General features: G+C 40.0%; 4 protein-coding genes and 1 long non-coding RNA gene across 6 annotated transcripts in view; 1 reads left to right on the top strand and 4 right to left on the bottom strand.

The window, feature by feature from the left end:
• Positions 1-2031: 2031 nt before the first annotated feature.
• On the bottom strand, positions 2032-68918 carry xpr1a (xenotropic and polytropic retrovirus receptor 1a). Its single transcript, XM_030083813.1, has 15 exons — positions 68502-68918; positions 63061-63112; positions 20381-20482; positions 17709-17929; positions 17446-17595; positions 17246-17329; positions 15871-15952; positions 15571-15758; positions 15045-15224; positions 12229-12397; positions 10838-11038; positions 4355-4521; positions 4117-4256; positions 3680-3904; positions 2032-2221 (listed from the first exon to the last, which is right to left on the bottom strand). The coding sequence occupies exons 1-15, from the start codon at positions 68568-68570 to the stop codon at positions 2164-2166; spliced, it is 2088 nt and encodes a 695-aa protein (XP_029939673.1). The 5' UTR covers positions 68571-68918; the 3' UTR covers positions 2032-2163.
• Positions 34759-52293, bottom strand: LOC115382142 (uncharacterized). Its single transcript, XR_003930499.1, has 3 exons — positions 52281-52293; positions 50213-50215; positions 34759-34895 (listed from the first exon to the last, which is right to left on the bottom strand). It is a non-coding gene; the product is annotated as an uncharacterized LOC115382142 (long non-coding RNA).
• A 1891-nt stretch (positions 68919-70809) lies between the features above and the next one.
• acbd6 (acyl-CoA binding domain containing 6) lies at positions 70810-105548 on the top strand. 2 transcript variants are annotated; one of them, XM_030083322.1, is made up of 10 exons: positions 70810-70868; positions 70967-71046; positions 71149-71276; positions 71747-71811; positions 73554-73650; positions 77260-77333; positions 81243-81348; positions 84841-84930; positions 101842-101872; positions 104610-105548. In XM_030083322.1, the coding sequence occupies exons 2-10, from the start codon at positions 70998-71000 to the stop codon at positions 104762-104764; spliced, it is 795 nt and encodes a 264-aa protein (XP_029939182.1). In that variant the 5' UTR covers positions 70810-70868; positions 70967-70997; the 3' UTR covers positions 104765-105548. The 2 variants fall into 2 exon arrangements, with proteins under 2 accessions (XP_029939182.1, XP_029939181.1); XM_030083321.1 differs by having other exon boundaries at positions 70825-70868; positions 70967-71276.
• A 9399-nt stretch (positions 105549-114947) lies between these two features.
• On the bottom strand, positions 114948-124478 carry lhx4 (LIM homeobox 4). The gene is made up of 6 exons (XM_030084018.1): positions 124224-124478; positions 120482-120653; positions 118900-119102; positions 118178-118332; positions 117160-117331; positions 114948-116329 (listed from the first exon to the last, which is right to left on the bottom strand). Exons 1-6 carry the CDS (start codon positions 124300-124302, stop codon positions 115941-115943), a joined length of 1170 nt encoding a protein of 389 aa, XP_029939878.1. The 5' UTR covers positions 124303-124478; the 3' UTR covers positions 114948-115940.
• A 10069-nt stretch (positions 124479-134547) lies between these two features.
• qsox1 (quiescin Q6 sulfhydryl oxidase 1) overlaps positions 134548-144179 on the bottom strand; it is a 32792-nt gene continuing 23160 nt past the window's right edge. Inside the window, exons 12-13 of the mRNA XM_030083530.1 lie at positions 137469-137630; positions 134548-137353 (exon numbers count right to left, since the gene is read on the bottom strand). Of these exons, the coding sequence (XP_029939390.1) occupies positions 136530-137353; positions 137469-137630 (986 nt within the window). The 3' untranslated portion in view covers positions 134548-136529. The remainder of the gene's footprint in view (positions 137354-137468; positions 137631-144179) is intronic.

The following is a 144179-nucleotide window of genomic DNA, read 5'->3' on the forward strand; positions in this document are numbered from 1 at the left end:
ATTCACATTAACATGGAAAGCAGTATTTATAAAAGTGGAAAAGATTTGGCAGACTACTACAGAACACAAGAGCAATTTTCCTGAAGAGAAATATGGTCAGAACTAATCTAGTAGTACATTTTTGAAGTACATTGGTTCTAATAAGTGTAACAACATGCCTATTTATAATACACCTTTGTTATTTAAAAACTGTCTGATAAAAACATTCAAAAAAACACATTCAGATTTAGCATAAAAGGTACTGAAAGGTTCACTTATATTAGTTTGATGGAACAAAAAATAATTATAATCCAGGGTTTAAGATTTTCACTTTTAAAGAGCCATGAATGACTTCAGGTTGACCAAATTTGACCACTGCCAAGTACTTACATGGTTACAGAAGCAGATCATTGTCTTTACTGTAGCTGTCGTTCTTCTTCTCTTCAAACGGATACAGACCAAACTATCATTTCTTAAGCAACTTTAAATGGCACGTAAAAAAAAAAAAAAAAAACTAAACAAAAAAACAAACAAACTGCAGAGCAGATGGTTGGGGTATCTAGAAATTTCTGTGATACACTTGTTTAAAGGGTAAAACAACAATGATGCAAGTTACATTTTGGAGAACTATTGCATACCACTGGAATAATGCTTCTGTTTTTACCGCTTGGGTGGAGTTTTGTGGGGTATTCAGATTCAGTTTTTGACTTTTAAATCACATCACAAACAAAAAAAAACTTTCCATCTAAAGGCTTTTTTTGGATTTGGTTTTCTTGATGTAAATTCTGGGTACAATGGCAGTATTGATTCAGTACTGATTCAATTCTACGTTGAAATCCACTGACATTAACGCTCATAATTAAAAATGAAATGCTATTCACGCAGGTGACACTGCTTGATGAAAAACCAGCCTACTAATACAGTCAAGCATTTCCAGTCTTAAAATAAATGTTGGGTTCTGGTTCTTTTGGCTCTTTTTAGGCAGGTTTCACAAACAGAGCAAATCTAGCCACAGTCACATTCAAGGAAATTCTGCTTTGGTAAGTTCTGAAAAAAAAAAAAAAAAAAAAAGCAGTTCATGTACATTTGCGTTAGTGTAGAGGGTAAATTCATCGATTTCTACAGTAATTTCAGTGTGGTTATATCTCATTGGGAACTTTTTTTTTAATGTGGCACATGTTAAACCAAGAAAAACATTCAAAAAGTTATCAAATACATTATCAATCACTGAGAGGATGCTCAAACTAGTCTGATGTGTACACATGTAAACAACACATGTACAATTAAAACAGAGTGATAATGCACATCAAAATACACTGAATATATTACAAACCAGAAATCAAAACACCCCATATTTTTGTGTACATTTTACCCTTTGCATTGAGGGTATTAAATGCACTTTTCCTGCAAGTGCCTCTAAGGTTGTGATTGTACACTGTTGTTAATACGACACAAAAAAAAAAAAACAACAAAAAAAGAAGTATAAAAAGAATCAACGAGTTAAAATCTGTTGATTTGCTCTGATATGCTGTGACGTCAGTAGAGTCCAGAGTATTTAGTCATTTCATTGGCTTTGTTTTCTCCCTGTTGATCCTAATGGAGTTAGAAAGGCGTGTGAACAGTCGTCTGTAGCCGACCTATGTAGCTCCTCCAAAAGAAATCCAGAATATATTAAAAGAAAGAAACCAAAATATCTCAAAGTAAACAACATATAATAAGGAAGTCCGTTTGAAGGAGGAAGAGGATAATCCCCAGGCAGTGTGGTCATATCTTGACAGTTTTGTGCAGAAGATTTCACTTGATGTCCATCTGTTTTCTGACTTTGTGGCATTAGTGCTAGTCTCAGCTGTTACCATATCACACTGTTTGTGCTTCAGCCGATTTCTCCTTGTGTGTGTGTGTATGTGTGTTTGTGTGTGTGTGTGTTTCTCTGTATTATAAGGGATGAGTTTTCTATACTTATAAAGACCACCAGATATAATCATAATGATATAGAGATGAGGTAAGTTCTAGAAATGTGAGGACAGCCCTCACTGATTTCAGGGTTTATTTTTTACATCTACACATATGACTACGACAGAAAAAGATTGAGGTTGGGTGTTAGTGAATGAGGTCCTTATAAGTATATTGTGTATGTGTGTGTGCGTGTGTGCATGTGTGTGTATATTTGTTGACACTGCAGACTCAGCTGAAGGCCTCATCATCCGTATCTTCAATGAGCACCTTTGTGTCCTTCTTCGATCTGGGGGGGAAAAATATTAAAAAATACATTAATTTATAAACAAATTCCTAATCTACATTAAAGCAGTTTCATCTATTAAATTGTCATTTTATTCAAATGCAATTTAATATTCAATTGGACATTAAATCACATTTCATTTACGTGTGGAATTAGAGGCAGTAAATTTAAAAATGATCTTTGCGAAAGTATAGTTTCTTGAGTGAAAGTGATAGAGAAATACTACTTTAGTGTCTTTAAAAAAAGTAAAGTAAAGAAAAATTCAATCCTTTCTGTACAGAGTTTGCATGTTCTTTCTGTGCGTGTGGATTTCCTCCCACAGTCCAAAAACATGCATGTAAGGCTAACCGGTGACTCTGAATTGCCCCTCAGTGTGAATGTGAGTTTCTGTGGTTTTCCATCTCTTTGTTTGTCCTGTGATGGACTGGAGGACTGGACACCTGACCAGAACCAGTCCAGCTCGTAGCCGAGGTTGACTCCAGCCACCCTGAACACGATAAAGTGGTGTAGAAAATGGAAGTAATTTCTATATTTTCACCTTCCTGAAAGGATCAGGAGGATGTTTCAGCTTCCTTCCTACCCTTCAACTCAAAACACTAATAATAAATATTTATAAAAATCCTTAATTAATTATATTACACAATAAAATCAATGACAATCTTTACTCAGGAGGGTCAGATGAGGGCTCCTAAAGGTGCTTAAAGTATCACAGCAAAACGTTTCAGTGGTTTCAGCTTAAACTTGAAGTTTTTTTCTCTTTGGTCTGCTGTCTGTACCTTTGTTCACCCATTTTGCTTGTAATGTCACTCTCAGCAGGCTCCTTTTCAGCACCGACGTCTCCTTCTCTGCTCTGTCTTGGTAAGTTACTTTTCTGTATTTTTCACATCTCTGGTGAATGATGAACACTGATAAACTCACACTTAGGAATCGTCTTGAGTCAGGTAAAGTTAAAAAGACAGACATGTTGCAAATGACCTAAAAATCCTAATGAGTGCTCCTACTTTAAAACCTGGGTTAAAATTAAAGTCATATGCATGTAGTTCAAAGCACAGATGTCAGTGTGAAAAATTTAGACCTTAGAAGTAAAATGTCTTTGGAAAAATTATTTTCTAAATTAAGTTATTTAAGTTCTTATGTTATAGAAACCATCTTCTTTCTGCTTGTGTCCTCTAATCCACTGTCCATGGCTGAAGTTACGTCACCTCAACATCTTCATTTTGTTTCTTTCTTTATTTCCACCACTTCTCTGTGTTTTATGAATGTTGTAAAATAATATGAAAACAGTTCATTTGTATGATTTCTATCAGACGTTGAGATGTGATGATTTGACAGTTTTTTCTTTCTTTTGGTGGTTTGCACTTCAGTTTCTCTTGAGTCTTAGAAATCTTAGGAGCTCAAACTTCAGTCAGAAGGGTCCAGTAGTGCTGGAGGTCGACATGAACTGCATGCATGGTTCCTTACTGTGATGACGACAGCAGAGGACGTCGAAGCGAGAGGCTGTAGGATCTTTTCCAGGTCTTCTTCCCGGAGCGATTCCGGACACCATCTTCCTGGTCCATCATCTGCTCCAGCAGCGTCTGATCATCCGCGTTTAGTGGCGCCACAGAGATATCCCTCACCGCACGGAACTCACCACAGTTATTCAGGTGTTCATTCTCCAGACGGAAGAAATTCCACACAAAGCGCCTGCAGAGTGAAGGTGAAGAGGGCGTTACACACTGGTATGAGTCTGTGGGATGTTCCTCATACAGATTTTACAAAAAGGTCATTGTCAAGTTTTCAAGATATTTCATGTGATCTTTTCATGATAATCTACTTTCATTTTTATTACTTTGGCTCACTGGTTTCAATCATCCCTGCCTCACTTTGAAAACACTTCTCATGTTATTGAAACCCACCTGAAGACCTCTAGAGGAGCCAGCACCGTGGCCACAATGTCACCCACAGAGTGGATCTTCGTCATGGTTGTCAGAGAGATTTGAATCGTCCAGGCAAAACGCAGGATCACGTCTTCTATGATGGCACAGTAGTAGTAGGCCTGGACAGAGAAGTGGCAGGATGAGTGTGTGTGTGTGTGTGTGTGTGAGAGAGAGAGAGAGAGACAGAGAAATCGTCATGGGACCTCTTTCAGTGTACCTTGTGCGGATAAACAATTTCCTCTCTGAGAAAGGTGTTTTCTCCTGCTGCAGAGTCAAACAGACCCCAGTCCATTCGCAGATCCCAGATCAGTGTGTACAGAGAGCTGATGGTCGAGAACACGATGAGCAGGTAGAAAAACATGTCAGCGTCCGTATGTCCTTGCTCTGAAATAGAACACAAACAACAGCTGAACTAAAATATTTGCATTCAATGATATATTGTTGCGTGATATGAAGAGTCACAACTTGTTGATGTTGATTAAAGGAGATGTAAATGCACAGTCCTGCAAAGCTCACTGCAAAGTTCACATTAATGCTTGCCCACTAGAGGGCGCCCGACTGTCATCAGTACCCCTGCATTGATTTATCTCATTGACATCCGGAGGCAAGCTTTTATTGTTTCCCACTTCCATCATGTCACCACTATGAGCTTCCAACTGCCAACAAAGAATAATAAAAAAACAACAACAACAAGAACTAAAAACCACATTGTCTCATGTCATGTCTACAGAAGAAGAATTGTGTAGAGAAATTTCTGTACATGAATGAGTTTCAGAGTTTCAGGTTTCCTACCTTATGGAATAGTAGCATGAATATCTACATTTTTGATTTAGCATTTCCAAAATAAATTTGGATTTATTTTTTATTTATTTATTTTTTTTTAGTTTGAGTGGAAGTGTTGATTTTTCTACATCATTCTGTCTCCCCAACATCAAGCCTGAATTCTGTGTAATGGTCCATAAATGAACAATAAAAGTACATTTTCATTTCATACTGTGAGTCCGCTGCAGCGCAAGTTTATTGAAAAAAAGCCCACCACCCCCCCAACACCACCAAAGACAGATAAGAATAGATGAACTGGTCATAAAATTACAGATTATTTCTCCTTCTTAAATACGTGCTTATCCAATGATAATTGCAACCGTAGCTGGAAATATAATAAACAATGGAAACCCTGGTAAGTTTTAAAATATGACAGCTTTGTTAATATGAAATCTTTCTAATTTATTGGTTCTACAATCAATGTCTGAGAGCAGTTAAATGCCAACTGTGTCTGTCTGTTCAAATGTTTCATATGCCAGTGTTCATGCTCTCTCACAGTATCTGAGCATCCTTTGAGCAGCACCATGTGGCGGAGCTTCCTACCTGCAGTTCTGTGGTGACATGAATTTTAGTCTGGAATTACATTACCCTCCACTGCTTGACATCATGAAACAGTTGCAGAGCATCTTATTTGCTGCAGTTAATTATAAACTGGTTTAATCTTTTGTTGACATAATACTGGAGCGGCGGGTCTGACTAACAACACGCCTGCTGTAATGAAGATAATAATTATTTTTGGATGTTCCCTAAACTAATGTGCAGGCTGCACGAACAGTCTCTAAGTGTGTGTACAATTGTCTGATTTGCTGTATAATGTCACCGTGTGATTAGCTGAGCCCAGCAGTGCCGGTATGTCTGTCTGTGAGCTTTGTGGATGTGATTTGCTTGTTGCTCGGTGGGTGCTGATGTCTAAATCAGCACCCGGTGGCCTCTCCGAGTGACTCACACAGACAACAGCCACCAGACAGAGATCGCGTTTGCTCCCATTTGTCATAGTCACCGCTCCTTCCTGTTACCAGCCAACGAGACGCCGGGGATTTAAAGTGGGGACTTCTCTAACAGAGAATTACTGCTCCGCTGCTCTGTTAACTGCTGTGTCCATTGTGCTATTTGCTGCTTCAGCTGAGCGATGGGATGGAAGTGGTCCCTACGGCCACACTGAGATCTCCCAGCTGTAGATTAAACTTAGTCCTAGACAACAGACTCTTTTTACGGCAGAATATCCACTGATGTAATTTCCTCAGCTAGTAAAGTGTGGAGGTACATAACCCTTCAGTTTCTATGAAGGCTGATGCTTTCTTACAGCGCACTGCGCCATTAAGAGGGTCAGCCTGGTGGGATGGATATTGATTGCATGCTCAGGACAGGGAAACGGTGGCCACTGTCTGCCGTCACACTCACTCAGTCTCTATTTGCCTGTCACACATGCGCAAACATACAGTTTTTTTTTTTTTATTGCAGCTCTCGTTGCACCCACGAGGTTAAAAATTCTTAAAGATAGAGCACTGCTGAGGGTGTATTTTATGCAACAGGCTCGCTCCCCACTTAAGGACACATTTCCAAAACAGAAATGATCAGCCTCCTACTGTTAGGGTGATCGCTCATCTGTTTCCATGGTAACCAATGCATAAACGAGATGATTAGGAATCCTGGTGTGTCCAGCAGACAAATTGTTTGAATGATCTATAACCCTATAGAGCGTCTGATAGCTCATTCTTTCTTTGTAAGGCTTTTCTGTCTCTCTCTCTCTCTCTCTCTCTCTCTCTCTCTCTCTCTCTCTCTCTCCCTCTCTCTCTCTCTCTCTCTCACACTTGCCAAAAACATCTTTCACAGGTGAAAATATTTTCTGTTTAATAAATCTAACTCAAAGTAGTTTGTATCTTTTTTAACATTTCTAATTCAGAGAAGAGGCGGAGGTTCACCAGGGGCTCGACTTGCAGCGATCCCACAATCTGAGGTTGCCAGGTGCCATGACTTGCTGGAGTAAAAACAAAATTATGGCACCTTGAACCTGTTTAACATTTGTTTAGTGATGTTTCATGACGATAGATCAAGCCTACCAGCCGTTGTCACAGTTTATAGCAACTAAAGTCATTGTTGAACAAAACATTGAACAAAAGTGAAATGTTTTCCTGCATGTGTAGCTTTTTTGTTTTCAGGATCATGTCAACATATAGCATGCAAATGAAATTGGTATTATCATCTCCTTTGTTGCATTTCATATTTTTCATACGTCACTCTGCACTGCAACAAAGTATTTCTAAAGTCTTGTTTCTATGCAAAACAGGACACGTTTGCCTAAAATGTAGGATTCTGATGAAGTGTAACACAGCTTCTGAAAGACAATTTTCAACTTGTTTCTTCATAATTGAAAATTCCCTGAACAAAGAGGCTTTTAATTTGCAAATGTGCATCATTTCCACATTTGGGGAGAGAAAATTTCACTGGGTCTCCATGAACACCGAACAAAGGCCTCAAAAACAATTATTTCTGCAGAAGGAAGCTTGATATTTCCACAAAAAGCAACTTGGTCAAAAACTGCTCTCACTGTCTATGAGGCTAAATTGGTGGTTTCACCTCTCACCCAGGCATCTATATAAGACTTTGTGAAGATATAAGATTTGTCAAACAGACGTACTATAGGGCGTCTTGAAATCCTTTTATTATTTATTTGTAATGAATTAAAAAATCTGCTTCAAATGAATCATATCTGACTAAAATCCTATTGTTTTAATATTTTTAATATTTTTGTCTACAAATGACATACATACATGTATCTCGTAAGAATTTTTCATTATTTTTTTCTGTGGGTGTTTAATTTCATGTGTTCATGTTAATGGCAGCAGTCTGTTTGGCTTCAGCAGGGTCAATTAGAGTTCAAGCAGTCAGAGTGATTTGACCAGAAACTGAGTCCTTTATCTTTACTGGGTGATGTGTTTGACTGAGGGTGTGTCGGTGTGTGCGAGTAGCAATTGCTCTCCTGGTAATGACCGAGGGGTCAGTACATGAAATGATGTTATAAAAGCAGTCAGCTCTGGGCTCATCTTTATTCCAGTACAGTCCAGCAGACATGCTGTTCAGCCCCCGGCTGGTAATTACATATTTTCCCTCTCTTTTCTCCTCTTAAACCTTTTGGTTTTACCACCCCCCTGTAGAGTTCTATCAGATCTAAATTTACTGCGATCTGATTCGATTCATTTCCACCTTTCCACCACCACATTCAACCTCTCACAGAAACCTGCAGGAGTAACACTCCTCTGTAGTCCGGGTTTGTTAAGCTGCTTTCAAAGGGTCTGATGTTGGAGTCACAGATAGATGCCTTTGAACACATATTCACCAACTTGACATTAGATCATGTATTTTATATTTGGCATAGAGTTTTCAGGCATTATGTGTTTTTAAAAAAGGTAATATATAGTATATACGTACTATAAGCAGTAACAAAATCTGATTTGATTTATCCTTAGATATTTGCTTTTACGTGTTAAAGATTTTCAGCTAAAGCTGTGAAAAAAGTTATATATGTGTATATATATATATCTCCATATATACATACATACATACATATATGTATATGTATGTGTGTGTATATATATATATATATATATATATATATATATATATATATATATATATATATATATATATATACATATATATAATTAAGATTATTTGTTAATTAACCATGAGCATCGCCAGTTTTCAAACGACGTACGTCTGCTACCATTTTATTTCCACCAAGCAACAGTCTGCTTTCTGTCTTTGTCTGCAAACCTGATAAAGGTCTGGAGTTTAAGTAAGCAGTAAGTATGTAACTCTCCCACATCTACAACCACTGTACATAAAGTCAAGCCTGCATCGATCTTGAGTCATGAATCTGCCTTACAAAGAGGTCTCCCACTGAATCTTTCAAGGTTTAGGAACTTGGGCTAAACCAGGCAACATTCGATCATCCCTTGGGTTTCAGGCCTCAGAGCGGCTGCTGAGGCTACATTTTCATCAGTATCCAATCAGTTATTCGCTGCACAGCACCAAGTCTTCCTCTGAGGGAAGAAATAGGCTCCATTTGTTGCACCACATTAAAATGATTCCACCCCAATTCGATTCTAAATCCCAGACAGAAACCACAGAACAATGAAAAACCCACATTATTTTCCTCCCCGGTTTGACCCACATATTCCAGAGAGCAGACTTGTGCCTCAGATTTTACAGATTTAGATCAGTAAATGGAAGCTCTGGAAAATGAATACTACTCACTCCACGATGGAGGAGTCCACAATTTATTTGTTGCATTTATGGTTTAGGCATTTTTCTTTCCCGGAGCTCAGTGTCGGCAGTTCCAGGAATCGGTGAGGCACTGAGGTCACACTGAAGCCGTCAGGACCGTGATCAGGCTGGCAATGAGGGTGACACATCCACTCGCAGACACTGGGACCTTTGCCAGATGTTGACTGACACTTGAAGCACCTTTAACAGCTGGACCCAGCAGGGTGAACACGACACCCACCTGCTGTCTTTCCTGGCAGGTCTGCAAGGTAATTCAGGTGGACTTGGCATAATCTGTCCCGTCTGCGCAAACGCCGCTGCAAACATCACACATTTGTGCTATGTTGTTTAAGTGTCACTGCCACTGTGGTTTAAGGATATCCTGATAACGATGGCGCTAATTATTAGTCACAGACCTAAACAATAGTGTGACAACCCTTTCTGTTACAGATGCACTACAGGCTATTTACTTAACCATGCCCTCAGTAATGTCTGTGTCTTCCCACTCTGCTCTTTCACTTAACCAACGATCCGTCTCGGCCTCCATTATCATGCAGGATGAAAGACATCTTCATACAGAATAACACATGAAGAGAGGCCATTAGTTGAAGGGTACAAAGACTTCAGACCAGAGGAGGACGGAGGATATAGTTTTAAGGACAAGTTCCTTTCTGTCCAACGGAAGGAAAAAGCAGCCCTGTCTGTGTCTCTGTCTCTCTTCCTGATTCATTCTGAAATCACTGGCAGCCAGCTGAGGAGGCAACTGTATTGATTTGGATTTATATCATTAAAGGATAAAGTCAAGACGAGAAATAACATTTAGCTGTTTAAAAGGTTGCAGATGAAGTTTCATGGCTGGCATTTTGCAGCAAAATGAATATATTTTCCAGGAAAATGCCAGTTAGGGCTTTAATACCTGAGTGACAGCAGAAGAAGAAATGGGCTTTGAAATAAACCATGTGAACAAATATCTGTGACTGAGGAGGCATGGCAAAACGGGAGGCTTTAATGCCGGGGTGCTGTCTTTGAACATGAGCTCCTTTGTGATATGGCTTCTGAATCAGAAGAATTTCAAGCTAATTGCAGAGTCGTCAGAGGGAGAGTGACTTGACTATTAATGTGGACCAAATTCATTTTGGTAAGCTTTCTTTTTCTCTGTCAAGATCTTGTTTCTATTAAAATTAGTGACTTTCCTCTATCTGCCGTTTCCCTAACCTGATGATTTCCACACGGTCTTGTTTATACACAGCTGGGCTAGACAAACCTTTCTCTTTCCCATTATAGAGCTGCAGGCACTGACAAGCAAACCAAGGCCAACTCCTAGCATTTGCACTCAAGGTCACCTCTGCTTTCTGAGCACACACGGCTCAACACAAAAGGCTCAAAACCCAGTGTATTGACATGCTCTTGAAACACAGCTACACCAATATTGTAGCCGTAGCTGGGTGATTTTCAGCTACAGACAGACTCCTTCAATTCTCTTGTGGGCTTTTGTGCATGCCAAAGCTGAATATCATAGCGTGGCAGTAACAGACGACTTGCTGTTGTAGCTGATCAAACTGTGCGACTTGTAAAATAAATAAAACGAATGCATGTGTGTCCTGTGTCCTACCTCGGTGAGTGGCGTAGAGGGCAGCGAAGGTGACCACAAAGAAAGTGGTGGAATATTTCCCAGCATTCACAAGGTGCGGGAAGGCTCTCTTGGTGTCACGGTAACGCCTCAAGCACTGGATGAAGCGAAGCCAGGCGGGCAGACACTGGATGATGGCTCGCAGACCGTATGAGTAGCTGTGACACACAAAGTCACCGGAATCTGCAATAAAATGAAGTTAAATGAATTAAAACAGACTTCTATCTGCTCTCCCTATTCACGGGATTGTCTTTAGTTATAACCCTTTCATGCTCCTCATTAAGTCTGAAAGCTTATCAGTATGAGAATCACATGGTGACCTCTGTGTGGTCGAACATTTACATCTCATTAGCCCCTATTAATTGGCTGCAGTGGAGGCCGAGGCTTGACTGTCAGTGGAGTGGCCGCAATTACCATCTTACCTGCATCCAATTCTTTTTCCATAAAAGCTCTGTCAGCTTAGTCCAGCTTAGTTTCTTATGATCAGGTGAAATACAAGCACTGTGACGGCTGATTCAACCCAAAACTGGAGACGGGTCAATGAAAGTGTTGCTTACATAAGCAGTTTTGTAATTAGGTGTACGAATATGTTCAGGAATGTTACTACAGAGTGGGCAAGTTTACTGCATATATAACTGATTGTCAATTACATTATTGTCGTTAATTTGAAGTGCGGTAAAATCCCTCTGAAGAAAAGTACAAAACAAACAAAATCATTAAATCATAACTGAAGTCCATCAGAAAAAATGAGATAAATATATCAGTGGGTTATTAAAGTTACTGCATGATAAATAATTGTTTGCTAAATACCTCAACTTAACAGTGCGATTATCATTGTACTAGATTGAGAACGTTATTTCAAAAGGGGCACAATACAAGAAATAAAGGAAATGCAGTTGAAAGGTGCTGACGACCATCAAACCTGACACCAGATGTACTCAAAGGAACAAGAGCAGGTTAATAAAACAGCTGAAGGCAACCATTCACACTTCACACTCCTTTTCACATGAAATTTTGATGTAGCTATATACTACTACTTTATTCAACATACCTTCATGCTGTGTCTGTTTCATATTTTCCTTTCTATTTTTCCCTTCAAATTTTCTTCATCAACGCTATATGGGGCTTCTACTGATTCTACAGGTATTACTAAGAATACATTTCCAGTAAAGACTGACCAGTATGTACTTCTTCAGACTAAAAATGCTGAGCAAAATATTGTCAGATAAAATTATTTCCAGTACAGATGGTATTCTGAGAAAATTATAAGAAAAACAAAACCCCCTTTTTTTTTTTTTTAATGTAAACAGAACAGGAGAAATACAGGATCTAATTTCAGACAACTCTGATCAGAAATACAGCTATTGGCTTACTTTTGATCTGGGGTATCAGGCCTTTTCTGTTGGTCCACTGCAGCTCAAAAATGTAAAAGCAGATGAGATACTCTAGGTCCATCAGAACAAACACCAGAGAGTTGAGCTGATCAGCCAGCCAAAAGTCCGCAAACTCCACCCGGTGAAACGGAGCCGTGAACACACGAAACTGGAAAACAAGATAGGAGAAGTGGAAGGTGAGAAAAGAGAAATGGATAATAGCCAATGCAACTGGGGATACAACAGTTAGTCAAATATGAGCTGGCAATGAACTTATGACAACAACAAGGACCTCAAATGTCATTCTGAATTCACATTGCGAGCTGCATTAGCTTAAAATTGTTGCCTGAGCTGATATTTGCAAAGCAGGGAACATCCTCCATTAATAATCTCTACCATGCAAAGGGATGGAGTCTACCTTATCAGGGGGCCACAGGACGCCCTAATGAGTCACGCCTTGTGTACATAAATCTGTTCATTTCTGTGATACGTATTGTTGGTGTACAATACAAACACATATGAACAAACCAGGCATTGTGTGTCCTGCATCTCTGGCTTCGAGTGTGATTCTAAATGTGGCAGGAGCTCAGTTATTGACCATGCTTTGTAAAGTGATACAACACTGCATGGCTCTTTCCATTCGCCCCCCCAGGCCACATCTGACATTCAGAAGGGACTGTAACCATTTCTCTGTGCACACTCTCCCTCCCTGCAAATGTCAGGGAATATTGATCTCTTTTTGTTGTTGTGTTTTTACATGTATCAGTTCATTGCATACTTCTCTTCACCTGTCAATCAAAGTCAGTATTGATCGAATGGCCATCTCACTCAAATCCACTCTGAGGATGTCTCAAGGCTAAGCCTGCTTTTCTCAAGACGGGAGGGTTTCATTTCATGAGCAAACACTGGTAATCCAGGTGCTGGCTCTGCAGTTTGTCCAATAAGAAATTCTTCATGTTCTATCGGATGTTTGGTGTCAGAAGAAATTAACACACCATAACAGCATGGACGTGAGGAAAATAAATGATTCACTCATATTGCTTATGGTATTAAAAACCTTCTCGAAAAACCACATATACACAATAGTGCATGTTTGACATTTATGACAAATCTGCAGATCATATCTCCTCCAATTTTGCTATGAATGTGCAGGACGAGGAGCGTGCAGGAGCGGTGAAGGAAAGGGCTAGAACATGAGGAGGGTTCTGCAACTCCTGGGGGAGTGGCAATGAGGAACCAGGAGGAAGAAGGCTGGGGGGTGGGGGGGGGGGGGGGGGGGGGGGGGGGGGGTTGAGAAGGAGGGAAGGGACATAGGAGCTCAGGGCATCAGCATACTGATAGATCTATGCCTGTAATGATTGCACAGTCACAGCCTCCACCTCCCCTGAGACGAGCTGCATTCTATTATCCCTCAACCCTCTGCCCTGTGTCTCTCTCTCTCTCTCTCTCTCTCTCACACACACACACACACACACACACACACACACACACACACACACACACACACACACACACACACACACACACACACACACACACACACACGGTGTAGCTTAGACAAAGAACAGACTAACACAGGACAGTTTTGTAAACATGAAGCTGCAGATGGATATCTAAATTGTACCTGAATACATTGTGAAAGATGCGTTTGCGCACATGCACGCACACACGCATACACATCAACGACAGTAAAACACAGTAAGCTATACACACAGCTCTGAAAAACAAGCTCATATATAATTAACAGTTCTTTGTCTTCAATTGAAGATTCAGGATTTGGGGTCAAAATGCTGAAGTAACACAAGTAGAGAATAGAAAAAGTGACTCTGTAGCCAATAAATAATTCCTTAACAACTACGACTACAACTACATCTACAACTACAGCTTTCTCTGAGTGTACTTCATCTTGAATGGCAATATTAGAGGTGCTTTGCCATTTTAATTCATCATTTTTATTGCAGCACTTTGTACTTTCGCACATGAGGCTGCATGATTTGTTCTGAAATGAGGGCAAAGGTAATAGCAAATTTTGGATGTTAATCAAATTACTAAATTGTCCTAAATCTGAAAAATATTCAGTCAAGATCACTGCTGTTGTGGAATTTTGTGAAACAGAGCCAAAAATTAAGAGACAAGGCTTTAATGCTAGACAGGGAGGTTTTATTTTAGGTGTGCAAAGGATATAGAAAAGTCAGCTGATTGAGAGCAAAGCTACCTGCTCTGCCATGGCTTCAGTCAACCCAGTTTATATAGACAATAGCCACCAGGATAACATCTGTTGTTACTCAGATCAGAGTTTCTGGCTCCTCTCAACCTAAGTCAAAACAGTGAGACATTCTCAGTGTCTCAGAGAACTTGTAGTCAAAATATTCCACATTAATTACTGTCTGCCCAGATTCAAATATGTGGTGAAACCTACTTTTTCAAAGTTGTCATTAAAAAAGCACAGCTTTCCGAGTAAAATCACAGCAACAGCATTACAGATCTTGACCTTTAAGCAACAATAACCCATCCTTTGTACTAAAAAACAAACTACAGTGCTGAGCATTCGCTGAGCAAGGCATAAAAAAAGGGATAGGATAGCTATGCATATGCTGTAAGATGTTAATATTAAACCTAATATTTAAACAGAAAGCTTAACCTTATGGTATTTATAGTCCACAAAGCAAGTAGATATCTAAAGCCATCTCTCTCTTATACTTTGATTTGACTTTTATTCAGTTAAACAAACACTAAGAAAGTACAAGTGGAGACACAAACATCACAACCATGCAACAAAAAAATAAATAAATAAATGATTTGATAAATGGACCCACCAGCAGTTTAAGAAGCCAGAATCGAGATTTGTAGTAGCATGTCTTGAAGGGGTTGATGAGGAAGAGCACCATGAAACCATAAAGGATGAGGGGGTTGATCTGCATGGGGAGGTAGGTATAATCTGAATAGAGACAGGACAGGATGCTGAGACACCACAGCACACCCAGGAAACCAGCAACCTGGAGAGAGGAGAGGAGAAGGAAACAAAGGAAACTGGCATGAGAGGAGAACTTATCCCGACACACCAAAATCAACAAGGTAATCAGAATAATGAAGTGCACAATGATGAGCTGTTTGGTAGGTAGCTGTTTTCTAGGGTACAAATAACAGACTGTGGACATGAGGAGGGTGTTGCTGTGAGAAATGTTATTTGGCACAGAAATGGAGTCCTTGATTCTGGATTATCCATGTGAGTTAACAATCTAACTTTGAAGTATCAATATGTCGGAAAAAAACAGTTTGTCCTTCATTTCCAGAGGATGCAAGCTTCTTGTCTAGCAGCAGAAACATTTGTGCTTGTCGGACCTCAAACAGGTGTTGATGTGAGAGGTTGTTGCGGGGATTGATCTCGAAGATGAGGACATGGTTGACTCCAGCCTGTCTCCAACCATATGTGTTGATGCCCAACAGGAAGAGGAACTGGATCAATAGGAAGCCTCCCCGATAGATCCGCACCAGAGGCCACATGTTTTCATAGCGGATAAACACAGCACCTGATAAAACCACAAAGGATTAATGAGTGCTGCTCATTATCTCCCAGGCCCCCCTCACCTAATAAAGAAAAGAAAAAGACAACGTATGAACAAAAGCTTTCATGTGTCTTACCGGCGAGAACAGAGGCAATGGCTAGAATGACAAAGAAGCCGCAGTAGAGTCCCACTCGGAAGGTTGTCCAGGCCAACGCAGGCTGAAACAGGAAGACATGAATACAGGTCAATACAGCCATGAAAACTGGCACGAACTCTGTATGCCGTGAGCGGTTTGCGAAGAAAGAATCAAGGGATGTTTCAGATAGGGTGTTTCTTTGTCTTATGTCTTTTTTTCTGTGACTGTCCTTTCACAAAATCAGGGTAGAATTCAAAATGAATTTTCACTGTATCAACATAATTACAACTGAAAGATAAATCAATGTGAAATGAACTTATTAAATAAATGGCAGTGAACAACTCTAAGCATAACAGGTCCTGTGTTTCCAGGCAAATATACAAGGAAGGACCTACCTATAGATTACAGCACACATCAACAAAAAGTCATTTAATATTCTTTCACGTATAAGTAAATTAAAAAAAGTTCAAAATTATTACGACATTTGCAACTGTGTGTAGTCTGAGACTGCGTGGTATATCCTTTACTCTTGATTCTTAAGCATTTGCAGCTCTAAATTAAAACAAACCACAAAACTTTTGTGAATATGACTGGCTGTTGTTTGGTCTGCTGGTAAAGTAGCTTTACTCACTGATAGAGGTGATATGTTTTATCTCATGCAATATAGACTATCCAGCAGTTGGTGTGGCGTGTCGACCATCAATGGGCAAAACCTCTACTCCCCTGTAAACATCACCCCCTGACTATAATATGCAGATATTCACGCACTTCGTCACGTCTGACGAACAACAGCACACAAACAGTAGCAATGTCACTTCTTTCTCTCTGTTACTGATAAGTAAAGTTATCATGCATGTGCATGCAGGGAAAACTGAGAGCTCACACATCACACAATTTAAGTCAAACATGACAGTAATTAATGCTGTAATTACGGTAGATATAACATCAGGGGGTAAAGTGCCAGTAGCCTCAATTATTTCTGAGAGATATCCTCCCTGTTCAACATGGAAAAGGCACTTATAAAATCAATACTAAAGGCTCCAATGGGTTCTTCTCTTCCCGTCTTAATCTCTTTCTCACGACAGAGCTCTCGCTTTTTATTTTTATCATGTATTCATGGTTAACAAAATACACAATGTTATATTAATAAATGTATAAATTATCTTTGATTGGAAATTAACAGGCTGATAAGGAGGCTTAACTCACAGAAAAAAAACACATAATAGAAAATAAGCAACTTTCTCTTTCAGTTTAGATCCTTCTTATCTGCTTCGTATTCTGCTGGAGGTAAGAAGTCTGATTTGTGAGATGTGAGGAATAACACAGATATCCATGTATCTAATGGATTTCCAATGAAATCAGCTGCTCTTCTGACCTGAGCTGCCCCCAGTGGAGGAACTCTCAACCTCTTCATGGCCTTCTGACGGTCTCCTCCCTCCAGCTCCGTGGTCACCAGGGTCTAAACGCAGGAAAAATATTTACTCACATGCTTTGATTTCGATCTTATTTTCCACAGCTTGGTTTTATCACAGTGTCTCACAATGGGTTTCTGTTTGTGTGAATATGAGCGGGCACCTCTGTCTCGGAGATGAGCTGTGTGATTTTCTTGCAGGTGTAAAACGGCGCCACCTCCACATGAGCCACACGCCAGTCGGCCCCACGGGAGGTGTCCAGGATCTTGTCATGCTTCTTCAGGATCTTACGGAAGCCAGTGAAGTTCAGGTTCTGCAGAAGACGTCAGAGAAACTGCTTTTCAACTTTGGGACCAGAATATAATGGTTGGATGAAAACAGCTGCCAAAACGTCAGCGCGATTCCAGAGTGAGTCGTGAGGAGAACCTGGTAGTTCTGGAGCAGAATGAGGCTGAGGTAGAACTCGCTGAAGGCTAACTTCAGGTCCTTGATGTTGTGGTGTTTGCAGCGCTCCTCCTGTGACAGGTGGAACATTGTTTTGCGTTTCCGCAAGCCAGGAGGAGCGTTGCTCTCACGCTGAGCATCCAACGACGACTGCAGCTCATTCTGCAGTGTGGCAGACCTTCTCTGGGCTTCAGCCAGCTTTTCTATGGATACAAAGAAGACACAAGTGTGTCTAAGTGCTTTCTCACTATAGAGCACTCACTGTAATATAAAACTTCAGAGTGCTGGGGATCTTTCAATCCTTTAAAGCAAGTGCAAAAAAACACACAAAGGCAACATAAAGGAATCTTAAAATATCCAAAACTACATGTTTTCACCACTGTTAGCTTAAAAAGTCTTTCATTTGGATAAATGTCTTCTTAGATTTCTGTAAAACTCTGCAAGCTAAAGAGCACACTGGTGTACTGTATTACTTTCTAAAAGTGTGTGCATATTTTTAAAAACTAGAACTAGTCGCGCCTGAAAACAGACTGCTCAATCATGACTTACCATTGTTTATCTCCTATTTTATTTTGAGCTAAATATATTAATCAGGCAAATTGAGTGGAAGGAAGAGATGCTTTCACCAGAGCACCACTGCAAGACACACCAGTATCAGCACTGATCTAAACGCTCAGCAGAACAACTTGATCTTAGTTACTATATTATTGTCATCAGTGTTCTACTTTTAGAAGGAAAAATACAGGAATACACACACTTGCAGAAAAACAAAACACTAAATGCTTTGTTATTGAGGGACCAGTTAAAATTTTAAAAACGTTGCATAAATATTAATTCTACACAGCAATACTGAAGCCTTCTTAAACTATTGACACGATACTTTAAAAACTACCAAATGAAAGGTATTGTTGTTGCTAACTAATAAATTCATTTTGAGAGGAATTTGAAAGTTCAGCAAAGTTATAAGTTGTGCCATAACAATGGAAGGATGGAAGGAAATCTAAAACATAAAGGAATTTTAACAATCCGCCTCACATTGATAACCCTTATCTTGCAAGGAGGTAAGGGTTTCTACAATGTGAAGCAAGCAGCTATAGTGGATGACCATTTAAAAAAGTCCCCTCCTCTTCTTGGCTTCCAGGAAGCTGACGGATGGAGACTGCCAGGCTGAACTGACATGTAAATGGTGCTTTCTGAGGAACCATTATCTGGGTCAAACATGGGTTAATACGCCCGGAGAAACAGAATGAGAGAGGAGGGGAGGGAATCACTCAGGGTCTCGGCAGTAACCTGCATTTCATTAACTTCTCCTGCAGTTCTGCCTACTTTGTTGGCAGAGATTAGCTCCGTTCTGCTGCTGATCCATTTTCCCACACTAATCAGTGGTCATCTCTGTTCAGTCAAGTAACGATAAACGCCATGGACATTCTCGTCACTTGTTTCTCAGTGCTGAGTTTATTTTCTGTCCTGCTGTTTCCTGGGAATCTCTCATTCAGGCCCATTAAAAATAAAGTGCCAGTTAGAGGTCTGGATGCCAAACTACCACATGAGCAGAAGATTTTATTTAATTATACAAGTCTTTAGAATTAAGAAGCTACTTAGTAGATTCATATCTGTGTGCTTATGCACTTTTTACCAATTGTATTATACTTTGGCTTTTAACTAGTTCTGAAACTGAAAGTGTTTCTTTTATGTGAAATTCCTGCTTTTAACTCAGTGGAGGAGGAGAAAATGTGAAATGGACAGACACTGTCATTTCCCACTAGAGCTATGTGCCTGACAACACACCTGATTTGATTTGGTGCGATCCACCTCCCAGTCTGGCAGTGCAGGAACTTGAGCTGTTCTTCTTAGGCTAAACCGAAGAAGGCAGCTATTGTGGTGCCGAAGACTCACTGGTGACTTTCACACTTCGCTGCTTGAGCACACCTTGACACACATTCTCCAGATGTCACACTGACTGCCTCACGGGGATGCCACAGCTCCTCTCTGACATCTAAATTCATAAAGATTCTCCTCTCTGTCATTACAATGCTCCACTGAACACATGACGACGTGTGAAAAAGTCAAGACTCAGGACTGTCAGCTGCACAAGATGTAGATGGAGTCTAAGGTCCAGAGTGCGGCGGCACGACAGAAGACATGGCTGAACGCTTCACCTGTGTGGACCTGATGAACCTTAAAAAGACATTTGGAGGGATACATTTTCACCGTTTTGGGTTTATTCAAGTTTCATGGCATACTTTTTCTTCTTCCTCGGGTCTCAGAAACTAATTGCAGAGCAAAGCAGCAGAATGGCTTTGAAAGGTCAAACACCCCTTTTAGAGAGAGATACAGAGGATGAGAGCCATGAGGAGGCAAGCAGACTTACGTAAGCCAGATCAACTTTTATCTACATCCTGACTGGCTTTTTTTAAGACCACTCACTGACACACACACACACACACCTGCACACACACACATTTGATAAAGCTAAATAGATTACTGCAATATTGCTTTGGTTTATTATCACAGTTCCTCTCAATTCACTACCATCAAATAATTGCACAGTAACTGCTTCTGTTATCCAATATAAAACTGCATCCCTTATTAGACTTTGGTGTTATATATCCAATATCATTATGACTTGAAGGGCGACAGAAGTAATTAAATACCTGAATAGAATGTGTTGATTTTCAGGAGCTCTTTCTCGCATGTCTGGAAAAACCTCTCCTCAAACTTAGCGTAGTATCTCTTCACTGTGTCTTCATCTGTGACTGGAGAGAAAAGAAAAGGAAAGAGAATTAGCATTAAAGTACGTTTATTCATTATCCTTGAATCAAGGTGAAGATAAAGCATATAACAATTATGAATCCGACATTGTTTGAAGCCATTTTCTATCGGTGTGACTGACACAAAGGAAAAATCAATTTAAAAAAAATTTAGCATATTCCTTTAAGGTTCATCTGCACCATCCAAACAGACATCCATTCAGTGATACAATTAGATCAGCAGCCTCCTCCTGTCTCTCCTCTGTCTGACAAAACCCTGCATGCCTTTTTCAGGACCAGTCAATTCAATCAGCATTGATGCACTGTCTCAAATGAAACTCTGCCTCATTCACAGCATGTTACCTAACACCTGACAGAGCTCAAAACGCAGCCAATGGCCTCGAGCTGCCTGGACGCACTGACCGAGACACACAGCGAGCCTCTCAGCCGTGTGCACACAAACACTAACAGTACACTCAACACTGCCACTTGTCAGTTCAGAAAAATGTAGACAATCACTGATTGTTAAAAAAAAAGTAGTAGTGAAATAATGACAGTTTCATATTTTTTTTAAAACATTGTATTTTTTTCATATATTTTTCAAAATATTTGTAATTTTCATTAGTCGTTTTGTGTCATAATGTTACAAGCATATGAATTTCAAATAATGATGTTCAAGATGTTCATTCTAAGAAGTATAAAGCAAGGTGTGTGTTTTAGTGCTTCATAAATATTAGCTATTATATTAAGTAAGCCTGGACAGCAAAAACTGGTAGGCAGAGACTCTCAACAGTAATAAAAAAGAGAAGCCTCAGGCAACAGTCAAGTCAATATCACTGCTTTTTTCACACAGACGCGCCTGTACACACATCGGTTCGAAGCAGGGGACGATGAAAACAGTAATGAAAAGGTGAGAAAACGTTCAATAGAGGTTTTAAAGTCAAACAGCTGTTCAACAGAAACAGGCCAAATACAGACTTCACATACTAAAAGATGACTGATTGTAAGTTAATTAAAGTACGCTATGATGATAAAAACACCGAATGGCTGAAATTATATCAACAGACAGATCCACTGTAACATAGAGAAGGAAAAGCATACCCATCCCCTGCAAGTTTATCATATAAGTACACATAAGTGCAATATAATAACTACAGCTGATTTGGTTCTATGGAGACATTACTGTGTTAAAATGACCATTTTTAAAGGGACTGAAACAAGTAAAACAGCTGCTATGCAGTCTTACATTCTGAGCATAGTATCAAGAATGTGTTTTGCCCAGAACATGTTTACAAGATAGGATGATATGAAGCGGCTATAAAAACGTTCTTAAATTTGTGACTGAGAAGGTGGCTGACATTACGTTTACAGGTATGAAACAACAATAACTTGAGATAAGGATCCTGCTATTGTGAGAAAAGACGAATAAAAGAGTGAGGGAAATAGTTTATGAAGGAACCATACTGCGGGGAACACTAAAGCTACAGAAACACCATCTTCAGCTAAACAGAGACCATAGCAGAGACAGAAAAGGAAGCACATTGATTTCTTTTTGCCCTGTAGTTCAGCTGCAGTCACAACTCTTTCAGCTTCACAGCCAGACTCAGCTGCCTCAGCACACAGTCTGAGGGGCTCACACAGCTGCAGATAAACAGATGGATGGATGGATGGACGGATGCATGCTTCAACAGCTCACTGCTGCCCTGCTAGCTCGAGCAGATGAGCTGAAGGACTGAGTGTCTGTCAGGCCAGAGTCCTGAGACACCATGGCTAACGGTCCATTACACTGCTTCAGTCTGACCTGCGAGTGAGGAGCTAACTGAGCTGTAATGCAATTCAAAGTAAAAGGTTATGCTGCTAATGAACACTGTGTATAGGAGGAAACACATGAAGTGAGAAGGCAAGCGCCTCAGGTAGTAAAATGCAAATTAGTCTTAGAATATCTTTAATACAAAACTACTTTAGCTAGATTGTAAATTAGTACAAATAAGTATGTCTTCATAAGAAGCAACTTGCTTCAAACGATTGAGGATTCCAGAAAATGCCCTTTAAATTAACTGAATTTCAGTATAATTGCATATAACATAAAGACAAATGATAGGAAGAACACACTTTTGCTTTGACAAATGTTATTTTAGATCAGGAATGGGCACCTTTGATCACAGGTTTTTTTTGTTTGTTTGTTTTTTTTTTTTGCTTTTTTTGTCATTTTGGAAATTATCTTGCAATGTGGTAAAAGGGGGCTGCACTAAATTTCATGTCCAGAGAGTTTTTTTTTTTTTTTTTGTGAAAATATAAAGGGGTTTCCAAAAAATTGGAACACAATGGTAGAATTTTTAATCTCACAATTCACTTCCAACAGTGAATCTGATTTGGTATACTTCAGATTTATCACACATTAAACGTCTTGGTGATGGGTGGCACAGCAGGATAGTGGTTATAGCGCTTGCCTCAAAATGAAAAAGTCTCCAGTTTGGGTCCCTGGTCGAGGGCTTTTATAATTACCTGTGTGGTGTTTCCATGTTTTCCCTGTGCATGTCAGGATTTCCACTGACTGTTTCCTCTTACATATTGATGAATGGAAGTCATAACAATTAAAATTCTGTATTTAGCGATATCACAATTTTTTTTGACATCAGATATTTTTTCATTCCATTTTTATAAGCAGAGGCCATTGTGGTACTAATTCTGAGCCTGGTTCTACAAGGTTTCTTCCTGTTAAAAGGGGTTTTTTTCCTTTCCACAGTCGATTATGCTTGCTCATGTGGAACTGTTGGGTTTTCTCTGTAAAAGTGTCTAAAAAAAGGACCATGTTGTAATTGGCACTTCATATATAAAGCTGAATTGAATTGAATTGAATTAATTTAAAGAAAAATGTTGAGCTTAGATGTTTTGAATGTGGAAAAACAACCACACAGACAAAACAACTTTTTTAATAATATTCAGATTTTTCTGAGATGTGCTGGTATATTTTGCTGAATTTTTCCCCACTGGAACGATGACTAACAGAATGAGTGTGTTGGTGTGAGTGGAGCCGTGCAGCATCAAAGTGCAGATGTGAGGGAAGTATTCAGATACAAGAGGGGTTATGAATTGACCCCGTACATCTGTTGCTTTGTTTCCTTCTGACTTGATGTACCGAGAAGCACAATCAGTCAGTGTAGGTGTGTAACGGCACAGAGAGCACCACACACTTCACGTTGATGTATCTATGATGTGTAGCTGTGAGTTCATGTTTGAGTTCATGTTCACAGCTGCAACTGAAACAATTGTCTTCACAACATCGCACTGTAACCAAGGCTTAACTGAGGCCCGAACCACGATTAGACAGATAAAAATAATTTACACCTCATAGGTACATTGTCTCATTCTCTCCTTATCCACCCGTATAATAAACTGAGCTGCACTGCAATGAAACCTAATTACAGAAACACCTTGCCTTCATAAAACCACTGCAGCATGTGGTGTATCTTTGATTGAATCAGAGGTGTCAGTGTTCATGTAAATCTGTCAGTGCCTCTGTCAGCTGAACAGTATGACTTCTCATTATCTCTCTCCGAGGTGGAGGATAACAGAGGTGGCTCTCCAGAGTCCAACAGCTTCCACTGACTGTTTAAGAAAGTTTGGACATTACAGAAAAAGAAAGTCAGAATAATAGGACAAGACAAAGAAGCTGTGACACCCAACTATGCATCTTCTTCATTTTTCGTCCCTTCAGGGGACACTGCACCCTCCCCCCTGCTGGGAAGCTCTAACTTATTGCTTATTTTGTTGATTTTCTACGTAAGTGCTGTAATCTACTCTGAAGCACCTGTCGTGTGCTCGCTTCCCTGGTAGCCTGTCATTTCCCACATTTACTTCAGTATATTGGATTTAAACACGCTGGGCTGTTGTCTGTGAAGGGCTGTGTGCTGATTCACTTGTCATTCTATTTAAACTGTGTGCCACGTGCAAGCTTTTCCCACAAAGATCTGTCTTTTGATTAAAGACATTTAGGGTTAGCCAGTAATAGATGTTTACATGTCTGACTGAGCAGCACAGAGAATTTATAGCAGGGCTTCCCATTTTGTTCACAGATTAATAACTGCTATTTATCAAGGATCTAATTTATGTAAACCTACAGAGAAATCAATATAGAGTGATTAGGTTTTAGAACATTTAACAGCTGTAAATTACAGCTATGAGATGAGAGACTGTAGCACGAATCACCGATTCAAGTGAAGGTGCAGATGTATTTATATTTGTAGACTTTTAATAGTGGACCAAATGAAAACAGTTTCATGTCCCAATAGAATATTAACCATCTGGCATTCACTTTATTTTAAGCTTACACAACCCAAAGCGATGTTGGGCTGGTATTAATGGATTAATAAGTAAATGGTCAAATGATTGCAAGCACATTTTGTGACTGAACACTCATTGCAACAGCTACATCCAAAACTGGCAGAATTTTTTTTTTGTTGCCATTTCTGAGTTCAAGATAATAAAACAGACTTGTGTACAAAATACTATGACAACAGCAGATCCAGCCCAGAATGTAGCCCTCATTGTGTTGATTTAGTTTTTTTCAGACAAAGAATTGTGCTTGTAGCTAGAAAAACAACTCTTGACCGGCAGTATTCCCAGGACAGTTTGTAGTCGGCAGCCCCCTCTCTACACTAACCCCTTCTTCTGTAGATTGTATAAATAAATGATGAGACAGCTTCCCAAGAACCCAACACTCACCCCCGAAACCCCGCACACACAAACACACACATACAGGCACGCACAGACACACACTTGCGTACACACGTGCAAACCCCACCCCCAACTTCTTATATTCCCACACAAACATTCTGTGGCCCCATAAATCCTTCATGGAGACCCTCTGTTGACCATAAGATGGATTTACAGGGAACAACATCCAACACGAGCACACGCATGTCACACCACCAAAATACGTCTGGTATTTCTTTTAAATATAAGAGCGCTAGATTTTTTTATTTTGCTGTGACAATCCACTTCCATCTTCTCTCACCTGAGCAGAAGTTTATTTGTGGCCAATAGAAAGGATGAAAATACATATTTATCATTGCATCGCATGCCAGAAAACAACAGGGGACAATATATATACAACAATCCTCTGAAACAAAAATACCGAACTAGAGTCATGGATCTCTATACATGGAGACATTCACAAATTACAAGCCCTTGTTTTTAAGCTCCATTTGTCCCCTATAATGACAACACACTGTGCAATATAAACTATGTAGTGATGGTATTATCTTCAGGGGAGCTGGGGAAGCCATTACATTATGATTGTGTCTGTGCTAGCAGCACTCTTATCTCCTCTTTGCAAGCGCACAGGTATAAATCATGAACAAAAGAAAAAGACAAACTGAGCTATAAAAGAAAATGGGATTGACTTAACTCTGGGACAATAATGATGATCTGCAGAGACAAAAAGAGTGAGAGTGTACAGAGGCAACTTTAACATCCTCCAGCCTCAGACTTTAAGGAAGGAAACACAACACAAATACCAGCCAGACAACCCCCCACCCCCGCCTCCACCCCGCCCATTCCTTCATCTCGCCTTTTTTCTCACTTATTCCCATTCAGCCCTCCAGCCACAATTAATTCCACCAATCATCTCTCTCATCGAAGCCAGGGGAACATTAAGAATGCACACTCACTGGGTTAGCCTGCCAACCTGGGAGGACCGGAGGCAGGATGAGGAACTACTGTAGCTCCCGATCCATTGTGTACTATTTATACAGCCAGACTGCAAGCTAAGCAGCTCCTAAAAACACAGTCCGTCCAGTACTGAGCGTGATATGTAAGCGAGAGAAGCACAGTCAGTGTATTCAGATAAGTGTTAATATCTTTGACAGTGATCGAGAGAACAAGATGGAGTGAGGGGCACAAGTGATGGGCAACTCAGCAGCCACCAAGCGAATCCTTGATGAGAGGAAGACGAGAAAATGCAAGATGCCAGATGGGGTGTGAGATGATCCTAAGAACCGGAGGGAAAAGAGACAACATCCAAATTCGCTGGAGAATGCTATGAAATGAAACCGCGGAGGGAGGACGAAAAAGAATAAGACTAAGTGAGGGGGGAATTATGAAAGAAACTACAGAAGGAAAGCCTGAAATTTGAGAATGGAGAAAGTTTCACACATATCTTAGTATCTTTGAAAAGGTTTTCACTCCATGATATAACATTACATGTAGAAGATGGGATATTTAGGAGATTGCCTTGTCTCGTGGATCTGTCCAAGGTACTGAAATCAAACAAAGATAGATGAATTCCACAGACAACATTTACACATGGGGCACTACCACATTGTGTCTTATTGTCTGAATCTGACACAGTGCCAAGCTATTCATCCATCTATGCTCTATTCAGTCAGACTGTGACTGCAGAGAGCTGGATTGCAGTCACAGCTAACTTTGAACAAATAAACATTGAGAACTGGTCACCACTCAGTCACAGAGCTAACAAGAAAAACAGCAATAACTGTTCTCATTTCCATCTATGGCCAATTTAAACCCACCAATAAACTCAGCACGGTTTTTGGACTGTGGAGGATTTCCAGAGAAAACCCACACTGACACACAGAGAACCCAGAGACGTCATCAGTGTGAATAGAAATAACAAGTCCAAGTTCCAGTTGAGAAATTAAAAAATCTAACTAAAATCATCCTTCAGTTGGTCTGTTAGATTAGAGGAAAAGCCTAAAAGAAAGGTTCCGCTCCCGGCATGTACACATGAAAACATGTAATGAGACTGAAATGAGACTGCTTTCAAAGTTGACTTGTTTATTTGAAAAAAAAAAAAATACATATTTCAAAGTTATCATACAAACTCAGTAAGTGGGACTACAAGGAAAAGGAAACGGTTCGCTGTATATCAATTAAGTGTGTCTCTGAAAAGATACATCCTGATGGAGCCGACTGATGGAAGTCCACTAACAGGCAAACTTTCTGTAAACCACATGAAATGGGTCATGCTTACGGTTACACATGCCTTTATTGATTTGGACATAATCCTTCCAGGAAAAGGAAAAAATAACAAGAGAATCAAAAGTACTTATATAAGTGTGAGGAGCATTTGTGAATAAAGTTTGCTTTTTCATTCACTGTTGCTCTTTTCTTTTAACTGCAAAACACAGAAATGCACATTTGGGTCAGTATAATAAAAATGGCATTATCAGGGGGAGAGATGAATAGGCATGGATGGTAGAGCAGGGAAGATAGAATCAGAAAAGGTAGAAGGCAGGATAAGTTATATTTCATCCAGAGGCAAGAAACAGCAACAGATGCATCCAACTGAGCAAACAAGCAGTCTGCAGGAAGTGTTGTTATAGACCAGGGGGTTGATGGAAAAGTTAATTACTGCAGCTCTTATTTCCTCAGAAGCCACTAAAAAAGAAAAAAGGGAGGTCGTGCTTTATAATCTGAGAATTTTTTTTTCTCTTTTATTTCCCATTTTTATCAGTTCCCACTCGTTTTTAATCTCTCCTTTTTTCTCTGTCTGTTCTCATTTTACAAAGCTGCTGCTGTGAAATGTTATCTCTCGCAGTCAGAGCCAGGAAAAGTTTCTGGTCTCTTTCGCTTCCTCTCAGAGTTCTCCACACTTATGTCCTTTGAAATTGATAGAAAAAAAAGGAAATATTTGGTAAGTCCGCTGTAGGAACACTGAACTAAAATGAAGCCTACATGAATCTTTTGGTTTGGGATAAATCATCTCGTCTGATCAAACCTTGTTTTGATTATGAAGTTTTAAATCTTATTGAGTCTGTGCAATCTCAGGCTAAGCTTCTTCAATCACACATTTCTATAGTCTGCCATAATGCACAGGTTTTCAGTTCAGTGGCAGTTCAATAAAGGATATAGATAACTATCAGAGGTTTGCTATGCAAACTCACGCACACTACATTTCTCACAGCATTAATTGAAGCAAATCTACTCTCAAAGAGCAGATCTGATTTCAGGAGATTTTTCAAAAGTGAACCATCACTGTGAAGTTAGTGGTGAGGATGAGTGTAGAATATATAAACACTGAAAATCTACAATGTGATTCACAAGTGAAAAAAGAGGGAGTTGCAGTTTGCTTTAGCACAAAGACACAGGATTTTTATTGTTTTGTGACTAATTTTATGCTATTGATTGTTATTTATACTGTCATCTCTTTTCACATGCAGTGATTTGATTTCACATTATCAGAAAAATTTTCTATCTCTGATATTTACTAGCTATTCATTAAAACCCACTTATAACTACTGCAAATATAAACTCAATTCCTGAATCATTTCATCTTAAACATGACTGATATAGTTCAGTGGGACATCCACATGCCAACCAAACAATGAGTCACTCCTCTACAAACACTAAACCACAATTCCGTGTCAGACTGAGAACAGCATAATAAATTCACACATTAATTACATCTGACACCAAAGGCCACAGTGGTGCTGCAATTTCAAAATGTGTGCCTGTATGTGTGATTACTGGGATTTCCTCCATTATCTTCCATTAGAGAACCGGTGTGTAACCAGCTCGAGTGCACTGCACACGTCCACGTGTTTATAGACCAGGGTTTGATATCCATTTCCTCTGACACATCTGGTGTTTGCTTGTTAAAGCAATTGAAGGATTTAACATAAAAGGCACAAATGAAATGGGCAGCTGTGGCTCACGTGGGACAAAGGGCCATCATGGTTTGATTGCCGTTCCGTATGCCATTGAGCAAGACACTGTGTGGTGGTTTAAACTGTTGAATCAGCATGAAAAATCTTGGTGTGAACCTGCTGGCTGACGAGCTTTTCTGGCCCTTGTTTACTTTTGCTTCCTACAACTATCAAAACACATTACGAGAGTGGTAGGTGACGCAGCTTCAGGTTAGTTTGACCACAGTAAAGTCTTTAGGAGCAGCACAAAAATGCCTCTCAGATTTAATGAACACAATTAAATGCATACCGTATATATGAGCCTGTTCTTAATATAAAGCGAAGGTTGTATACAGCATAATCTAATTGAAAAAGTGCCGGAGAATTGGCCAAATGAAAATGGAGACTATTGTGGTGAGAAAGGGTGACGGGTGGCGGTGGGCGTGGCTGAGAAAGGGGGTGGAGGGCAGTGAACGTCATCATCGTAGTGTGAATTTACAGCACAAGCCATGTACTGAGGAAAAATTGTGATATTTGCTTTGGTTTCAGTAAATGTGTGTTTTGCTACTGCATCAGGTTTTTTTTTTTTTTTTTTTTATGTATTCCACAGCATTTCAGCAATTTATTCATTTCACCAAAATGAGAGGTCACGAGTTGTTCTTCTCATCCACTGACCATTTAACATATTTTTTCATGCTCCCAATCTTTCTTTTCTGTTCAACATTTAAACAAAATACACTTCACAGTATGAATACTCTGTGGATCCAGTACAAATCTTCTTTAGATTAGTGTCTAATAGCTTAGCCCTATTAGTCAAGGCTGGTCGGCATAGTCATGGATCATCAAGATACCAATAAGGTTTATTTTCTTTCTACAATGTTATGCACACTTGATTTATATTACATATGTCTAATCAAAAGAGGAGAGAATGCATCAGAGACGGCTGACTGTGATGCTGATGTCTCATTTATTATTGCTCTGCTGAATAAAGAAAGACAACTGGAATCTCTATAATCTTTTGTTTAACGACTATGTCTTGGTTGCCTTGCTTGTCAGTTCATCACTTCTCCTTCATTCCTTCTTCAGGCAGAAAATATGTTTGCCACCTAACTCACCTCCCTTTCTTTCAGCAGTTTCTCCCCTGACCACCTTTCCTCCTCACTGAGCTTGTTCTACTGATCCATATGCAGCCAAGTGGAAGGAAGAAATGGGGGGGGGGGGGGGGGGGGGCAGACTCACCACATTCATGTGAAAAAATAAATAAATAACAGGGAGAAAGGCCATCAAGGGAAACAGCACCTGTGCTGTTTGCTGCCGCAGTGAATATCAGCAGTGATTCTCTGAAGAAATGTGACAGGCTGCTCTATAAGAAACATATCATACAATGAAAGCATTGCTTTTTTTTTTTGTATCGCAGTGATTTACTTTTTAATAGCAACACAGTCATTTTCATAGTGGTGTTCTTACATGACTAACATTTAATTGATTGATTGATTGTTGTGAGTAACTTTTAAGCCTTAAAACTGATCTGCCCAATCCAAAAATACGATGCTATTGATACCAGAAAAAAAAAAAGAAAAAAAAAAAACACAGCCAGAGCTGCAACTTAATTTGCTGGGAACACAAAAGAAATACATGTTCTTTTTAGCTTGTCAAACAAATCAATCATCTGTAAAACATGCAATGCAAATCCACCCTGTCATTGGTAGCACAATTACACTTAAAGAAGGTATTGGGCAAATAATTTGTTCAACCATATGGGCTCATTACATTGTGAAAACAACGTCGTATGATTCCAAAATTTAGTTGTCTTCTCTTATTCATTTTCTTAATTTGTATTACATGCACTGTTCTTGTGTATCTAATCAATATTAAAGGATGTGTGAGAAAGCTCCGTCTGAACTGCAGAGCAAAGTGGTGTCCTAGTTTTTCATGACCTTACATCATCTACATCGACTTCATTGTGATCTGGTTGGCCTGAAATTACACTGAATCCATCCAGAGTGTCATAAGACAGGGGAGAAGGTCTCTGGTCAATCTAACTGGTGAAATGTGCTAAAAATATTACTGGTATTAATTTCTGGAGATGCAAACAGCAACAATAAAGCATCTGCATTTCAATGTAAAATTGAAATTAAGGCAAGGCTGTTGTGAAGCAGAGCACAAATCATTGTGAAAACTGCAGCAACGCTTCCAGCATCTGTTATTGAAAATGGTCAGTGCTGATGGATGCAATCAGGAAATTAAGTGTCCTGTTCTGTATCTGAAGCACCGTCTGCTCAGGATTACCAGGACAGGCTTATACTTAATATTGTAAGACAAAAAAAAAAAAAAACCGGCAACATGCTATATTAAAAAGGCTTGGGGGAAAAAAAACAGTGACTGAAATAGACATAAAGGAAAAATCTAGACTATTAATAGAAAACAGGAATTTTTACTGCTAGTGTCTACCTGAAATACATTCAGATAGATAGATTTTGAAAAATTATATGCTAATGATAGCACTAGCAGTGAGAAATTGAAAAAAAAAAAAAAAAAAAAGCTTTATTCAAATGCTCCACTTGGAGCCAAAATGGCCCTCTGGAGCCCAGTTGCTTTTTGACAGCTATAATGATACACAGTCGCGTGAGGTGGAAGAAAATTGCTATTCCATTTCAGCATCTTGTGTGTGCTTGCACGCTTGTACGAGTATTGGTGTGCACTATAAATGCACCAATAGACTTTCATGAGTTTGAGGGAAGGCATGTGTCCTGTCCCATTTTGGAGAGCTGGTTGCCTTCAAGCAACGTAGTTACTGACATCTCCCTCTTTGCTGTCTTGGATGCTGTAGCCATTAGCAACCAACTCTGGGAGTTAGCCTCTCCTCTTTTGCTGCCAATTGCTTTCACATCACTGCGTGGCTGTGTGTATGCATGTCAATGAGCAGGTGTTATTTTGTGTGTGTGTGTGCGTGAGCGCACGCGAGTTAGTCAGTGATATGGCTATGTGGTAGCAGGATGATAGAGAGTATCTGTGTTGATTACCAGATGAAATGCAGCCTCACTTTCAGTTATTTATTCTCAATTTATTGTTGTGTTAAGATAAATGTTCCAGACGGTGCAATGGCAGAATACCAAGACGAAGACATGCGCGCATGCATGCAAGCACATTTCGCAGCAGCCACGCCGGACATGATGCTACACTGCAGAAGTAAGCAGTCAGCATAAAATAATCAATAGGTGTTGATTAGGCCCACTCAGTACCTTTGTATTGCATGGCAAGCAACAGACCTTTTTCTGTGCGCCTGGCAATCAATATCACAAACTCTGATTAGGCTGCGCTGCACATCTCACTGAGCAGAGGGAAAACGGCAGCATGCACCAAGTGATTGTAAAATGAGACTGAAGAAAGCGTTCAGTCATGACGGATGGCAAAATAATGCAATATTGTAGGACTAGCTTTCCAAAACACAAAATTAATTGAATGAATGCCCATAAAAGGCATCAAAAGAGTGTGTTATAGAGGAGGACCAATAATTATGCATGTTTTCAGTTCAAGGCTTGGCAAAACATCAAAAAAGAATTCCACATTACACAGCTGCACAATTATTCTTACACAAGAGAAGTAGGTTTTGGTGTGTTTAGAGAACAGAAAAGTTGACAACACAAAAAAAATGTTTTGAGAATCTGTTAGTATCTGTATTACTGACAACTTTTTACTTAAAAAAAAAATCAATAAAATGAATTGGTGTTGAGCTGTAAGAGGATGCTTTTAAAAAGAAAATGGTCTTGAGCTTTGTTGAAACTTGGTGAGTCTGAGCTCGAGAGGCAGAGAGTTCCATAATCTTGAAGACCTTATTGCAAAAGCTCGGTCACCATGCGAGCTCTGTGGGTGACCAGCAGAGCGCCGTCTGCAGAGCTCAGTGGTCAGAAGAGTACATATATCTGTCTAGAAGATCTGAAATGTAAGGGGGAGCTCGGCTGTGAAGTGTTTTAAAAGCCAGTAACAGAATTTTGAAATGTATATATATAACTGAACTGGAAGAAAGTGCGAGGATGCAAGGACAAGGGGGGATGCGTTCAAATTTCTTGATTCCAGTAACAAAGCAGGTGGCATCAAGACTAACTTTAAAAAATAACACAAAGACAACCTTTTCCGTAATCACCAATGCATTTCAAGGATGACAGATGTTCAAAGGCAAAAGTCATGTAAAACACCAAATGAGATAAAATAGGGGGTCACATCGTGACGTTACTACTGTGGGCCTCTGAGCAGCTCCCAGTGAACCCTGTGGCAGTCTGCTGCTCATACTGTTGTAGTTCAGGTTAAGCATGAAAAGGATGGGTTAAATGCAGAGAAAGAATTTCCCCACGGGGATTAATAAAGTATGCTTTCTTCTTTTATTGTTAACACTCTTTCTTCAGAGTGAAAGGATCCTCAGTTTGAATGTAGTCGGGGCTTTTCTGTGTGCAACCTGCATGTTTTTTGCTTTGTGTATGTGAGTTTCCTCCCACAGTCCAAAAACATGCATTTGAGGTTACCTGGTCACTAAACTCCCTGGAGGTGTCATTGCCAAAAAGTGTGTGTGACTGTCTCGCTATGTGTTTGCGGTGTGATAAAATGGTGAAATGTCTGGGAATTTCCCTGCTTTCACAAACAAGCTCACAGAAGTAGTCCCAAACTTACAACTAAAACCAGGGCTAGAAGAAAAATAAATACAACAAACTCCTTTTCAAGACAAGACAAGCCAAATATGCTTGATTGAGGAATCGATCATTGTGGCAAGTCAGAACAGGAAGGGCTAAAATCTCCACAGTGGACGGCACATTGGTGCAGGACCAAACAGTGATGCTGCCCGCTTATTTTGCCTACGCACCCCAGCAACATGAACACTGCCATTCACACAGGTTATTTTGGCATACTGTGGAGCAGGACTGGTCCTGAGGTCTTGAAAAAAGATTTTCCTTGCTAATGGAGAAAGCGAGAGACGGTCAGTCACAACATGTTTTCATTTCATTCCCGATTCCATCACTGGCAAAAGGAATTTAATCTTTTTCTCATTCACCTTTTCGCCCTGAATACATGGCTGACTTCAGCATGCTTCTCCGGTGGGATAAAGTTTATCGAAAACTTCAGCATCTTTTGGACTTTTAAGGACTGCTTCACACATGACCGGTTCATTCTACTGGATCCAGACCAATTGATGCCAACATAGGTCACGCCCTCAGGATAATTCACTCAAACAGGAGCTTGATGAAAGGCACCATGGACAACAGTGCAAACAGGGAGACTGTCTTTCTCTCCCTTTTTGTGTGATTCTCTGCTCCAGATCATCCAGGAAATGACAATGATGTCTCTGTCCCTGTCCAGAGTCCAGAAAACCCCACCCCCACCTTAACCTCACGTGTGAATTAGCGACACTGAAGCTTGGTCAGATAGAGGAGATTAAAATACCAAAGGTCAAAGGCAGAATCCATCAAAGGAGCAAGAAATGAGAAAGACCCCATGCAAAATCATCAAAACGCAGTTCATCGGTGTAGATGTATATTAAAGGCAGGCTAAATATTTAATGCTTTTATGGCACAAGACAATTACTTCAATGTTTTTCAGTCTTGATTTAGGCACACCTACAGCACAGAAACAACACTTATTACTGGCACTCCATTAAATTGGTTTAAATGTTACTTGCAAGATAGGAATTATTTTGTGTACATATGTAATTATGAAAATCAATTGTGGGGTTGCTCAAGGCTCCATCCTTGGGTCTCTCTTATTTAACACCTACATGCTCCCTCTGGCTAAGACCATGGAACGTTACAACATCGATCATAGTTATACATATGACATACAATTCTATACATCAGTGACTTCGAATGACCACAGCCCCCTTACACCTGCTTAGTAAGTGCAGAAATTAAATTAAAGAGTCAGAACCCAGAACCCAGAAAACCCAGAAAAAAAAAAAAAAAAACTGAGGTAAATATTTTCAACCCCAAAGAGGAAAGGTTGGAAGTCAGCACTCATTTTAACTCCATGTCACCCTTTACAACAAATCAAGACAGAAATCTGTGTGCAATTATGGACTCGGCCCTGAAATTCAAGTCACATCAAGACAATTACAAAATGAGCTAACAATCATCTGAAAAACAGGGCTAACTGATTTCTGGGCTAACAAGATTCAAACAAAGTTGTTCGTGTATTTATTTTCATTAAGGTGACAAAGAGGGTGGAGCACATCATATCTGAGCTTCAACCAATCTTTTAGTTGTTTTCATCGAACTAGGATCTGTTTTTGTTCTGCACCCAAATTTAAAATGACGAAAGTGTTTCAAAAATGCTTAAGCATCATCAGATGAAGGAAAAATCCTCCGAAGCACACCAGAAACAACAAAGGGTGGAACGCTTCATTCCCCCTGACAATTTTCGAAACGTAAGCGTTATGCTCACACTTTATATAGCTGAGTCAACAATTCAGGCACTTCTTTTACATTGAGAAAATCTTATGGATTAAATTTTCATCATATTGCATTCAGTTTGTATTGACCAGATGTAAATTTGCTCTGCAGGGCAACTCTAAAATAAACTTAAATGAGATCACATACGTAGAATAAATCATGTTTTAAGAAGCCATAGCACAATGACCTCAATGAATTTCATTTCATGTTATGATAAAAAATATTGAACTGTCCACAGGTGTAGAAATAATGATCATTATCATGAGGCATTTGGTTCATATCTCAGGTGAAATGTCAGAAAAAGCACACATATTCAATACAGATACATCTACATGCATAAAGACGGATCTACAACAATTATCAACACCAAGAATTCTACCCTTTTGTTACCATAGGCGTAAGTCATGTGATAAATCACAGGAGTGTGTCCACAGGGATCTAAGAATACCTGTGAGACGCTGGTGGGTGGAAGAGGGAGGGAGAGAGGTCGTATATTACAACTGCATTACTTGCTGGCGCGTGTGTTTAATCAGGCCAGTAATATAAGCAGGGTGGGCTGATGGAGGAAGGTCCTCTGGGAGCTGCAACTCTTTGTGTCTCTCAACCCCCAATGGACAAAGACAACCTCCACTTGTCAACCCCATCATTACGATATAATTCCCCCTAATACTTCAATTCCCACACCGCCACCTTTTCCCCTCAAAAGTCAAAATTATAAATGTAACAAATAAATCTTCAAATATTGAAAATTTGTAAGACTTTCATGTAAGCCGTATCACATCCACAGACACACATGTACCCCACTACTTTGGCTGAGTGGCTTTCCCATCGAGCAGTATGACCCCTTAACAGATGACGGATTTGACAGATAGGGCCCTTGCCGCTGCTGGGAGCCACAGCCAACCTGATGGGTTATTCATTACAGCAGGCTTCAACTGTCCTTTAAGGGCCCTAAAATGCCACAGAGGAAAGCTGTGCTCAACACAAACAACCTTTATTGTGATGGATGTAGCACCATTAGCCCACAGGTCCACAGGTATTATGCATGGTATCTGGTTGGTAATCTCATTCCAGGGGAATATAATTAATTAGACTTAATTATTTAATCACTCACTCAGCAGAGACATCTCCATTCATATATTTAATCAGTATTTATGCAACTACACTGTCGTAATGTAAGATGTAAATTTTCAACATATCTCATTTTAGCTTTTCCCATAATACACCCAATTAATTGCACCATTAAAACATCACTTTCAGTCAGCAGCACTTTGTTTATTCACAAATCACATAATTATTAATAATGTTGAGGAAAAAAGGAATTTATTGGAAATTTTTAACAACAAATTCAAATTCAATATTTGAATACATTCTGACACCAGAACAGACGATTCCATCGAAACGGCAACACGTCTTCTTTACTCTCTGCGGGCTAACTAGAAAGTGAATACGACTCTCCACTTCAGGGCAAACATCAGCTAATATTTTACTAACTCTGACAGTCACTGTGGAGTTTCATTTGTTTCACCACTAAGGTGGGTGTGACGGTGCCACATGCTGCTGTAATATCAGAAACGTTGAATCTACAGCTTTGGGGCTACATATCTCAGGTGCACAGTGTATTTTTTCCTCTTTCCAAGATATTACACATAACCTTTTTATGTGTATGGAACTGAGGGATTAACACAGACAAACATGCAATATAACGACTCTGACACAGTTAGGGAGTTAAAGGAAACAGCAAGTTGGTCTAACTGTCTTTGCCTTTAGTGTGCTTCAGGCAAACACAGACTTCAGGCATTAAGCAGCTGTAACTTTATCTGAAAGCAGGATCTCCCAGAATTATATTAGTCTCCTCACCAGACATTTCCTACATAACACTTCCCTCAGCTGTCTGTTTAGTCTGCCTGTAAATGATCGTGTAAAGAAGTTCAAACTGTTTCGGCCCTTACACTCTGTCAGGAGCAGTGACAGTGCAAAGGTCCTGTGTGGGCTGGCCTGCTAACCAAGAGTGATTACAGCTGAGTGGACTTTGGCCCGAGGGCCAGCAGGACACAGGCAGAAGCCAGCAAACCGAGCAAGTGGCAAACAAGGCATCTGCTGAGAGGAATACAGGACAGTGTTGAGCAAACACAGATGAGAATTTAACATGAATTATGAGCCAATAAACAGGATAATTAGGGTTACATTTCCTCTTAAAAGACCCCTGACAGTCAAATACAATCTATCAATATCGATGATAATTACCATATCTTCCACAACTAAAAGTCTCCTTTTTTTTGTGTGTGTGCAAGCACAGCAAATCACTGCAGCTCTCTTTCACTTTGAAGCAACATGCTCTCCTTCTCTCCACATCAATGTCTCATTTAATTTTTTTTTCAGTTCAGCTCAAGGAAGAGGAGGCCCCTCCTCTGCAATTCTTAATGAGACACTGTGTGTATAATATGAGTGTGTGTGTGTGTGTGTGTGTGTGTGTGTGTGTGTGTATTTATACATTACTGAGTGTGCTCTAGCCCTGTACTGGCTTTGTCTGTCTCATTGTATTACCGTGGATACAGCTGAATGTCAATCTCAAGAATCCTATTATGCTCCATTTGTCCTTTTGGAAAATCCCTACCTAGAAAATCCTTGTGCCTGACTACTTACACATGTGACGACAGGATGAAAAGCAGAGGCCTTTTGTTGAACTTCAAGACCTAACAGAAACATGACATATCGACGCAATTACTTATTTTTGTAGATATGTGACTGGGTAGCTGTCATATGAGTTTAATGGCATGATGTTGTGGTGGTGAGCTGTAAAAACTCACAGTGACAAAATCTCTCTTGATTGTCTTGGAGTTTGCATTTTTGTGTGGAAATGCAATACAAAACGTTATGATCAATACAAAAACAGGTGGTGTATTAAAACAGTGCGGTAGTTTAAAGATTCACAAGGGAAATTCACACATTCTACACCTGGTCCAAATACTGTCTACTTTTACTTACAAAGCTTTTTTTCCTTGAATGTCAATAGAATTACCACTAATTTCTTTGTTTGCGCCATTTATTTTCTCGTGACACCACTGGTGGAGTACCTGTATGAGTACTGGTTAATGCTGATATTCTTGTGTAGCGACACTGCCGTGTCTGTCATTTCCAATGCTTTGAAGGGAGGCATCATGTATATCTATGAGATTCATGTCACAGAGTGCGGACGGGAATCAACCTGAAGCGATGGTAAAGTCTCAGTATGTAGGTATGCTGGTCGGATTCTGTGTTCATGTGTGCGCTTTGAGAGTGTGTGTTATCTCCATATTTATCCTGCGATTGAAAGTCAGTCTGTCCTCAACATACCCTGCTATTCATCCACAGCCAGCTGGGTTCAGCTCCAGTTCCCCAAGGTCACAAGTTCAAAAAGGCGTGTATAAAAATGAATTACAAGAATTATTCACAGGTATTGCAAATTGCAGAAATATTTATTTTATGTGAAACATCTCATGTTCCTGCATTATCCTGAATCTAGTGACCTTTATCAGATCTCAGCAAATGACATTGTGCCCATTAGTATTCTAATGCCATTTTGGACTCCAGGGGCAACATTGATCTTATTCTACTCCTGACACAACTCGCAGCATGTGTGCCTTCATGTGTGTGCATTTGCATTTCCTATTAACCACAACAACACAAAAGGCCCCTTTTCTCATGTTCTCAAAGCCAAATATGAACAAGAAGGACCGTACATATATGAGGTGAAAGGTCAAATGTTCCCATTCTGCTGGCGTGAATCCACTGCAGAGAACCACACTGAGAGAGAAATGCACACATACTCCATCCCTCATCCAACAGAAGGGGGATGAAAGAGCCTATAGCTGTGGTTGGAGGATGGGAAAAGAGGAGGAAGATGATGGGTGGATGCTGGGTAAGAGGGAGGGGGTGTAGAGAAGCGTGGGTGACTGACAGACAACAAAAGACCAGCGCTGCCCTAAAGTTCAAAAGAGTGCTTTCAACGAAACATCTAACAAACATGGTCCCACTGAATCCTCTGCACGGCCAAGAGTGTATTTTCACATATTGTTCATTGGTGTAGATGCGTATTAAAAAGAATTAGACAGTTACATCAATGCATGTATATTTATGAACATGTGTAACATCCTGCTCTTCAGGCTAAACACAGGACTCTCCAGGTTCAGCGGCCTATTATCTCATTTTTGGTGACTACATAGAAACGTACTATGTAGAAACACAATATATTATGCAACAAACAATAAATCAATATTATTCATACATTTACTGAGTTGAGTAATAAAATATTTTAAGTTACACTGTTCCCACCTGTACATCTATAATTTTAAGAATTCATGTCCATTAATAGAATTTCTTTCACCCACCAGATGTACAGAAGATGGAAAGCTTCAAATTCCTTAATTCTGACAGTTTCCCCCAGGTGGGCTTCAAAGACTACGAACACATCACATCATAGGACGAAGGCTCAACAGCAACTGGACTTCCTCAGGAACCTGAAACAAGCTCACCTCCCTCATACCTCAGTAATTAATTTCAGTGAGTCACAGAGAGCTTAATCACCTACAGCAAGTGAGTACAAAAGAAGACCAGCTGTATTCTAAAGCAGTGACTTACAACTACGGGGGAAAGAACTCTTGATTTTAAGGGGTTTAACAATTTTTATGTCTTAAGATATTCAGAAATATTTTTTTTAAACATTTTAATTAGAAAATGTCTACAATATATAAGAAACTTGCAAAGAAAGCAGCAAGAGAAAACATGGTGGCACATCAGGCTAAAGAGAAAGATGAAGAGGTCAAAAGGAAAAGAAAAAAGTGAACCAAGAGGTTTATGCAGAATATGGCTTCATGGAAGCAATCCACAAAATCTAAGCTGAATGCTTCTATTGCTGTGTAAAAATTAGTGAGAGAAGGTTTGAAACCATACAAGCAGGAGCAGCACTAGTTCACCAAAGTCCCCGAGACGGTGTGCAATCCCAAAGAGTTTATCGTCAGAGAAAATAAATCCCTCAATTTGAATGGTAAAACTGTAGTAATCTGAAGAACAAGGTTAGAAACCACAGTTTTGTAGGGCCACAACCAAAAAAGCCTGAACATCATCTGTTCCTCCTTCTGTCTTCTAACAGCAGATAGAGACTTTACAAAAAATAAATTAAAAAATCAACAAACAGCCTCCACCCTCATCCTTAGTATTGATTAGCTCAACTGTTTATAAAATATTTTACTGTATATCACTCTTGTTCTAAAATCCGAAAATCCCTTGTGGTTCAGAAGAAAATATCTCTTCCTGAGCACAGTATTATTTAAGCTTTTGAGCACCCAAAGGTCAGCAGTCAGGTTTCCATCGTCACTGAGAAAACATGGTGGTCTTATTTCTTCAGAGATGAAAGGGGAGAATGTTTTGTTTGCTTCAAATGTTTATGCACCCTATGCTTTTTGTTTCTTTAGTTCATTGATATTGTTGCTTTTACATACATCATAAAGTAAACACTTTCAGGTAAGTAGCACTTTGCTATATGTATGATCCACAAAGCTTAAACATCGTTACATATACAAAGAAATTAGGAAGCTATACTTAAATTTATATATATATATATATATATATTTATAAAAATATATTTAAAAAAATCTGTCATACAATAGCAGTCAGCTGTTTGCATGCTATCTGCGTAGAATTTGTAGTAATACCATTGTGTGATCAGCAGAATGGCAAACAAAACTAGAGAAGGAAGTACAAGTGAGATGAGACTACGAGAAAGCTGCTGAATCATGAGAACTCTTTCCTGAAGAAGAATATTAAAAGACCGCCTCTCTTCAAAAGCACCACAGCTCAAGTGGAAGAGTGCTGCAGGTGGCAACAACTTAACTACAGTAACACTTTCCGGGGGGAACAATCATCGCTAATATATCACTTTCTCTCTTTCAGTTTGATGGCATGATCAAAGTTTCTAACAAGAATTAAGTTCTTTAACGTTTTCTCCTTTTAAAGGTAACAGCCCAGAATGTACTTTTGTTCCACTTATACATAACAATGTTGTTCAAACAAATTTTGGTTCAAAACGTGGTAAAGGCACTGAGAATTCACAGAGAAGAACTGCAACACAGACAAAGATTTGAGCCTTCAGTCGTGAGGCGAACACTTCAAGGCTTTTAACAGCAGTCAAGTCTGTGTCAAAGCGTAGTGCTGCTGCAACACTGCTGGTGTAACAACATCAGCCCCTGAGACTGTGGCTCTTAGGGACGAGGTTGTTATTGAAAGTGGGAACGGGAGCTTTTGCAGAGCACAGAGATGCATGCACAAGGAGCCGTAACTAAAGCACTGCTAACAGGATTGAGGAAACAATTAAATCTGGTTGTAAGCAGATGATACAAGTGAACAGAGGCTGGCCGGGAATAAAGAATATGCCTAATGTGTGCAAGGATTTATTGGCTAAGGCTATATCCTGAATAACCCCAAAATATCTGCATGAGTCGGGAGGAGAAAATGTCACACACCCGTTATGTTAGTTTACCTTATGAGTAAGATATTAATTGTACTTGAGAAGAACAGCTTCTTAATAAATCAAAATGGACAATAAAACATATTGTTGTTAGTGTGTGTAATTTCCTTTTTAAAATGTTTCAGTTATATCAAAATAGCAGGTGGAATGTTTTATTAATAATACCCTTAAAGTCTGCACCTTCTCAATATGTAAATAAGTTTGTTATCTAAAAATCCATTGTGATCCGAAAATGGGGGGTTTTGCACAAAAGGACAGTTTGTACAAAACCCTCCTCTTTTTGGATCAAAATCTGTTCCATATTTCACAAAAAAGACTGCAAAATTTTACACCTCCATCAGAGAAAAATGTATTTTGTTTTAGGATTTTTAAATTTAGAAATACTGTAAAAACAATAAACAAGAGCATGTTAATAGTATAAGCTGTTGTAGTAAGACTTGTCTTAAGTACATAAATATCGTTAAGTGCTGATGCTCTGCTGTTAATCATGTAAATCACATATAACAGAATAAGGACTTTATTAGCTACAGACCCTGGGAACTAAAAGAATCGGGCTCGAAGCTTTTCAGCCGGCTATGTTCAGTCTGCAGAAACACTTTGGCTGGTCATAATTTACATAATTGTAGCACTTATCACACCATCGCATAGAAAGTGAATGGTTACCCCGCCCAGAGAGCCAACAGTTGTCAAGGCAACTGAGGCACGGGTTCAACGGGAGCATGTCACTGGCCTTGAGAGATATCAACCAAGGAGTGGCTGAGGTAGCTCAGGGGATGTCAACACTGGGATCTGACTGTGAGGCGCCGCACCACAGTGCAGGAAGTCGAGGTCTTATCCTAAAGACACCTAGAACACACATCGAGATTGATTCTGCTACTGTGACAGACACATGTTCAAGTCCTAGGAGGCAATAAAGCAGGTAAAGGAGCTGCATAATGGAGCTACTTAACTACAGCCCAGTTGTGGAGAACCATTTGTAGGTCTGTTTATGCTCTGCTGGACACACAACTGACCACTGAGCACATTAAGTTAAATGAGTTAATCTACTTTGTGTGTTCACACATAAATGACTGCAGAGCCCTGACATAAATCTGTCTGTCTGTTTCCTGCTCCTCTAAAATGTTACTCTGTTCTTGCTTTTCTGTTACTTTTGCTTTCCTCTCCTGCCTCTGCATTTCTCTCTCGGTAATAGATGTGTCTGCAGAGGATGGAAGGCCACTTTGTGCTTTTTAAGAGAAAAATGCTGCACAGTCTGTGTATGTGTGTAGACGATTAACATCGTGACTGAAATACAGATCAGAAGAATACAAAGACAGGATGTTAGCAATCTGTGGTAAAACTACGGATGAGATTAAAAAAAGTCACCACTAAAGGCTGCAAAGGCCCATGGACCCAGATACTGACTGACTGCAGAGGAACACACAAAGACACATGTCTAAAATTTGTATTCAAAGACTCCTCTGTCCATCCACAAAAGAGAACTGAATTAAGTCTTTCAGGTTCAGACTGTGAAATGCAGTTAAATTGTGTATTACTAAGAAGGGATAAAAGATCCAGCTTGTAACAGCACTCTGCTGTTGGAACAAGCAGGTATGATAATGTAAAACACAAAAAAATATGAAACTATTGGGAAATATGAGGGACAAGCTTCATTAAAAGCTCTTGTCTTTAAGTTACAAAATGTAACATGTGTAAACCATGAGCCAGTGACCCAAACAGTTGTGTATAAAAAAGCTAAACTGCAGGAAAAATGTGATACTTCATTATGGATCAAAGACAATAACTTAATGATGGTAGTTCAATTACAATACACTACCATAGTTACAATTTATTTTTTTAAACACATTGCATCTTCCAATGTGCCTGTGCATTTTAATAATGTGCATCTCTTTAATTGGTGAGTGAAGGCAAAGAAAATGCTTACACTTTGAAAAAAATAACAGAGAATAAGAGATCTATTACAATGCCAGGTAAAGCAATCCTCAGCAAAATCAACAGATTGACAAATTCCTCTGCAGAGCATTTATGCCGTCCGTCACTTTGCCAAGGCCACTTACACAGTGAGGGATGGCTGTTTCCAGGCAACAGGGTGGCGAGCATCCGCAGCCTGTATCTAACCACCATCAACCAATCACAGCCATCAATTCCCACTTTAGCCAATCATGACTGATGTCAAGCAGCTGCAGTTCAGCAAAGAGCTATTATCACGGCCTACCAGCTCAATATACAAGTTGTCCAGGTGCCGTGTGTGAGATCTAAGAGGTCACAGGCTGTATATCTGGGCTTCAGAAAACTAAATACCCATGACTAGCTTTAATTTTGTTATTTATTGTTGCTGCTGTAAATCACAGCGAACCACACTCCCAATCTAATTGAACACCTGTTAAATACACCACAGAAAAGCTGCTTCACCTCAACATTATTCTTTTGTGTTTCTTTTGTGTTCTCTGGTTAGAACTTACTATGAAACCCTTAAAGTATGGAGATTATGTATCCTCTTTTCATGAGGGTATTTCGAGCTTGGAAAAGCACGTATCATTTAAACTAACCCTATCCCTGCATAGAAATACGATCTCTAAGCTGTGAAGGGTAAAAAAAAAAAAAAAAAAAAAAAAAAAAAAAAACATGACAGAAAACATATTCAATAAATTGAGATATTGGAATATTTCATGTTTGGTCTTATGTGGCTGTGAGAGGCTCAGCCATCTGTGCTGAAAACTATCAGGGTCTGTCAGATGAAAAAATGCAGTTCTTTTAGAGCATATAATTACCTTGCATGCACAGTGGACATATTGAGTGTGTTTGTGTGTCGGTGTGGCCTATACCTGCTGACAGAAGCAGCTCAGCTGCCACTGACACAGGCTGCATGTGGTGAAGGTGAAATAGTTCGCATTGCATCAATTCCTCTTTGTCACATACACATATCCATTCAGCTCACTTTGACAGACATCAGTTTAGGCAAGGCAATCTGTTAGCCTAACTGTGGCTGACGGTTCCTGTGATGTTGGGTTCGGGCTTTGTGTTTGATCTTCCAGGTACAGAGGAAGTGAAGCCTACGGGGATATCTCATCTGTTCATTCGAATTCTCTTTCTCTCTGATCTGCTACAACAATGAATAACAATGAAAATATAACAAATACACAGAGCTGGATGAACCTGTTCTGTTACAGTTAATTAACAAATCTATGTTTCAATACATTTGGAGCTCTTCTACTTTTTTAAATAGTTATTTAACCTTGAGGTCCAACGCTGTTGAAAGTCACGACAGCGACTTTATCAAGCTGTACAGCAGTGTCTTTCCCAGTAATGTCCCAGTGATCCAGTTACAGAAGTTCACCTGCTTCCGTCACTGGGATAACTGAATTTTAATCATGAACATCTAAATTGTTTAGATCATTCAGTGCACAAGTCACTGTGCTGCAAAAGTGATAAACATAAGTAACAAGTAATAAAGTCAGTGTGGCAAAAAGGGTGAATTTGAACTATTGCTACAATAGGAAGGTTTCTAACCAGTAAAAATAGTTTAATGTATCTGGGCTTAATCTCTGGCAATGGTAACTTTATGTTCACTCGAGAAGGATAGCTGGGCAAGAAAAATATTTTAGCTAAACAGCTCTCATTTAACTTTAATTAAAGCACAGTGGCGCTGCACCTTCCAATCATATCAGACGCAATGTCATCTATGGCAACTCCACATGGACAAACTGCATTACGGCTAAGATTTGTAGGCCTTTTATTTTTATGTTTCATAGCTTTATGCATTCACTGTACATCTATTTTGTGCTTTTCATTATAAACATATACATTTGCTATGACCTGGGACAATCTATCAGACCAAATGTAAAGGCAAGTATTTACATCTAAATACATCAATCATCATCCTCTGCTCTTTCCTTCGCAGATTAATAAAGTACACTCTATTCTATCACCTAATGGATGGATATTCTTTCATCATTCAGTATAAGACAGATATCTATTTTTGATGTTTAATATATTTAGAGTGGCATATCTTTACTCAAGATTATTTTAATGATTACTTTTAACTCTTCATCCAGCGGTTTTAACCTTTTTTGATAAAAACCCTGAAGGCATGAGCCTTTACAGTACTGAGTGAACACCGGAGACTGCTAATTACTTTCAGTTCTTCAGGAAGTAGTAAGGCATGGCAAGTTCATTTATGAGCACATTCCATAGAAGAGGCAGTTCAAAGTACTTCACATTAAATAAAGCTCAACATGCAACAAGTAAAAACGCATAATCAAATAGGTCATGAATCATGATGAGGAAATTTCTTTGCACAATCAAAAAACTGAAAACACTGATTTGACTGATGCATTTTGAAGGAGTGTAATAAGACATACTAAATCCCTGGTCTCTTACAGCATTGCTCTCCAACACGATATCATACAAAATACTCCTCATAGCAATCCATATGTATAGAAATACATAGATATACACTCCAAGCTATAGATTCTGTTGATCTTCAAACCCACGTGCATCAGAATACATCCTAAACGTAATCTCCTAAATGTCATCATGCTCAGATTTCCTCCAAACATCTCACACAGCAGGGGGAAGACAAAATTTACTCTCATGAGTTAAAAGATCAGCCTTTTTCACATTCCTCAAATAACGCTGACATTATATTAGCGTTATTAAGGCATTTTAATAAAACTGAAAAGATACATATAACATTCCATTATTCAAATATTCTTTATAGAGTCGACATAAACACATTATTAAAAGGCAGCAACAAACAAAACGGTCTCACTACCAAACACTGTAAAAAGAACTAATACAAAAACACGGATGAGGTTACTTTTTGTGTATTCTGTCTGCATCTGAGTGCATGAGCTCGGCCATGTTTAGTCTCTAACCACTCATCCAATCCACCAGCCAGCCAGAGGGAGCAGTGCTGCTTCCTTTTCACCAAAACACAGCTGACTGTAAAAAGTGGCTCGTTATCAGGCCGCAGGGTTGCAGGCCTCCAGGATCTGAATTTGACACCCCCGAATTAAATTGTTGGGACTGGACCTGGAACTTTAGGATCTGGAGAGAACCAATAATAAACTGTGGAATACAGTTCACCTCTTTGCACTTATCTAAGTTTAGAATAATTGTGATTAAGATTTAAATAATAATTCAGTTACAAAGATAAGCATTAGTACAGGGGAACAGATGAGGTGTGTGCCCGTGCAGGACTAGACATACTTGTGCTCCAAGGTTTACAGATAGAAGCCACTGGACTCATAAAAAACAAGATAAGTGTTGTGTCAATAGTCCAAGCTCAGGCCATTAATCTAAGTAAAACAAGAGGTTATGCTTCACTGCAGTAACCATGGCAGATGTAGCGAGGGTGCAACATAGAGGAAGATGAAACTCAGTATCCATTAACCATTAACCTACAGGCTGGCCATGCCATTAACAGACAGGTCCAGGGAGGTAACATTATAGCCCCAACATCAACAGCATTAATTATACTGCAGCTCAAAACTGAACGTCACCCATGAGAATGAGCATGCCGCGTGTTATGTGTCATCATACGACGTCAGGAGAGTTGTGTGGCATTCATACATTATTTTGAATGCTATTTATAACAAAGGACTTTGCAGTTCATGTACTTATATTTAGAAGCAACATCAAGTGGCAATTTACAAGCATTGATGGCAACGTAAAGGACTATCCATCCATCCATCCATCCTCTACACTGCCTTATCCAGTTCAGTGTCTTACTGGGGTCAGTCCCAGCTATGAACGAGGGCAGGATAAACCCTGGACAGGGCAACTACAGAGAGACAGACAATCACAACTACTCACTTGTAAAAGACTAATCCACATAAAAATCAGGAAACATTAAAAGTCATTGTTTGAAATATGGATTGATAATTGTCGTTTATGAATAAACAAGTCAACGATGTATGAATATATACTTATACGTACTCTACAAAGCAGAAAAAACCCCAATAACAATGCAACTGAATGAGATGTTCTGCAATACTGAAGACAACTAAAGACATAACTCCATCAACTTGCAAATAATTATAACAAAGTGCTACTATTATCATTTATTATTATTATTATTCATGCTTGTTTAAGAGAGGAGTATGCCTAGTCAGCTCGGCATGAGTGAACTGAGGTGTGTGTGTGTGTGTGTGTGCACTTGTATGAAGATGTCCCTCCAGGCTGCAATGCTATTCCCTCAACAGCAGCTGCAGACTCTCGATAAGAGTCACACTGAACAGCCTCACTTTGAGGACAGAACAAACTGAAATGTAAGGAGAGAAAACGTTTACAAAACACACACACACACTCTCACACACACACAAACACACACACACACACACACACACACACACACACACACACACACACACACACACACACACACACACACACACACACACACACACACACACACACAGCAGATATTAAAAAGCTGGGAGATTAACAAACATGAAATAAGACACATTCCTCTGAGAATAGGAGCACATTTCACAGTTTCGGAAAAAATTCTCAGTCAGACAGACCCGACAATGCTGCCAAGAGCATCTTGAACACATCCCATAAACAGCAGAGATCAATATTGGTTAAAGAAATCTCTGTTGTATTCCAGATTGATTCACTTTATCTCCAATGAAAAGAAAAAGAAAAAATAACAGGGAAAGGATGAAGTGTGAATATCAGAACACAAAATCCAAAAAGGGAGTACAATGAAAGCATCTGAAGCATCGGGGTTTATAATATAGATGCTGAAGTGAAGATGGAATATGCAATAAAAAAAAAAAACTATGTCGAAAGTGAGCAATGAAGACCACAGTAAGGAGAGCATGCACGCTTATCTGCCAACATTCTCATGAGAAGTACATGAATTTCACATTAACCCAGCCGATTCATACTTCAATGATAAAAACATTATAGAAGCAAAGCATTTAGTATAGAGCTCAGCTCTGTAACACTAACAGTTATTCTCATTAAAGCAGCAAATGTTGTAGATACCATTCAATAGTTCGTGGTGGCTATAATAATATGCTAAAACTTTATCCTCACGTTTTGGTTCTCATCAATAAAGGTAGTCATTAGTGGTTACATTTGTTGAATATCAAAACGCAGGTCAGCTTTCAAAATGGATATTTCTCCGTCTTTGTCAATATAAATACTGTAACTCTATCTTATGAATGAGCCATCATATTGCTTATTCCACCTTTGCTTTCCTGGCTGGGAGGAAGGAATCTAATACTTGATGTTATTCAGTTAGGAGCAATTTCCTGCTCCAATCAAATTAGTAGTGCACTGACCTTGGGGTGCTTCAGTGTCATATCATTAACACAATTTACCTGAACAGGAAATGCCTTTCTTTTTTTAAACAAAGGAATGCATAAAAATTGCACAACAATAACAATACAGAGCTACAAGGTGTTGCTGTGAGTTTATTCCAATAATCCAAAGTCATGCATTTTATGGTAGTTGGTGACTTTAAATCGCTGGTACATGTGAAAATGAGAGTATGGTTTCCTATTTTTGTCCTGTAATGGACTGGAATCAGGTCTGGTCTACATGGGTTAGCATAGAAGATCAATGAAACGCGTCACATTCAACAGGAACTCTTTGTATCACCCTGACAAGAAAGACAGCCAAGTTTTCATCTGCTTAACACTGTGATTTACTGCTACCATCTGCTCTTTTCTAAATGTGTGCAGCAATTTCAGAGGGCAGATTTATCTGAATAATCATTTAAGAAAGCGCTAGATGTAATTGTAATAAAATTAAAGTGTGTATTATTATTTACAATGCAGTTCTGTTTAAGAAACACTAATTTATGTTCTTCACTCTTGCTGAGCTGCCGTTTGTGGATCTTAGTTTTTATTTGTTTTATTTTTGTGACAGTGACAGTTACCACTGAATTTAGCAGGCTGCCAGTGAGGGTTTTAACACAATTCTAGACATCTACACATGTATCTGCATGCTTTGATAGAAGAAGAATATAGAAAACATAAGCAGCATATGGTTTGTTTGCAAGCGTGGTGAGCAAACTGAAGAGTGTACACAGTGAGAGTGTACAATGTGTGAGAGACTGTGTGTGTGCCGCAGAGCAGCATGGGGTGGCTACTCGCTGAGTTTAAACAGCAACATGTAGAGAAGAAACAGCCACTGTCTGTCAACCACCGGCGTGCACTGAGACTCTGAATTCCCATTCATCCCTTCTACTTCTGGCACAAACAGACCACCAAACCAGAGCCTAGGTTTTCTGCAGTGTCATAAAAGTGTGTGTGTGTGTGTGTGTGTGTGTGTGTGTGTGTGTGTGTGTGTGTGTGTGTGTGTGTGTGTGTGTGTGTGTGTGTGTGTGTGTGTGTGTGTGTGTCATCAGATGGGCCTCCCTGGGAGAGCCTCCTAAAGCCCTGCAGCTAACAGCATCTGGCTGATATGTTTTCACTGCAGACAAATCAACATTTAAAGATCTGACCTGCTCCTCGGTGAGGTGGGAGGTTCATACAAGCAGCTCCAATCAGCAGTCAGATTGAAAAAAATGAGAAAGATCAACATCTTCAGCCTGATTTGTAAGTTTAGCCTTATACTTTCTGCCACCTCAATGTATGGATTCAAAAAGTTACTGAATTCCATTTTCACCTTTGCGACACTGCAGCTGCACATTAAAGTAAAATATTTTAAATCAACAGGGACTATAAAATAGACATGAATAATTTAAATCAGCAGACAATCAAATAACTGATGATATTAAATGACAATGTTTTGATCACACATGTAAAGAGGCTGGCGATGTATTTAATCATAATTTAGTGTTTACTCAATATAAAGAAAACGTGTCAGATATATGCTCTAGGAACACTTAAATTGAAAAACATCTCAGGACTACTTTGCTTTTAAAGAAAACTTAATGAAACTCAAAAAAAGTTGAACTGAACTGAATTAAAAACCAATGTAGAGGTCAAGGAATTTCTGTTTTGACCTAGTAATTTGTCAACAGACAATGCATGCAGCGTGTGAATGAGGGATGCTCTCTTTCTAAACAAGGAAATTTAGGTCAGAGCCCTGTGTAAAGATTCTCATTTCTGTTACGAATATCCTGTCACATTGCCAAGTCTAATATTAGACCCCTAACTATGTGTTGTGTTCTGAAGTGGTGTCAGCATGCTTTCACAGGACACCATTATAATTCAACCTAACACCCCAGCCTTTAGTCCTGCATGTTCTGGGTTTAATGCATTTGGGTGCTTGAATGTCACAGGAACAAAAACAAGGCTCAAATGATTCAGGACTCTTTCGTAAGTGCCATGGTAACTCGGATAGAGCAAGTTCATTGCAGCTTGGTATGTACACAAAAGGGTACAGGCAATAGGGTTGCATTTCTACAGTGAAAAGCAAGTTTCAAACACAGAACCACTTTTAATGCTTCAGTGCTTTAATGCTTTCAAAAACAACCACAATCCTAATAGAATATCTCTCACAAGAGCTAAAATTTTCCAAGACAATGAACTGACAACATAAAAAAAGATTGTCAGACTAACAATGGAACAGTTTAACTTTTTGCACATATGATTATTTCTCATAAAAATCCTAACAAGAAATCTACAATAATCCTCTTACAAACGGCTGCCGCTTATGCCAGGGGAACAATAAGCTGTTCTTTGCTCAATTGAGCTGCATACTAATGGGGTGATTATGAGACCTAATTATCAGATGGTACTTGTCAGGAAGAAACTGAGCAGTTAGCCTGAGGAGAAAATACAAAACAGAAACAAACTGTTGTTTCTAATGAAAAGTCACAGAGGATTGCTTTGCTCTTCTTGTGGAGCTGGTCAAGAGGCCAGTTCTTTATGGAGTTATACCACAGTAAGTCATAATGCACACTGAGGGGCAGTGAGTCAACTTTCCCGGCACTGAAGCTACTGGTTATTCTGTCATATCAGTCATCAAGTCACATGTTGAGCAACTTATTAATTATGTATATTTCTTCAGGCCAGCATATGGCAGCAGGGGTGGTTAAGGGAAATTGTGAAGAATGATGAAGACAAACAGTCTTTCTGGACATGATTAATGAACACTCGCGAAGCTTGAGAACGAGTCTGTGAGTCCTCGATCCAAGCATATAATTGACTGGCTTTTTTTGTGGTATATTCACTCTATTAGTTCTAATGTACAGGGCTTCTATGAAATATCCTCATAATTATCCATTTGCTATGTTCCTGTTAGCAGTAAACAGTGTGAATCATGTTCTTTCAGTGCCTTCTGTCTCCTCTTCTTCCACGTAGCCGCCTGCATGTGATGGAGGCATCATTGCATCTATAAACCTCCTCACTGTCTCTTCCTCTTCCCCTGTTGCTGTATAGATCAAGTATCTGCTTCCTTAATTAGCTAACATGACTCAGACTCCTGCATACAACACCAAATAACTGAAACTTGTTTTTTTTTCCTCATTTTCCCACCACTGTCCCACATGAGTGATCCCTCAAATGTAATAATTTTCTTTTAAATATTAAATGACTACTAATTAAATTTTTCTGTTATTGTTCATGATCAATTTTTTTTAATTCTCAAATGAAAGGTGTAGTTATTTATGTGGCTTTGTTGATGACAGGGAAGTATCTGAGCACTCCTGAGCTACACAAGGGAGATTCACTGTATTTTCAATTCCACACATACTTTAATAATTTAACATTTAATATAAAAACAGACAGGCTGCCCAGGAGGAAACAAAAGCTCTCTCTCTCACTCTCTCTCTCTCTCTCTCTCTCTCTCTCTCTCTCTCTCTCTCTCTCTCTCTCTCTCTCTCTCTCTCTCTCTCTCTCTCTCTCTCTCTCACACACACAAATTGATGGTATAAGAAATTATATCTAGTCCAATATTGTCCTGACCTCTACAATAACTACTGCTTTGACCTCGAATGTATTAAACTTATATTCTGTCCAGTTATTGCTTCCATCCACAGAAAACAGTCCAAATGTGAAGGGACTTAAATTTTATTAAGGATACATTGAAAAAGCTTTTGCTGGGCTCCTGTGTCTTTTCTGCCTCCGGTTCTTTGTATTTTCTCACATCTTTTCTGTGAGCAGTGGTATCATTTGAGAGGCAGCTCCCTGAGGATTTAGCTTCCTTTCCTCCAATTATCACCAATGTCACCTCGTTTTTTTCCCTCTTTCATCCTTCCTCTATCATTCTATCTGTCCTTCTCAACCCTCACTCACTCTCCACTGCCATGTCTTTGTTTCTCTCTGCATGTGTCTCTGTCATTTTGCCCATGGGCAGAAGTGGGATAACATATCGAGAGCAGAGGCAGCGCAAATACATGCTACCTTTCACCACCATCCACTCACATGTACTGGTGCAAGATAAAATCTGCCAGCTGCTGGAAACTTTTACATCAAGTACCGTTTTTTTCCTCTCTGCGGTCAGGTAAAATTGCTGAGGTCAGTAGTTTGGAGCAGCAAGAAATATACAGAGAAGAAATAAAAAAAGAGACTGATTGCAGCCTCACCTTAATGGAACATCACCTCTGTGTTTTGGTGTCTCTGAGCAAATCTCAGCCCAGATTCTAGTTGTCTCTCCAGAGAGACAAAGCAGCTCCCTTTGTACAGTGAAGGACACCATGTCTTCTGCAATAACCTACTCACCCACTAAACAGATGCAGCACAAATGTCCCAAATACAACCACAAGACAGAAAAAAAATATTCAACATTAAGATATCATTTGGAGAGGAAAACACTAACATTCTATGGATATTCTATGCTTTAAATGAAAGCACAGAAAAAAATCTGTTTTAAAATCTGCAGTACATTTAAGAATTAAAATAACATTAGAATGGACACAGTGAAATAATTTCATTGCTCTAATTGCAGCATTAAAAGAACAGAAATACATCAGCATATGGCCCTGCTGTCATCACCTATAGCTTGCCATCACACCCACACGCACTGTAGCATGCAGCTCCTTCTGTGCATGTGTGTGTCTCTGCATGCATGCAGGCTTGAGTGTGCATGCGCATGAATCCTTTCACAGTCAGTTGTAAGTTTGTGTCTGAGTGCAGAGACAATATGTGAACAGAAATACATAAACGCATGCAACAAATGCAACACCTACAGATCCCTCTATCACCACCCCTGTGATTTGTATTGTTATTTTGAATCACTCAGCATTTAGTCTTTAAATGGGGAACAAGTGCCATATAAGAGTGCGTGGCATAAAAAAACAGCAAGCCGTGTCTTCTAATGTCTTTAATTCAATCATTCAAAAATCCATCTGAACAGTTGCGTGAATCCAGAGTGCAGTAAGTACCATGTGGTCAGCCAAGACTGATGGGATACACTCAGTAGTCTGGCTCATCTACTGGCAGCTGGCCAGAACCCGTTGATTAGGCTTCTCAACACTGATTAAAAAAATAAGTTGCCTCATAACAGAGGTTAGATTATGGTTGAAAGCCCTCCTAATGCTAAACAAATATACCCAACCCCTGAGACACGAACAGCTGATTCTGAATCGACAGAGATAGATCGTATTACATTCACATGCTTGTCATGCATGAGATTGTTGAGATTACTGACGGTGTTCCATGGTTATGATCTCTAGTTGTCCACATGGCAAACAGCCATATCTCACTGTCTGAGCTTTCTGCTTGTCTAACCTTCACACACCTTTGTTGCCATTGTAAAATAAAGGCGCAGCAGCTCAGGAACATGTTTAACGCTCGTCTTAAGGATTTATTATTAGCTCCTGTGCATCATTGAAGAGGTAGAGATCACATCCTGTGGCTTTTATCCTCATTCCAGTGGCAACAGGCTCAGAAGATCACAGCAGACATGTTCACAAGCGAGCAGACAAAGATGCACTGTAATAACAAGCTGTTGACGACTGGACTCATTTGCCATAAACGTCCTCATAAGCACAGTTACAAGGTGAGAGGGTCAAGGATGACCATGCCTTCTTAGAGCAACACTAATCTCTCTGACATCCCTGCCCCCCCAATAATTTCTTCTACTAGAGAACCCATCAAAGCAACCTCTCCCTTCAATTCAGCATGTTTCTCCAGCGTGTCAGATTCATTTTTACAAACACAACATTAGATCCTGTAAAAGCCCCCCCAAGACTCCTGTTGAAAACCCCAAATCTAAAAATATCACATCTCACTGGCTCCACATCATCATCCGACTCCTCAGCCTCTCTTCGAACCACAACATTTGCCATCCAGATGCCCCCTCCTCCACTAAACTAACCTCGACCAACCCTCTCTCCCTCCTCCTCCTTTTTTCTTCTCTCCTCCTCTTCATTCAGGCGAGATCTAATTCATCGATGAATAATGGATGGATGGATAGAAGACTTTCATCTAGTATGGTTCTCTTTCTCTCACTGTCTTTCTCTTGCGGGATGGCTGAAGTGCTAATGCAGGGCAACATGAATTGGAGATGAGCCCAGGGACCTCCCACTCAGTCTGTTTGTCTGTCTGCTGCCCGAAGGATATCTCTCTTAGACTGTGGCTGTTTTTCCTATTCCAAAACTAGTCACTGACAATTCTGATGCAATTGTTATATAACCAACATTATAATTGTTCTATAGCAGTTTTTTTTTTCCTAATCATCAAATAAAACACATACATGGTAGTTGGAGGCCACCTTTTTTAATCCTCTTTCATTTCAGTTATCTGCCCCGTTCTCCATTGTTCATTACTTCAGTTCGATTGCTCCCTGACCTTGGGACGGTGATCTTAGGTTTGTATTGACCCTGATCCTCGCGCTTCCCTTCCATTTAATACCCTTAGAAGCCCCATCAAAGAGCCAATCACTGAATCCACAGCCATGTCCTCTCTACAACGCTTTGTAAGATCAAGATTGGTTTAAATCCACTCTCAGGACTAAACCTGCTTAACTGAGGAGAAAATCACTTCATCTGATTTTCAGCACAATTGCACAAGAAATTCTTTGATATATAACTATTTAAGATCTCGATATCATTGTCATATAAGTTCTAATATTTTAGAAGTCGAGAAATGCTGATAGTATGAAATAAGAGACAATGGCTTACCGTGTTGCATGGACATTAATCATGTTTTTCTGTCTCCTAAAAATCTTTCTTGCTCATTACACTCAAATTCATTTTGCATACCTACAGCAGCCACATTTTAGTGTTGCAGTATTGGTTTGGGGCCAATCAGTGGTACCAGGATTAAAGACCAAATAAATGGAACCAACCCCCACAAAACCTCAGCAATTAGTGCTGGGAAACACCCATGAGCAGCCGCTTGTCAGAGACCCCATCAATAATGCAGCCACACCACTGTCCTGCGACCCTGTCTGACTGCATGTCCATCTGACTCCTGTAACCTCCGCCACCTCCGCCACTCCTGACTGCCTGACCTCAGGCCAGCTTCTCGCTGCCCTTCAGACCTCTCACGTCTGCTTCCTTATTTCATTGTTGAGCTGCGAGTGAAGATGTAGTTTTGATCATCTTATTATCAGATTTAGAAAATATATTATGCAAAAACAGCACAAAGGTGGATTTGGGTACCGTACACCTGAGTGCAAATTTTCAATTCATTGTGTAATTCTGTGCACACTGGATTCTGATAAAGCGGCATGATTTCAGACAGTTTAAAAATATCTTTCCATTTATTATTCAAATGGCATGATGCTGCATGCCATCTGGTATATGGCTACTTGTTTGCATCCTTTAAAAGACAGCTTAAAGATCCTGACTGCGTATATGCCACTCTTGTCATTTTAGAGGGAAAACAGTGTAACTGATTAGATGCCTCCCAATCAATAATGCAAAATCAATTAGAATTTAAACCTCAATAACGCCTGAAAGCTTTGCAATCTTTAACAGATAGATGTCAGAGAAAGACCTCTTAAAACAGATGTTACCCAGTGGCTTTGACTGAATGGGAGCAGCTTATTTAGCTTTAAAAAACATAAAGAAAAACTATATATAAACATAAAATATATAAACATCAGAGTTTTGGACACCTATCTTCTCTGCTGAGGAAAGAAAATCATAGCATTTGATTGCTATTCCTCTCAGGAGGCGAGGAGGACTCCAGCTGTGAACAACAACAGTAATAACAGCTGCTGCTCCATCATACACACGGCCAGAATAATAATCAGCCATGTATTACACAGGCCAGTAGCTTTTCAACTAACCTCTCATCATGGTTGTTGACAACTGCAGGCAAAATGGTGGAATCGTAGACCACAACAGAAAATAGCATAATACGCAGCAGAAAGGCACATTTGAGAGGATTTGTGGGTGTGATATCTGTCACCGCTCAAATAAGACAGATTAGCTGCACGAAAACAGACACAAAATATTAATTAAAAAGTGGTTGGTGCTACACAAGTTGCCGAAAGAGTGAAAGATATGTTGCAAGTTTACAATTTCGTTGAACTGTCAGTCACTGACAATATGATGCCAGGGAAGCATGGGGCTAAAAGTTGGCACAGACGCTTGTTACATAAATAATAAAGGCCAAACAGATGCATGTTCAACAGCAATACACAATAATATCATGAATTTTTATCCTGCAACAAGTAAAAATAAAATGATTAAAACAGTATGCTGTTTGAATGTTTCATGTGCAAAATGAAATACTTTCATATTGAATTATTTAAGGTCGTTGGGCAACAAATTTACACAATAAGCTACATTACTCTTTCTTTTAATGAAAATGATAAATAAATTACTCTCCAACTAAATTCACCAGTTTACAAGAACACGATAGGTTGGAATTCCTTGAAAAAAACACATGCAGCAAAATTCAACAGAAGAAAACACACTACTTCACAGAATTTACAATTGCTTGAGAGGCTACTTGAAATTTCATTCCCACTCTAAAAGGCCACGAATGTCAATACTTTTTCCTGCGCTGTTGTGTGGCCTGATTGTTTCTTTAACTACATGAACAACGAAAGGTCCTCATGTAATTTATCTTTTGACATCCAGTATTAAAAACAAGCTGAACATCTGCCAAGCTAAGAGTTTCATAAGATACTCCATACTAAGACATGAGAGTTAACGTTGTAACTGATCGTTCTCCAGTTGGATTCTTTCATCTCCAACATTTAGAGCTTTATCTGTCTGAGCTGTGATACAGTAGTGATGCAGTAATGTGTGATCCTATTCTCCTCTCCAGGCTTCTTTGTGCGTTTCTACGACTAAATGTGGAGCACATAACTCACAACATGCATCCACTACACAGACACCATCAATAGGTCGACCAGTAACTGAGAAGCAGATGGAGAGAGACACAATGCAAGAATGAACCAAGGGAATTAATTACTTTTCTGGTTATAAAGTGCTCCATCATGTTAATATGGACACACATTACATGTAAACATTACTGGACATAACATGACACTCACAGATAAACAGAGTTAAAGCTGTGTGTTAAGCTATCTGGGACCATTGTTTGCAAATCTCTGTAATAATCAGCCGGCTAATTGAATTAGACTGCACAGCGTAGCTCATTGTAATGATTTAAATATGGAGAACCAACCAGCTGTTCGCTGTTTTCTTTTGCCGGCTCTCCACAGTGCGGCAACAGCCATGCTTTAATTATATGAAGACCAGAAAGGACTGGAGCAAACGAGAACAAAGGAGCTTAATGACAGGTGAAGGGTCATCTGGAACAGCAGAACCACCTTCTCATTTATGTGTGTTTCTAAGAAGCCTCCTTAGTTTCTCTACATCCAACCTGCCAATCTAAAATGACAGATGTGACTGAAAAATGTGCGTTTCACTGTGATTCTTTCCCACAGACCATATGCGCAGGGGAGATGCTGATTGAGCGCTGTCTGTTTAACTAACAGCCAAGGCAGCACATCACACAGCATGAGAGGCAATTGTGCGTTTATGGGAAGATCAGACTACAAAACATTTCACACATTTTTATATCCGTCGGCCTCTCACACTCTGACAGCAGTGCATGTGCAGAGTCACTAATAAAGACTTTGATGTGCTGTCTGTTCAGTGTGGAGCCAGTCTCCTGCACAGCTCTATCAGGTACAGCGGGGTGTCCAGCCAGGGAGCTGAGTGAGCGAACGACTCGCTATGACCCTGTAAACTGTCTCCCTCAGGCAAGGGATACATCTTCTGAATACCAAAATGTTGCTTTTTTTAAAGACCACCAATGCAGGCGGCAGAGAAGGAGGGAGAGGAGTGTAGCCTCAAATCAAATCCTCATCGTTAGCTTTCCACTCAGAGAACACACACATAAACCTAACCAATCTGGCATCACCGATAAAAGCAACTATCATGACTTTACTACAGTTTAACTAATCATCACCCATTTTCACAGGTAAGAAAGAGAAACAGTAACAACCTATATTTGTGTGGACATGCTAATAGATGCACTTTTTTTAACAAAGCAGTGACATTAAAGTGGTGTAATAAAAGATGAAAAATATATATTTAGTTCCTGTCAGTCATAGGACGTGTATCTCAAAGTGCTCCATAAGGATAAAAATATGAAAAATGACAAAAATTATGATAGAACAAAAGCATTTAATTCTGATTTCATCAGTCACATAGAATTTCGAAGACCTGTGTTCTTCTGTCATACATGCTTTCATTAGCACTTGTTTAGACTTCAGGTCCTGAGAACATCACTGAGTGTTTCACTTGTTCTGATTCTAATAAATGTATAAGTCACGTCACAAAACTATTATTGATACCTAGGAAATTATTTAAAATTAGCGATTTCTGGTAGTTGTCCCTTATTAAGGAATGACCTGGTAGAAGACATCAGGCCTGGTCTTTATCCTCATTTTATTTTGTGCTAAAAACAAAATTTTATTTGTTAAAGTAACTGCATTCTATCAATTTCTACTGTTCTTAATTTCGTGTGTTGTTTTGAATTGCCTATATTGCATTCATTCTGTTTTTCTTCGATAGGAAGGACTATGCTTTTGTTTCACAAATAATGGATTTATTGTGGATCCAAAACAAAAAACTACTTTATTATTGAATAATAGCATGATTTTATCTGCTGAGAATACATACAAAACATATATTTTAGCCATAAATGAGTACAGTATATTTTGATAACTGCTTTCCTGACCTAAAGCAATGAACCGACTGGTGGATTCACCAAATCAGACTGAAAACCTGCAAAAATATTTGCTTTGCCATTAATACAAAGGTGCCCCAGGTAGCGTCTCCATTGTCAGGTGATACATCTGCCAGATTATCTTGCCCTACATGTAACCAGATTGTAATGACAACCCTATTCCATCCAACTTGGGAAGTTGAAATTGCAAATCCTGAAAGTTTTCATATTTTCAAATAGATGATCAGGACAAACTGGGTGACTGCATTATAAGAGGTGATTCTGTAGATTAACTGAAACTTACTTTAATTCATTGGTCCTTCTGTTCATTCGTCAGTGAGCGTAAACCTAAACTTGATACCTTGCTTGTGACGGCCAGCGCTGTGGCTCAGCTGGTAGAGACATCTTCCAAACCCAAGGTTGGCAGTATCTCATCTGGCCTCATCCGTGTGCTGAAGTGCAAAGTATCCTTGGGCAATAAGCTAAACTTTAAATGACTTGACTGCTGAGTGAATGTTCCAAACATTGCTGCTGAAGCAGTAAAAATGCCATGTATGAAGTTCATATACTATTTACCATTCTTCTACAGCCATTGGTGCAAAGAAAATAATAAGATATACAAGTACAGTCTAATTTCCTTTCAGATCCAGTTCATGTCTGTAAGAATTGATGCTGCAGAAGTGAAGAAAAGTGCTGCTGTAAGTTTGTATTCTTATACAACTACTACTATTGATATTGCTCCTGTTATGAAAAGTCAACAAATCCAGCCACAGGAGAGAATGCGCTGTTCGGCGCTGAATAATAACACTGGTCTGTTTCTTTCATTTGTCTTCTTTTCTACTCAACAAAAAGGGAATGACAACTGTGTCAGACACTTAAAGACCCCCATACAGCGAAACTCATGTCATCCATAAAACCCCTTTTAGCTCATGGCTGTTGCAAAAACAGTGTGACAAGAGGAGAAATCCATTTGATTGAAGAGGGAAGTTTGAATCGTCACAATGATACCACACAAATGACACAGTGTGATTTGCTACTGATTGATGGGTACCGTCTCTATTCGTGAGACATGCTCACCTATCTTGTGACAAGCTGACAGAGGCAGAGCAGTGACCCATGAGTACAGCTCAGACCTGAGGCAGGAAATAATTTATCATTCACACTGAGCTCGCTAACACTCTCTGGAGACATTGCTCAAAGAAGAGACATGGCTCATATGTCATATTAGCAGTTGAAAAGATGTGTAGTCAGCAGGATGACTAGTTGCACTTTTTAGGAACAGGCAAAGAGGCACACACACGGTCACACACACTAAATGCATCTAACACAGAGACAGTGAGTTTTTGATAAACGTCTAGAAATCATCTTTGAGCATGAGGCTGACTCAAAAACAAGTTTATTAGCTATGACTTTCACACAGTACGAGACTTTTTGTAACATGTTTGTACAGAGGGTGATTCATATAAACCTCCAGTTCACTTCTTTATCATTGAACTTTTGGAGATGTAATTCAATAACAATGACTGCCTCACACTATGTGCAGAGCATACATTATGTTCTTAGGGTGTTATGCCATGCCACTTGTCCCATTTCATGAGCAAATGCAACATGATTATTTGCTCTACAGAACTCTGTGCATGGCAGGATTGTACGACCCACCCTGCTGCTGCATGATGCAAAAATTAATCTGTGATGTGAGAAAGGAATCATCCACTGCCCCTTACAATCAGAATTTAGAGCAGAAACCTGTTTAGGTGAGGTGATGTTAGCAAAAAGACTAAATCTAAAGCAACCGAGAGAGAAAAGGGCAAGAACAACGACAATATGACAATGCAATATGTATATGCTTCAGTAGTTTATCCTTTTTAAAGACACAGAAATTACCTATTTTTTAATGTATGCTTCTGAAAATAGCAGAATGCCCTCCCCAAAAAAAGCATCCTTATTACAGTTAACTCTAATGCTAACCAATTACCCTCAAAGAGAACACATCATGAGTATGCTGCTGTAATTTCACTTCAAATAACTGGTGTAACTTCTGCAGAGCTAAAATAGAGATTAGGTCATCAGGCTGACCCACACAGTGACGGCAGCTGAGCACAGCAGCAAAACAATAATGTAAGTACATGCAAATTATTTCTACAAGTCTAACTGAAGGAGGCTGTTTGAACAGAAATAATACTGCAACAAGTAGTTTTCTAAATAACTAATTTATTTTTCATTTCAGGGACTACTTAAATAACTTCAGAGGCATTTAAAGATGCAGCTCTTAACATTTACTTAGAACCAATTTGCAGTAATTTGCAAAACATTGTTAAACACATAGACATGCAGGATAAAATTATGTTTTGTGCACCCACATGCAGAAAAAAAAACATTTTTCTGATCCAGTTCACACTCTCAATCAGTCATATAGATGGAACAACATGTCACATAGGCGTGAAGTACATCCCATCCCTGCAACTAAAGAAAGCTGTTTACTTCCACAAATGGGTAGCTAAAATAAAAACATTCTTTCCCTCATCACAGCATATGAAGTCTAATGCCAAAGAGTAATTATAGCCAGAGGCCTTCCTTATCTTTGCTGAGTTGAGTAATAACACTCAGCACCAGCGGTCTCTGAACTGTAGCGCTCTTCAGCCAAATTATACAAAAATAGTGTTATAAAGGTTTGAGGATGTTTATTTCAGCACCTGCTTTTTATTAAGGGGATGGAAGGTGACGAGCCTTCCTTAAAAGAAAAGATAATGGTTTTTGTGGTCAGCTACTGACTGTGGGGTGAGTGGCTGCATGCTAGCAGTGATTTCCATCTATTTTTAGCAGATGGGGGGGTGTTATTCTGGGAATGCCCAAACAGGGGGCAGTGGGTCTATATGTGTGTGTCTCTGGAACTGAGTTACTCTTATTCCATATGTCTAGCTTTGTTTAATAAAACGGGGTGTTTCCTTACCTTCTATGGAGGGAGCTTGGTCCTGGGCAGCATACAGCATTTCCTTGAAGGCCTGAGGAAGAAATCAGAAAAAAATAAAGAACCGTCTATAATTGCAAAGCCAAGAAATGCATAAAACAGGTCTTCAAAAGAGAACATTATATAAATAGCAGAGAGTCTGCTTTACCTGAACCTTCGGGTTCACAGAGTGCAGAAACTTTTCAAATTCAGTGAATTAAATATGTATGAATGACTCAGATGGACTGATGAACAACAAACCGCCTGAACTAGCAGCGTGTGTGGCTTCAGACTTAAAGACCTGCTTAAGGTTAGTCAATTAGATTATGAAAAGGTGTTGTGCTGTGTAGATCAAGAATCATGAAGCAATGGATAAAGACATCTGCTTTTATAATTAAACTGTATGTTGAGAGGTATAACTTGTTCTGGAAAGCAGGGATAACAAAACTACTAATGAAATGTAAAAGGTCTTTGTGTATGCATTTGAAAGGGTAAATACTTCTTACCATGTCATGGTTGTATTGCAGAAACCTGTTTGTATATAGCTGTCTATTTTCTTACTTATCCTACAAATATACATGAAACAACTGAACAAAAATCAAAACGGTTCACTCAAAAAAACAGGACATAAAAAAGACAACAAGTTTGATGCAAAGAACTCCTAAAACATGTGAAATGACTAATGCCAACTCTGGCGTTTGCTGTAATAAAATCAGGATGCTTTGAACAGAGGGCAGTAAAGGCTAATACAGGGTATATCAACACATGTTTTAAAACATACGAAGACACAATAAAAAAAAAAACCTGACAAAAGATGCTTGTGATTGTTTCTATGGCAGCATATTTTTGAGATAATTCAAAGTGACAGATGAATGTAAGCTGGCTCATCTGAACAAATCAGTGAGAAGCCAAAACAAAACTGCAGCTCAATCTTGTTTCCCATCAATACATCCTTTAAAGGCCAGTGTATATTCTGCTTTTGTACCATAGCACTGAGAAAAGACAAGTGGTGTGCTGGTTTAAGCCACACACATATTTCTGTTGCACTGGTTGCAGCTTGGACTGTCAATACTCTGTGAAATATAGGCACAATGACACTGGGACACTGGAACCTGTGTCAACATAATTGTAATTCTTCATTGTCTCTGTTGTAAGAGACAGCAATGCTCACGACAGTTGACCAGGCTAACAACCAAGAGCCCACAACCTACATGACCAACAAATAGGTGGAGAGAAAAGACTTTCAGATTTAGGTAGGGGGCCTTCATTAATTAAGATGGAATCATCGCCATGGTGATGGCTGTGCTGGGAAAGGGGGCAGGGTGGCTCTTTGGGGAGGTGAGATAAACCTGATGGCTTAGCAGTAATCAGTGATGAAACCTGTAGACAATAACTAAGCCCCGCCTAATGGGGTTCTACATAGCAACCCTACGCATTACCATGATGATGACCTGTAGCCAATAAATTAAGCTCGTGTAACACAAGTACCTGATCTGCATTATGTGCCAAAGTGGAGTTTCCCGACAGAGGGTCTACATAACCAAATTGTTTTCTTTGGAACTGAACCCTTCAACAACGGCACCATGTTGAGTGTATACTCGCCAACAGTTTTAAGTGCCTGTATGGACAAACCATTCCTGTATGATGCTTGAGATTGTTATCCTAATGCTTCATACTGCTCTGAAGAGATCTGTGGCTCAAACAGAAAGCCAATGGATCACTTGAATCTGCAGCTCTGTGTCTAAGTGGTCCTTCCATGTAGAAAGAGGAGTGAAGAGGATGGGAGGAGTCGGTGGAGGGAGGAGGAGGGGTGCAGAGTGCAGGTCTGGTCGGGGACCAGATGTCCTCCCAGTGGGGGAGGAAAGAAGAGGTGAGGATGCAAGGAAGGTGGGAGGTATGGAGGGATGGGGGCTCCGCAGTTGCCATGCCAAGCCTGTTGTATACATAATGTTCACATTGAAGAACATGCTGATAAATCAAACTTTCATTGGACAGAATGCAGATTATATTAATGATTAGTGGTATTGTACATTTTATGTTTCTTGGCTCCACTCGGCTTGTAAGAAAACAACGCTGGCAGCGGCTGCGCAGACATTTAAACGACATCACTCAGAATAATTAGAGAAAGACTAGGTTTGACCTTTGAACAAACACGAATCAGACACTGAAATCAAACATGCGCACACACTTTCTTTTCATCGACAATTTGCTCTGCTATTTTGAATTTTAAATACTAGTCTCCACCCGCACACTCCTCCTCCTCCTCCTGTAAGCTTACACGACTGATTACACTGCAGAGGTAAATGCATAAGTGGCCTTGTTCTCTCGCCCACACGCATACACCTGAAGCTCTGCTTCTCCTTTTTTCCCTGTTTTGTTTCATATTGTTACACAATGTACATCCAAACTGAATACCTGACATAACATAAATATCTGTCATGCTGTAAGTAACTTTAGGTTGACATGGACAACTCATACAGAGACATACTGAATTGTTCAACTGTTTTGCAGCTGTTGCATTTAAAGTCCAATCCTAGTCTCATCAGCCGTTATCCCCTGGCTTTGGCACAAGCCTCAACACTCACACTTCCATACCAAAGAGCTGTTTAGCATATAAGTTTATAAATTCAATCCCTCGGGATAAAGTATACGCCTAATTGCTCGATCACTCAACTACCTTGTCAATGCATCGCCTTTGAATGAAGTGTCTTACTAACTACAGTCTGTATTTTCTGAAACAGTCACTTTGCCGCATCCTCCTCATCTGCATAGAAACTGGCTGACCAATCTAAATAGACAGCTCACACTTTCCCACACAATAGCGTGCTCTAAAAAAAGAGGAGAGTGCAAACTGGGCAGCAGGTTAATTAATCCAACTAGCACACAAAGGAGGGAATATCACTCAAAACCACAGTCAATGTGAATGCGGGAAGTGGTAATTTTGCAAAAGTCACAGATACATCTATACGAGAGGGACCTTTCCGTATAGAATGCGGGTTGAAACAACCTGTGCTGCTACAATGATATGTCACATGTCATTTTGCACAATGGGTTTACAATGCAGCCATCGCTAATCTCAGCAACATGCAGTGCTGACCAAGAATAAGAGAAGCTGTTCGTTATGATGACAAACATATAAAATAACTGCATGTTTGCTGAATGCATTGCAAAACATCCCTCACTAAATGAGAGCCAATTCACTGTCATATGAAGATTTTTATTTTTTCACAGTCTGATTTATTTAAAACATCATTCTATCAAAAGTGATTAATTTCAAAGAAGCCAACTGACTTCACTTCTAGAATATACAGTATATTTCAATGTTTCCATGTTGATAGACCTGTTTCATCAAATTCTTGAATAAGATGTCAATCGCACATGCTGAGCATTTTCTCGCTCCCCGCCTACTCAGTAGTAAATCGTGTTTACAGGGGTCAGACAAAGACTGAGGGGCTCCTGCAGCAGCAGAAATACACTTGAAAATCCAACCTTATATATGATTTAAGTGACAGGAAAAACAAGAAGTGTACGGAGAGGATAATGTTTCTCTTGATCTACTAAATTCAGCAACAGCAAGTCTCATGACATGCACAAGCTGGATTCTGAAATGATTTGAAAAATAAAAACATTGATCTCTGCTCTGTTTAAATTGTGGATCAATGACTGATTAACATCTGTATTTTTGAGGAGCAATCACTTAACTCTAATTTTCCTAAATTCACGACCGGCAGTATTTTGAAAGGACTTATGGTCTATTTATTCTGGCGTGACTGAGGTTATGAATTGTTCACATGAAAACATGGAAAATATTTACATTGCCTGTATTATTACTTACCAGATTATATCAATGAATCTGCTTTTAAATTATTCACAATATAATGCCAAATATAACATTATTTTAGCTGCTGAAATTTAACAAATACAGACTGAAAAATAATATCATCATCCATCTCAGGTCAGTGAAGAAAAGCTTGTTGTAGACTAGAGGTGTAAAATGGCTGGTATGGCCATGCATCTGTCTCTGGGCTCCGTGAGCTCCAGTCTTTATAAACAAAGCCATCAGATAGTCTGAGCAAGCACGACCATTATCCATTGAAATAAACTGCCATTGTAGAATCAACCTCTTCCCACTGTGATGACCGAAACCTGACCCTCTTGATTTTTTTAACTTTCAGTTACATCCCTGAAGATGTTTTTACTATGACAGGATATCACTCATAACAAGATGAACAGATTTAACTGTTTACAGTAGAAACTATTCAACTTGGCACTAAAATTCAGGGCATGTTTACTAGGATTAAAACCAGTGCAATAAGTGTCTGTTGAGTCTGGCGAGAGGCTGTTGAGGGTGAAGAGAACAGGGTCTTTGTCTATAATTCATAGAGCTAAATGGAACTGAGCAGGCTGTCCTGTCAGTGTATGTCTGAAATAAAGCTCTCAGTGTAGAGCCAGCAAGAAGTGTGGTGTGAAAATAAAATACACCACCAAACAAAGGCTATGCATGCAGCCAGAATATCCTGTTAGATTAACAATTGCATCCTGGTTCAGATTAAATTTTGCTGTGCAAAGTTTTAATAAAAACTTCAGCTTGATAGAAAATACTGAAGAAAAATTCTAATTTGAAACACTGGTAAGAAACTGGCTTTGGGGGAAAAAAAATGCAAAAACATCTAACCCAAAGCAATAAAAAAATGAAATTTCTTCAAATGTGGGAATTTGATTATGATAGTCCTAACTCGTCTTGCCAGAGATTGCACTTGGCTTCATCCGTACTGATGAGAATTAAAAAATAAATAATGAAAACGGAGAAACTGAGTTTAGACGGAATTTTGACCTTGGGGAGTAGAGTTTATAACCTCAAATACATTTCTGCAAAATTAAACTAAATCAATACATAATGTATAACGGAAAAAAGGCCATCAAAGAAAAAGCTAATAATATTGGTTGGTAAACTTAAAAAACAACACTTAATGCTTAGAACACCACTAACATTTAAAGCTAAAGAAATATTTGAATAGATGTCTTAAAATATATATGAGTAATATTTTGTCATTACTGTGATGACCATAATTCATTCTTGTTCAATATTAGGTAAAGTCCGCAAAGAGATATATAATAAACACTGAATGCTCCCAATGGCTCTTAACAACCGCAGTCAATTTCCTCTCCATAAACAATAGGTCATCCCTTATCTTCTCCGTTGTTTATTGCTCTCAAGAGTAGGCGCTACTGAAACTGAAGATCCACGTAAAAACAACAAAACAAATAAACAAACAAACAAACAAAAAACCCACCACCAACAACAACAACAAATGAATGCATGCTGAAGAAGTGTCACAATAGATAATGACATTTGTAGTCTGGGTTTCAAACATATAACACATATTTGTATGAGTCGAGATGGATAAAGCATTTATTAAAACACCAAGTAAATGTCACTTTACCTCATACTGAAGATACTGTTTCCTCCACTCTGGAGTGATATGGGACGAAAGATGTTCCGCGAATTTCATTTTGCCGGAACAAGGGTCCCTAAAAGCTCCGTAAAATCCGAGTAAACTGTCCCTTTCCCCGTAGACGCGACTTTGGTGGTATCAGTCAACTTGCCGGCTCAACATGCGGCGCGTCAGCCCGGCGCACTCCGCTCCTCTTCACTCCACTTCTGGCTCGTCCCGGTCAGTGCGCTCCGAGCGGATCCCGTCCCTCATACTATTCGAAGGGAGGGACGGCAGTGACAGAGGGCTGTCTTTTAACAGGTGGTCGGACGGCGGTCTGCTCGAGCCCCTGAGAGTGGCTCAGTGACTTTGCTCCGTCCCTCCCTTGGCAGGTCTGGGGACTTTACGGTCCGCCATCGCAATGAACCTCAGCGACGTGTTTGCGTCAGCAGAGCGCGCAGTGACTCCGACCTCTTGGTGGGACCTCCTGCAAACCGGAGGCTTCCAGTTACCTGCAATTTACTGCCTTATGCTTTCGTTTGGAATTTTCCTCCTCTCACACGGAGATCTTTGGTTTCTTTTATGCAAAAATGAAAAGATTTTAGTGGCTTGGAAGATTTACACGCCTGGAGAAGAGCAAAATCTGTTAGTTTAATGCGTGCACTTATTCTAAAGTTCTTTAAAATAACAACCAAGCCTGCTCTGAACGACCATGCAGATCGAGTGTGTAGGGATCACGAGTTCTAAAATGATTTATGTTTTCATATGTTTGAAATGGCAGAATTGAAAAATGCATAGCTCCAGCGTTACATTTTATCAGCAGAGACACACAGTAATTATTTTGTCTTATTTGGTCGCTCATGGTAAACCGAGCACTTAAATCTATACATTATGAAAATCACTGCATTGTTCAGAAGATCATAATATGATGCATTAGATTAAAATACTGTGAAAGAGGCCATCTGTTATTCTTAAGTTAACTTTTCTGTGTGTTTAAGAAAAATGTATATTTTTTTTCAATTTTCTTGAACGTTTTTGAACGTTTTGACTCAGAATCTGTATACATTTCTGCTTAATTTGGTCTGCAACAGCTTGGACATAAGCATGATGTTGGTCGGGCTGCAAGATTTCAGTCGTGGTCGCATAATTACACCATCCATGAGAGAATAGCAGCATCTGCTGGAGAAACACTACAAATGCATTTGCTATTTGAACAAGAGTCCTGCTTCAGTAGGCGTCGATGGAATCTGTCAAGTGACTGATGGGCAAATAAAAGTGCACTCGTTGCAGGAACATTATATTTTATTATTGAAACTGAAAAGCATTATTGTGTCAATCTCCTGTCGCCTTAAAAAATGAAACAGCAGTGTTCTAGTAAAACAGAAACATTTGAAACATAAATTGAGTTTTTTTCACTTTTCAGACAAATACAGCTGTCAGATAACACCTGACGCTTGTCATGTAAATATTTTCCATATTTTTCTACAGTGCATTCCACTCAATGTATTCTAACGGTTCGTATGGATATGTGCATTTTAAGGACATTTGAATTATCCTCTTTTACCCACAGAAAGTGCAAATATTCCCCTTTCTTTATTCCAAAACATTCGGGAAAATATAACAACGTGTTGATTTTTATAACTCAGTATCATTTTTTTCATGAAACAGATCATACAGACAGACAAAAGAAAAAAAAACGCATTGACTACAATAAATAAATAAATAAATAAATAAATAAATAAATAAATAAATAAATAAATAAATATGCATGTTTTATATAATTATAGTGAGAATGTGCAGAAGGCGATAACTGCATCTTCTAAGGACTCAAAATTTTAACTAAAACGCTACCTCTAGCAGTGTGTATATGTTCTGTTTTTAACAAATCATGGACCTCATCAGTTTGGTGAGATGTGTTTGCTTTAATACAGTATTGTTGTTTGGTTATCATTGTTTTTGGCGTGTGTTTGTGTGTGTGTGTGTGTGTGTGTGGGGGGGGGGGGGTACAATCACCGATGAAGTAGGCATAACATTTTTTTTTTTTGATAACATTTTCACTTGTACTTGAAAGCAGAAATAGTGGACGAACATCTGCTGTAATTCTTTCAGATAATGTGATAAGTGTATGCATTGCACTGGCGTGAATTGCATTGATCGAGTGATTGATTGATTACATCCCTTGTTTGTTTGTTTGTTTGGTTGGTTGGTTGGTTGGTTGGTTGGTTGTGTTGTTTGCTTGCAACCCTTAGGGAAACACGTGACGATAGGCGGAACCTTTCTTTACGCACTGACTTAACCCGGCGCCTCTAGCTGACAGGACCAGAGACGGACCAACGGGAGAAACAAATCCTGTTGTGACGGATTTGAACCTTCGAGGTTTGAAAAAAAAAAAAAAAAAACTACAAAACTGCTGATTTTTCTTCAAGCTGTGGCTGCACATAGATTGCTAGCTCACTTTATCCGTGTCTCAACAGCTGAAACGGTTCGTTACCGACAATAACCGCCATGGCTTCTGGCTCTCCGTCGTCCTCTCCAGACACTGCGACGGGCTCCGGTACGGATCCAGCCCGTCCCGACACAGGAGAGCCTCTCGGTGGAGCGGGCTCCGACTCAGATTCGGACTTGGGTTTAAGTAAATTTGACTGCTGTGCAATAGAGATGGGGGAACGACTGGAAGGCGAAGAGCTGGAGCGGGAGTTTGAGGCTGCAGCAGACCGCGTCAGAGATTTGGTCCAGACGGCCAGCAGGGACCAGCTGCTCTACTTGTACGCCCGCTACAAACAGGTGAATGTGGGATTAGACGTGTTCCGTGTTCCTCAAGTAACAGCACCTTGTGGCAGTAAAGAACAGCCACAATCAGGACACCCGTGTCTATGTAGTTGTCATTTCGTTATGACCAGCTGTTGTGGTAATTTGTGAGACAGCCAAAGATGAGTCAGTCAGGGTTTCGACGCAGCCCGGAGGGTTTATTGCAGGGTACTAACAAACCAGTCCAACAGTGTTTTGTAACGGTCCACAAAATAAAATCTGTTATTTTAATGGCATATGTCGTCTGAGGACCTCTGCTAATAAGAGTTTATGATATGTATATCAATTCATTTTTTTGTTCATTTTTCTCATTGCTCAACACTAAGTTCTCATAATTACTTGTGATTTTTTTTTTTCATTTTATTTTATTTTCATACAGTGCAGCCACAAAGTATTCTCAGCACTTCAGTTTTCCCACTTTTTAACAATTTTCCTCCCATTTGCAGGCCAAAACTGGAAAGTGTAATATACCAAAGCCTGGCTTCTTTGACTTTGAAGGACAGAGAAAATGGTATGTGGTTTTTTTTTGTTCAAGTCAATGCACTAACTTTGCAGGTATTATATTTCTATTCCAAGTGGGACAGGCAGACACAAGCTACACTCAAAAACAAATGACATTTTTGTTTGGTAAATTATTTCCTTGTTATAAGAATATTTTTTGGCAATCTCTATTGGAAAGCTGAAATATTTCAGATTTATTCCATATTTGTAAAGAATGGACATTTGCAGGATAAACAACAAAATTGAGTACATGTGTTCATCAAAAGCCTCACACATCTTTTCTACCAATTCTAAACTTTGCTGATATTGACTCTTGCACCTGTCCTGCTGTAGAGGTGATTTAATTTTAGCAATTATACTACTCATTATACAAATTTTGATTAATCTGAGTAGGGCCCAGTTATAAGACTGTGTCAAGCTGATATTCTGCAAAACCAAGTTGTGACATTCTGCAAAATTAGCCCAATTACCAGCTGCAAACTGAAGGCATAGTTCCATATACCAGGAGTTGTCAGAAACACGCTTATCACACGAAGATGGCACTTTCCTCAGGACTTTTTTTTAAACTTTATTTTTATTGGTTTTTGTCCATTTTACAGAAACACCACACATACAAAGAAAAACAAATATAAAACAAATCAAAAACAAATAACATAACTGTCTGGACAATTCAAGGTCAGTTTACATTAAATATATTATATGTTCGATAGTTTACAGTATTATTTCCTCAACCTATTCATACTTAAGACATGTCTGGAGTGTTGTACAGATTTACTGTCAAGATTTGCAGGATGAAACTGTGACAAGCCCAGACGTTATAAAACAGTCTACGCAGAGCCAATAACTGTCTGCATAAGGCTGCCATGCCTGACCTTTACTATTACTGCCATCTGTGTTAGTGCTTGCAACAGCAGTACAGAGCAACATTTTTTAAAAAGTACCTCCAGATTTTAGGAGTGGTGATTTGGGTACCCTTTCAGCAGTCCTGTCTCAACTGGGAGCAGCGTTCCCATGCCAGAGTGAGCAACACAACCAGATATCTTGACAGATGCTTTTTGTTATATGTGAGCAGGCTGGTGACCACCATGAGGAGGGGGTGGCCTTCTGTTGTAGTTTATGTATGATTCTTGCACACTTCACTAAGGCTCCTGCTTTTCAAATTAAGAAATTGTTCAACTGCAATTGTGCGTCCTCAATAATCTAATCACCAAACACCAAAGAAAAACTGTTTGGCTTTCGAAAAGGAGATTTGGCAAATTTTCACTCAGAGCAACCTACTTCCCACAAATGCGTGGTCCTTACAAATGTGGAACAGTTTGAAAGGAAAATGGTCAGACTTAACAAGTAGTATACCAATCATTGCCAAGAAGTAATGTTACATGTCTACTAAACACAAATGTTCTTACTTTGTGAGCTTAGTTTGCAATAAAAAAAAAATCCAGTTTGATTATTAATGTGAGTAGGATACTCATTTTTTTTCTCATATGAATCCATGTTGGCAAACATCTGCGCATATAGCTTGTGAAAAATTCTGAAATGCATTTTTCACACTGTTAACGTAAAACTGTCTTTTGTTGATAAGTATGGAAGAAAATCCATTTTTATTCTTGTTTGAAGGCTTTTTTATAGCCTGTATTAAAGCCCACTTATGATTTTGAAAGATAACTCATTAAGTGCTTTGCGAAAAGAAAATTGTTGATGCCTCATGCACCACTGCAAATACTTCAGCTGAATATTGTTTTTTCATAACAGGCAAGCATGGAAGCAGCTCGGTGACATGGAGCCAGAGCAGGCAATGCAGGAGTATATATCCTACGTGAATGTCTTAGACCCTGAAGGCAGCACAAAGGTAATACAACATTGCAAACATATTTACAGACAGGTAAATATTAACTATTTTACACAACCGATCAAAACTTTCAACACACTTTTATTTTGAAGGCATCCGAACTGTGAGCAGTAAATTAAAAAGTGTGACATAACCTAAAAGTTTTATATTTTAGACTAATAGCAAGTAGCCACTGTTGCTTTGTTTCCAGTGCTGCAAACCCCTTGGCCTTCTCTCAGTGAGCTTTATAAGGTTGTCATCCTAAATAATTTTCACGCCACTGTTTTGCTTTGTCAAGGTTCACTTGTGGATTTTTTTTACTTTCTTAATGGAGTTTAGACCATTGTTTGTGTTGTGCAGATGTCAGATTGATACGCAGCTGACAGATCTATTTGACAAAGGTAATTCATATTAAGACAAGAACCAAATTGCTAAGTAAAGATGAACCGCAGTCCATCATTACTTTAAGAAGTGAAGGTCAATCAGTCTGGAAAATTACAAAAACTTTGATTGTGTCCTCAAATGCTGTCACAAAAATGATCAAGTGCTACAATGAAACTGAATCACACGAGGACCGCTTCAAGAAAGAAAGACCAGGAGTCACCTCTGCTGTTGAGGATAAGTTCATCCAAGTCACTCCCCTTAGAAACTGGAAGTTAAGAGCACCTCAGATTAGAAATCGGATGAATGTCACACAAACTTCTAGTGTATGACACATCTCTGCATCAGCTGTTCAGAGGAGACGGTGCCAATCAGGCCTTTATGGTGAGGATCCACTACTAAGTAAGAGCAAACAAGAAGAACTGAGTTTTGTTGTGGGAAGCCAAGAAACACGAGGAGTGACTTTAGATCAGTGGAAATCTTTGCTTAGTCCGAGTCCAAATTTAAGGTATTTGATTCCAGTCGATGTGTCTTTGTGTGGTGCAAAAAAAAAAAAGTGGTTTGGGATGAGATGGCCCGCAGAGTGAAGACAAGAAGTTCAACAAGTGCTCAGCATCGCTGGGAACTCCATCAAGACTGCTGGAAGACCATTTCAGATGACTACCTCATAAAGCTCATCCAGAGATTGCCAAGAATGAGCAAAACAGTAAGCAAAGCAAAGGGAAGAATCTCAAATATAAAGCATGTTTTGAATTATTTCACAATTTTTGTTTACTACCTAATTGTGTGGGTGTGGTTTTTTTTTTTTTTTAGTTTTCATGCCTCTAATGAGAGTTTACAATGTCATTAATCAAGAAAATAAAGAATTTTTGACTGGGATTGTACATTTTGTACTGTAAAATGGAAACATATATCATGGCTTTTTCTGAAAAAGTAAATAAATCATTCATTTTTTAATTTTTTTTTTTTTAAAGATTCTGCATTCTGTATGGAAAAATCTAAAATCACTGTGTTCCTGATCTTCATCATGTGCTCTCAGTGAGTTTGTATTGCCCAGCTTCACCTAAAAGTCTGAAAACACATTAGACCTTAATTTAGGAGCTACTGTGCTGACTGATGAAGTTCTCATATTTGGTATTTCTGTCTTCATATGCATTTAATATAAGGCTGCATATGTGTGAGGGAATTTAGACTCAGACAGTACCGCTACCAGTTCAAGTAAAAAAAACGCTGTTCACTCAGATGCTGTTCCTCAGTAAAATATTATTTCCCACAAGCAAAAATAAAAATGTTAAGAGCACACCTATCTATACATCTATAAAAGTAAATAATCTCAAAGGTATGCAGAAACTTCAATGTTCATGTAAAATTTTGTTGTAAAACCAAAGCCTCAGGTTTAGTGTAGAAGAATTTCAGTGAAATGTGTAGCATTTATCGGTCCCTTACTGGAAAAGTGTAATGCTGTGTATTGATAAACTCCTCCCATCTGCAAGTATAGGTTCAATGAAACAAAGTCGCATAAGAGGGCATCAACAGTGTGAAGAAAATATTAAACTGAGAAACATCCAGTGTCACAGCTGGTCCTTTAAGATGCACTATTGTGTGTTTACCAGCAGATGTCAGTGTCACATTGCCATGCTGCTTCAGGCTTTGGGGTCTCATTCATCCACTGGTTGTATGAACACTACAAGAGAAAATTGCATAGTTGTGTTCAGTGGCTCACATTTTGAGATATGAATAATGCAAGGGATTGTAATGGCCTGCTTCCCGAGAAATGCCAGTTCTTTTTGGTGAGTGTTTGTGTACGTCTTTGTCATGTCATTAAACTGAGTCGGCTGAGATGTGTTCCCATGAATAAGTTGTGCTTGAGACAGCAGCAGAATCATTCTGGGATCATGAATTCAGCGTTCATTTGCGTCCATGCAGGGTCCTCATTTGGACATGGACATATATTTACAGTCATTCGAATTTTTAACAAACTAGAGCTAAATTTAAGCCCCAAAAATCCAAAGAAATGCACAGTTGTATCCTGAAATAACTATCATGTATGTTGAATGATTGACTTTGTTTGTGTCTCTTTGCTCATTTTTTTTCTTTACATTGGCAGCAGGTCGGTCCTCTTTGTACTTCTTCGTTGTGCTTCCTGCTCTTTTTCCATTATTTTTGACCTCCATCATCCTCTTTTCTCATTTGACCCCTTCACTATTTTCCTGCAATGTCCCTCCTTTTTCTTTATTCCTTCATCTCATTTGAGTCTGTTTAACGGCATCACTGTCAATCAAGTATCTGACCCTGACACATTTCTCAGTGGCCCTGCAGCAGGACAATACTCACTGAGTCTGCCCCACAGTTGCACAATGTCAAGGGAAAACCCAGCAGACAGGCAGAAAAATGCTCCACTGCCCCCCTGAAAAGAACCTGATTGTATTAGTGTTAACAAAGCGCCATAGCATGGCAGTAGCTATTCATTTGGAAGCACAGTTAAATGGTGTAAGTAAGAGTGCATAGACAGAGAACCAGGAGAGAGAATAATAGCCACAATTTGACCTCTGTTCCTGTCCCAATTGTTGAGCAGACACTGGCTTTATATTGCATTATAGTGCAGAAGAGTGGGGCCAGTGCATCAGCGAATATTCTGAGTTTCTGAAGTGAATTAGGTTCTCCCAAAAGTGCACGCACAGTTGTTTTGCTTTGCTCGTCATGTCCCCCCCCCCACTCTCCTTATTTTATAAAATCAGATTTGTATGGGTTCTTTTGTGAGTCAAGCTTGGTAAAGCAAAGAATGGGTAATAAATTCTTGGCCGAGATGAATGTAATTCCTTGAAAACAGAACATCAGATACGTCTCATAGTAACTTAGATCTAATATGTTTTTTTTAATGTACTTTTTCAGCCATTTATAACTTGTGAGGTCATATCCAAAGCCTAACAGTGTTCTTTAAAAAAACTTCACATTTTCAACTTAATTATTGTGGGCTGTGTTTTTTGGTGGTGGTCCATGTATAGATTCAGCTATTTGCACTGAATAGTGTAGACCCAACCCAACCCTTTTGTGTTGGGTCCACACAAAACAGTGAGGACCTCCACCCATACACACAGTGCTCCAGGCTGCTAAACTGACTAGGTTGGTGTTTTGCACATCATGCAATAACAGATAATGACTTGCATATGAATAGTAAATGCTACAATTTTTTGTACTGTCTGAAGTGGAAATTGTTCTTTTATTTTTCGGTTTGTTTTGTTTTCACAGGAAAGAGGAGCAGAGCGACGATCAGTGTTTGGAGGAGCAGCAGTCAGCTGTCTATATCAGGAGGAGATGATCAGGTATTTAAAGAATGCTGAACAAAGACAACCACACCTCAGTGGCAACTTGATGTGACAGAGAAACCCACAAGCATAATTTAGATTTTCACACATTATTTCTAAGATGCTGTAATATCTGGAAGAATTTCTTTTCATGTTGCTTTTCTTTTAGGGATGCTTGAATTGACTTGCTCTTTTTTTTCCGCAAACAACTAATTTAATGCTTAGGTCAACTGAGTCAAAGTCTGGCATTGTTAACCAATGGCCTTGATGCTGTATTCGATTATATTCAACAGACCGTAACGACATTTAGGGTTTGGAGACGTCATACAGTTCTGATTTATGTTAATGAAATATATTCTCCATTTACTCTTGCCTGGCAGGCTTACTGAAGCTTAAAAACCCCATCTTCATTTCAATGAAAGAAGAGCTCTTTTGGAGATGAAAATGAGATGTGTGAATCCTGCAGGTTTTCCTGCATAAATGGCTGCATGTGATTAGTATGCACAGTCTCGAGAAGAGGCAGCCAGGGTCTCTCCTTTTTAATTACGTTATGATTTGGGTGTGTGTGTGTGTGGGGGGGGTGATGAAGACGCAGTGGGTGCAGCAGAGCGAGGCAGGTGGAGCAGGTATCCCAGAATGACGCTCCTCTTGGTGATATCCCGCAGCAACGGTGTTCCCAGGGAGACCAGCAGGAAGCATTAGCATCATATACACACACACACCTGTGGTGTATGTGCATACGCACACATGTGCCCTCTAAACATACACTTTATGCTATACGTCGCCATGATTTTCATCCGAATCCATGCATAGCCTGCCAGAACTGTTACACTCACTGCTCCGCTGCATTTCAATTTCCTCTCTTCTGCACACAAACCCACTCCATATTAAACAGCTAAGCACCTGTTAACCAGAGTTAATTGCAATGCTGTGTGTCTGTGTGTGTGTCTGTGTTCGTCTGTGTGTGTGAGATTCCTGGCCTACTGAGCTGATCAGTGTATAATTGAGGAGCCTTTGAAACTTGCATTTGTATTTCTCCCACACACCTTAAAAAGAATGCAGTAAAAACAGGTGGCTTTGTTGTCCAAACACTTTGCTTGAAGCTAAAGCTAAGTTGTTTCAGTAGTTATTGTTTCTGGTACTGTTGTGGACCTCGGCCACATTGGGAGCGTTGCCTGGGATCCTATGAGGGATTCGATGACAGATTGCCCAGAGGTGTGTATGTATGTGTTTGATGGATTGTGTGGCCATGGTGTTGATCAGTGAAGCTCAGGCCAGGTAGATGAGGGTCCTCTACCACTGTGACCAGTTTAGCCTGATGGATGAAGGACATATCTGCCAGTACACCAGACTGGACACACACTTGTGAGTCTCTCTCTCTCTCTCTCTCACACACACACACACACACACACACACACTCAGTTATACACAAATACACAATCCTAGCTACCCCAATGATGACAGAGTAGCCTATGACCTTCCCAGCATGCTTTGCGGTGCTGTTGATGTCATGTCGTTTAAAGGTCCCACATTAATCAATTGTTTGTTTATAGTCTGTGGATTCATGTGTTTTCTCACAAAGCAGGGAAACAATGAGATTTACAAATGTTGTGAGTACCTTCATTTGTAAAACCGGTTTAGTGCTTCTGTGTGTTATTGTGTGTGTGTGTGTGTGTGTGTGTGTGTGTGTGTGTGTGTGTGTGTGTATTGTGTGTGTGTGTGTGTGTGTGTGTGTGTGTGTGTGTGTGTGTGTGTGTGTGTGTGTGTGTGTGTGTGTGTGTGTGTGTGTGTGTGTGTGTGAGAGAGAGCACTTTTTTGATGTACCATACGCCAGTTATGCCAGTGCTGTCTGTCCATCGACGAAAGACTGATGAGTCTGGCCTATTGATTAGTTGCCGGAGGAGACGGATAGCGGCCACACATCAGGGACACTTAGGGTCACCATGGCCATCAGACAAGGAAGTGGGCGTGGCTTGGTGTGTGGCCTCATGAATAAACATAGCGCCGGTAATCAGGAGTATGTAAATGAATGTACTCATACATAACCTTGCTCTGATAAAAGTGTAATGAGTTATTCAGAATTCACAGGGGCCTGATGAGGGAATGTGGAGGAGAGGTAGGCGATGAACTGGAGAAAGCACGTAACTGAAGAAAAGAACGTACATCAGAACATTAAGAGAACAAATAGCAGATCAAACTTTCTTTGTGTCCCGCTGGATGTGTCAGTTTTAGAGATTGATTCTCAAAGTAAACAGTGAAATGTGTTGACTGTGAGTCAGACAGATCGGTGTAGTTTTTAGATGAGCCGTTTTGGCTCTGGAGGAGAGTCATGTTTGAATTCAGTGGATCTCTGAGGACTGAGAATCTGAAATTCTCTCATCGGTAATATGTTGCTTTTGATGCTGTCCCAGACACTGACGAACCCCCCTCTTTCAATGTTTCAGTTCATATTATTGTTTGTAACTAAACTCACGCTGTTGAACATCATCCACATTTTGATTGTCAAAAAATTAACAGAGCAGGTACATTTACACGAGCCTGTACACACTCCTCTTTTACCAGTGTTATACAAGGTGGGATATTTAAAAACCATCCGAATGTGCAATGTGGAAAACACCAATTATAAAAGTTTTCACTTTTTCTCCTGAGGTTGTTTGTCACAAATATAAACATTATTGGAAATCTCTTGCAACTCACTAATTTGGGGCGAGCCCTTATGGTGTATAGAAATTATTGTTTTATCACCACGTGTTCCTGTGATTAATGCGTGTATTTACCTGAATTGTGGTGGGTTTCACATATCAGAAAATGATGCAGGGTTACTTTTTTGAACCTATAGATTTGAGAGTGTTTATTTAGGATTAGATATCATTCTTGATCGTCATAGAGGAGCAGCCTTCAGTGTTTCCTGTGTTGAAGAACTGCTACTATCAGAGACAGGAACCGGGGGATTTGGCTTTGGGGATGACAGAATGACTGCGTGGGCGCAGTAAAGCGACAGGTATTCGGGGTTTCTCTCAGACAATAGAGCACTAAATTCAATTAATCTGAATGCCCGGCATTGGATAGAGGAAGAGGAAGGCGTAAAGCTCTAAATGAGATTTTGCCCCCTTCTCTCCCCCTCACCCAACATGTCTCAACCACCACCACTGCTCTCTGTTTATCCCCCAGCACGCTTTCCCCCAATATCAGGAGGTGATTAGAGACACAGAGATATAATTAGAGGTGGGATGGCGCCTCTATATGTGTGCATGTGTCATATACCAGTGTTCCCAGGGGACAGTTGCACGTGTGAGTACTGTTCGCATATGTGATGGGGATCCAAAATATGTGATTGTTATCCAACATAATGGCTGTGATGACTAAATAGTGGTACTATTACAGGTAAATTTGGTTTTTACACTCATTTTTTATCGATTGCATTTTGCATGGAGCCTCTCTATCACAAATAATTTCTCCCCAGGATTATAAAAGTAGTTTAATGTGATTTGCTTTCCTGAGGTGCACAGTCTTGTACATGAAATAATCAATAATGAAGAGGACATTAGGATGGTTTTATAGTGTTTGTCAAGGATTTTGGCTTAAAATCATCTTAAATATTCAACAAAACAGCTTCTGAAAGTAAATGTGTTGCTGAAAGTATCTCTTAAATATGTAAATAAGGATAGCAAAGGCTTCAAGTGCGGAAGGAAATATTCTCACTGGTTTTTATTTGTGCAATTTTTCAAAGGTGTGAGCTCTACAAAGGCAAAACAACTGTGAAATTTGAGAAAGTCTTCATAAAAATCGGCCAAGTTAGCAATAAAGCAAAAGCAAGCAAAGTAAAGTCCTCCGCCTTCAAGCAATAAATTATGATGAAAAAATGAACTTCACTTACCCTGCTCTTTTCTTTCTCTGTTTTTTCCATCTGTGCTGTATCGCTCTCAGGGAAGAAGACAAGAACATCTTTGACTACTGCAGAGAAAATAACATCGACCACATTAGCAAGGCTATCATCTTCCAGAAATTGGACGTCAATACTAAAGATGAAGAGGTACCTACGAAGCAGTGCCAAGAATTATTTGAAGTGAAGCTGTGTCTTTCACATGTCAGCTTTGTTACTATTAGGGTTGCTTGAACAGTTAATCTCGTGGCAGCTTTTTGTTTTATATACATACTGTTACAGCCGAAGAGCTTTTTGACAATTTGAAAATATCTGTCAGCTGCATGACTTCTGCTTCATGCTGACCCCCCTGTGAAAGAGGGCAAGTGAAAATAATCAGAGCCATGTCAAGAAAAACACGTCACTGAGAAATACATTTTGCAGTTGTTACATAATGTTTTCAGTAAGCTGCAGCACATACACACACTTATGGGAACCAGGTCTCAGGCTGGAATGAGTAAATTGTGTGAACAGCTATTACCATCGTGGGTTTTTTTTTTCTTTTTTTCTGGATTGACCCTGGAATCCATTGATCTGTCCCTGATTCATTATCATCCAAGCCAAATGGCCGGCTCCCTGCATCTCTTTCATTGCAGCCATTCTTCAGATAAACAGGCAGTCGGCTGGTGAGTTCACAGTCAAAGGCCAGATGGTTGAGGGACTTTAGTGCTCAAAATGTTGTCTGCCACACTCATTGTTGGCATCCTCTCACCTGTAGTTCATCTTGCTCCACAGCAGAGGGCAGTGGTGATGTGTCACATGAATAAGTAGCCTGATCTGGTTGTGCAGCTCAGAAACAGAGAAATTGGAAAAAAAAAAGACACTCTGACACTGTCCCAGAACTCAGCCTTTGGATTTGTGATCAATCTTCCACCAACATGTCATAAATCAGATAGTTTACAAGAAGTCTAAAAGTTCAATAGACTGAAAGAGTGTAGTATATTTTGACACCACATCAGAAAATACTGAGAACGCTCGCCCGATTATTCATGTAAATTCATCTTTCCCTTGATTAGTCTCCAAGATTTTTAAAAGCTCTTATTTTTATGGAAGTTATACAAAACAGACACTCATCCGAAGCATACTATATACAAAAGCTGCACGGTGTGTCATTTCATGCACAAGTCATAAGAATACATGTTTCTCTGTATGGTGAAACATAGTGGCAGACACATTCATTTCTTACTCCAGTTATATTGAATCTCTATCATGACATTTTACATTGAAATACAGAGAAATTCCTCACTTGAGCAAACAGTGGAAAGAAATTCATTTTTACCAGAGGGATTCCTGCAACAGGCTTCGAGCTTGCTCTTTTTAGGAGATGATATGAGGGAAAAGGATCGGACAGACAAACAGAAAAACTTATGTCTCCTATATACATGTCATTCAAGTTTGTTACATTTGGAAAATAAGAATTTAATTGATAATTGATTATTTTCATTTGAATAGACCTTATGATCAGTAGGCTTTGGGTCAACTGTTTTGATATTTAAAAGAAGAATTATTATTATTATGGCTTGCTATTTCAAAACGAATCCTTCTTTCTTGGTTATTCAAAGATATAAATCATATTTGCAGGACATGACTACTTTGATGGTTTTAGACTTAATAAAATGCTTATTATTGAAAGTGTAAACATCCTTAATATCGTGGCATTTTAAGGATTTAGTAAGCACATTGCACAAGTATTATTTTTTCATATTTGCTAAACAGAAGAAACAATTCATAACAGAATACTAAATCAGTTTACTTGGAAAATTTGTTTAAATAAAATAAAATGTCATTTTTAGGAAGTTTCTTTTACTTTGTAGATTGGAATAGTCCAAAAAATGTTTGGGTTCCATTGGAATTCTTTTTTCAGTGGCAATTCCTATTTCCAATTTTCACATAATTAAAACTAAATTACCATGTTTGATCTCAATAAATATTAGATGATGGCACAGTAGTGTTGCTCCTGCATGCTATTGTGCACAAACTCCAATTGTGTGTATTGTAGCTGAGCTAAAGAAAGAAGAAGAGGATCAGTCAGGGAGAGTTTTAAAGTTGCCACAAGCACTAAAGTATGCTCTGTGCGCTAAGACTGTGGTGTAAGTAGGTTGTTTTTGTGCATCTGGTTAAAGATGTCCTGTCCTTACACTTTGCTGGTACTTACTTGACCTGCATAACAGTATTTCCTCACTGATCAGGCACCAGTCCTGTCTGAATGTTGATGTTGGCTTATATTTTGATAATGTGAATAGAGTGTGGCCAATTTGACTTCTGCAGTGCTTCAGTCATTACTGAAACCACCAAAAGTACCACAAATCACAGAGTTTGTACAGGGACCCATGGTAACCTGCAATTTCTTCATCCAACATGATTTGTTGAAACAAAATCCATCAACAGTGGTGGATGTACCACAATAAAAAATGTCACCATCTCAGTGACTTGCCATTTGCTCTTGAGCATCAATTTCAGCTTGACGTCGACGTCTGCTGCTGTTCACAAGTCGACTTATTGCTTGCTGAAGTGTGGCATCCCACTCTTTTGAAGGAAGGCCCTCAGGTCATCAAGATTCTGGGGTACAGAGTTATAAACCTCTACAGGGCGGCTCAGCTGATTCTAGAGGTTTTCTATGGAATTCAGGTCTGGGGAAACTGCAGGCTGCTCTATTTGAGGTTCTCCAGTCTTTCAGTAGCTGTTCTCTAATGATACCATCTCAATGAGCCGGAGCATTGGCATCTATGAAGATGAAATTAGGTCTTTTTTGTTCATGCAGGGTTTTAATGATCACTGGATTAATGATGTTATTCAGGTAGCATGAGCTCGTCACTGCACCATTCATAACATTTAGGGCAGTTCTGTGTCGACTACACACACCTGCCCACACTGCCCTCCACCACTGAGGGCTCGGCTGGTGACAACAGTAGCTGATGCATATCAGTCTCCTTAATGCCTTCAACATTGCTGGCAGCAGTAATTTCTGCTCAACATGAATGTAGTTTCATCAGAGAACAGAACTGAGATCCACCAGTGGAGTGGTCAGGGACTCCTACGGCTCGTCTAACAAGCAGACCACGCTGATGCAAATGGTTTCCAGTGGTCTGATGTGACACTTGGTGCCTCTCATCTCCCTGAAATGTGCCTGGACTTGAGTGGCCTTCACCATCATTCACCATTCTGTTCCACAAGACACTGTTAACGTTGAAGTGGTCATCAGTGTGGGATAACAGCAAGTTGTGCAAAAAGACCTGAAACTCTGAGCAGTTGGATATGTGCATTCAAATGTTTGGAGGACGCAGCATTAAGCATTTTAAGCTCATCCTGTAATTTAACCCGAGAACTCCCAATATGAGAAACAACACAATATCAGAAGATCCTCAGCTTTATAAGAAGTGTAGACTTTGGATGGGAATGTGATGAAGGTGACGTCTGAAACAAGCAAAGACATTTGCACTGCTCCATGCACTACTGCACTTCAGACATAATATGTCTCTTACAAACATTACCCTTAACAGGCATGTGAAACCATATGCATTTTTTTTTTCAACATTACCCGAGTCATAAAATGTTTCTGTACGTCATTTACAATGCAGTGTACTTGTGTGCTTGTGTTGGCAGGGTCGTGCTCTTCTACACTGGGCCTGTGACCGAGGACACAAAGAGCTGGTGTCTATGTTACTGGAACACAAAGCGGACATCAACAGTCAAGTGAGACTTTTTTCTGTCTGTTATCAGGGCGTTTTGGAATCACATTGACACTTAATTCTTTTTTCATTTGAACCAAATTTTAAAATTTTCCTTGTTTACTCCGAAATCGGTTTACTTGTATTTGTTGGCATGAAAGCTGGTGTCAGTGAACAAACATAACTCATGTTTTAATATTTCAGGTATGTTTGACACAGGAAGTGGGCATTTAACTCAAACTTAAAACAATTTCCAGTTCCCGTTTATGTTTTAGAAACTTTATTTCTTAAATCTTTATGCCTTGCAGCAGTGTTGGCAAATGTTGTCACATGCCCCTCAGTCTGTAGAGGATGCAAGACTGTGAAAGTAATGAATCTAGTAACAACTGTGATTATTCTTTCAATGTTATGAAACTAAAAGATAGAAATGATCAAATTCATATATTTTGACTGAATAACATTTGTTAAATGCTAAATGAGTTGCTTCAATTCTCATTCACAGTTCAATAATAGGTTACATCTTTCCCTTTTTTTTAAAGGGGATTAAGTTATTTGGCCCTCAATATGATCAAACTTACTCATCCTTGAAATACAGTGTATAAGTTAAAAAAATATATATTTTTTGTTTTTTTAATTTTTTTTATTTTTGTGATTTTGTTGCCATTATTCTCAAGATTATGAATCTTTTTGTTGGAGATTATATTGAAGGGGAAAAAACGGTCAGGATTATCAGCATGAGCAGATTTTTGATGTACTTTTCTGGCTTCACATTCCTTTGTAGGTCACTGCACAGTGGGTTTGATAAGTTAATAGAGACATCCTCATTACATGCAGTTGTTACATGCAGTTGCAGTTGTCTTCCCCCCCCCCCCAACCAAGCTCTGAGCACATGCACAGGTAAACTGAAGGAAAACAAAGACACCTCAGGCATCCCTGTCACACTCCTGTTTTCTGGCTCCATCCCTCTGAGAAGGTCACCTTTAATTCACTTTGTGCCACAGACAAATCCCTCAGGGCTTTAGCAGACAGAGTTAGCTGGTAGCTAGCCTACTGTTTAGGCTCCCCAAGGTTTAGCAGCATCCAGGAGGCTTTAGCTTTGGTGGTAAGCTGGCTCAGCTGCACATCGGAGAAATTACTCCTCTTCCCTGAACGGGAGCACGACACAGTGGAGTTCATGGGGCTGCACACTGAGGTTTTAACTGTAAGGGCGAATCAATTGGAAGTAATCAGGCAAATTGTTTTATGTTGCACAACCCACATAATCAGGACATTTCACAAATGACTTTCTCTTTTGTGGTCATGCATGGCCCTTTTTGTTTTGAACACTCACTGGGAGGGGGTGGATTTGTGTGGAGTGAGAGCTTTAACAGTAGGATAACTACAAAACACTTCACTTATGATTTACGGCCATATCAAGATAATGACAGCAGGAGAGACTGACGTAAAGATTGAGGTTTTTGTCCTTTTTTTCAAGATGGGATGCATTTGCAGTCATGTTTTTATCATTAACACAAGAATTAAAATCTTTAAGTGCCAACACTTTTCAGCAGTCAACGCAGGAAGCACAAATCTTTTTCCAGATAGTGATGACTGAATTCAAGCATACTTGAAGCTTACATTAGGCTCATCACACTTGTTTCCATTTCTCTCAATTTTTTGTGTCAAAGCAACAAAATCAGGATGATAGTAATCATTTAAAATATTGCTTCAAATGCGCCTTATGGAGAAATTATCTTCATGGAAAACATCACTTCAGGGTTCACAAGCAGGAGTTTACATCCTGTGGAAGTGCAGACAGTGGCTGAATTCATATATTCAGGTCGACAGGACCTTCCAGCTGCCTGCCTCTCAGGTGTCAGGGCAAGCAGACCGCAGAGACTGAATTTTAAATAAACTGAACCTCTGCTTCAGAGTTACCTCTTTCAGATTTATGATGTGGCGACGAGGTGACTCAGAGAAAAACATCGGCAGATAAATCATATCAATCTGTCACAATGTCAAATTTTCTCAAATTGTAAAGCTTACAGAGCAGTATGTTTCTCGTTAAAATATCTGTGTTGGAACACATTTTTTGTCTTTTTTTTATCTCCTTCAGTTAAGTGAAGGAGATAAAAGCAAAGACAAAGAGGAAGGAATGTTTTTCCTATATACCAGACAATGATAGACGGGATGGCAATTTCTGAAAATGCTCCTTTGGTGGGAAACATAGTATGAGAGGCTGCATGTGTGTTCATGAGTGGAATGGAGGAATGTTTGGGTTGTTTGCAGGCTATTAAGAGCGACCAGTAATCTCTCCTGACCTCTACCAACTGCCGAGCAACCAGTAAATAAAGATCAAACATGATTTATGCTTAATTTGTTGATTAAAAAGGGGAGGGGGGCTTCAGAGTTAAAACAAAAAGTATTATTATTTGCTTGGCAGTGGAGGAAAATCGTTGGAAATTAATCAACTGATTGTTTTAGTGAATTGTTCCCAAACCCTGGTAACCTGCATTAAGGGCTCGTTTGATCGTTAATCCAGGATCAAGGCAGAGGGAACGACAATAGGTAGCTGTGTGTGTTTGAATCCACAGATCACCGATCTGCCACCTGCCAACTGTAGATCAGGCCTGGTGCTGGTACAATACATTAAACCCTCCCATCCTCCTCCTCATCCTCCTCCTCCTCACCATGTCAGCGCCCCTTCAGCTGATACATCCAGAGAAAGTGGGACAGACGGCACCAACTCTAGGAAAGATGACAGTAAAACTGCAATCTGTGTAATTATGGAAATTGAGGCTTAAAGCTAGACAAATATTCTTTGTACAAGAATGCATTAAAATACATTTATTACAAATGAGCTTAAGTTAGGGACATTCCATCATATCAGGCCTCAAATGGAAATGGATCCTAACAAGACAAATCTGTCATGAACCACTGTTCACACATGTTATATTAATATAAAAAAAATTGTAATCATCAGTCAGATCTGTCAGATTGCAGTTTTTTTTGTAATAACCAGAATATCTATAGTATAACCTCGTTTCAAATTGTTGTTGAAATTTTAAGTTGAGTTTATAATATGTCTTTAATTTGTAATGGATTTGAATAAGTATTTTTTGCTTGGTAAATGGGCCTGTAGTATGGTGTGGTAAATGGAGTTTACTTTTAAAACATATCTCCACAGCTTGAGCACACCCCAAAGCGGTTTACACCGTTAATCACATTCACCAGCTGAAAAACACACTCGCACACTGGCTGCCATGCACAGCGCCCAGTTCATCCATTATAAGCAGTTTGAGATTCAGTTGTAAAAGTTATGTAGCACCTTCTCATGATACTTTTACAGAGAAAAACTCAACTATTGTGCACGTTCAAGCATACATGCCAGTGGGAAGGAAAACTCATTTTTTCCATTGTGAAACCCAGACAGGAGCAGATTCCGGTGGCTGCTTTCTGCTTTACCGGTTAGTTAGGAGAGGAATGGACATGAAAAGAGGCAGAGAGCTGCAAGTGAAAAACGAAGTTGACATCAGACGGTGAGCTTTTCCGCTCGCTGCAGACCTGATTTGGGCAGGACGCTTAGAGAGAAGAAAAGAGAGCACAGACTACAGGAGAGCGACAGAATGGGAGTGACGCGCAATAGTTACGCATGAATATAAAGTGAGAAACGAGGAATGCTCAGTGTTATAAAAAAATGTCACGGCAGTTTAAACCCATATCGGTTTAACTTCCTTAATTGTTCTGTCTCACTCTGAGCCAGCAAGTAACCGATGCTAGTGATATTATACAAGTGAACTGAGGCAGTTCTTCAGACTGTATCACGTGAGAGTCAAAAGAGAAGTCCTAGTCACGAGTAACTCTCAGGTTCTTCACAGTTTTACTGGAAGTTGAAATCAGTGTTTGAGCGTAACCATAATAATTTATGTTTTAATTGAGCTCAGGAATAGAAATAATAATAGCTCATCCAAGCTTCCATGTCTTTAGCATAAGCTTCTAGTTCATTGATTTCATCTGGTAGATGAATAGATTTGTGTATCATCTGCATAGCAACCTAGTCTGTGTTGTTGGTATTCTGTAGCTTATCAGTCAGCTGTACTTTTTTGATGTTTTTATTTTCAAAATTATGTTTTTCAGACCTCAATATATTCACATGTTGCTGTGTAGAGACATGTTGGAAAATATTTGGGTAGTTACTTTCATTCAGATACTTAAGGTAGGTATTCATATGAAATCTCTTATGCATAAAATCCTAAAATGTTCTGTGCAGCAACACAGCCGTTGCTCGTGCCCAGTGTTCAACCTGCCACACTCTACCTACTGTTGTGATGGAAGGATAAACTAAATACATTGGACCAAGTTCCCTTTAAAAACAGCTATTTAAACTGAAATGGATTTCCATGTTCCCCTGGTGAACAAACATATTCAAAATAGCTGAAACTTAGAAATTAAAACTAAAAAATTCTCCAAAAAATGAACAGCTGGTTATTTAAGCAATGACTTCATCACATTTCAACAGATTTTCCTCAATGAACCTCATCCGGTTTCAATACAGACTGTTGCATTGTGCAAGCTAGGGAGAAAATTAAGTCTGTGTGACTACACTGCTTTCTAGACTTCGCTAAGTCTGATATGGTGTCTGTCACAAAAATATGAAGAAATGCATGAATGGACACAACAAATCATGAGTACTCATGTTCTTTATCTGAATAATGTGTTTGGAATATACTGGTGCATCTTCAAAGATTTTAATAGACTTGAAAGATTGCGTTATCATACCTTATAAACCTAATATAAAAATGTATGTTTTTGAATTACGTTTTCGGAATAATGAACTTGTGTATGATATAATCTTTTTTTGAGAAGTGTCTCTATTTTTTTCGTTGTTCGTTTTGGGTAATTTGATGATTTCTTGTCGGTAACTTTGTTTCCTGCTACCCACGCTACAGGTCACTCTTGAAAATAAGGCCCACCTGTATAAATAAAGGTTAAAGTTATGAAACAAAATATAAGGCAATGAAACAGCTGTGAGAAACAGCTGTGAGAAACCATTGTGAATGATTTTTTTAATATATCACTTTGTTCTTTTACTTTCTTAAATCTATTAAAATAATATTCAAGACATAACATCTGAGTACAATTTAAGTGATATAACTGCCATACTGAAGTCCAAATTTTAAGCTCTCTTTCCACCCCTTGAGAAACCTAGTTTATTAACATTTTGATAGTACAGGAATAAATTAAATCAATCCCTAAATAAGTAAAAAATGTCAGTGATGTCCCAATTTTATCACCTGTTATATTTCCAGAAGTGTTTCTTTGTCTTCAGCTACTCTCAGTCCAGGTGATGTATCCCCAAACCCCCCACAGCTTCACAGCTTCTTCTCACCTGAGGAGGACGAGTGGAAGTTGTGGATATATACGTTAAAAGAGAGGACATGTCCATTCACATTAGGAGGAGTTTAAAAGTTGGAGCCAGGAATGGTCCAGACTAGAATTTCACGTCTGACTTAAAGATTGTGATTACAGACAGCCAGAAACAGAGTCAGGATTAAGTCGACAAAGAGGAAAGGGCAGGTGAGATGCAGGTCAACCCAACACAATGCCAAGGAGGAAGGAAGCATTTATGTCTAATGTGAGGTGACTGGAGTGAAAAGGTATGCTTTGCTTGGCTCATCCCTAGATTTTTTTTTTTGTCCCTCAGTCTGTCTCTCCTTCCCCTCTCCTCATCGCTCTCCCCTCCCCCTATACTCCAGTTCTTTTTGCGCCATCCCTCCCTGCCTCCGCCTCTACTTTGTATTAAAACAACATGATCCATGAGGCGGGGAGGGCGACTTGCAGCACCGCTAATTCTAATTAATCCAGTGTGGTAGCACGACCACGGCAGGCCCCAAGCACTCCCAGTCTATCAGATAGAAATTCATAACTTAATTGAGGTCAGAGCCTTGAGCCGGCAGAACAAAAGTCTCCAGCCAGGACCAGCTAGATCAATAGTAATAAATATCTGACTGGATGGCCTACAATTGGTGGCTGGATTGCACACAACAAGTCTCATGCATGTAGTCTGCACAAGAATCCTGCACTGATATCTTAGGCTGTGTGGTGGAGTTCGGCCTTTAACGCTGCAAACACAATGCTTTTTGGAAGCTTTAAGCCGTCTGTGATGTATGAGCCAACAAGTGTCTCTGTGGGGTCATTGATTTGATGTTGTTCCCAGTGATGTGGGTGGAATTTCTTGACTTCTTTATATAATGAAGCCAAACAGTGAATTCATGAACGTGCATGAAATTGATCTTTACTGTCAGTCTGACAATATTTAGAAAATCTTTTTGTAATTGTTTAATTTCTAGTATCGTATACATTGTACCACTTTTTCCATGTTCAGTTTGGCCTTGTCAAACGCTGCCAGCACTTTCCTGAGTGTGGCTTCCTCACCCGCATTCACACAGATATAGTGTGAAGTATAATGCAAGTGTCTCCTGTTTTCACAGTGGCACAGTGAACCCAATGATTTTCCTTCATGTCCTCTTGGCACTTGAGCAAAATCCATTTCTCTGTGCTGTGAAGATGTAGTGGTATACAGTGTTTTTTGTTATAAATTACAGCATATCGGTTCTATTTTATAGGACCTTGATGCAAACTTGTTTAACTATTTGTCTGAAAATATTCACTCATCTTAATGGAGATTGAGACTGAAATAATCCTAAATTGTTTGCTAACTTCATTCATTGTAAGGTTGTTGTCCTAGAAAAAACACAATTATACATTTTTTAAATGTAAGATTCTGTTCTAGCATTACCTTTACTTTAACTGACATCATGGTCACGATGTATATACATAATCTGATTATGTGGTACCAATAACTGATAGGTATATCCCCGATAAAATAATATGTCGATTATTTTTTAGGAAATCTGTGTGGAATGGTAGTATACATGTAAAGCTTTCCCACAACCCAGGACACTGATATGAAACAACTGTTGGGTCAAGCAAGTTTTATTTTATGCACAATTTATAGCTGAAGCTGAAACAACAACAAAATTACAAATATGTACAACCAAGAATAATATAAAGCCTTTATTAAGAGCAGGTAACATAGTCAAATAATTAAACATGCTGTAATGGTTTGGAAAGATGCAGATAACCACTATTCTGTGATAGAACGGCTTTGATTTGCTGAGTTACAAACTCTAAATAAGTTTTTTGTTTTTTCTGTCACAGTAAATGTAATGTATGTTAGACAAATGAACAAAATGTATCTTGAAAACTACAGTGTTATATGAATTACACCACCGCTTTATTCAAAAATCTTAAAGCTTGTCTTGTTTTCCCAAATAAAGAGTGTAGGACAGCTTCATAAGTAAGTTAATGATTTTTGTCAAAATCACACAAATCAAACTGTAGATCAGAGAAATTATTTCACTTTAAGCAAACCATACAAATTGTAAGCTTTAGCATCTGTTCATGCACCGTTTCACTAAAAAGCACAGTAAGCCCATATCAATCACATTTCACATAGAATTTGCAAAAATCAGCAAAAACTGCAGCGTTTTAATGGATCATCTGCAGCTCCGTCATGAGTGAATGCTTTGCTGTAAAGCTCAGCAAGCTGTCGTAGCAAACAAAGAACACTGAATCCTCTCGTCGGTGTCCTCTACTGAAGTGTCAACTACTCTGATCAAAGTGGCACATACACACACACGCGCGCGCACACACAATGGTGGCTGATTGAAATTCTATGGTGGAGGCATTATTACACGTTTGTATCCCTCCCCTTTCCCAGCACAGCCTCCTATAACTAATGGCTCAGTCAGCCCAGTCATAACAAATATCCAGCAAGATTTGTCATAATTGTGTGTGTGTGTGTGTGTGTGTGTGTGTGTGTGTGTGTGTGTGTGTGTGTGTGTGTGCGTGGGCGTGTGTGCGTGTGTGTTCAACCTATCCTGCAGAATATATAGGGTCGTTAAGAAAGAAAAGGCCGCAAGGTGGGAAAGTAAGGAAAAGAAATTTATTGAGAGGAATGAAAATGAAGAACAAAATGGGAAAGAGAGAGAAACGTAGCAGAGTAAACAAAGGCGCAAGATGAACCAAGTAAGGTCAAAGAAAATGACAATAGTGTGATACAACATTCATATGAGTTTGAGAGTTCTGCATCATTTTTATACCATATGTTTCATTTTCATGTTTCTGGAGTTGCTAGTCCATATAAATACATCCTGTAAATCAACACAGCTGCTTTATGTTTGTGTCATATTTGCAGTGTTGCAGTATACAGTAGTTGATGAACTATATTTTTCTTTTGGACTGTTTGTTATGCATCAGTCCTGTTTTGTCAGAATCCGTACTGTGATGGAGAATTTACAATCTGATAAAACTGGCAGACAGGCGACAGCAAAACACATTTGAGTTTGAGTGTCAACCTGCTTGGTATTTGGAGGTCACTAAGAATTAAATGATTTCCTGGGCTAACGACTCCAGAAGAAATCTAATTGGAGTCAGGAGTTAGCAAACCTGGAGGTCCATTCAGTGAAATGAGATTGGGCTAAAGTGTAGACTTTGACCTATAAAAACAATCTCAAAATTTTGGGAGCATAAACATCAGCGTATGACAGTGTCTCACTGGAACAGGATTTCTGAATATCTAAGGGCAAGAATTGTTAAGCTGCATAATGCTGAAAGAGGTTGTGATGCCAACTCAAGCAGCATTTACCAGTCCACATTTAAACTGTCTACAAATGGACACAATTTAGTACTGTGGTTACTCACCCGAGAAGAGGAATCCCAGCCAAGTTGGCTTGAAAAGCATGATGCAGGATGCTCAGTGCTGCAAAAAAAAAAAAAAAAAAGAGGAGAACCCAAGAGTGATGGCTCAAGTTTTAAAGAAGTGGTAAACATAACATGAAAATAAAATGAAAAACCACTCTCCATATGGTATGAAGCTGTTTTCTAAAATTTTTGTTTATTTTGAACATTTTCAGTTGACAAAATAACAGATGAACAGCTAAAACAAAACGGTGATCGTCCCACCACAGTGGAAGATGCATCATGGTTTGGGGCTGCATTGCTGCATCATGACTTGGCCAGCTGGCCTTCATCAAGAAGAGAATAATTATCTGGTTTATCAGGTAAATGTCTTGCACTTGAAGTTGAGTAGAGGTTTTTTTGTGATGCAGCGCAGCCGCTTTTCCTCCAGGTACTTTGGTTCCCTTGCATAGTTCTTCACGTCACGCACCGTGGGTCCCTGAGCACCCTCAACCCCCACCAGCTACGTCCTGAGCTCCATGCTGTGTGGCTGCCTACCATTGGGTCAATTTGGTGAAGAAATTTAACCAAGGAGATTAACACGTTATGAATTTAAAAAGGAAAACTATCGTGAGTCAGAGTCGTCATCAGTGCCACAGCACTGCAGTGGTGCTGCTAAACTTGTAGAGGCTCGTGTTGCTTTTAGTATTTTATGATATTTGTCATTTTATTTAGGAATATTAAAACAAATAGATTTTTTTACAAACGAGAATCAATACAAGCTTCCCTGAAGGATAATACACACAGAAGCATAAAAGCACTGTTGCCACCTCACAGGGCATTTGACATTTTATAAGTCACACTGTAAGCTGCTCTTATAGGATTCATATTTAGTGCTTGCTGCACATTAGCCTGACTCGATGAAATGGAAGCTGTTGCCATGCTGTGTTAAAAGGGCCTATCAGACATAGATACAGTTATGAATCCATAATATGAGCACTCAGAAAAGAGCCAGCGACTTGACAGTAATAGTGTAGCCTAAAGAGCCATTCCAGCAGGTAACAGTCCTCTTTGCCATCATCAGCTGTTGTTTCTTTCTTATTGGCCACTCACTGGGCCTTGCCTACACTCAACTATTTGATTTCCATCGTTCTTAACCGTCCACATAAATTGTCAGGAGCATTAAAGCTGTCCTCGACTGTTTCAGACAGAGAGGGAGAAGGGGGAGGAGAGGAGAGAGTGAGAGAGTGTGAGCTGGATACAGACAGTTAGGGGAGGGAAGGGGGGTGAGGAGAGAGAATAAACAAAGTAAGTGTTTTGCCTTCCATCAGTCTCCTGCAGTACTCAGCTTTATGAGTCCCATACTCCAAATGCCTCAGCCACAGCCCCCACTACCCAGCCATTGATTTTCATATTACACTCTTTTATGTATTTATTTATTTCATATATTTCTTTTTAAACATCATCGATGAGCCGCAGGAGGACAGACGGGACCTCTGGCGATGTTAATTCTCAGCCTTAACCCTATCCTCTTCCTCTGATGGCTTAATGGAGGCTAAGGTGTCCCATGGGAACAAGCAAGCTCAGCAGCATGAGGAGGGGATGTACAAGAACAAAACAGGGTGAGAGATGCGCATTTAGAGAAAAGAACAGCTTCTTTTGCCTGCTGTCAGAAAGAATTGAAAGAATAACTAACCATTTAAGAAGACTTTTTAAAATAAAACACAAAATGTGTTTAGACACTTGTTACTCCTTGTAGAAGCACTGCAGGGATCTTTGAGAGGGAGGAATTACTGTCCTGCAGTGGCATGTCACATTTTTAGCATCACCTAACAATAGCTATGCATCATCCCCGGGTTTTTTTTTTTTCCAGTATTGTCCTCCTGAAACTGATGTTGCTGATTCCAGCCATGAGTGCGAGAGGGAAGGGGGAACACCGAGGCACCTGAAGGACACACCGAGGAGGTGTGAAGGGCAGGGAGTTTTGGTATCAGGTTAATTTGACCGTGGGTGGCAGTGCTCACACGCTGAGTGGCAAGGTTACCTCTCCATGCTAGGAAAGGAGACCCAGATTCAATTAGGACTGGCCCCGATCTGCAGATCCTTTTAAAAGGGGGCCTTCCCAACACAACACGCGAGGATAAACACTCCCAGAATCATACACAGCACACAAAGGGCAAACTCATATGCAAGCACATGACCATATCGAGTCTCGTACACATGCAAAAATTACATATGAAGCTTTGTCTCTGTGCAACATTTTCAGTGATGGTTTTGCAAGTATAAGTCCATCCAGTTAATGTTTGGATTTATATTGCAAGATTTTGCAAACCACTCAATTATGTCTTGCATTTGATCTAAAGCCTTTGAGTGCTGCCAATGATTCCTGTTGATTATGACTGTCTTCAAAACTTGATGATGTTTCAAATGATGTGAGCGGTGCTTTAACCGTCATTTGTTTGAGGAAGAAAATCATCACTGTGAGGATTTTATGTTATATTGGAGCTGAATATTTCATTATTGATGCAGAAATGTGCAGATTTTCAGTTTGACATGACGAATGTGCACTACTTCAAATTGGATAATCAGCTGTTGTGATGTAGAAAATAAACAAAAGAAATACTGAGGAAAAAAGCTACACATGTTGACCTTAAACTTTTGTTTTCGTGCTGCACAGTGGTGTATTGCTTAAGACTGACAGCCTGTCTATGGTGTGACCTGCATGCCTTCACCCATAGTCATGTGGGCTCCAGTAACAAGGGGAGTGAAACAGTTTATACAATGAATCAAAGTTAATGTTGAATTAGAAAAGAAAAAAAAAACTTTTCATAATGCACAGGGTCTAACATGAGGAAACGAGCCCTGATGTCAACATGTCCTCACTTCAGATTATAACCTCCAAGCTTTCCTTGATGAGTGACACAGCCTGTGTTGCAGTTTTACCTCAACTTGTTGTGTGACATTTGAGGTACAAAACATTCAGTGCTCACTTGTGCGACTTTGAGACTGAAATAAAGCGTAGGGTTTGTTTGTCTTTGTGATAGCAGAACCAAATGATATGTTCACGACTTGGAAAGCCAGGATGCAGCGCACAAAACCTGAGCTGCTGCTGTTGTTCTTGGAGAGTGTGCAGTACTGAAGTAAATGTGATTTTTAGTACTTTAGGGTGGTGTGTGGCAGTTTATGGTTCTGGTGCCAAAGTACCTGCTCTGGTTACAGATGCGACTCACTGAAAAAAAGGATCATCGTCTCCATCTGGCTCAGATCTGTGTTCTTCTTCCTGATTAATAGCACCTGCTCATCATAATGCTGTCTGCTGGAATCTGCATACCAATGATCCCAGTCGCCTATCGATTCACCCTTCATACCTCCCACCCACACTCACTCACTCTCTCACACACACACTCTTATCGTTCCTGTGTGTCTCCCTCCCCCGTCCACTGTCATTATAAAAGTCAGCAGCTGCTGCATGCATTGGTCATAAATCATAATTGCTTGTTCATTTTTCTCCACTTGTTTAATGTTGCTGTCAGAGAGAGAGTCGGGGCAGAGAAAAGGGAGGCGGAGAACGGGGGTGGGGGGCAGAGTGGGAGTGAGAGAGAGAGAGACCCAAAGAAAGTTTACTGAGACAGGAAAAAATGAGATAAGAAAAGAGAGCTGAAGGAGAAACTGCAAGAAAAGTGTTCACAGCTTTTTCTGAACGGATTTTAGTGGCCATTTGAGGAACTGCAGTTTGAGAGAACGGCATTGTTTCAGAATGTCGACAGGGGTCTTCAAGTATCGTCACACTCTAGATCTGCTCAGAGCAAAAGACTGAAAGTCTCCTTTTGGCTTGATTTATCTGAAAGAGACAGACATTTTGACCAGGTTCTCATTTATATATAATAAAAAACACTAATTTCCTGAAATATCTGTTCCAGTAACACTGTTTTGACAGCAGTTTCTTGCATATAGCACAGCATAAGCAGTGTTTTATTTTTATGCTTAAGTCATTATACTGAGGTAATATTTGTGTTGATTCTACCTTGAATGATTGATAGAATGGCACTACTACTAATGCAGAAATAAATCAAAAGGAACAATTAATTCAGTGGTGTAGAGATTATCTGAAATTTACCATTGACCATTCTTTTTGAATTTGGACTTCATTTTGAGAATGTGAGCATAAATTAAACTATGAATAATTAAAAAAAGGAAATGATAGGTAGACCAATTTAAAATAACATAATCACAAAAAAATACTTTCCAAGATTGAGAAAGCATCATTGTCTTGGCCTTCAGGTGCTTTTTCATAGATGAACAGATTAAGAGACAAACGTTTTTGTTATATTCCGAGTGGAGAATTACTTTTTAATACTTGATATGTGAAAGACCCAAGTGCAAAAGCATGTCAGTATGTGATTCTCTTTGTCTTTGCTTCAGTCTTACTTTTTGACAAATCTCAGGCAAGTTAGAATATTTTTTTTTTATTTCTTTTTTTTTTTATAGGAAGACTGCATGCAATGTCTCACTTTACATCCCTGATTCACTCGGTTTCTCTTTCATTCATCTTGCTTCACATCATTTGTTTGGTAGAAATGATAGATCGGCATAACTTAAATTCAGCAAAACTGCAATTGTACCGAGAGATCAATCCCTCTCTATGGTGCTCCTAAGCATATTGCTCCACCCCATTAGAATGATACACTACGCTGTGCTGGATCTCTGCTCCGGGTATTGTGCAAGCAGCTGCTTTATTGAGCACTCTGCTGACATCCAGCCGGGCATTTCTGCATCGCAAGGGGAAACTTTGGATGACATGTAAAAGCAGAGGTTTTGTACGACATGCCTCCGTAATGGGATGGGAACAGGGGTGCACCAGAGAGGAGGGAGTGCGGCGGGGTGAGGGCACTAACTGCAGGTATAGGGGGTGGGGGGCAGGTGGGGTGGAAGTGTCTTTTTGCAGGCTGCTTCCAAAGCAAATGGAAGACAATCCAATTTCCTGTGATTCCATCAAGCCTCCGTCCTGGATCCAGGGGCATTAGGGAACGCTGAGAGGACAGGCCGCTGACCCCTCACATGAACATGCAAGAAGCATGTACGCTGCACACGTGCGCCGGCATGGCGAGTGTACTATAGTTCCTCTGAAACCTACACATGCTCACTTTGTTCTTTTTTCTGTTACTCTTGATGCACAAAAACTCTCACACTGAGCTTTTAAACATTTAATTGTACTTGTGTGCTGTCACCCACCCATTCTTTCTTTTGTCTTTGTGCGTGTGTGCTTGTTAAACAACGAACTGCAGATTAGTGCTTGCTGCAGATTAGGGCTTAAACCCCTTACACTTTAATTATAACTGTATGTATTTATGTGCACAGAGGTCTTTCACTTGGCCCTGGCTGTAAACATCTGTCACTGTCGCAGTGGCGTGTGTGTGTGGGTGTGTGGGGTGCCTTTGTGTGTGTGTGTGTGTGTGTGTGTGTGTGTGTGTGTGTGTGTGTGTGTGTGTGTGTGTGTGTGTGTGTGTGTGTGAGAGAGAGAGAGAGGGAAAGAACTGGACTCCTCTCTTAACTTTAAATCATTGTGAAAGACAGTTTGTCTGCAGTACATCACAGGTTGTGATTTAACTCTCAGACAGACAGCATTGTTGTCTTGGGTTAACCACTGTGCGCTTTCCACGCTAGTGGCGATTTGCATCCATGCTCTTGTGATCCACCCAGAGGGAATAGAATGCTCTAATCCAATCAGCAGGTCCCTGAAGTGCTGCCCCTGAGAGACACACAGAAACACAACAATAGGATCACTCTGCACCGGGCCCAAGCAGAGAAGGAAAGGAAATTGTGGTAGTGAGGGGGGGGTGGTTAGAGGAATAAAGCTGAAGACGAAACCGGATGGCTGAGAGTGAGGACGATGGATGTAAAGATGAATGGAGTGGACTGAATAGACTAAAGAAAAGAAAAGCCAGTTTGTGATGTACAAAAATAAGACAGAGGTATGAAGGAAAGGTACGGTGCACAGTAGGATCTGCTGTACGAAGAACAGAGGTAGAAAGACTAATGAATAGCTTTACCAAAAGGGTTTTACTAATTTGGGAGGACTTCCACTGCAGTGACATTTTACAGAAAAGGAGCAAATATCACTGCACCTCCTGACTTTTTAATCTGTCTTTGAGCATTTACGCCCATTGTTCTTGGCTGCTCTTGTTCCTCGACCAGAGGCAACAGTTTGACCATTTATCATCATTATGAGGTGCAAAGGCAGGCTGGAGCGGTGATTAAGAACTGAATCTCCTGTTGATGATGCCTGTCACACACACACACACACACACACACACACACACACACACACACACACACACACACACACACACACACACGAGCCTGTCCACATCCCCAGTATAACATTTCTTGCAAGAATTATATCTCTACCATTGAACTCTTGACCCCAAGTATCATCTTTACTCTTCAAAGCGCACACACACACACATACACACACACACACACACACACACACACACACTCGCACACACTCGCACACAAATACGGCCACCTTTGTCTCCTCTTTCCGTGTTCCTGAGGTGTTATGTTGGGGTCATATGTATTTTTCATCGGACTGAAAAGGCTGGAAACATAAAGCTCTTATTGAGTAATAATACCTTAAAAAACTAATCATCAGAAGACTACTGGGTGCTGGTTGTGCATATATTTATCGACAAATACAAGAGTGAGAAACTCTGTTGCCCAGGGGTTGTCAGTTCATTGCCACAAACATGAGCACTGAAAAAACAAGTGACAGCAACAAGCGAGTTTATCCTCAACTGGAAGGCATTTTTAAGCATTTGAACATCTTACTGTTGTAAGGTAAAAGGAAAAAAATGACTGCTAATGTTAAATTTGAGGTTATTGCATTGGTTAATGTCACAGTTCAGTCCACAGTATTTTACCCTGTAGACTAATTTCTGATTGTACCGAGTGATCGTACGCATGCTTTGAGTAGTCTAAATCATACTCAGTAAAAGTTGTATTTATCCCCTTTGTTTGAATGATGCTGAAAGAAATAAAGAGAAGTTTTATTAGCAGTTAAAGCATGATTCAGAAAAAAATATATAGTTGCATTATAAATCACCAGGTAAAGGCTAAATCTATGTATATTTTTGTCTCTTGGAGTTCTGCTGTTTGCTTATTAATTTAAGGTCACATTTACCAATAGGCTATGGTTGAATTACCATGTAATCGAATAAATGGAAGATTTCTGGAAACAAAAACTACTCATGGACTCAAAATTCAAATTCAGCACGTATTCCAAAAAACAACAAAAGCACCCCAAAACAAAAACAAAAACAAAAAAAAAAAAAAGGAAGAAAGAAATTTGGCCATAGTAACACCATGGTACAGACATGTACCAGATCACTAGAAATATCTCTTTTCGTTTTTCTATGGGTGGTTGGATCGGACTGACTGGAGCCGATGGAGCCGATGCAGCTGCATGAAGGCAAACCTGGAGTAGTAGTAGACCACAAGTTCTTTCCCAGGGAGAACATGCAAACTCGAGACAGAAAGGAAAGCGTGTCACACTGGTATCTAGCTCCGTTTGGACAGGAAACAATCAAATCATGAACAGAACCAATTGTTTGTTTTCACCTCTTAACTTTTTAATTAACTTTTAGAAGTATTGTTACTATAGAGTTCGTCTTCCAGTTTCCAGTTTCCAGTTAAACATAATCACTTCAGGGTGGTTGATAGTTTTCCTGCTTTTAGCTTTGCAACCTGTGTATACAGTTCTTTGTGCCAAAACTACACTCAGCTGCATTAACACGTAATAAGAAGCAGGTTTTTTTTTGCTCTGGCCTGACAGGTGGGTTGATGACGATTCTAACTCGGTGTTGAATTGTTGGATTTTGTCAGGGCGCCATCTGTATGAGCTGAGTGTTACGACTGTGTTTCATATTGCAGGACATGTCTCTGATATCATTATCTCATCTTCTAATAATCTGCATTTAGTACAGTTAGAATGTGCCATTAAATGTTCTTTCAGACAAAGTTAACTCAAGTGCATTCTATCAAATGTAAATTCTTCTTATGGTTAATAAATTCATATCTTCTTTGACTCTCAGTGGTGGTCACATGAAGGAAATATTCCTGCTGCATTTATTTGAATTTGCACTCATTGGAATATATTTTATTCCTCCTCAGTCACAGGTCTGTTGAAGTTAACACTTGTTTTTACCTTTTGTAGGATAATGAAGGACAGACAGCGCTACATTATGGTAAGAAAGCCTCTCATATGAATATCTGCAGTCCAAAGTGTTCTGCCCTCTCTTCAAACAACACACTTTGTTTTCTGTCATTGCCATAAAGCTTTTTCTATCTATATTTTCAAATGACAAGTGTCCCACTTTGAAACAAAGCTTTTCACATTCATCGTGCACCAGCATCATTATGTTGTCTGCGTGTGCACTCTCTTTATATACAGCAGCTTGTTTACTGTACACACCCATACTTTGCCCACATTTGTCTCAAATTTATCACTTTTCTCTCCTCTTCCTCCCACTCTCTCACCTTCATTCTTCATCTTTAGTTTCTGTGGCTGTTGTTCTCCGCAAAGTTTCGGCAGTTCCTCTCATTTTTGTCTTCGGGGTGCTTGTGTATTTCAGATGGGGGTGGGATATGTGTGTGTGCACGTGCCTGTCTGGTTTTGTGTTTGCGCGTGTGTGTGTGTGTGTGTGTGTGTGTGTGTGGGTTTGTGTGATATAATCGCTAGCCCTCCCAGAGGAAATCAACAGTGGTCCTCAGACTCCACTGACCCTCTCATGCCCCAGGACACATGTCCCTGAGGGGGCGGTTCTCATGTCCTCTGAGCCTGTGTGGGTGGTTGGGTGTGTGTGGGTGCGTGCGTGGGTGCGTGCGCGCGGCTGTACCATCTGTCCCCCTCAGATCGGTGGCGTTGGGCTGGGCATGTTGTATCACCCACCGGTGATCAACACACACATGAACTCACCACAGGAAGCCCTGAGGACGGGGCATAAAATGATGACTAATAAACATAAGCGATGAACTCCAAGAGACAAATAGCAGAGAATGAAAATTCATTCCCACCTCTCTTTGCACAGGGCCACAGTGCCTGGCAAGTGATTAATTGAGGGTTTACTGCTCACCATAAATTGTTCTCCTCCTCCACAGCTCCCCTGAGGGCCAGCCACTTTTTACAGCCCAAGGTCCAGGCGAGACACCCGCCACGCGCGCGCACACACGACTGGACTAAATAAAATACTGTTTAAAGCAACAAGAGGAGGTTTGCAAGCGTAGCAGGAAAACAAAACAAAACGAAACAGTCAGGTTACATTACTTTGATTTCACCGAAAGACTCCTGTGACTTTTCACAACTGCGCGCTATTCCGAAACACAATTTGACACAGACTGTCATGGATTCTGATGTATCATCATATCTTACACACACACGCGTGTAGGTTTGAACACGCGCACGCACACACACACACACACACACACACACACACACGCCGCCAGCCACCTCTAGGAGGGAGGTTAAAAGGCCTGGCTGTCAATCACTGCGGCTGCTGACATCAGCGAACATGGCGCGGCAGAGAGTCCGCTCTTTAAATGGAGAAAGCGATTGACACCGACAGAGAAGAGCACTCAGAACAAGGGAGAAGACAGGGAGGAGATGAGGGAGAGGGGGCAAGGTGCCAGAGGGGCAAGAGGTGCATCAGAAATGAAGGGACCCTTAACTGGGTTAAGAAAGTGCAAGCAGCCACCACCACCAGATCCCCCCCAACACACACACACACACACACACACACACACACAGTCGAGAGAGAGAGAGAGAGAGAGCGAGCAAAGACCCTTTTAGTGGGGCACAAATTGCCAATGGGGCAGAAATGAAGTGTTTGAGGGAAGCTGAGGACCAGACTGGTGTCAGCACTGGGCCTGCAGATGGGCTTTTCATTGACTGCAGTACTGTACATGCTGCATTAAACTACATCATGTAGAATAAAGGAATAAAGCAGGTTTACTCATCACTGATGCCTGTTATCACAATATGTTGAAATAAACTACGAAGATACAATGTTTGCACAATATGACACATATTACTTCCACAGTAAATGGTTGCAGAGTAATAACAGCAAGTTCAGTTGAGGCTGATGGTGAAGTTGTGCTTTGGAGGGAATTTGCTCTGGTGTTACTGCTTGGATTAATATTTTGACCTTTCGGTAGTTACAGACAGTGCATCAGGGGATCATCCAAGGTTTTCTAACTCTGCTAGAGACAGAAATGGGTGCGAAATGTGGGGGATTTTGTGGAAGCCAATCACATTCACAAATGTGAATTTGAGTGTCCTTTCAGAGGGGAAGTCAGGCTGCTTTTAGTGACGGTAACATTATTTATGAGGCATAAATATCTGTACCAGGATTTTGATATATCGAGTTTGAAGCTTTGATTTACAATTTCTTGCATCACTTTAATTAAGTTTACGGTGTAGTGTTCACACTGCACCTCTATTTTTTTTTTTATTTTTTTTTTGTAACATTTTTGAGTTGAGCAGGTAAGATGCCACCAGAATAAGTCTGGGGTAAATTTAATTCTGCTCACTTCATAGATGTGAAAGTCTTATTAGATGGTGTGTGTAATTATACATTATAACCAGATCACCACAACATCCAATATTCACTCTGTTCACAACTATTGAGAAATATTAATGTCTTTGCAGTGGCCAAAGGGCATCGAAAGAAGCTAAATGTTATTTTTTTCTTTCTACTTTGGGTTACACAAAGGCCTGGAGCATAAATACGTGTACAGATTTTATTTATAACAAGTTTCATATTTTTCAAATCACAGATGTGATGTTTGAACCTAAGTGAATGCCTGATTAAGATATTAGTAAGTTATTCAACTGAACGCCTTGCAGAAAGGAATTGTCACTATGTGAATTTAATTTCTTCAACTTACTCATGTGATTCTTCCTTTTTGATTTTTTTTTTTTTGTAGCCTCAGCCTGTGAGTTCGCTGAGATCGTGGAGCTGCTGCTGAATGCTGGAGCCGACCCGTCCATCAAAGACATGGAGGGCTCTCTTCCTGAGGAGGTCACTGAATCCAGTGCCATCTCCTCCCTCCTGCGTCAGTACACTGCTCCAAAAGGCTAGACCCCCAACCCCACCCCACCCCATCCCATCTATACCACCATCTCGTCATTTCCCATGTCTTCGTCTTATCTGTGCTCCCCTCTTTCACCTGTCCCTCCTCCATCCCTGAAGAGACTGTGCTGGATTTGGATTTGGCCCGGGCAGTGTAGGATTTGTTGACCTGGACTGCTGAACTTAGTTCTTGTTTATTTTGTCAACGACTTTTTGAGTTGAGTGTGATTTCAGTGTTTTTGCTCCTCTGAGCCGCAACTGTAAACATCCCATTTAAAGAAGCGGATAAGATTAAGGGGACCGCATGTATTTTCGTTTGAATATACTGTATATTGAGTACCTGCACTGGGTGATATGATTACTGGGAGCTGCCTGTATCTTCAATAAATATCTCAATTACCTTGTTGAAAAAGATCTTCTCTGGCAGGATGGCTTATTAGCAATATTTGCTTTTGTGCGCCAATGTGATAAAGTATCTGTATTTATCAGATATAAAATTCACTAGAGGAACCAAAATAAAATGCATTCCCTTCAATTTCTTTTATACAAGTGGTAAAAAGTCATGTAACTTTACAAAATGACTATAAATTATTCATCAACACAACATAATGTGTACACCACTGAAGATATTGTACATATCGCCCACTTCTACTGCTCAGGGCTGACCTCCAGCTAGGCCTTTCAGCCTGGGTCAGTCCTCTCTGACCACTTGTTGGTCTTTCAGTTGTGTTGCATATTGAAGATTGCTCCAGTTATTTGACATATATCAACATTAAAGTCTTCGATGAGTTTCCGTGACTCCTGATTTTTTTTGTTCTCTATTTCAAATACAGTTACAGTCACATTCTTATTTCACCAGAAATAACACCAAAATAAGCTGTGTTCATATAAAAACCTCAACACTCAGTGTGGCTCTTCATTCATATGAAATGCTGTTTCATAGAAAGTGTTGTACAACATTGCAGAACAAATATAACCCACCCCAGTAAATAAAGAATGAGTTAATTGGACCCATTATACTCATTTAAAAAAGTTTTTTTTTTTGTTCTGTAATTCTTACAGACTAACTTTGTACAGTTCAATACAGCATTTGAAGGCCATAGGCACTTCCTCAGTGGAGTCAGTTAAGTAAGAAATTAACTTCACTATGAAACACTTTAACATGAACTCTAAATCCTTCATGAGACACCCATATATAATGTCTAGTGCTGTCAATTTTAATCGCGATTAATCCATTGAGGTCTGCCAGTTGGGTCAAAGAAAAGAACTAGAGGATAATAGTGTTTTTTCCTGTCATTGGGACTGATTTATGAGGATTAGACTCTTCATTGCAATTAATCTCAACTTTAAAAAAGTTAATTGTTGACAGTTCTCCATGAATTAATCACGATTAATTGCGATCAATGTGATTAAATTGCGATCAATGCGATTAAAACTGACAGCACTAATAATGTCCTAACTGTAAATGTGTATAATTGACACAGTAATTGCTTTGCCAGTTATTTTTGCATTTGTCACACATTGACTACAAAGATTCAAGTTAAAAAAAAGATGTTAACATAATGCGATGCTGTACTAAACTAAACCAAAGCTCTAAAGAATAAAACAAGCACGGCTGGTTATGCTTCAGTTTACGCAACAAACTAAAATGGACAAATAGCACAATTTAATTTGTTGGAATGCACCAGTTTGTGACACAAAACAGATTTTTCTTCATTGATCTTTCATCTTCAAGCTTGATCACAGTAAATGAGCATTTGGCCATCTTGTAACAAACAAAAGAGGAAACACACATTAATAGTAAAGACAGACGTTCACAGGAAGACAACTCTGCTGTGACTGATCTTCAAAAGCATGTCAACAAATAAACTTGCAAAGTTTTGCAAAAAGATGACATTTCATGTGCTGTATGGATAAATTACAGCCACACTTATTACATTTTCAACAATACACAGTTATGGTTTTAACTACTTCTTATGCTCAATATTGAAAATATAAGACAGGTATTGTGATACTTGTAACACAAATGTATCAAAATGTGTTATAGATAGATAGATAGATAGATAGATAGATAGATAGATGGAATGTTATTATTCTGTGTGTATCAGTGGGAAAGTTGTTTTCACAGACCCACTGTTGTTAGTTCAATGATGTGGATCCCACTGTGCAGAACTTGCCATTCTTTTCTCGCTACACAGCGTGCACACAACACACTGTATGTACAGCTCTGTGCTGTACTATTATGTCATATAGGAGAGATTTGGATGTTCTCCAAAAATAACGAGCACATGGTCAGAGTCCAAATCTGCTTTACTCGTCCACAAGCCTCTCTGATCAGCATATTCTCTCCGCCTGAGCTCACACACACACACACACACACACACACACACACTGCAACAGATGAGAATATACTAAATCTGGATCCTGGTTCTTAACTACAGTCACAAAGATGCCAGTGCACATTTCGCACACAACAGAGGGGACAAAGCCTAATCCTCTACCCTCGAACACACAGCTTTGCTGTGTGCAGGCCTTTTACCCCCCTTCTCCAGTTTCCCTCTTGTGTTTTAAATCAGTCTTGGCACAAGGCGTTAGATAACCATCTCAACATGTCAGGTTAGAGCCTGTCAGTCACTCACAGGTCTATGACAGCTGAGGACGCTCTCCCCACGATTGATAGTTATCACCGGGGGTTCCACTTCAAATTCAATTTTTGTCTCCACAGCTGTTGTACAGTGCTGCTGGGAAATTGAGATGCAAGTGAGTGAGGTGTTCCATACATGAGATGAATTAAAAATGTTCCTACATGATGTCTTTATCTGTATCCATGTCTTGTTCCTGACTCTTTGAGAAATCACACAGAACAGAGCTGGAGATGGGAGGGGGGTGGGTGGGTGGGGGGGGGGGGTGGCACGGGGGCAGGGTATTTTATGTGTATATAAAAGGAACATCATCCACTTTGGTAAACTCCAGCCAAGGCATCTTCCTCAATGAAATTGTGTACATCTCGACACTTGGATTTGGGGGAGGAACTCCTTTTGAGTATTCAGTATGAGTCAAATATGATGCTCTACAATCCCACAAAGAGACGACCAGTGACCGTCTCATTGTTATGAATTCCAGCTGCATCCTGCCATTAGGCTCTCCGTGTATCTCTAAAGCCTGTTTGGGTCTCCGTGTCGTCTCCCCGTTGATTCGTAAACCCCGTTACTCTGGCTTGAGGTAAGACAGGATGACAGCAGTCGTGCTTCCCTCCCTCGCTCGTCTGCAAGACTCTGACACTAAGCCCATTATGCTTCCATTATGGGGCTTCAATTTTCCTCTGAGCTTTTCACTTTTGACACTGCAGCTCCCTCCTCCAAACCGCAGACTCGAGCACCCCCAAACCCAATACTGCTCTGAGCCTCTCAACATTTATGCATTGTTTAGAAGTTGAAAAGTAACAGTGTACTTTTACTCCAGCCGTGAAACTAAAGTTTTGCAGTAATTTGCTTCAGTGCTATCCTGGATTCATTAAGCAGACAGTCCTCTTACGATGAGTATGTAAACCAGCTGAATGATGGACACTAAAATTTAAAGAGAAACAGACTTCAGTGATGAAAATTGTAAAATTTTACCTAATCACCTCAATTTCATATCTCAACCTAAGACTTCATTGTGGTCATCAGTTTTTAAAAACAAATGAGACAGGACAGTGTGGCGGGAAAGAACATTTATCAGACACGACCAGTGAGTGAGGCAACACTTCAAGTATGTGAATGGAAACCTGCAGACTTGTCCACAGACATCGTCCGACCGACATGAGGAAGGCAGCGGGAGAGAGACAGCAAATGCCTGAATGAGAAGAGTCGCCAGAGGCGTGAGAGTCCCAATCAATTAAAAAAAAAGGTTAAGCAAGCAAATGGAAACATGACTACAGATATCAAAATGCCCATCTCCTCTCGGTGGAGTAGGTTAGCTCATGTTAGGCGTCCGAGTAACAGCCGTCCCCCAGGAGACGCCTAAATGTGAGCAGGGATGGTGAAGTCAGGTGGATCAGCAGCCACAGGATGAGCTATAAAAGTCTATATTGACTTCAGATTTAGATCTCATCAGTGAAAAGGAGATGCCACATGGTAACAGACACACTGGTCTCATTCAGTTTCAGACGTATCAGCAACTCACAGACTATCAGTAACCTGGATCTTGTTATGTCTATGTAGCTTTTAATACAGTAAAACTCTTCGCCCTGTTCTGTGCTTTTACCAAATAAGAAAATAACACAGAATAATGCTGAACTAGGACAGGTCTCAAAAACAGGATACTGACCTATACTGATAAATCACACCTATAATAATGAACTGAGCTTTAGTTTAAATGTTGATTCTCTCACATATGATAAACTGGCTACTTCCATCCTTGCTTCACCCTTTCCTCACTTTGTTTCTGCACACTGGCTCTCTTCTTGTTTTCCCCCCCTTGCTCCCTTTCCCTCTTGAATAAAAGCCATACCATGTTGTTGCCTTGGCCAGCTCTTAATGCAACCCCCTTCCTTCCCCCACACCCCCCTCCATCTCCCCGCTATGCTGCAGCCCCCGCTCACTCCCCCCTACCTCAGCAGTGTGGCTGGGAACTCAACAGTAAGCAGAAATCACTTCAGCCCAGCCACTTACCACTAATATTCATTCACAGGTGTCTAAGACTGTGTGTGTATGACTCAGTGTTTTACAAATTACTGAAAAATAGAACAGTTAGCTGTTACTGATTTATGTAATCACTCACTGAAACAAACGAAAATAGTTACTTGAGATATAAACTCTTGCATTAAATTGTCTTTCTATCAACAGGTTTTTAATGTGCTGTGTTCTTACCGTGTTGTTATGAAACATTATTTCAGCTGTCGCCTCTGTGTGGATCAGTGTGATCCACGCATTCTGAAGTGTGTGTGTGTGTGTGTGTGTGTGTGTGTGTGTGTGTGTGTGTGTGTGTGTGTGTGTGTGTACTTATGTATATTTTCATGTTTTTTTTTTTGTTGTTCTTAATTTTACTTTTTTGTAATTGATTTCTGGGGATAAAGGACAGATATAATAAGACTTGTCTTCTTTCTGCTCCCTTTCATTCTTGGTTGAGGATGTATTTACATGGAACCTTTTTATTTTACAACTGAATGAAATAAAAACAAACAAACAAACATTGTAAGGGGAAGATGCTCTATGATCTAAATGCTATCAGTTTATGAGTTACACAGTTTTATGAACTAATGACAGCGAGAATGAGCAGAAACCAAGCTGTCAATCTGAGCTACCAATCTATAAAAAACCCTTATAGAGAGTTCATATTTGTGTAGGGCTCCTGGGGATGTAGGACAATATTAATGTTCAATTTAACATATTTCATTTATGGAGAAATAAGTAATTTAGGATTGGGTTTACTGGAGTAAACAGGAGTTTAGCGAAGTAGTAATCATCGGGGTAACAGCATTGGCTAATGCGAAACTTCATAGGTCAGTGATCCTTGCAAAGAGCGACTGGACGACTGAAGACAATGGGCAAAATGCTCATGGGAACCTCCATGATTTTCACTCTGTCACTTTCCCCACACTGCTGATTTGAGCCTCAGCTCTAAAGCTTGATGTGTGATTTGAGGGGGTGAATGAGTGTCTCCGCAACGCATTTCACACAAACCGGCCAACAGGACAACACCTACAAAGAGAATCCGTGAAATCATCGCCGATGATTAAATCCTTCAGATCTGTACACAAGTTGTCATCAGGACTGTTTTTATCCAGGGTGGTGAACCTTCCTCCTCTGACTACCTGTCATCTCTCTGCGATCTGCAGCAGAGTGATTATTGAATGAAAAAGTCTCAGTTTCACATTAAAACAGCAATGAGCTCACAACCTTGAGAGTGTCATTGAGAAGCCTCCGTTTGACTCCAGCCCCTCTTTAAGACTCACTCCGTCATCCTGCGGATCATTGTTCACTGCGGGCTGGATGGAGTCGTTTGGGGAGAAAAATGCCCTGTCTCAACGCTGCAAGATTGACTTTTGGCCCAAAGCAAATCCTATCTGTTTTGCATGTTAATTTATTCCCTTTTGCTTCAGACGAAAAAAAAAAAACTGTTTCCTTCAGGAAGTTTGTAATAAAAGCCTTTCGATCGATGATAATGGCATTTGTGTTTGTGTTTGTCATCTTCGCAAAAGCAACAGTGGTGGAGTTTCCACAGATTTATTTGTATACTAGTGCTGTAAGTGGCGTGTAAATTATCCTAACTGTCCATGTGGCCCTTTATCTTTGTAAGCCAGTACTATTAGAGCCTATCCATTAATGCCCATATCCGAGCCAATCAATGCCTAAATAAAAATCAGCTCAATTTGTAGCATTTTATGCAAACGTGCAAACTTCAACTAGGCTGACTCTTTGCTTTTTGTTTTTATAATGCAACAGGAATAGCTAAAACACCAAGGAATCGATAACACTTAAGTTTGGGTTACACTGGCCTGCTCTCAGACAAATGCTGCACGTTGCTGCATAGAAATGAGTTTCATACAGATGTACACCGTGGTGTAATTTCATTATAATCCCATACATACTTAGCCAACACTATTGTTACCGAGAGTAATTTCACTGCAACCTGAGAGGTTTTAGCAGTCCAGAAAATGCAAATGGACAAAACCGAAGTTTCAACAGCAACACACACATCTAAACCTGTAAGAAACAACACTTTGTTCATGTCCTTTGTGTCGGCAGACTTTCTTTTTCCATACAAGAAAGAGCTTACGATTGCAGGGGACATGGTCTTTCATTCAAATATTTTCTTAAACTGTAATCAAACGAACAGTAAGCTGTTGGAAACTGACTCCCAAAATTTGGCTTCATCAGATGCCTGCAGTCATTCCAGCAAAACGATCTTTGGATTTCCATCTCTTCACTGATCTATGATAACTTGTGTGAATTGTATATAAATGTATGATGTGTAAGCAACTTGACACAAAGCTGTTTATGTTACTCTACGTTTCATTACATTATTCTGTTGACCAACTGATCCGGTGTGCATCCAGTCTAGGCATATAGTAAATGTAAACACGCTGGCCTGGTTACTCTCAGGAACTGTCATGTGAGGAAAACTTTCATTGTTATATTTCATCTTTATTTAGCAATGTAAATATTTCATGAATATTTGCTTTATGGTTGTTTGAATCCAGACATGCATGAACCTTAACTCTGAATGTCTTTAGTTCACTAAAGATAGTGTCTGCTACGCTACAAGTTTAAAATATGAATCTCCAAAATTTAAATATAAGTGAGGTGACAGCTGAAGAGGCTGGAATATCCTCAAACTGATCGTCATCTTCTCCTCAATTAAACATTCCATCTGCTAACCATCTCAGATTACCTCTTTGAAATGGAAACCTTTTTCAAGGGTTCTGCTCGAAAATAGTTTTTATGGTTGCACATTTTTAAAATCAGTACAATCTCTTCTTTCATGTTTGTTTGTTTGTTTTTTGCTTATGTGGCATGAATTGGCAGGGAGCTAGTGTCCAAATGCTGTGAATGGGATGGTGAAATGGCACAGCATGGATCATGACTTTTGATTGGCGTTGCAGTTGTGTTTGGAGCATGCGAAAATGGTTTGTGTCACTGTGTAGGTAAGCTTCTCTTGTTTAGTATTATGCACAATATCAAGTATATTTTTCTATGTTAATATACTCTTTGATAGCTTTTTTTGGCACAGCCGAGTGAGGAAAAACGGCACTCGATTTTTAGGATTATAGGCACAGAAGATGACATGTTAATAAATCATGTGTAATGTTACCAATCAGCCTTAGAATTGCTTTGCTGCAGGAAATAAAGATATTTCGAGGTAGGCGAAGTCCTTTGTGCTGCCTCATTCTGTATTGGAAGCTAATTTTTCCCCGAAACTGCTTATTTTGAGATTGGGAATTGTCAATGGCCCCACAGATTACACAGCAAGTATACAGCCCGGCATGTACAGATGCTGTACCTTCTCCACATACTGCCATACAACTGAAAAACCAGCACATGGATCATGGTATCTCTTTGCCTGACTACAAGGCATATTTACTTATATTCTCACAAAGCTCCCCTTCAGTTAGTTAACAGTGTGGGGATTAAGAGTAGATTTGACAGTGCAGTGCTGCAGTCTGCTGCTGTGTCTCTTTAGCACTGAGGGGATCAGAGAAAGAGGCAGTGAAGCATCTGTTTCTCCACAGGCTTTGAGCCTCTCTCAGATTCTCCCTATTCTTCTTCTTCATGCATCTTTCTTGTCACCCCCACTCTGGGAGCGAGAGAGGAAAGGGGTATCAATCACTGTTAACTGACTGACCACTGTCTGTTGGTGGTACTAAATGGATCTCCACAATTGAATAGAGGCCTAAGTGTGTGGTAAATGCTCTCAATGGGTAAATGAATTTGCGGGTTAACTCGCTCTAAGAGCGTTTCGATAAGGCAAAATAATAAAAACACCAACAGCACATATTTTACTTTTGATATATTAAAAACAAAGTCCAGCTGAAAATGTTAACTCTGAAATTCATCACTGCAGGCTCAGAGTGTGGGAGAGAAAAGCAGTCGCGGATAACCCAAAGACAATTCAGCTTTATTTTTTCATATAGATTTCACTGTACAATGTTCATACCATTACACAGAAGGCATAAATGAATAAATTCAGTGCTCTCTTTTACATCTTTTTCAAAGACACATGGCAATAATAAATAGCGCTGATGAAACAAGATGATCAACATGTTTTCAAACTGTACAAAATTTACAACAATTAAGATGCAAACTTCTGAGGCAACACAGACTCAACAAAACTGCAGTGGTAATGCGATTGTTTATAGTTTTCATGTAAACCTTCAGGTTACAGCCAACAAATTACACTGTAAATAATATGCACGTGTATGGGCACGTACTAGTGCAGCCTCTACTGGCATGTACAAAGGGAGGGATGCATAAAATAAGAGAGTAATTAATTTACTCTTATCAGGTATAGGCATAAAATAACAAGCTCTTCTTTTAAATTAATGGGCACGTGATAAATTATTTCAGGGTCAAAAACAGACTTCATCCATGTAATTTCTTTGCATCGTCTTTGCCTTATAAAACAAATATTTAGTTGCAAAAGTAAGGTACACAGCACTCAAACCAATTTGAAACACCAGCAAATCAATTCAAATGTAATTTTCAATACTCTGTTATATTTCTTTTCTTCTTTTTTTTCCAATCATGATGAAGTTATTGTCATCAATCAATTACTAATGCATTTCTGAAGTGGTTTTTCCACTCCAGGCCTTTGTTCTTTATCCCTTCTTTTACATACTGATCCCAGAGTAGGCTGCAAACTAAGTATTTACTGGATAAAGTGTAATTTGCAGGCTGTATTTTAAGGATCTTTTATTTCATGGCGTCACTTTTGGTTTGTTGATTTGTTGACTGGTAGCAAAATAATGATAAAAAGCAATAATAATAAAATAATTGGCAATGTCTCTGCAAAAAAATGTGTCCACATCTATATTTGATTTCTTTGTAACAAAAACAGGAGTAGAGCTAAGAACCAGTTGACATGTTTTCAATAACCTTTCCCTCAAACTGAAGTAGCTGCTGCTGCTCAGCAGCTCAACTGAACCTATTAGCCACTCAAAGACAGTCTGCAGCTGAAGACAACCAGCATACGTTGTCTGTGCAGTGAATCATTCCTCTGTTTTCTCTGCTGTGAGGGGCTTTGCGATGCAGTTGATGTTGCCCTAACTGTGAGAAATGCGTTGGCCCAGCAGTCGTGTCAGGTCTGATGTTGAAGTTTTAGCCTTGAATGTGGGGAAGTATGGTAATCCCTCTGGCTTGGAGGCCAGACGGTGGGAGAACAGGCTGACGGCACATCTGGGGTCAGTAAGTAGGTTGATAGCAGGCAAAGCCCGGGCTGCTGGACTGAGTGGATTACAGAGGGAAGCCTGGATCAGACTGAAGGAATACAAAAGCAGGCCAAAGAGACTATTTTTTTTAAACCATTCTATCTTTGTACCTGTTAATACTCGTTGGTAATCACAGTGACAAATTTATGTTTAGTCCGTGATGCCAGTTAATAATCTTTGCAAAATAAGAAAGAAACTGCATGTCTCATAAAAACGCCTGCATCTTAGCATTCAAAAGAATTAATGAAAAGTTCAGATATCTCTTGAGATTTGTTTTACAAAATGATGTGATGTGGTCAGAGCTGAATTTCTCAAACATAAAATGCCTTGACAGTCTTCAAACACATAAGCTTTGATTCTTGGCGAGTCAGGGGTAATTTAATACTGACAGAAGTCTGCACTCCAGCAGCTGTTCCACAGACAAGAATAAGTCAAGCACCTATAAACATAGAAGAGAGACCTGCTGTGTAGCAAACAGTGTTCACCCTCAGTCAAACAAGGGGAGGCGTCGGCCTCTATGAACAGACGGACGACATACGGACTGACCAACGGCCATCTACTTCCTAACAACTTGTAAGCTTCAGCAATACATTTAAAAAACATCAGCATGGTTCAAAATTCACACTTGTGCCACAGTTCTTGTAAATTCCTCTCCCAATGAAACACTGTATTTGCCTTGTGCATATGTCTCTCCTCTTTCTCTCTTTCTCTCTCGGTACTCCTGTCCATTTGTAGAAAAAGAGGAGGAGAGTAAAGTGCATTGCCAATGTGAAAGGCTTCAGTATGGCCAGACAGCAGTTCTACTCATTATGAATCAGAAGCATGCAGGTGCCTCCTGGGTCTTGTAAGGACTCTGATCTCGATTGTAGCCCTAATGTTGTACATGTTCGACTTATTTCAGCAGAAGAGACGACATTTTCACCCTTGTGAGCGTGATCCACACACATGGTCAAAATCCAGTCTCATGTCCAGAGAGTGAATAAAGAAAATGAAGTCAGGTGATCACAAAAAAAAAAAAAAAAAAAAAAAAAAAAAAAAATCATATAATACAGTGTTGGGATTGAACATTCAGTGTGGAGGTGTTTTTCGCTGCTTTTGTCACACATCCTGACTCGACCGTTATCTCACCATCATGAGTGCCGTGAGGATGCGCAGTCAGACGTCTCCTCTTCTTCTTTTCATCTTCCAGCCTCATGAAACATACTGATTTTGGAGGGCGTTACAAAGAAAGGTAAAAAGTCTTCTAAGTCTGTTTTCACGTGTCCCCACAAATGAGACTCAAAACTGGGAATGGTCCATCTCGTCCAGCCACGAGCCGGGGCTAGTGGGGAAGTCAGGGTATCCTGTACTGCTGCCTGTGGAGAGGTCAGAGGTGGGCCCTCCTGCCATTGCCCTCAGAGCCTGTCCCACGCCTCCCGGACCGCCCTGTGCCACCAGATTGTCCATGTTGAAACCCAGGTTGTTGAGGAGAGGGGTGTGGCCCGGCAGAGAGGCGATGGAGGAGGGCGACTGTGGGAGACCATAAGGGCTTCCGGCTCGGATGTCGTGAAAGGGTTGTCCGGTCGCGTCAACGGAGAAGCTGCCATTCAGCACGCCACTGCTGGTCACGTCACCAACGCTCCCATAAAGCCCGTTGGTGTGGCCGAGGTCCGATAGGACCTGATCATCTGCGGAGGAAACGTCATCACTCAGAATGAGAGGGCGGAAAAACTTTGACACATCAACAGTACTGTCACCTACATGACTATTATATAGCTGTTATATTTCAACGCAGTTAAGTGCTTTTATGAGTCAAATTTATAGTGGCAATGTTACATGAATATGGGCGGCGAGTGGAGCAACTGTAGGATTGAAAATTACAGAGAAATTATGTTCTCTTCTTCTCCAGAAATGGAGATCTCTATCTGTGCCCATATTATTGCACAAAATATTTGTTTCCACCTCAATATCTCCCCTGGGTGGCTTCAATAATAGCAAAGTCCCAGAGCACTTTCTCCCTAATTGACTAAAAGCCTCACAGGCTTTATAGAGTTTCTGTCACCACGTTTTCATTTCTCATAAAAATAGCCTTCTTTTTAAAAGTGGCTTGAAGACTTTTATGACTACCCAAAACGGGGTTTGCAAACATTAAATAACACAGGGATGTCTAAAATGTCGTTTGCATCCCACTAAAGACCCTCTCTCTGTTCCAATAAGCTCCATCATGGCGACAAACAGAGGCAGGAGGATGCGTCAGCAGCCATGAGGACAGTGTGAGAGGAATGCAAAATGAGAATGCCATTTTGGATTTGTCTGAGAGCGACATCACAAATTCAGCAACACAGGAAAAACAAATGAAACAACGTGAAAGACACATTCAATCGCTGCTGTACTCATGTCATTTAGCAGCTTCTAGTAGGCTTCTTTAATTCCATCAGCACCACGACATGGTTGACAATTCCCTCTCGGGGAACTCCGTCTTGAACACTAATAGATATGCACTTGGTGGAAGTTGTACCTCTGAAGCTCAGCTCACTGTCACTGAGTCCTGCGTCGTCAGCTGAGCTCTCCTTCTCCACTTTAGTTCCACCTCGGCTGCGTTTGACACTTTTGTAGAACTGAGTCCAGCGATGGCGGCCTGCATCTTTCTTCAGACGCTTTTCCTTTGCCCGTCTGTTCTGAAACCAAACCTGAAAAAGAAAGGAAAAAAAAAAAAAGGTTTTCAATTTAAATATGTATTAATATTTCTTTTGTTCAAAATAGTTATAGCCAACTAATATTCATCACCATCATGCTCGTTGTTATTCCTATGAAATGGATTGTATTCATGTTTTCATTGTTCTATTCTCAAACGCCTCTAGTTTAGTACTGTAAGGCACAGTGAGGTGTAAAATAAATGTAGCATATTAAAGTCACAATTATCCAATAAACATTTTAGTGGATCAACAAAAAACAATATTAATAATAAAAAGCAAAATTAACATATTCAAACATGTTTCAAAGCTCCAAAGACAGAAATTTAGAACGAAGCACTGCTGAAAAAAATGTAACGATAGCAATTTCAAAACAGGGCATTAGAATGAAAGCATGAATAAAGAAGAATTATATGCAAATGAAAACTGAATGGAACATGATTTATAAAGAACGTTTACTCGAACATCTCACAGCCTTTGTTACAGTGTCCTGTTTACTTATTTTGTATATCAAATACAGAGTTTGGGATACTGTTTAATTAAATGATTCGGTTTTGCTTCCTTCAAGTATTCATTCATTAACTGTTTCATTAACTGAACAAATCAGAGACATTGGCAGTGATTGAGAAGTTTGGATCTAGGCACAACCTGCTGGAGAATCTCAGGCCCTCAGGCAGGTTCATGCTGGGAATCAGGTTCATAGGGGGATAAATTATGTGAGATAAAACTTGAGAACAGAGGCCAGTTTAAGGCTGCCTGTTGTAAATAACCAGGCTGCTGCATTATGCTGCTGGTGGAGGTTTTTCCAGGAATGTACAAATGAGAGGAGGCAAAGTGCCCAACCTGCACTACTCTCATGTCCAGTCCTGTTTCCGAAGACAGCTGCTCTCTGACGTGGCGTGCCGGCTTGGGAGAGTTTTTGTAGGCACTTTTCAGGGTCTCCAGCTGTTTAGCGGTGATGGTAGTCCTTGGTCGCTTGGTCCCCGCCTCTGAATCATCTAAAAACACCATAATAAGTGTGAGTGACTTGTTACATTTGTCATGTTGCCTTACAGAAAGTGAACCTTGGCCTTTGCATGCAATATATATGAGTTAAATGAAGTGAATGGTCATGTAAAGAAGTGTATGATTGTCCTTGTGTATCTGTCCCACTCCCACACAAGAGCACATAAATCTACTCGGCGCCAGAGGAATGGAGTTATTGGAGCTGCCACCATATAAGAGCAGAGCTTCACTTTACATAATCAATCAGATATGTATGGAAAACTCAGACAAATCTGAACAGGAGAAACAGCAAGCGCACAGACAAACTACATAGATCCACCATCAGAGTCATACTGGCTCACTGTGCAGACAACAATACAGTGCAGATAACCTGATCAATCAAATAATCTATTCAAGTTTAGATGGAATCTGGAGACACTAGGCATTTAAACACAGAGAGATTAATCATGAATACTTTCTTTTGCAGCACAGTTTTTTTTTCTTTTTCAATATTCTGTGCAGAGGTCATTTCAGCTCAACTTTTTCTGGGATTGTAACTGAACTCTTCTTTGCACACTCACCATTTTGTTTTGCTGTCTCATAATCCACCTTGCATACCAGCCTCCCATCTTCCATGAGGTAAAACTCATCCCCGGTGGCCAACTGTCGGCTGCACATGATGCAGGCAAAGCAGTGCAGGTGATACACAAAATCCTGTGCCTTGCGCACAACTTGTGTCGGAGGGATGCCCTGCTGGCATGACGCACATTTTGTTCCAAAACGCCTGCAGAAAGGTAGAGAGGAGAGAGAGCCCATCAGAAAATGTAATGCTCAAAAATTATGAAGACAGTGAAGGTAGCTGGGATTAAAATTTCCTTTCTTATATCTGAAGCTGTAGCAGAGAATGATGGCATGATGTCTGTGTTAATAGGAGCTCCAGCTGTTGAAGAGGGAGATCAGCACTGGAAGGCATTTCTGCTAACGATAGATCTGTCTGCAGGCTGATGGATGGACATGATCAATGCACTGTGTGGTGTGTGCACAGCCGTTTGCGTGTGCATATGTGTTTGCATGTTTATGTGTTTGCAGATGAAGTACTGAGAGCTAAGGACGAGGTGGTGGAGGATGAGGAGGAGGGGTAATCAAAGTAAACACACCCTGAGGAGAATCAATAAAACACTGACTCAGGAGAGGCTTTAAATCACAGGACCGGCCCACAAAAAAAAAAAAAAAAAAAAAAAAAAAAAAAAAAAGAGCAAGGTGAAGTCGTCAAATCACCAGTGGGAAGTAAGCTCAAGGGAAACGTCTCCCACATGTTTCTGCAGTTTGAAGGTGCCTGTAGCCCCCATGCTGCTGCCTGGGTCAGCTAACTCAGTTATTTCCCAGTGATACTACAGTGCTCTTTAGGTCTCAGTCAAGTTTGCAGCATTAAAACCTTTCAACCACAATTTAGTAAAAAGCCCTGATCTACTGATGCTATTTAGGTTACAAGTCAAATTCAATTTTTCTCTATAATATAATATAATATATTCCTTGAAAGAATGAGGCAAAAAGATTTGTGAAATAAAATATTTTTTTAAAATAATATACTGTAATGTAAACTAGAAACTATGGGTAGTAGCAGCATATAAATTGTGATTACATTTCAAGTGTTGTTTGCATAATAGAAAAAATTATACCAGTTAAGTAAATATGCAATTACTTAAAAAAACAAAATTAATAAAATAATGCAATATTTTATTTTTATTTTACAATTTTCACAAATATTTTTCTTTTTCTTTCAGCAATAACAGAAAAAAACGCAAATTTAGAAAGCTGATGTGAACCAAACCGATTATATAATGTCATTATAAATAGACATGTACCCACACCCCCATAAATAAAGAGATGATGATTAATGTTATAAATATGTTTAGACAATGGTGATGGAATTGCAGTATTTTTTTAATGTGATCTTGGCTTGAAAAAAAATGGTATTGAAATTGTTATTAAAAATTGTTATTAAAATTTCCCTGTTTGCCACTCCGTAGTTTTTATTGAAACCAGAAAAATGTTGATATGATTGTCAGCAAAAATGCTTGGACACTGCATTGAGAAAAATATATATTGTCAATAGCAAGAGTGAAACGAAATAAACAGATTAAGAAGGTGAATCGCACTGACTTGAAGAAGTCCTCCTTGCAGTAGACGCTCCCTGCCCGGGAGAAGCATTTGTCGGCCAGCGGGGTCTGGCAGTCGGCGCACTTGAGGCACTTGGAGTGCCAGTGTCTGTCCAGCACCTTCAGGATGAACTTGTCCAGGATGTGCTGACTACAGCCCGCACACTGAGGGATCTCTGCGAGGGCAACAAGGGCACAGGGTCACTCTCTGCCAGCAGACATGCGCAAAATAACTCAGGCCAGACGTCTGGTTTGATGAACAGCGCCAGGAACTTATTTATTGTTTTTTTTTTTGTTTGTTTGTTTTTTTGCTTTTTTTTAAGCTTAATAATTAATAAACAGACAAGTGAGGAAAAGCGAGCTCACATTTACCGCATTGTATTTGCTCACTGAGTAAAAACGATGGGACATTTGTGTTATTATAGCCACTGCAATCGCGAGTAAATGTAGAACCTGATCGTTCACACGCTTGACAGAAGTGTATGATCTTGTTTGTTTGACTGTGCATTTATTGAATGTAATGATAATTGAATGTAAAACGCAATATTTTCATTGTTTAAAATCAAGCATCCGTCTACATTTTAGTCACTGCTTTAGAGGATAAAATGGTGGTGAAAAAACGTCTGTCAACACGTGCGTCTCTGTCCACGGTGCTGAACTCTGAGCTTTAAAGTTGCAGAGGAAAACAGTTTCTAAATAAATGCTGGTTTTGTTATTTCTGCTTTGTAGTTCATCTTATTTTTTTATCGGTGATATCGTCTACTAGTAGGTGAGATGGAGTAAAATTAGGATCAAGGCGATTCAATTTTTTCTTTTTAAAAGAGCAAAATGAAACTGCAGCAGCACACGAGCTTCATATAGACAGGGACCATGCGATTACATAATTTTCTCCATAAATGCTACTATCAAATATAACTGAGTGAGACACATAACTCAAGCAAATGAAATTCCAGCCAAAATTTTCCCAAAAAACAAAAGTCAATTTTCTCTGAAAGCTGAAGCTTCAGAGCTGCCAGATTCCATATTTTAGCTTATTTTAGTACCTCGGGATGTGTGTATGTGCAGTGTCGATTTAATTTATCACAACATTTTTTTAATATAATAACTCCTGTCCCTTCCATTAAATTAAACAAGTAATCAGCGAACTAATGTGAGACTGATGTTGTAAAAGGCCTCCTGCTATGATCTATAAACCAACAATAAATCAACATATCCCATTTAAAGAGGATCAGTACTTGGACTGTCTTTATTCACTGCTTCTCTCAGACATACATCTGCAGAATATCCAGAAAAGAAACATTAACTGGGGCCAATAAAAATCCGTGAGCAGAGGTGCACTCAAGGCAGCGCCGTGATCATTTACAGGGGAGAGAGAATTTCTCCGACGTGAAATCATCTCAAAACAACCGTCTGAGGCTGAGGGTGCCTCATGTTTAATCCCACCACCGTGCAGCGCGCAAAACAAAGCGAGCAGCCACTGCAACGTGTAGGTCAAGGCAGCAGGAACGCACGCACACACACACGCGAGCACACACATTTTTATACAGCTGTTCTTTTCTTGTAAATGCACGCACCATTTACATCGATCGTAATTTAAATTTATCAAAAGAAAATTGCAACAATGGGTTGGGAAACCATCGTTCAGATTGGCTCTAAGGATAAATACCTGCATACACAGGGTGGCCTCAGTTTGAAGCGTGAAAACCACCAATTGCAGACCAATGCAAAAACCAAAGCAAGCATGCTTACACGTACACCGTTAGTGAATTAATTAGTACAAAGAGGATAAATAAAGTGGACCTCTGGTTGAGGAAGGTTCCTTCATGCTTTTTAAAATAAAGAATGATTTATAATATCTGGAGTTAAAGTGGTGGAGGATGAAGCTGCAGAGAGGAGTGGTGCTGAAAGGAAAGCTGCACGATTCTTGGCATAGACCCGCGCTTCCGACTTCTGCTCTCTCTCTCTCTCTCTCTCTCTCTCTCTCTCTCTCTCTCTCTCTCTCTCTCTCTCTCTCTCTCTCTCTCTCGCTCTGTGTGTGTGTGTGTGAGAGAGAGAGAGAGGTCTTCTTCATATCGTATTATCTGTTGCCACCACTCTTCACTCTTTACCACTTTCAGTCTCATCGCCTCCGTCATTTCACTCATGAAACGCTTCCTCAGAGCCTCGATGCTCTAACAGGACCGCTGTCCAAGGAAAGTGGAGGTGAAGCAGTCTGGCAGCTTCTATATAAGTTCAATCGTCAAATGATTTGTGGTACTTAAACATGAGGTAAATACTTTAGACCACCGACTAATGGCCTGCAGGTTAAGGTTTGGATCTAATCGTCCTTAGTCAGCAGACTACTCCGTCTACTATATGAAATGCTTAGATACCACAGTTTATTCCTGAAATAATCCAGGTTTAAATCCAGGGTGGATGTTGGCACCGCAGGGGACTGAGTGGCAGGATCTTTATCCAATCTTTTAATCTGTCTCGATTTATAAAATTAAAGAGCATAAGCCGAACACATACAGGCTCTCTTCCTGTGGTCAGATTTAAATACTTTGCTGAAAAGGCTGCTGGGAGTCCTGTATGACACACTGCACATCCTATTTCCTCCAACACAGGGAGAAAAGTAAAGAACACCTGATATTATATGTTTAATTTATCTTTTATTGAGTATTTCAAACGAAAAATATATGTTGGAGCAACAATACACTTCATCCGTCCATCTTTTATGCATCGCGGGGAAATCAGAAATGTTAATTCTTTATAAATTAATGCAAGTACAAAGAGGTGTGGCAATAATCTAATATTATTACCATTGTCTTGAAGATTTTGTGTGGTGTTTAACTATATTAAACTCAGCCCATTTGTATATTTTACTAACTCACTAAAAATAACTAGGTCAGATCAGATATGTGCACGTTGATTTGGATTGCACGATGAGTTTTTGAGGGCCTGGCTGCCAAACATAGCCTGTTTCTTTTTTATGCAATCTATAGCAGAAGATGAAATCCCTGCAATAATTTACTGAGATAAGAATTTGATTTATCTTTAAGAAGTAATAATTCAATAATGGACTGTTCTGATCTGGGAACTATTCTATGTCCCAAATGCTAAATTATATTTAATCAGAATTTAGTGTTTAAATTCTGCTTCACAACACATATAGATTAAATAAAGATGTATTTCATTAAGGCCTATAATGACTGTCAGTCAAAGTCAGTGTGATTTTGTTTGATAGGTGATGACAACTGCGTCTGATCTCTTGACCATGCAGACTCGTTTACAAATTAACAGCTGGGAGGCTCAGTGTGAGCCCAACAACCTGGCGGAGGATGCTGCAAACTTCAAGGCCAGAACGGAGAAGCAAATAGATTATTGTGGATTTAACATCTTTTCTTTTTTTTTTTTTTTTTTTTTGTACTCAAGATGATGGACAAAGGGCCATTTTTTTCCGCTGCTTCTGTTCAGAGTACAGTCTAGCGAGGCTGCTAAGAATAAATGAACATGCTCGCTTCTTGGCTGTGGTGCCATTGGAGCAGAATTATCAAAGACGCATTTTTGCATATTTGATACAGCACAGTACATCACTGGCCTGTGGGTGACAATAAAAGACTGAAAGGTTCAGTCTCATCTCCTCAATCTCGGTCGATTTACAACTAAGCCCCTCTCAGTGTGTCTCCAGTGCAGGATGCGCTCGCCAGTTTCCAGACTGATTAAGGAACCAAATGGAAAAGAAAAGGACAGAAATAAGATCTTACGTTGCAGTGGCACTCCGAGAATCTCCGGCAAACTCTTCACAGGACTCTCTGTCGGTAGGACCGCCGCACTTTGCATCATCGTGATCCAAAGCGGGAGACAAACGCACGCACATACACCCGCAACACGGTGGGCGCACTCCCCCGTCTTGTCTCGTGGATGGAAGAAATGATGCTGCTGCCGAGGCCCTTCTCCACTCTGCAGAGTGCCTGCAGCTGTCTGTCCAGTCAAGTCCCTGTTATTTCTCTATTCCCCGGGTGAAGTCCGCGCTGTGCAGTGCCGTGCCGTGGCGTGCCGAGCTGTTTTGGAGTGGATCAGACAGGCTGCTGGGTCCATTCAACGCTGCAGGGGCGGCGGGGCCTGACGTCAGCGCGCCAGTGGCGCACCGGGAGCCAATGGGAGCGCAGGAAGAGGAGGCCCCCAGGGCGGAAAGCAACTTCAATAGGTGTACGAGGGACCGGGAGAAAGGAGAGAGGAGGAGGAGAGGCGTCGAACATGGTATATGAAAATGTCTCCAGATAGGCGGGACCTTGCTTTTGTAGAGAACATAAATAGCTCACTGCAGTGGTTCCCGGAGGGACCCCGGGCCGGTAGGACTCCTCCTGGAGCCTCCTGGAGAGGAGCACGGGGCTCCCTTTCAGCCAGCAGGACTGAGGATCAATCAAACGTGAGTTTGACTCAGGAAACAGTTACTAAATCATTTTATTCAAGAATGTTGTCTTTGGTCATCCAGACAGTACAGATGTGTCATTTCTGAATAAAAAACAGGGTTTTAACAGATGATCAGCGAGGGATTTCACCAATGAAAATGCATTTTTCCTTCGTGTTTCACACTTGACTCGATGGTCGATTTGACAGAACAGAGCAGGCCTACACAACTCTCAAACCAACCGCGTCCTAAAAAGTACAGATACATCCATTTTCAGTTACAAAAAGAACCATCTTCAATACAAAATCACTTTCAATGAAAACTGAGCTGTCACTGGAGCCGTGGGAGCAAACGTGAAGTCAAGATACTGAAGGGATAATATTATCGGACTCATGTATGTGTGTCACCTGTATGAGCTGCGTTTCCCCGGGCCGTGGCTGCGCCCATGCAGCTGCTCTCAGTGACAGGTAGGATTAGGAGTCTGGGCGCAGTCCTCCTGACACTGTTCATTTCAAACCCCATCGTCTGAGGCCGCTCTCCCGGATAAGATATTCCCTCTGGAGGGCTGCTAGTTCAAGCTAGATGAACTCAATCTTCGCTTCCAATTTACTTCAAGCGTGGAAAGAAAAGCACACACCGTGGCGCTTTGCCGCGATCCGCCTACAAACCAACGCAGGTCGTTTCCATCAATTGTGAGTCCGTCTGCAGGTCCCAGGTGAATGAGCGCCACTGGCACACACATGCACCATATGTACAAGCACAACAAAGTCAATGAGTTAATTCAATGAGAGGGCGTATTTTGACTAAACGATATTTAATTCTATTCGATTCAGTCTCCGTTTTCTCTTGACCACGGCTGTTTCAGAAATGTTTCTAACTTGCATATTAGTTATATTTCATGTACACATCGGGATATAATAAGAAACGTGGGCCACGTTTATTGAGAGGTGGGATAAATCAATATCACATTGAATAAAACAATTTGTCTCGTTCTTATTTCTAAGTGCAGGCAGAATTACGCGGGGTCAGGTTCATCTGGGCCCCCGCTCATTGAAAAACTGTAACCCTGATTATATAATTTGTCACACCCACAAGATGGGTATTTTCTGTACACTGACCCTTCAAGAGACACGTGGGATTTCCACCCTCGTCGGAACTTGGTGCGCAACCAGCTCACGCCTTCATATTAACCGATTACTCGCTTGTTGCGTTTAAGTCGACTGCTGGAGCACAGCTGTGATGCTTGAGGAGTCTAATTCAGCAAAATGAAGACGCGCAACAAGCAGGCTGATATATAACAGAAATTTTATCAAACCGAGTCAGAGCTGCAGCCTCCAAACCAAGCGCTCAGCCCATCCATCCATTCATCCGTCAATCCATCCATCCACGTGCGGCTACAGAATCATATGGTCTTACTTTGTTTTCATTATACACTTTTCCCCTCAAGATCATTCAATTTATTCGACTATTCAATTACTCTGATTGTTGGGATCGAGGGCCTTTAGCTGCCCTGGAAAATAATGCAGATAAAAATGCTCTTAACCTGTCAACAAAGGGCAACACAATTAGAATAATTGACGGATGCAAAACGGAGGAAAAGGGAAGATGCGAACGCGCACATCTGGTGTAGTGGAGCACTAAAAGACTTCGTTTTTCCTCTTTAATTGAGACAGTAATTGAGACTTGGGTATTACTAAACTAGAGTTGAGTTTGCGTCTATTGTAATTACACACACATTACACACACGTATGTATATATATATATATATATATATATATATATATATATATATATATATATATATATATATATATATATAGCATTTGGTCATTTCAATTTTAATTTCAATTATAAATTATATAAATCAATGCGCTTTGCCACATAAGGTTATATAAGAAAAAGACACAAGAAACGGAATTCAAATAGGTAAATAATCTCAATTCTTAAGTAATCTTCTTTTCTTACAGAAACGACGTGAATTTTTTTTAAGAAAAAAATATTCTGCGCCGGATGCAGGTCTCGGGCAATAACTCAAGGCGAGGGCAACTCCTTTGCCACCACGCTTGACCTAGCAACCTCTAATTAGATATAATATTTCAGAGGACGACTTCATTGACATTTGCGATTCACAGATCCATCTTACTGAGCTCCTAGTCAGAAACATGCATGAACATCCATCCTGCAGGATGAAGGCGCTTTTATTAACTGTCTCATACAGATGTGTTGTCAACATCCTGCAGCAGGCCTGAGCCAAAACAGCAAACAGTGACCGACTGAATTTGTTATTTTCTACTGTGTATAAATATAACATTTGCGTGTTGATCTTTTGCAGTTTCATAAAGGTCAGTCACGCCCAAAGAAAGCAAAATTAAATTTACTATGAACACAAGAAGAAAAAAAAAAATCACCTTTACAAATCTGACAGCACTATCATGACCGCGCATTAAATTCCCGCTCAACAGTCGTTAAAATTCACCTCTAAGGTTGTGTTATAAACAAAATGTATTATATCTCCCTTCGCTTCATGCAAGGTGCATATTTTAGGACTCTGCAAATTTATTCAGCCTCTCTAAGATGAATTGCTGCCCGACGCATCGCGAAGACCTACCTAATCACGGCATCTCGCAGGTATTTTGAGGCAGCGTCTCCTCTCGCCTCCTCCTCCACCGCCTCCTCCTCCTCCTCCTCCTCCTCTACATCCTCGTTCTCTCCTCCGTGCAGCTCCGGCTGGTTTCAGCGAGGCGCACCGGAGCTCATACAGTCCGAACTTTCTCCTCCGTCCTCTGACAAAACAACATTAGGTAGCAATAGCACCGCGTCCATAACCATTTGGTACAAAAGCAGGAGGGAAACAGAGAGAGGGAGAGAAGAGGAAAGCGAGGGGGAAACCTTAGGAGAGAGCGCCGAGGAGAAAATTAAATTGCACTTGGGGGGCAAATTCTATTAGGGAATAGTTATTGTCTCCTGACAGCTCCTGTCCATTTGGGTAATTAGTAGAAGAGATTGGTTGAACAAACGAAATCTATTCCAGTCAGAAATTATATTTTCCAATTCCCTGATTGAACCTGACCCTGTTGTGTTAAGACGAGGCCGTAATAGCCTCATTTGCCTCGAATGGCCAGTGGTAGAGTCAGACCGGTGTGATGGGAGACCTGATCTAGATTTTAAAATTTACCTGATAGGTTTATTTGTAAAGACATGTGGGTGAGTCTCACACCTACTGAACCGAACACCAACATGCAATGATGACAGATACTATCATTAATATCAAAATAGGAAAACATTAACATTATTGCCACAGATGTAAGGAACAGCAATATTTTATCAACATAGGAATCTTTGGAAATTTCTCAGAACAGCAAAAACTCTGTTCAGGTATATCGTTCAGTTTCATTTTAAACCCCACTGGCATCGGCCCAAGGTGCTGCCCCGTCTGATTCCTGCCCAGCACACTGGGATGGACTCCAGACCTCGGTGGAGTTCATCTGATCGGTCTGGAAAGTAAATGACCAACCCACTTGACTGCATGAATGAAAGTTTGTGTGTAATGATTCTCCATAATAAGATTTTGGTGAACGTGACCAATAATGCCTGACTCATTTTTACTATCAATTGTTCCAACAATTAAATAAAACTGTGATCAAAGTAACAAAAATGCTGAAAAGGTAGAAAGTATCCTCTTCTGGGTGGATGTTCATTATATGTGATATACACACACCAGTGCTTGGGAACAACATTCAGCTTTTCAACTGCCGGAGTTTAATCTGATTAGTGTTTTTGTCTGTTTCTGTGAGTTGAGGGTTTGACAGTCTTGGATACATGTTATGCTGTTTTTTGTGACCAACAACTTTTATGTAAACCAACTATCAATGTAAACGAACAATGTCATGGTCACTGTTATTTAAAAAAACACAAATAAAATAATTTGCAAAACAAAAAAAAGGCAATCTGGCAATCTTCCATACATATATTTTATTGTAGCCTTGTTAAAAGTGTTTTCCAATCATTTATAAAGATTTAATACATCTCAATTAAACCTGGAGCAAGATCACACTTAATTCCTGCTAAACATATGTTCACGTCCAAAATCTTCTTCTTCTTTTTTTTTTTTTAAGGACACAGTTTTAATTCAACATCTAATTGCACTGATATCACATTAAAACCTTCAAAATCTCTTTGATGAGGAGTTTCTGATGGGTGGATCAGTGAATCTTCTCAGGATGCTCACACACAGGAACAGTGTTAGCCAACTGAATTAAAGCTATGTGAATGACAACTGTTGGACCTTTTCCAACTTCATTACCCTGGCTGTTAGATATCTGCCAACTGAGAGGACGGATGGGTGTAAACCAGACCATGACCCCGCTTCCCAAAAACCATAAGATGATCAAGCTCTTTTGGGAAGTGAAGCTCTGAGCAGCGGAGATGAAGATCAGGTTTGATCACATTTAGAATAATTCAATGTAGTTGATTATTGAGGATGTATTGTAGTTTATTTTCTGTCTGTTCCACCTTTCACATAATAAAACGTTTACAAAGGAAATGTTGATAAAATCTCAGATTTAGTTGAATTACTTGAATTTCCTGAAGAATAGTGAACAAAAACCTAATGAAATTGTTGCCCTTGTATATATAATATTGTTTTAATTCATGAATAGGAGAAATGGTTGCTGAATATGAACTTTATACCCTCCAAACATCATAGCCATTCCATGTAATTTTAACCGTGATGCAACTGGGAAGTACATACACACAAACATGCAAAGCATCAACATTTTGAAGCTGTCTATTGAACAAGCAGGCCTCTAAAGTCGAGACTGAAAGCTCAGAAACTAATGCAATTAATTCGAAGTTGAAATAGATACATTTGTTTTGAGATTTTTTAATTTAAAACACATGTCATTTATAGTTGTTAGTTATGATAATGCATGAGCTTTTTTCTCCTGGTTTTGTTGTTGAATTCATTACAGATAGTTAAAATAAAAAAGGTATGATAGCAAAGCAAATGACTCAGGGCAAACATGAGTGTCGGCGCAAACAGGTTCAAACAGACACTAATGAACAAAGTCACTGGTCCACATCCAGCCAGAGTGTGTGTGTGCGTGTGTGTGTGTGTGTGTGTGTGTGTGTGTGTGTGTTCTGCTTGTTCATTTGTTTGAACACGATGTGTCTGGCTGTGTAGCGGTAAAGTGACAGTCACCTGCTGTTCCCCCACGAGGGCAAGTATCAACCCAACTCTTTGCCGGTGACATGAGATATTTGGAAATCAGCAGATGAGCGAACACATGAAAGGGGGAGGGACTGGAGCAGTAAAATGAGATGGATCTGACCCTACTTGACTCCTGCCTTTAAAAGGCTGCATGTTTAAAACCTGAAAGGGGATCTGGCTTAGTTTAGATGTGATATATACCAATACCATATATTAAGCTCTTTTTCATAATTTATTCATCCCCTTCCTGCATTTCCTTCTGTCCACAGCAGGAAGCTTTATAGTATTATTAAAGTCAGAAAGAGAGATGACAGAAAAATGCATCAGGCCTCTCCTGCATTTTAATATCAATGCCGGAGGGGCAATAAACATTGAGGCAGAGAGCACACGAGAGAGGAGTGACTATAAAACCCTGCATTGTCTAATTTATGGAAGACAACAACAGGGCAGCAAGGTGAGGTTTTTACCCTTCAGTCTCTGGTTTCATAACACTAGCTGTGTCTCAACGCACAACTTTAGTTTTTGGCAGTCCACAAATTAACAAGAAAGTTTTTAAGAAGGTAATCAGGTCAAGTGGATCACAAAGAGTGGGTCATGTTGATGCTACATGAGCAATTATTGTGACTATTTTGTCCAGTAATCATTAGTGAAATTTTCATTGATTCTAGAGCCAAATGGCAGCTATTTGCCCCGTCACTAAATGTCTGTGAATGTATAACAGCAAAGTTTTCAAAGTGGGAGTTAGAGCTTACAATTTCAGGGTAGTCCTAATAGGATTAAAAAAAATCAAAGTTTTTTTGTGTGATACAAACAGATCACATAGAACACTTTATCATGTAGTCCAAAGACATGGATGTAAAACAGAAATATTAGGCTACGGTGCTTACCGTTTAGTATGTAGGTGGAAGTGTTGAATCCTGGTCCTGGTAGGTCACAGCTGTGCATGCTTCTCTGAGACACCAAACTAATGACTGGCTCACTTTCAGTGAAGATATGTTGATTATATCCTGTTGTTGAGACACTGGAATCCTTCTGGATGAAGCCAGGACCACCAGGATCAGACATTCAAGTCTAAGGGACTAAATAATATCACCATGACAGTTCTGGCACTCAATAAATGAGAGAAAATAATCAAAGAAGCTAGCAGGGTGAAGGGCAGTTCTTGTCATGATTTGTTAAGGAGCCACTATGTGGACTATTTTTTTTAAACCTTCATTAAACAGCTGATGATTGAAAATATTTCTCTCTGAGATTAATAAAATGTTTTCATTGTATTCTATTCTGATGTCTGAATAGTTCAGGAGTTTTTTCAAATTGTGACACAAGCACAATGATTAGTAAATGCATTCAGGTACTTCTGCTTAGGCACAGCATTGCTTTACAAAGTGTTAAACTATGAGCACTGAAATAATCGTCAGGAGTGACTCCATCTTACTCTGAACAGGTCACCAGTTTGTGACGGTGCTAACATGGAGAAACAGAATTAACCACACAATCAAAGTCATGAGCAATTTAGAGTCACAAATTACTGTAAACTACCAGAAACTTCAGTGCCCCAACAAAGTGCAAGCAAGCTTAATGAAATTATGTCAACTGCTGTCTAAAAAACAAACCTGTGCCTTCTCACCGTGAGGTAACCGAACAAACTACTGCCCCCCCCCCCCCCCCCCCCCCCCCCCCCCCCCCCCTAACGCCCCTGCTCATCAGTCATGGAAAATTGTTTGTCAAAGATCCAGGAAATGTTTACAGTTTTGATTTACGACAGGATCCATAAAAAAAGTGGGTGAAGATGATAAAATGCTGGAATTTAAATTTCGTTTTTTATTTTCCAAACATTTGCAACAAGCCTTTTGCTTTCTTAAGCCCCCTCTCTCAAACTTACAAATTCTGAGAGCGATAACTGATTACTCATGGTCAAAATAGAACTTGGTGCTAATTTGATAAAACATCCACATTATGGGAATTTGCAATACCTTTACTCTGAGTGACCAGGGTGATTTTTAAAAGATATAATCCAAAGAAAGACTTTCTATTCCAGTTGCAATGCTTGCTTCTGAAATTTAAAGACATCACAGCTAATCTGTTGTACTAAGAGGCAAGTTCCAAAGCCTTGCTCAGCATCATGAAGCACGTCTTGGGTCTGTGATTAAGCTGTATCATATGAGAGGGATTGTTGTATTGAATTTTATAAGGAATGTGGTTCAATTAGAAGTGCAAGGTCTGATTTCCGAGATAATCATATTCATGCTGATATTCAGTACAATGCTAGAATGTTCAACATGATAATGCTTTCATATAAGAGCTGGACTAATGTAATTTATTGTGGTATAACACAAATACCAGTATTATTTAATAATTTCCCCATAAGTGATGCTTAACTGCAAAGCTTTTGTTCCAAATATGACACAGAGGTATATCTGCCTACATCACTGTGGAATCCAATCATTCTGGATTTTATTTCCATTATATAAACAATCAGAGTCCTGTGCTTTATGTCGTAGGTGGTGTGATGCTCATTAATAACTATTGAAACCATCCATGAATGGTGTTTTTAAGTGTGTTATGATTGTTGTGAAAGTTTCCAGATGGAAACATTTAAAAACATTTATAAGATCCATTATCTTGTTGTCTGTTTTACTGTCACATTTACATTCCCAACTGGAAAATAGGTCCCTCCAAACTGGTAACAATCAATGTTTCCCGTAGTGAATGAATGTTATCTAAACATCAAGTTATTTATTGTTCACTTGACCAATTTTTTTCCCCCCTGAAAAGGTAAATCCATTCTGAAACTTGTAGGAATCATCAGCAGCTCTGAATGTGTCTTGATTTAGCTTTGAAGCTTCTGTCCTCAACATGAACTGCTCCTTGTGGTCTTGGCAAAGGTAGAGATATTACCCTCCTGCCAACTTCCTCATTAGCCATCATTAGTCTGAACCAGCACAACACTCACAGCTCACTGGAGCTCAGGACACCTGTTAAAGGGCTCCCGTGGAGTAAGCAGCCCAAAGCATCGCTGACTCCAATCCTGTAACAAACTCAGGTAAACATTTAACCAGATTAACAGATTGGAGGTGCAGGACCATCGTCACCTAGGTCAAGATGCAAACTTTGATTTGGAAATTTTTTTTTACTGTTATTTCATAAAGCGAATGATCAGCTCACAGAAAGATGCATACCAACTTTAATTTGACTTTTTTATATATATATATATAAAAACAGCTCACTCTCATATTAAAATTCAATATCCAATGTCCAAATCATCAGATGCTGATTTAGACATTGTTTGAGGAAGAATTAAATAACTTCCAGAAGCTTCCTGGTGACTGACTGTGCTTTTCACAATCCATCCCAGCAGCCATAATGAGTCATTGAGAATCTAATTCAGAGTATCTGAGAGTTTAATTAAGTCACACAACCACAGATGCGTCAGCTTGACGCTCCTCTGCTTTAATGTAGAGCTATCAATCAGCATATTGTGTGTGTGTGATACTTCACAGGGTAAGCATTAGCTCTAGATGAGGAGACGGGGGCTGGGGTGTATGAGAGGTGTGTGTGGCAGGTCAGGGGGGTCTGGATAAAGAGCAGGAGTCAAGGGGAATCAGACCAGTGTTTCAGAAACAAAGCTCAAGATCAAGCATCAGTTGTCTTTCAGATGGGCTTGTTGTAATCTCAACAGCAAAATCCTGTTCGCCACCCATCCATCCATTTATTCCCCCCCCCCCAACCAACACACACACACACACACACACACACACACACACACACACACACACACACACACACACACACACACACACACACACACACACACACGCCGCTCCCTCTTTCATTCACCTCGTCCGATCCCCTCCTACCACCTCAGAGGGTTCACTGCAAACCCCCCACCACGTCTCCCCGAGTCCACCTCCAAGTGTGTGCGAGGATGGAAGAAGCTCATGAAAGCCGATTGCGTTTTAATAAAGTTTATTATCTGCAGGGAGCTAATCCTCAAGGGTAATCTCTCCTCTCCAGTCCTAAAGGAAAGCTGGATTACTCACTTGCTATAATCCCAATGAAATTGTTAGGATTTAGCTTGCGCTGCACAGCAGATGGCAACAGGCTTTTTCCTTCAACCTTGAATGATTTAACCCCCCATTTTTGCATGTAACACCCTTCCTCTCCTCGCTTCATGTCCTCATAGTCTTGGTAAAAACAAAAAAACAAACAGTAACTTGTTGTTCCAGAACTAGCAATGTGGGGAAAAAAAATCTGTGAGGTCTGGTAAACATATTTTGACTTCTAAGGATTCACAGATTGGGACAAAATTTCACCCTTCCCTTTAGAATTCCAAAACACAAATTGCAGTCAGCCTCAAATTCCAAAACAAATATTTCCATTGGTTGGTCAAAGTATTGAGAAGGCAAACAAACCTTATCAAAAATAATTTTATTGATTCAGACAGAAGCAAACAGGAAAAAAAAAAAACTGTTTTTGTGTAGACCAGCAGGTTTGTCATGGACATGAACCAAAAACAAACCCTGCATATTCTAAAACTCATCCAGTGTGAACATATTCATCACTCCACAACACTTCCAACAACCACGAGAGAAGCTATTGTGTGGACTCAGCAGCGCGCTGTAATATTAGAAGACATTACATAAAGCTCAGAACTTAGGACCAACTAATTATCAACTCCTGAAAGGAGAGGAGGACCGGTCTCATTTCAAAACATGATGCAACTGTCCACAATTTTCCATAACACAATTAAAACTCCAAAAAAATCATTTCAGACCTGTTTTTACCTTAATGTCTGTAAAAGATAGTTAATTAAAAAAAGACACTCAAGAATTAGAAGAGGAATATTATTTTTTTTTAACCTGGACTGAATTGATTGTCATGAAATGTAAACAAACCAATAATCAAAAATCAATTGCAACCAATTAAAGCCATCTACTGTGACTCCCTTCAAAGTTCAAATCAAATAAATATGCATACACACTTAATTTTGACCTTTCAATTGCCAGACATCCATCTCACTGTTAAGCTGGTCTTCGCTGAACATGTATGGGAGGTTTCAGGTTTCTGCATCATGTACAAAGTGAAGGTTTCAGTATCTTTGTGGTGTAAGGCTGCTTCTTGAAAAGCTACACTTTTTTTCAATGTTGTGAAGTGGAAATGATGACAGCTCCATCCCCTTTCTGTCCTAACAATAACGCTCCTTTAAATGTACCTTTGCTGTTTGAAAACACAATTAATTCACTGCTGGAAGCCTTGTGAAGATTTCTACATAATGAGTTAAAAGACAGGATGGAGGCATGAAGCTTTTCTTGTGCTAATTTTTTTCTGAGGACATCTTAGAATACACTTTTTATTCACAACAGGAGCACAACTGTACACACACAAGCAACACTGTAGCAGAGCTACAATCACAACTGACTGAAATTCTCAACACATCCGTTTGCTGTAGAAACATAAAAACATTACTTTAACATGTCATGCTGCCATGTTGGGAGAAAAACAGTGGGCTGTCAAAGCTACACTGAGTTTATGGTTGGAAATGTCAACTTGAAGTGCATGCAACTTTATGTTGTTCTGCTTTGCAAAATGTTTGCGCTCATGAAGCTTGATGTAACTGGAATGCAGCATAGAAACAAAGCAGCTTTAAGGAGTTTATTTCTTAATATAGCTGCAAAACACCTGACACTTCAGAATTGACAAGTGCTATGTTCTTACAGCACAAAGATGTTGTTTGATTCATACCTGCAGCTCTGCAACATTTTTGCCTGTGATAGATCATGGGGTAATGGTTTTCATTCATACTCAGCAAGGAGGACTCTGAACTACAATAAGAGTCATTTTCGTCACCTGTTCGAACTTTACGAAAGGAGGTATAAAGAACTTGAAATGGGAGTAGACATTTTCTATGTCATATTATCTGAGAAATCAGTGACACAAAGTCTTCATCCTACTCTAAAAAAAAATCATGTAAACATCAATAACTTCTGTAAAATAGAACTACAAACAAAAACTTCACTTCATACAAATTAAACAAATCTTCAAGCTCATGTTGGCCATTTAGCATTCTTCACCAGTGGTCAAATATATTCAAAAGTCTACATTACTCATCCTTAACTGAGGTAAAGCTCTCAAATAAAATTAAATAGCTATATGCATCTACATGCACATACTTTCCACAGTTCTGGTGTTTAATGAAAAGTGGAGGGTGGACGAAGCACAAAGATATAAAGTGCCCTAATCCTAAAACTCTTGAAGGTAACCTGCTGATTATCACTTTTCCTTCTTTTCAGTTTAATGTCATACATGAAGAGAGTCACAGTGAAACACCATATCACAAGCTTTGGCTGGAAGTACTATGGAGCTACCCACAGCTCCATGTATCCATTAACGCTCCCCAAACTAAAGATATTAACCAGAGTGATTGTTGTAAATTTTGCACTAAATTGTTATTCACGGCAGAGCTATTTTAGCTCGCCGTAACCTGAGGCGTTTTTTAAAGAAAAGGTACATGGCTAGAAGACACATGGAGGACAGGAAGTAAAGAATCACACATAGGCTGATGTCAACTTTTGAGAACCCGATACTCAACACAGAAATCCAGCGTCCTTTGTAGCTCAGCTCCGCCTCCTGACCGATCACCTGGCTCGATAGGTCTCGTTTCTGCAGCTGCTTCCTCTGTTGCCCCACATTCAGCTCAAAGTCTTCCTCCATGGGCTGCAGGCCCATCATCCCCAGCCCTGCGTCCAGCTCCATGCCAAGCCCGAGCACAGGCCTGGGGTCCTGCTCTTTCTGCCTCTGCAGGGTGCGTTGCTTGACCCGGCTGGAGGCAGCCAGCTGTAGCGCCTTGGCTTTATAGTGCTGGTTGACAAATGAGTCCAGATCTACGATGTCCTCCTGCAGCTCTCGCATCCTCATTCCCACGATGCTCGGGCGGCGGTGGGCCTGCCTCTGAACAGGACCCCCTAGATTTTCAGGATTTGCCCAAGATGTAGGTTCAGGCTTTTCTTCCATTTCTTCTTCTTCTGTTGCTGCCGGAGCACCCTCGCCACCGTCTTCATCTTCATCTGTCGCTGCTTCATCTTGGGGCCCTTCTTCCTCCTCTTCCTCTTCCTCCTCCCCCTCTCCTTGCTCAGTGGCTTGTGATGGTGGAAACTGCATGTTGGAGTCCAAGGCCTCCCTCGTTTTTCTCTCTACATGTTTCTGGGCTGCCAGAGTGAGCTGTTTGTGTTTTTCCCTCTGCGTTTCTAGAACCTGGCTCTCATCATCAAGGTAATCTGTGGAGAAAAGAAAAAGAGACAAGGATGTATCTCATGTAAAATCAAAATTCTCACACTTCAATGTGAAAAGACAAACACTGCTCAGAATAAGATACTCAGAACTCTTCTGTACCTGTGAGGATCCTGCTGGAGTTGAAATAAGAGAGGAGGAAGGGGAGAACCACCTCTTTGTTCCACCTGTGCTCCCTGTTGTCCATCACGTTGTGGCAGGCTGGACACAGGTCTGGTGGAGGCCACTGGATTTTTGGGAAGTGGGGATCTTCACTGAGTGACCCTGGATGAGGAAAACAGAAACAGGATCACTGTGGCGCACATCAGGACCTTCGGCATATTAGAAGAAGAAAATCACAAGAGAGAATTAATAATTTATTACACATTTTCCATTTAACCAATATTGTTCATAAATTTATATTCTTCCCCTTATTTCTATTTTCACAAGACTAAGGAAAATAATAGACTCACAATAAAGTGTGCAAATAATAAAGCAAAATAACACTCATCTGTTACTGTAATCCAAATTTATTTTTCTGTTACAATAAACCGCTGTTCTTAAACACTTCAAATAAAACACTAAAATACAATACTGAATCAAGTACCAGCTGTTCAAAAAAAGGGTTTTAATAGCCTTACAGAGGCAGCCATAAATAAAAGTTTCTTTTAAATTAAAGTCGAGTAAAATAGCTGCACACAATTCAAAAGCAGTGCATTCCAGCCAACTGCTTCATCTATTGTTGTTTTCTTTATGCTCCTTGTTGCTGCAATGATGGGAAGATGTAAGTGCCTTGAGGACTGGATGCAATCTGCATTGAACCCATTTGATCTTGTCACAGCGCTCGTAAAAACTAAGTGCCTATATGCATATGTGTATGTATCCGTTTAAGTGTGTATATGTAAATCATCTGTCTGTGTTTGTGTGGATGTAATCTATGGATTGATATTTTTGTGTCCACGTGTGTGTGTGTGTGTGTGTGTGTGTGTGTGTGTGTGTGTGTGTGTGTGTGTGTGTGTGTGCGGTGTGTGTGTGTGTGTTCATATGACAGGGTCTAACAATGATCAATGAGCTACTGGGATGTCCCAGTGGGAGGGTTGGTGAGATAATAGATGTGGCCAAAGTGGACAGCTTCCCCACTCATTGACACACGGGCGCACGCACACACAAATATACATAGAATCCCTGTTTTGAGGCAGTAGACCTCAGTGCAATGGACCACCTGTCTCGTCCATTTACACCCCTTTGAAAGCAAAGTCCAATCTCCAAATTGAACATGAGAGCAGCAGAACCCTCAGAGGGGAGCTGCCCTCCTAATGAATTAGAAACTTTCTCCTTTAACATGTTTTCTTTTATGCAGCAGCCACTGCCCACTAACACCCTTCACCACACGCACGTGCACACACACACAGACACACCACACACACACACCAAAATATACAGCTGCAAATAAAAGCTGAGACAAAAACAGCACAAAAGTCCACGAGGGAGCGCACGCACACACACACACACACACACACACACACACACACACACACACACACACACACACACGCCTGTTTGTGACAATAAGCAATTTATTACAGGATTTTGCACTGTGTGCGTCAAAGAGCGAGAGAGAGAGAGAGAGAGAGAGAGAGAGAGAGAGAGAGAGAGAGAGAGAGAGAGAGGGAGAGGGAGAGAGAGAAAACAGGAAAAGGCAGAGCAGCAGCAGGTCTGTCACTTTACAACACTGTCAATTTACATCCTCCATCACCTCCTCCCTCCTCTTCGCTGTTCAAGAATAATCTCAGTCATATGCATGTGTGTTTGTACTCTGCATACTGTACTTTACATAAAGGATACATCAATTTTACTTTGTCCTGGAGGGGCGGTTGCTTGCAAATATGTGCGTGTGTGTGTGTGTGTGTGCGCTTTTATATATTTCAGCAGGTGAGAGCACGAGTATACACACACAGACACACATTACCCCACATCTTCCTTATTGTAATCAGCTTGCCATGTTTGCGGCCAGGGTGACTTTCGCCATACCAGCCATATTGAGATTGCCACAATGGCCTGTCACTGCGATGTCATCGCTGCCAGCCATACATATTCATCAGGTATAAATATGTATTGTTCAGCACGTCAAACTGGCTTCCTCAGCACTAATTCTGTAAGTGAGGATCAACTACATGCTGTAGTGCACCATCATAACGGCTGGGTAGTGCAGCTGATGCTCAACATTTTATACTCATTTAAACAATGGAATCCAAAAAAATTTGAAGAGTGTGGACCATTTGTTTTCTAACAACCTTTATGTTGAAATGTTTAGTAATCTGGGGGGGGGAAACAATCATTTACAGTCATAATCTTCATCTTATATTCTTGTCCTTCAATTTTATTTGGTTTTTAATGACATTACAATAACACAAGACCTAAAACAGTATTTGTGTGTATCAGCTGACATGCTCGTTTATTTCTGTGCTTTTACTAAGCCATGTCCCATATATACACCTGCACACTGTGGTACATTTCATCAGTCATGAGTATAGAAGAAAGTCACGTCATTTAAATTGTGTTCATATATATTATTATTTCGCAGTATACACCTGTTAAATCAGGTTTCATTAGGTCAAAAACCTAAAAACCTGAGGGAAAAAAAACCTACACAGCATCTGTGTTACTGTCTGAAAAAAAATAACAGTTAAGTGCAGGCAGAGAGAAGAAAGCCAATATTTTGAAAATAGAAAGACAAAAGAAATATTTGTCTGTATTATGTTCTTTGATGGGAGTCTAAATAAATGAAAACAACAAAGTATAAAAGGTGTTTTAATTTTTTTCACGATTTCATCTCCCTACGATCGCAGTGGGTGGCTCATTACTATGTTTCCTGAAGTGTTTCATGATGACACACTGAATAGATTCAGATCAAAATTTAAAACATATAAGACTGGTGGACTCACATGACACATTCAAAGGATTCTTGTGAAGTGAACTATATATATATTTTTCCACATGCAACAAAACCACAAACCTCTTCAGCGGTTGAGCACATGAGGCTTGTAGCCCTGAAGCTAGCCGGGCCTGCTACAGAGGCTATTCTGTCTGCAGAAATGTGAATCTGCCTCAGCTGTTGACAAGCAGCAACAGAACGGAGCTGCCACCAGTCTTAATTCAGCCGCTGCAACAAGGCCGAGGGCCCTAGGGCCTCTTTGTTGCCAGTTAAATTAATTGTTCGGCTGCTTTACAAATAGCTGCTCTTTCATGCATGGCTGCTTCTGAAAGGAGGGGCGGAGAGGCCTGCTAAAGAGCTCCACTTTAGGCAAAGGGAAGAGGAGGGGCCGGGTGGATGATAAGGATGGAGTGTGCTTTCCTCAGGGAGACGCCAGCACTCATTGCAACAAACACAGCCAAGCCCTCTGCCCCTCCTGTAGCTGCTTCTGATTCACCCAACTTATCCCCTGTGGACCCCCCAGCACACCCTCGACCGCGCCAAGCTCCCTGCCACACACCACAACTTGACACACGCTGGACAAGCAGAAAGGATGCGTGTGTGTGTGCGTGGAACAGGGAGGGGGAGGAAGGCAAGGGAAGCGTGCATGGCTTGTGTCGGGGTGTTTGCCACCTGCTGTCACACAATACCATGGGAATTGCGTTTGTATGTTTGTGTATGTGTGGGCAAAAGGGGCCGGCTCCTCTGGGACCTATCCAGCGAGGATGCTGCACTCGTACTTGTCAAGCGGAGGATATGAGCCCCAGGGGATGATGAGCGGAAAGGGAGAATGAGAACGAGCCACAAAAACAGAGGGAAGACGAATGGATAAAGAGGGGGAGCTTGGATGGTGTTTAAGTGTCTGGGGAGCAGACACATGCAGAGACGGCTGTCCTTATGGCCCCTGCTGTTCGGGACACAAGCTGTCCCTGAGATGGAAGAGGGGGCAGTGAACACAACACAAACAAAAGATAGCGATTTAACAAAGTACGCTGTTAATGATAACCCAGTGCCTAATAAAATGATCTGAAATCAGACAAGAAAGAGGAACGATCAGAAGCAGTTGAGCATTCCTATAGCTCATGATGTACTGAGAGAGCATGTGGAATAAAATACATGCAGAGATTGCAAAGTCAAGAAATCAGAGCTCCTGATGTGACAGTAGATGTAGGAAGTTTCATCTGAAAAGCGGTTTGTTGTTTGAAAAGGTGAGTTCCACATTCTTTTGAGACACGCATAGAGAAGACAGCAAAAAAGGGAAAGAGTTTTCCTGGGGATGCTGAATGGTGTGAAAAGGCTGGAAGGTAGCTCAAGAGGGCCAGGAGAAAATGGGTGAGGCAGAGGCAGATGATACTTGAAAGGCTAAGACGGGGTGACAGCTGGTGTCTGATCTGGGGATCCATTCTTTCTCCCCTCACCCTCTTTTAGTCGTATTACAAGAATTAAGTGGCCATGAATGGATGCTGAAATGTAGAACTGACCCCCAAAACACCAAGGAAGATAGTGCATGTGATCTAATTAATCTGGTTGACACTGAGAAATGTGGAAAGACAGAAATATGTGATGGAAAAAACAGAAGGGAAAAGAGCTGTACAGGTGGCTTAATGGACATGTTTGCACATGGTGATTCCTGTTATTTTATCATTAAGGCTCCATAATGTCATTGTGTGCATTTTTTTTAAATAAATATATAAGAAGCATAATTTCATTTTCAGGAACTTCAATCTTCTCTCCAACTGAACTTTCAGGGCATTAGCGCAACCCTAACCCTAAAGACTAGAACTCGCTTCTGATTTTTTTCAATGTCATGAGCGGTCTGTGAATATTGATCATGAGAAACACAGTTTCCTGAATAAAGGGTTGTCCTTTTTTGGTATTTTGCCATTATCAAATATACTTATCTTCAATCACTGGCTTTCTTCTTCTTCCCTTGCCTGAAAACTCCATCGTCATAATCATTTCCCCCCTCATTACTGTCATCTCTCCTACGAACGTGATCAAACCACGTCAACCTCATCAATATGTTTATCCACCAAACCGTAACACATGAGACATCCCTCTGTTGTGCTCGGTCTTCCTTCTGTCCATTATGTTGACTCCCAGTGAAAACTGGAGCGTCCTCTGACTCTGCCACGTTCAGTTCAGTCTCCAGCTTTTTTGGTCATGGCTGCCGCGCCATCTCTGGCCCTCGGCTTGTTCTAATTACACAAAGACGCAGCGCACCTCCTCCTGGCCTTCTCTGTTCCTCCCCATCAGCACTTTCAATGAAAAATCACATCTGTTTTCTCCTGACAGCAGAGCAAACTGCTGCTCAGTGATCTTCATGTCTCCACTTAACCTCTATTCATCTTTCCCACATCTTCATGCTATGATTGATTAACGTCATTCCTCTGCAGTTCTTTGGACATCTCCCTTCTGATCGAACATAAAAATCAGGACATTTTTTTCTCCAGTCCCATGGTTTCCTCTCACTTTCCAGAATTGGTTTAGAAAGTCTTGACTGAAAAAATAGCGCTATCTTGACTGAACATGTCATTGCTTCCATTGGTTTGTTGCCTGGGCCAGCAACTTTCCATACTTCATTTTCTTTAAAGCGGTCTGAACTTCAACCTTAGTAATCTGCGTCACTTCCAAATCCACAACTTCTACATCCTCTGTCTGTTACACTCCGCTCGTGAGCTTCTTGTACTACTCCTTCCTTATTCTGAACAGATTTATCACCTGTCAGTCCCTCCTCTTCTCTACCCTTGATCACCCCAACCTGTTAAGGTAGGTTTACACCTGAACAATTCTGTGGCACGCATTGGCACGAATCGAGTCGCAAACTACTCATAAAGTGGCATGAAGTGTGCGTAAACCCGTCGTGACTGCGTGCCATGTCGGGACGAGAATTTTGAAATGTTCAAAATTTTGGGCACGACAAAATATCGCGACTGGGCCGTGAACTATGCGTCAACTGTCCGTGAACGCCTCCTGAACTCATCGGGACAATGCGGGAGGATGCACGCATGGCATGCACTGCCACGCACTGCAATGAATAGTTCACGAACAGCCCAAGCCGAATTGCGCAACCACGTCGCGCCAAAGCAGGAAGCATGTAAACTATGCACAAACTATGCATGAATGCGTCGTGCCAGTCTGTGACACTGACGGGCGCGCATTCGTGAACTATTTGTGAACTGGTCGTGAACAGTGCGGGAGCCTGCCAGTTCGGTGACTCCAGATTGGCGCACCTTGCCACGACAACATCGTGGCAAAAAGTCGTGCAAGTGTAAACCTGGCTTTATACATTCGCAGCCTCCGTTTTGTCCTTTTGTCCCGCCTTACTGTCTATCCCCAGATGTCTTCGCCAACACACTCTCTACACTGTAACATACCTGCATGTTCTCCTTTTTTATTTTATTCACCATACTTTTACACATCTCTTCTGTGAAAGGTCCGGCTGCACTTCCTCTATCCACTCCCAAGTCTCCTTGTCCCTTCTGTTCTCTGAAGAAACAGAATCTTAACAGCCTTCTCCTTCGCAACAATTGTTGTGATTATTCAGTGTTCTGGTATCTCTCCTTGACCACCCAGTGCCTGTCATGCTATTTTGTAAAAGGCCATTCAAATCTATTTCCTTTTTAACCTTCCACCATGTGATTTGGGTTCTGCTTCCACTCTCTAACTGCTCAATGCCGCGTCGTCACGCTGCTGGTGTCAGTGAGAAAGGATGCCATCTCTTCTCACACACACACACACACACACACACACACACACACACACACACACACACACACACACACACACACACACACACACACACACACACACACACACACACACACACACACACACACAGAGAGTATGAATGGAGGATC

This window comes from Salarias fasciatus, chromosome 23 (assembly GCF_902148845.1).
Source record: "Salarias fasciatus chromosome 23, fSalaFa1.1, whole genome shotgun sequence".
NCBI lineage: Eukaryota > Metazoa > Chordata > Actinopteri > Blenniiformes > Blenniidae > Salarias > Salarias fasciatus.

Bases quoted from the DNA above. Each gene is read 5' to 3' on its own strand.
- lhx4 (XM_030084018.1), bottom strand. From the start codon at position 124,302: ATGATGCAAAGTGCGGCGGTCCTACCGACAGAGAGTCCTGTGAAGAGT. The intron at 118,333-118,899 runs GTGAGTGTGCAA...TGGTGTTTTTAG, and splicing joins TGAGACAGCAAAACAAAATG to ATGATTCAGAGGCGGGGACC. The intron at 116,330-117,159 runs GTACAACTTCCA...TTTCCTCCGCAG, and splicing joins CAGTGAGCTGAGCTTCAGAG to ATGATCAGGTCCTATCGGAC.
- acbd6 (XM_030083321.1), top strand. From the start codon at position 70,998: ATGGCTTCTGGCTCTCCGTCGTCCTCTCCAGACACTGCGACGGGCTCC. The intron at 73,651-77,259 runs GTAATACAACAT...TTGTTTTCACAG, and splicing joins ACCCTGAAGGCAGCACAAAG to GAAAGAGGAGCAGAGCGACG. The intron at 77,334-81,242 runs GTATTTAAAGAA...TATCGCTCTCAG, and splicing joins TATCAGGAGGAGATGATCAG to GGAAGAAGACAAGAACATCT.
- xpr1a (XM_030083813.1), bottom strand. From the start codon at position 68,570: ATGAAATTCGCGGAACATCTTTCGTCCCATATCACTCCAGAGTGGAGG. The intron at 15,759-15,870 runs GTAAGACACATG...TGGTTTTATCAG, and splicing joins CATTGCCTCTGTTCTCGCCG to GTGCTGTGTTTATCCGCTAT. The intron at 15,225-15,570 runs GTCCGACAAGCA...TCCTCTCTCCAG, and splicing joins CACATCAACACCTGTTTGAG to GTTGCTGGTTTCCTGGGTGT.